This window comes from Pogona vitticeps, chromosome 3 (genome assembly GCF_051106095.1).
Source record: "Pogona vitticeps strain Pit_001003342236 chromosome 3, PviZW2.1, whole genome shotgun sequence".
Lineage (NCBI taxonomy): Eukaryota > Metazoa > Chordata > Lepidosauria > Squamata > Agamidae > Pogona > Pogona vitticeps.
The window spans coordinates 51,464,395-51,606,063 of NC_135785.1; the positions used below are offsets into that span (position 1 = coordinate 51,464,395).

Here is a 141,669-nt window from a genome sequence, read left to right on the forward strand (position 1 = left end):
ATTTTTTTTTCTTTTTGATGGGAATAACAACTTTCCAATAAAAGCTGGGAAAATACAGGCGCATTAGATGTAGACCAAAGATCAATTCTGCAAAGGGAGATTGCTAAATTTAAAAGGTGAGTCTATGTTGCCCTCTTCTGGCCACTGGAGAACATTGTTATGGCGGGTGGGAGGGAGGATGGAAATATTCCAATGGGTTTACCAATTTTAGTTTTCAGCAGAGATGCTGGCAAGTCTTTGGATTCAAGTCCCAAGTCCGAGCCCAAGTCATTGGTATCAATTCTGAGTCCAAGTCTTTGGTACCAAGTCCTGAGTCCTAAGCCCCAAATCTGAATCCCTATTAAAAACAAGCTTTTTTTCCCAGAAAAAAGGGAGGGGTGGATGGGTTCTGACTGAGTCGTGAGTGAAATCCAAGTCACTGGGGGGAAAAACACAAGTCAACTTTGATTTAAGTCACCTGTGTGACTTAAGTCCCACCTGACAGCAAATCTTGCGATGCCGGTCCCCCATCCCTAGTTTCCAGTATGCTAGCATAGCTTCTACTCAATCATCATCACCATCTACAGAAAAAAAAATAACAACAAAATCCTTGTGACATGGCTTCTAGCATCATCAGCTGTAAGTACCAACTACCTTTTATTGATTTAGTCACTCATGAGAAATACATGTTGTCAGGAATTTCATCCATCAGACTTCTACCACTAATACTACTACTCCTGTCTATAGACCAGTATATACAGTACCATGCTTTTTATTTCTTTACCACTTTTAATGCGCAAAGTACCTAATAATCTGTACAATTATATCTGTAAAGCTCACAACCTTGTTATGATGTATAGGCCCTTATTAATCTTATTTTGCAGGCATGTGAGATGGTGACTTACCCAAGTTCACTGAGCATCCACTGCAGAAAACACTAAACCACAATGGCTTTCATAATAATATATATTTTCATTTTAAAATTATATCCCAACTCCTAAGCCTTTGGGATGTACTTTGAATTGTTGCTACCTTATGCTTCAGAATTCCCTACTAGAATACCCTGAAAAGGGTAGAATTTCTCATTCTCTTAATTTACCTCAGATGAATACTACTTGGAAAACATAGGCATTAAGAACAATCGTAATAATATTTAGAAATAAATGAAAGTTAGGCTTGCCCTTTATAGATTTCCTTCATACTCTTAAAGATTCTTAAATTGCCTTTCTGGGTAGGCTTGTCTAAAAAATTTGGCCATCTGATTTGGCTCCATCTTTTGACAGCAGCTATGCCCTCTTTATCATCTGAGAGATATTTGCATCGCTTCATCCTGTTTTGTCCCATGCTTATGTTTTAACAGTTTCAAAAAGAGAAAAACAACATACATAAACATTTACAATGGACACATATTGTATATAATTGTATACCAGATGTGTTGTGTCTGCATTTAGCACAAGAAATACTACAATTTCTTTCCACAGTAAATTGGATTTTTGTCTGTGTATTCTTTTTCTCATACATGCTCCTCCTCCTAAGCTTTATAACTTACCAGAAAGAAAGGGTAGTTCAAGTCCACGCTTTACACAATACTGGGAAGGTTTAGTGTGAAAGAGACCTAGCTAGGAATAATACCTCATGAAATAATTTTTCTTAAGGAAGCTAATGTTGTTTCGACTTATATATCACCCCATAGTGCTAGAACACATAACTTTTCCAAGGTATAGGAATTAGACTGAATGTTTCAGCTCATTCTGATTCACTGTCCCAATGTACAACAATGAAAGAAAGGGGATTAACAAAGCAGCTGCAGAAGTGATTGTCCTTGAACTTCCACCTTACAGCAGATGTGGACAGCTTCTAGATGAATATGAATTACTATTTATGACAAATTTTGTAATTCGCTTTTAAATTTGTGCCGACTCTTTATATAAATTCTTTCTACGTCATGACTACATCTTAAATTGAGCACAGACACTAACAGGGAACCAATCAAGGAAGGTCAGGGCTGGAGATATGTGTTCATATCTGCTGGTACCTGTAACCAGTCTGGCTGTCTCATTTTGGACCTACTGAAATTTCCGCAGTGACTTCAAGGGCAGCCACATATAGAGAGTGTTACACTAGTTTATTTTAGAGATTACCGATGCATGAATCACTATCGTTAGGCATTTCTTTTCTTACTTATATATTTATTGATTTGCTGGACTTACACCCCACTCTTCTCCCAAACAGGGGATTTGAGGCAACTCACAATATTGAACAAAACATAATTAAAACACAGACAAAATCAAATACTGAATCATACTTATATTAAAATACATATACATATACAGTAATATAATCAATTTGAAACACATCAGTAAGGAAAATAAAATATCCATTGAATAGTTTGGCTATCAGTATATGGCTTAGAAATCTGTCTGCACAGCTCTGTCCCTGCGTTGTATTTCATAGACTTATAGAATAATTAAGTTGAAATGGGCCTATAAGGCCATCGAGTCCAACCTCCTTCAATGGAGGAATACAAATAAAAGGATATCCGCCAGGTGGTTCTCTGAATTTCTCTAGAATGCCTCCATCCAGTGTTGGAGCACTTGCCATCTTCTGAATGTAATTGATTCCATTAACATACTGCTCTAACAGTTAGGAAGTTTTTCTTGATACTCAACCAAAATCTGGCTTCCTTTAATTTGATCCCATTGTCACATGTCCTGCACCCTGGGATGATCGAGAACAGATCTCACCCCTCCTCTGTAAGACACCCTTTCAAGTATTTGAAAAGTGCTAACATATCACCCCTCAGTCTTATTTTCTCAAGGCTAAACATGCCAGTTTCTTTCAGACTTTCCTCACAGTGCTTGGTTTCTCTGGTACTGCCTTCCTCGCTTCCATTCATTCTATGCGATATTCCCTCTTGCATAGATTTTTCTCCCTCATTGTCCAGACCTCAGATAAAGTCGTTCTGAATTAGGCATGCACAGAAGCACAGTGATAACCACAAAAATTATGTGCAGAGCTTGGAAGTAAGCCCATCAAACACAGCAGCCCAAATGCTAATGCTAACTATAGAAAAACCAATGGCTCAGTGAAAATTATACAAATTGAGACAGATAGTTGGATTTAGGACAGTGATTTATTCCTGAGTAATGCTTTGGATTTTATTGTGCAGCTGTATACACACAGCTACATGGTTTTCTTATTTTCTTTCTAAAGTTCTCCATACATGGTCACCACGGTTTCATATGACATAGCAAGGAAACAGAGGAGAATCTCGAGGAAGGCCCAATGAAGGAAAGAGGACACATCCTCCTCTGTCTCGCTAGCTGCTCAGACGACAGCAGGAGCTGTGTTCTGTAACAAACTCAGCATTGTGGGCCAGCCAACCCTGAATGCCAAGGCTCTACAGTTTTCACTTTTCCAGCACACAACAGCTGGCACAACATTTAGCAGTTCAGGAATTCTAGATTTTCACAGAATCCTGCCAGATGATACATAGCTGTCTTTCACCAGCCGATGCTTAGAAAGACAGGATATAAATCTGAGTCAAAATCAGAGAAAGAGAAGACATGGCCCTCCGGATATTGCTAGAATTCCCCCCTTTTTTTGCTGTCTATGAGGGGCATTCTAGTTCTCTAGTCTTGATCTGCCCACATACAACCCCCACCTCTTCCCTGACCCCCCCCCCACGTCTAAAATGTGAATAGCCCTTAACAGAAGGTTCCAGAAGCAGGCATTGGACTTTTATGTAGGCCAAAGGGCACTCGAGCATTGCTTACCACCAGAAATATTTTGTTGCTTCTAAATCTTTTTTTGGTAATGCTTTCACCTAACATTTTTAATAGAATGTTGTTAATTCTTCTTTCATATTTGAATGTACTGACTCAGCTTTTAATATTGTGTTTTTAATGATGTACGCCACCTTGGGTCCTTTTGAAGAAGAAAGATGGGGTAAATAATGTAAATAATTTTTCAAAACCAGAAGTAGACTTCTAGCCATGTTCAGTTTAAGTTTTATTTGATATTTTCATTTTGTTATTTTTGTATTTATTGCATTTATAGCAGATCCTCTCAAGTTCTCTATCCCGGCTTTAAATAAATTAAACAAATAATATGAAGAGGTATCCGAGTCCAATTGCATAAGTAACAAGTTTGGAAATTAAAAGCTCTTCACTCAGGACCAACTCACAAATATTTCCCATTATGTCAGGGAGAGCTTGCAAGGACATGCTCTGTGCCAACTACAGTACTGTCAGCACTGCAGTTAAGGATAAAGGGAAGCCTGAAAGGGATGGCAATAATATCATAGATCCTCCTCTCTCTCAGAAATTTCCAGCACGTTGGCTGGGGGGAGTTCTGGCTCTACTATACTAGTGCTTGAATTAGGCAGCCACCCTTACTTGGGATAAAGGCTGAGCATGATCTCTGCTCACCTGAAGTGGCAAGATAAGGTGCCCCCTCCTGCTCTAGTTGTAACTAGAGTTAGGTCCGTTTCAATCAATGGAACTTAAGGAGCAGTTAATTCACAAAATCCACACTGACTGAATGAGCCTACTCTAGTGCTGCTAACTAGGCTAAGCAACAGGATTTCCACCCCTGTCTTCCATTTGTAATTTCTCTTGCATTTTTTTTATTTGTCTTTTTTTGGTAATCCCAGACAGAGCTTTTCTCTTGCGATTGCCCTGCCTTAAGCATGGAAAGGGATCCAAATGGTGTTTTCTTCTCCTAAAACCTTCCTATGTCCACTCTTTTTACTTGAAAAAAAAAATTTGAGGAGGAAGAACCAAAATGCGTGCCCGTTGCGATTTTTTTTTTTTTTAAGAATTGATTGATAGTAGTAGTAGCCAGTCTGGAAGTCTCACAGGAAATCCTCTATAAAGAGGGGAACATGCAACAGCTGTATGTACCATGGCTTCTGATTGGCAGCGCGGGGTCTCCTCCGCCGGGCAGAAGCCACCGAAACCGCGGGCGCGCGTCGCGGAGCGGGCAGAGGGAACGTGATCTGGGAGACGACCAGGCAAGTGTGCACGTTCCCGTTCCCAACATTTGACGAGGTCGTCCTGTCCTTTCCGTAGAAGGTCGTGAAAGAGGCAAAGCCTCGCTTGGAAACATCCCGCTCCCGCGACTCCCTGGCAAATTACGTATACTGCTTTCTCCCCAGTCGCCTTGGAAATGGTGCAAAAAGAAGGGGTTGCAGCTTTTGTCGGAGCCTAGAGAGGAGTGCCTGAAATTAGTTACCAGTGTCAGAAAAAAAAATCATCGCCGGTTGACGGACTTCTGATCATGTGCAAAGTGCGGTGCCTTGGCAACTCTTTAGCCAGAGAACCGCCTCCTCGCCGCAGGGGTGCGCGCGAAGGGGTGGCGGCAGGGCGGGCTCCACCGCCTCTCGCTCGCTTCGGGCTGGAAACTTGGCAGCCCCGCCGCCCCCTAAGAAAGCTCGCCAGAGGAGTCCCTCTTTCCGCAAGTCCGCGAGACCTCCTGCCCGCTCCGACGAGGCAGCTCCCGCCCCGTCTGCGCCTGTTGGCCGAAAGGGGGCGCTCACCGCCCAGCGGGCCAAGGAGGGTAGTGACGCTCGGCGGGGCGGGGCTGAGGTCCGGGTCGCCGCCGCTGCCGCCGCTCGCGAGGGCGGCCGAAGCGAGAGTGGGACCGATCGGCCGGGGCCGGCGCGGCCGAAGGGACCGGGCAACAGGTAGGGCGCGAAGGGAAGCGAACGGAACAGGGTGGCGGGCCCAGCTTTCAGCTTCGTCCCGGGCCGAGAGATTTCCCTTTCGCGCGGAAACTCCTCCGACGGGGCCCCAGCACGTACCCCATAGCTTCTGATGCCTGGCCCCACGGAGTTGCGTTGCATCTGTCACCACCCCCACTCTCCTAGGGGAGATCCGTGCAGTCAGGTCCCGAATCCCCCACCCATCGGACCCCATGGGCTTCCTTAGAGTCTTCTTCACTTTGAGCCTCTTTGCTCGCCGTGCGGGTCGTCCCTAAGAGACCCAGGCGCTCCCTTCCTGGACAGAATGTTTTCCCAAACATCCTTGGTTCCAGGATCCTACCTGGGAATCGGGCTCCTCTGCCCGATTTTACTTTGCACTCTTCTCTCCTTGCGGGGATGTTTTCTTTTTCTGTTGGTCTGTCCCCCAGTTTAATTCTGGCTTTCCTTTTTTCGATCCATAGATGGGAAGTGATGCAAGTCACCCCCTCCTTCAGGTATCATATCCTATAGCTCTATGGGAGTTCTTCTTGGCATATAGAGTGACAAGCAGTCCTGAAGATAGCTAATTTCCCTCATGCCTTATGTATGAATTAACCTCAGCTATACACTCATGTCTTCTCTTTTTCATCAAAACTGTTACGTTAAGTCAAGTTGCCTCTGACTTATAGTGACCCTATGAATGAGCCATTTCTGAAACTCCCTGTCCTCAGCTGTCCTGCTCAGCTCTTGTAAACTCAGGCCTGTGGCTTCCTTTAAGAAGTCAGTCCACCTTGTATTTGGTCTTCCTCTCTTCCTGCTGCCTTCTGTCTTTGCCAGCATTATTGTCTTTCCCAGAGAATCCTGCCTTCTCCTGGTGTGCCCAAAGTAGGACAGCCTCAGTTTCAACATTTTTCCCTCCAGAGATAGTTCAGGCTTGATTTAATCTAGGATCCAATTGTTTGCCTTTCTGGCTATCCAAGGTATCTGCAAAGCTCTCCTTCAGAGCTATATTTCAAATGCATACATTTTTTCCTATTAGCTTTCTTAACTGTCCAGTTTTGCACCCATACATGGTGATCAGAAAGACAAAAGTGTGAATGGTCTTGTTCTTGTTCTCCAGAGACACAACTTTACATTTGATGATATATTCTATTTCTTTCATTGCTGCCCTCCAAGTTTTGGTCTTCTGATTTCTTGGCTGCAGTCTCCATTTGGATTGATGATTGAATCAAGGTATACAAAATTTCATTATTTCAGTTCCTTTATTGTCAACATTGAAGTTTTGTATGTACATTGTTCTTCTGTAATAATGATTTGTGTCTTCTTAATGTTCCACTGCAATCCTGCTTTGGCACTTTTTTCTTTCACTTTCACTAAACGATGTTTCAAGTCATTGCTGCTTTGTGCTAATAGGCTGGTATCATCTGCATACCTCAAATTATTGATGTTTCTTGCATCAATTTTCATTCCACATTCATCTAAATTTAGTCTGGCTTTCTGTATGATATGCTCTGTATACAGTTTGAAAAGAATGTCTGATACCTTTCCCTATTAAGACACCACTATGCATCTCCATAGTCTGTCCTAACGGTAGGTTCTTGTCTACAGTACAGATTACACATCAAGACAATCAAGTGCTGAGGCACACCCATTTTCTTCACAACAACCGTTAGTTGTCTGCATGGGAAATTAAAGTAACAGTCCTACTGTACTCCTTGGCATCTCCTTTCTTGGAGACTGGGATGTACATTGAGTGTTTCCAGTCTGTGGGCCATTGTTTTGTTTTCATATTCGTTGACATATACTTGATAGGATTTCAACAGATACCTGAATAGTTCTGTTGGCATTCAATCTATCTCTGGTGACTTTTTTTCCCTATAGCTTTCAGAGTAACTTTCAGTTAACTTTTTAGAAGGCACTGCTGGATAGCTCAGTGGTTAAGGTTGGGAGTTTGATTCCCCACTCTGCTTCCTAGGCAGGGGCTGCATCTATAGGGTCCCTTCCAGCTCTGCATTTCTAAGAAGATGATTATTATTAACTGTAGTTTTTTTTTTCATCATAGGGTTCCTCTTTAAAGAAATCTGTTATACATATTTTATCTTCATCCAAATACTCACTTATTTTTCTTCCCCTATAATTTCTAGTAGCATAGATGTTGATGCCCATTTCAAGCCATCCATTCCGTGCTTATATGTTATTTGTTGTTATGTTCTACCAGAGTGCTTCAGACCTATAGTGACCCTATGAAAATATGACCTCTGAAATATCCTGTCATTGCTAGCCGTCCTTGGGTCTTGGAGATTAAAGGCCCTGGCTTCTTTTATTACATTACAGATGGACGTGTCACCTGGAAGACTGAGAATCTTCACAGATTCACAGCAGAATTGATTCTGACTATATTTTTCCATGTTTTGTATGAGTGAGGTCAGAGATTAAGATGCAGTGTGTGTGGATTTTTTTAAAAAAGTGGTACTGAAGATTTATTTCTAAAAAGCAGTGTGCTGGTACAGGAAATTTCTTTTCCTGTACTAGCACAGAAAAAAAGATTTCTAAGATACATATCTATGTAAAGAATTAAAAAGCTTTATCTATGAGAAAAACATATCTAGAAACATGCTAACAACCAGTGCTGTTTTGAAAGCTTTTCTCTAATTTTAATTTGCAGCTGTTCGTATGTCTACGCTTGTTTTTGATTCGACCTCCCCATGCTGAGACCTTTGAGATTGGATGAGTTTAAATTTCCAATTGAAAAAACAGTCTGTTCTGGCCTGGGACAACAATGCGTCCTTCGTTTGAGTGTTTTTTCTTTTGAAACCTTTTAGGAGTCAGTTTGTGTTTGAACTCTTCACTTTGTGTGCTTTCTTTCCCTCCGTATTCTAAGCCAGCTTACTTCCTACTGTTACATGTTCTCTGTCCAAAGCATGGTAGCATTCAGATGTCAGTTCATGTTTTCCAGGTCAAAGTCTGACACTCATGATTTCTGGATTCTGCAGTGCTCAAGGAATGTCTGGCACATTCCACAAACTTTAGAAAGAGTACAAAGATCAGCTGACTGCATTTTGGAAATACTGTAGTGTAGGAAGGTATATATCTGTCTATCTGCAGTGGAAACCACTTTACACATTACTAAATTGCTGCATGTAAATGGTGTGGTTCTCATCTGCAGACTGTGATGATTCACAAGTGTAAATGACAGTATGTTATGTACACAGAAAAAAAGTATGTGTGAAGACCTGGCACTAGCGCCTGGCATTTGGGACATTTGCCAAGGCCAACATGTGCTGGCAAAGCCCTCCGATGTGGTTGCTGTGCCTTGCCTCGCCCCATCACCAGTACCTGCTGCCACTTGGAGTTCCTGATGTCAGGGGGTGCGAGTTCTCCTGCAACGGCTCTCCTTCCGCTCTGCTTGTGTGGATTTATTTGCAAAACGAATCTTTAATGCAGGTCTGTTCTACAACTCTACAGGTCTGGTTTTGTGAATCCTGCCTTTCCAAAGTCTCCTCTTTCTTCTGTGACCAAAAAGAAAAAAAAGAAAGTTAAAAAAAAGCAAATTACTGTTTCTGGAAAACTCCAGAAGTTCTGATTTCATTTTTGAGTAGAATGTACACCCCATATGTATATTTTACTTCCAAAAAAGGCCCAGAGGATTCTGCGAGTGTAAAGTTGACCTTGATATCCACCAAAGATGTGTGCCCTAATGGAGCTAATGCCTTCACATAGCAGATTTACTGAGTGGCAGCAGTATTGTAATGGACCACCACCGCTGCTTAGAGCACGTACATGGTAAAGGAGGAGGCTGGCGGCGGCATCAGTAGCAGCATTGCACCAGGGAGCCCAAGTGAAAACTGGTCCTGGAGGCCTCAGCAGGGACAGCCCACTAAGCCCTGGCCATGGCCTCCAGCAAGAAGAGCTGGACCTCTGCATTTATAATTATAATTAATAACTGACATGTGAACATGACATGTTGCTTCCATATAGGAATCTGGCAGCATATGAATTCACTCCGAGCAACTGAAATTTTATGTTCTTTATGTCTCATACCTCAATTTCAGTTTATTTAAAACATAGGCCCAGGCAATGGCTTATTCAGCACCTCCCGTATTCTTGCATATCATAGCTAAGAGGGGCATAAAGGATATTAGAGGTGTGAATTCAGGATTTCTTGACACACGTTTAGGTACTGATTAACATGTCACAGGCTGGAAGCACTCCTTGGGTCACCAAGAGAGGCAAACTTCATTGTGAAGTTTTATGTGAAGTTTTACTACACAGGTTCCTATATGTGTCCTCATATTGCTGAAGGTGTGTGATATTTGAATGATGTTGCTTGTGCCCACATTAAGATGCTTGTCTCGCTGTTTGCGTGCAGCTTTAGCTGGAGTCGGCCTTGCTTGGCTCAAGCTGTTTATTAAGAACTCAAGGGCATTCTTGCCATATGGACCTACTGTCAAGAGCAGCTGTCAAGTCTGTATGGGCGGGTTGCTCCAGGGCTGAGAACAACAGTACTGTACTGCTATTTCCTGTGTCTTGTCTGCAGTGATTTGACTGATGTGCTTTAAAATAAGCATTAGTCACTTAGTCCCAAAAAATGAACATGACTTATCCATGTTCTTATAGTCACCACAGGTGACTCTTTTAATAATGCCATAAGGGAATGTGTAGTCAAGTCAATTTTATCATTTTTTAATCCCTGAATGTTTAACACTATGGTCCACATTTCATCTAGTGACCTATCTCAGTTGCCATCCATTGGTGGGATCTGGTACTTCACTGAAAAGGAACTAGGCCCTTTGAGGTGTTTCTTAAATCTCTTTGAAATAAATATCACATGATGTTCTTCATCCGGCTATTCTGTCCTCACCATCTGCTTTCTTCATTGTCACAGTCTTTTCCTTTTAAAAAGTATAGTATGATTTTACCTTATATCACTTCTTTAGCCACAGATATTTTGTTCTACTTTTTCCTCCTGGTTTATTTTATTTCACCACAAAACTGCCTCTTTCAAGGTTCTTCTTCCTCCCCTGGTCCCATTTTTTTCACACAGTGTAGAAGCTGCTGCTGGGTGTGAAAAGTACGTGGCTTCACTTATGACTGTATAGAATTATTTTATTTTAAGAAAATAACTTAAGCCATGATTTCAGGATGGGGAAGCAGTTCTACTCTGTACACATGTGAGAAATGTGTATAAAGAAGCAAGGCATAGAGCAAACTGCAGTGTAAAGAGCTGAGATGACTCCCCTCAGAAACTGCCATTTAGACATTTCATGAATACATCCTCTCCAGTGTGCACAGATCATTGTGGTGAACTATACTGTACTGAGCCTGATACGGTTTGCCAGATCCACAAAGCAACTGATTCTTCAAACTCACACTCTTATGTACAGTTTCTTTGTCCCGGAGTAAGCATGGTTACAGTTATGCCACCAATTTGATTTGTTTTATTAATAGTCCTTCAATACATGTCATATTCATAACTGGTGTCCAGTTTGGACTGGAGAAGTTCTGTAAACTTGCAAACAAATGATTTTGCAAACACAAAGCTGTAGGCAAGTCCTGTGTTCCCGTATCAGAAACAAGCACTGTAATTACTTTATTTTATTTTTTTGTAGTTGAATACTTTGCCCTCTTTATTGTGGGAGCTAGCTTTAGTGTTGACCTTTCTAGCCAAGGTAAATGTATACATTTTGATAGTAACATAGGTGAGGAGATTACCTCAGAAGTGTGTGGTAAGGATATCATGACTGATGCCAGCACCTGTTCTGTATTTGGCTTGGTGATTCCTTTCCTTTACTCTAAATCCAGGTTTCTTGTTTGGAATGTTAATGTCCAATAGGCAGCTCCTCAGGCGGTTCCATATACGATTTATGTGGTATGAATTAGGCTTGATATATGTAAAGGCCAGTTTGCATGACTCTGAGCAACATTTTTCATGTTTTGTTTGAACTGACATATTTCACCAATATAGATTCTTATCTTTGCAGAATACTCTGTCATGGGTGCAAAGGACAATCCGGTGCACCACTGTTAGTCTGATTTAGGATTGTTAGCAAGAGCAGTTTGTACCTGTGATAGAAAGCTCATCATCATCATTGGCACATCAGAGCTGAGCTTAGGAACAGTTTCCACCCAGACAGAAAATAAATGGTAGGCTCTGTATCTAAGGGTTGTAAGAAGTGTCTGTCAGTATGTCCAGGAAGTCTGCCAAAAAGTATACATGTCCTTGACTAAACAGTTCTCCCCCCCCCTTGCACATTCAGAAGTGGTGATAGAAAGAATGAGTTACAAAGCACCCAAATCTTAAGGCTCCATTCAGTAGCTGAAATTCTGTTGTATAGTATAAATGTAGTAACTTGCACTAAAATAGACCCATTAAATCAGTGGGGATTTGATGAGTCCACTTCAATTTACTGTGCTAAAGTAAGTCACAACTAGAGTAGGCCTATTTAATGAAGTTGCAATAGTGATTTAATGGAGTTACAATAGTGCAAATCCCAAATCCCATGGATTCAGTGGACTTAATATAATGCAAATTGCTGTGCAATGCATCAGGACTTCAGCCAGTGTTTCATTATGTAGGGTGTTTTAACCTCCAGATGGAAGTATGAGGAGGATGCAGTAACCCAGTTAAGATTTGAAGATGCCCGCACAGCCAATCAAAATTATAAAAACATTGACTGGCATTATATGCAGATACAAGTTTTAACCAAAAACCTAAGTATCCATTAAATATTGGCGCAGTATGTATGCTGTTCCTAATATTGCAGTTTTTTTGTAGGTCTGAAGTTGTTGTTTCTGAAATCTGCAACTGCTTATAATACTGTGTAAAACTCCGTGGTATTGTTCCCAAAGTCCTGATGACTGTGGGGATCACTGAAATGTTTCTATTGCCAGATCTCTGTTTTCTGCTAATTTTTCCAATTTTTTATTTTCAAGTCTGGCATCCCCTGGAATTGCAATATTAATAATTCAGACATTTCTTTGTTTTATTACTACTGTACTATGTCTGGTGCATTATGTTCAAAGTGTCTATCAGTTTGGATCTGAAAATCCCACAAAATCTTGATTTTGTCATTTTCTGACACCTTCTCTACCTGATGTTCCCATGGGGTTTTGGAGGCTGGCAAGTTATATTTTCTGCATAATGACTAGTGCACTAATTTTGCCACTCTATCATGTCTAATTTTGTAATCTGTTTGTGCAATCTCTGAATGTGGACATTCACAAATGAGTTTCATTTTTTCTTGGCAGAGTCGAGATTTGCTGTTAGCACTAATTTCTTGAATCTTAGCTTTCATAACAATAGTTTGGAGTGCTTGTTCTTGTGCAGCAAAAATCATGGCTTTGGTTTCTTTATAGTCCCCAGTTTGTTGTTGTTGTTGTTGTTGTTGTTGTTGTTGTTGTTGTTATGCTCTTAAGTGATATGAGGTTTCAGGCTTAATCAAAGCTTGGACTGCCAGAATTGCCTAGAATTCTATACTGACCACGCTGATGGGAGATCTTGGGAATTGTACTTTTAAAAAAGGAACTTTTCTAAGCCCTGGGTGTGGCAAATAGGTATTAATTTTAAAGAGTAGTGCCTGGTGGGAGACCTTCACTGTTGGTTGGAAATGAGCACTCTCCATAAAGTTCATGTCTTTTGCCTTGACAGCCTTTTGTTATGATTCATGCAGTGAGGGAAAACAGAGCAGTTGTTTCTCAGGATGTAAAGATGTATCCCTCTTGCAGAAGTCTTAGCCACTGCTTGGATTCTCCGTCCTTGTGGCATAGACATCTCCCTTTGCTCCCGCCTCTGGCTGTTCTATCTGGGTCATTGGGGATGTGCTCAGTCAGATGGTGGATGTAGTTATTGTTCCTTTTAAAATCATTTTTAAAGCAGGTACTGTAATGGTACACTGGCTCTTAAAAGATAACTAAACTAATTCAGGAAAGAGAAACAAAATAAAAATTGGAGCCCATAATGTAGTAAGACAGGGGAATGTACCTCTATGAAGAAAAAGTTCCTAAACTTCAGTATGCTTGAGGTGGGGCTGAATAATGCCATTGCTAGACATATACTGTATGCTGATCAGAATATTCCTGGATGACAGTGTCTGATTATTATAACGGCCATGGAAATAGCCTTCCAAAAATTATTTTGAATCCTCAAAGTTCTGGATTTATATTGGGTAATAATTGTGAGGATACCACAAGTTGCTCTATTAGGCTTGCTCTTTGGTTAGGCCAGCCTTTCCCCACATGATTTTTTCCAGAACGTTTGGCCTACAACTCCGATCAACCTCAGACAGCATGGTCTATGATAAGTTGTAGTCCAATCCCACTTTGTGGGATTTATCCCAGGAAACATTGGATTAGACCAGGGATCAGAAACTTTTCGCCTTCTGCTGCTTTGGTCTACAAGTCATGTCAGGATGTTCCCGAAGGAACAGTACCCTCATGAACCTGCAAGTGCCAGGCTCCCTATGATGGTGCTGTTACAGTTAAAATTTATATGGCAGTGTAGCACAAGTACACTTTTAGTTCAGGGTAGCATTGACCATAGCAGTGGCATATGGTTATTCTCTTACTGGATCAAACCATGGTTCACCTGGTCCATTGTTCTGCTTTCAACATGCATTGTCCAAAGCAGTCTGTTGCTTGCTCAACTCCAGATCTTTCTAATTCTTTGTTTACTTTTCCCTACTCAGGGTGTGTGCTTACTGTCCCGTACCGCAGATCTGCTGCTGGGTACCCTGGTTCTGTACATGCTGTGGCATGTGGCTGGGATTTGTTCTTCAGGAGGGGCAAACTGAATAGAGTAATCAACATACTCAGGATGTTGGGAAAACTGGGGGCCAAGGAGTCTCACTGCTGTGGTTGGGGGAGCTGCTAAGAGATGAGAGGCCTCTAGTGCCTTAGCAGGCCTCCACGTAGTGAAAGGCAACCTCTGATTCTCTCACTCCTCTCTGTTCAGTTGTGGATCTCCCTGAGGGAACAGAGGAGTGGTGCTGGCAAGCAGGCAGAGCTAGTGACTCATCCCTGATCCCAACCCTGTGGGTGGGTGAAAAGCTTTCCCCTGGATTGGTGCCTCCTGCTACAGCATGCAGGGCTGTTACACTTGGCACGGATATGGCTAGCCAAGGGGAGGAGGCCTGAGGCCCGAAATCTGGGAACAGTTTGCTGTTCAGGGTAGAAGGCCTGGCTCTCTAATGATCTGACCAGCATAGAGTTGAGAGGATGTTTCCTCCCTCTAGACATTAGTTTTGAGTAAGAATTAGCAAGCAGATGTTCCAGAGGAGGAGACTGCAATCTGCTGACATTCCCTCACAAAATAAGCAGCCCTTTCTTGAGTCAGTTCATATAATATGGGTGCGAGGGATGTTTCCATGTGGCTCCTGTAATAAAATAATTCTACGTAAAGGAAAGAATCTCAAGTTCCAGCCCTCCAATATCCTGCCCCGGTCCCACAAGCTATCAGAACTAGAGGTAGTTTGTGACAACACAGGAAAAGTAACATCTGTGATCTGCACGCATTCTCTTTTTTTTTTTTCCTCCCCAGGCTACATAAAATGACTGTTGGTAATACAGAATGTTCTCTCTCTTTCTCTCTCTCTCTCTTTGTGTGTGTGTGTGTGTGTGTGTGTGTGTGTGTGTGTGTGTGTGTTTTGTCACCATGACCATAGTAACTAGGCAAATGTTCTGGCATTTTCTCAGTACTGCACATGCACATGCGCACACATACGCACACACTTTTTCAAGGCTTTTAAAACTCATCAACACCTACACTTATGTAGCTGAAAGAGCCTTTCTTTCCAGCAAGTTCACCATAGCACTCCTTTATATGATTCGCTTTTCAACAGAGCTATGATCCATCTGTGGGATTCCCAGTTTGGTGTAGTGGATAGAGTGGTGGACTAGGACTCAGGAGGCCTAGGTTCATATCCCTGCTTGGCCATGGAAAATGACTGGGACTGGTGAAACTATTTAAATATCTCACTTACTTTAAAACCCCTATTAGAGTAGCTATAAGTTGGTTCCGACTTGACAGTGCATGACAACATGATCCATCTGCATCTATATGTTGGTTTGCTATACTACAGGATGCTCCCTCTTCTCTTATTGGATTCAGCATTATTTTGGACTTTACACATTTGTGCACATTACAATCTGAAGTTTATGTCATCCAGTCTTTCAGTTACAAGCTTCCGCTTTGTATTTGCAGAGCAGTTGATACACTTAAGGGAAGCATCATTGTAACCTCCTTTTTTTGGTCCATCTGTTTGGCAGCTGGAGAGAGCCTGATCACATGGGGTATAAAATCATTTTTCCTTCTAGGTTTTTGTTAAGCATTCGGTCTAAATCTAGCTGTATTTCTTTACAGTGGTGGAAGGAAGATGTTTGATTGTGCTCCAGGCCTATAATTGAGCCATGGGAATTGTCTTGAGCTCAAGAAAAGGCAGCAGATGAGGGCAGTAAATAGATATTCTGTTCTCTAACATGAGCACACAGTGGGTTCTGTTTATTTATTTATGTATTTGAATTATTCATATGTCTATATAGGGGCCCTCTTGTGTAGTAGCTTCAAATGGGCATTCTCTTATGAGGCTTACCACCTTTTACCAAATTCTGGTTGGACCCAGACACTTACAGGGTGATAGGCACCTGGAGGTATTCCATTGCGGCTCCCTCTCACAAAAGATCAGAACCCGAGTGATCTTTCTGTGTAGGATTTGTTTTCCCTGCTGGAAGCTTCTGCTATGGTCCAGTTATCTTGTTTACAGATATCCTCTCTATTTATTATGTTATTTCTTAATGTACTTTTGTTTTAGTTGCTTTTATATTTTGTTTGGTTGTTATTGATTATATCTGTTTTTTATGTTATTGCTTTTATTACTGCTTTTGTAAACTGCCCAGAGTGATCTTGGTAGCCAGATGGGTTGTATGTATGTATGTATGTATGTATGTATGTATGTATGTATGTATGTATGTATGTATGTATGTATGTATGTATGTATGTATGTATGTATGTATGTATGTATGTATGTATGTATAAATAAATAAATAAATAAATAAATAAATAAATAAATAAATAAATAAATAAATAAATAAATTGCTTGCTTGCTTGCTTGCTTGCTTGCTTGCTTGCTTCCTTCCTTCCTTCCTTCCTTCCTTCCTTCCTTCCTTGGTGGGGCAGATATGTTGATCTGATGTACTCTAAGAAAGGCTAGAGAAGACTTTGGCATGCATATACGTACTTTAGTAGGGGGTACTTGATAAAGGGCATCCTGTAGAATATTTCTGGGTGTGCTAGCAGGCTAAAAGATGGGAATTGCCAAGGCAGCATTTTGAGGGATTCAAGCTTCACATTGTTGCCATGAGACTACCCGTGCCTGATAACAAAGCAGAGCCATCAGCAAAATATGTTACTCCTTCCAGCCTTTTCCCTCACATGCTTTCCATTCTGTACTCAGGGCCTTTACACACACTTGTAGTATAACAATGCTGGTTGTTTCATTCTAGATCTAGGCAATCAGTCCTGAACTGGCAGGTGGACAGGCTGCTCTCCAACATAGTAATGTATCTATCACCTACAGCAATGAATTTCATTCAGCCTTTGGCTCTCCAGATATTTTGGACCTCAATTCCCAAGAATCCCCAGTTGTGGCATGGCCACTGGTCCAGGGTTGTAAGAGGCAAAGTTCAAAACATGTGGAGGTTTAAAGGTTGAGAATCAAAGACCAAGAGAATATTTGGTGTGGAAGGGTGGGGACAAGATATGACACCAATCATTGTCTGAGACAAGCCAAGTGTGTCATTCAGTGCAAGCCATTGCTTTGTGTTGTTGGTGTCATTAGGAGTAATACAGCACTCAGGAGGTCCCTAGCGTGCAGGGCTTCAAAGACAAGCAGGAGAGATACAGGGCCCAGCAATAAGCCTTCCCTTTTCTGAAGGTGTTATAACATATGGTTCTTCTTCATGGCCTGAAGGTGTTATAACGTATGGTTGCCAACTTAATAGAAAGAATACTGTAGCTTCATCCAGGGCCTTAAACAACAGGTTCATCTGCAGAAATCGTGGATTTTTTAAAAAACAACATAATGAAGGTTTTTACAATGTTGTGAAGAACTTTTATTACCTGTTTATGTTGGCTGATCAAACTGTGTTTGAAAGTGTAGGCAGGGACAGAAGCCAGTGAAGGATGACAACCCTACTAGGGCCAATCAGGGTTTCATATACTGTAGATTGTACCCATCATTGGTGCTGGTGCGCGTCATTGATATGTGTCATCAAGTAATTTCTGATTTATGGCAACCCTAATAGGACTTTCAAATGGCAGGTGTCCAAAAGGTTGTTTACCATTGCCACCCTCCAGTGAGCTTTCATGGTTGAGAAGGGATTTGAACTCAGATCTCCTGAGTCCTAATCTGACATGTTATCAACTATGTGCCAGTGTCCCACTCTCTCTCACACTGTTTGTACAGGGTTTGGTCTTTGGCAGCCATAAGCCCAGTTCTGTGCGTCAGGGAAGTGCTGAGTTTCCGTTCCATCTTGCCATTCCTTCCTGACAGGAATTCCTCCCTCCCCTGATTCCTTATCCTCAAGTCTCTTCACACAGCCAGCCTGATTCTGAAGTTTGGGGAAATGGGCTTGAATTGACCCTTTCTGTTCCTTTTTTCCCCTGGGGAACACCTGCATAAGTACTTGTCATTGGAAACTCCACTGGAGGCTCCCCAGCTGTTGATACAGCTTCTTCCCCCTCACTCCAAGAAGAAGCACATGTAAGACTGAAGCATCTCCATTGGTTCTCCAGCTCCTACTGTAGAGGGTTGGGCCCTCCAGGTGTTTTAGACTTTCCCTTCCCAGAAGTCTTAATTATCTCCGCCAGGAGTACTAGATTGTTGGATTTGGGGTCCAAGACATGCAAAAAGCTAAAGAATCCCTCTTTTCTGTATTAGTGTAAAACCTGATTCATTTTGGTAGCATGTTGACATTTTATGGGTGAGAGTCATCTAACTGGGGCCACACTATTTGACTTAAGGCTCAATTCCACTGACAGAAAAATCCGCTGTTGTCCATGGTTCTCCATTAAAAAAACCATGATTTAAATTTTAGCATACACAGAGGTATGTGCACACGTTTAGCACTGTGCCAAGGGAGAGCATCTGTATGCTCATTTCCTCTTCCCAAGAAAAAAAATGTAGGAGTCTTGTTGGGCTTTTAAATGTAACACACAAGAAAAGATGAAGTCCTGATCAGGAGGCTATCGTGGAGGACACTGCTTTGGCTGGAGGAGGCTGTGAATTTATTTCTGAATAGAACAGCCCACACATACTTTCTCCTTTAGTAGCAGTTTCATGTCAGCTTTCTTCCTGTGCAAAATTTTGCTAGTGCAAAATTGCTTCGGGGAAAAGTAGAAACACTTAAGTACAATTTGCAGCCCATGTCTGCAGCCCTGAGGAATAGCTGGCTCTGGAAATGAATCTTTGCAGTGAAGGCATGGAAAAGAAGATGGGGAATGGCTGAAGGTCAACAGGGAATATCAAGAGGAAATTGTAGTTCTGTATCACGTCATGAAGTAGAGCTTGGAAAAGTATACCTAAATCAGCGTGGGGGATTTTAGGAGTTGTAAGTACCTTTTCCAAACTCTGCGTCTTGTCTGGCACAACCCTCAGCCCTGTTTCTGGGGTAACTTAGTGCTTCTGTATTTCTGCTACAATCTAAATGTCCCTTGCAGTGTGTAATGTGGTGTAACTGTTTTCCAGGTATTGACCTATAAGCTTTCCTTGCAGATCTCCAAAATGGAAACAGGTTCTGTGGTCCGGGCTGTCTTTGATTTCTGTCCCAGTGTTTCTGAGGAGCTGCCACTGTTTGTGGGGGACATCATAGAAGTGCTGGCAGTCATAGATGAATTCTGGCTCCTTGGAAAAAAGGAAGGAGTCACAGGTAAGAACCCAAACATCTTTGCTGCAATTATAGGGCTAGTAGCAGTAAACGTGTGCCACAGATCATACAGTATAGACCTGTGCAGAAAGAAAGGCCAGATCATGGGTGGGGAGAAAAGTAGGAACCCAAATAAGCATCTTTGGGGCATGGGAAGTATTGAAGGTTCCAAATAAGAATCAGAAACTGATCTCCAGTATTTTCCTGGTGGCTGCATCAGTACCTCCAGACGTTTAGGGTAAAACAGTCCATAGGGAGTAGGAGTAACAGCTTTGCAAGTGCTAGTGCACTAGATTAAGAGCTCATAGTGTAACATACTCAGTTTGCAGTAGCATGTGAAGATGCATCTGTCAGTCATTTTTTTGGGCTACATACAAGCAGCTCACTGTATACTGATTGCCACTACACTGAGTGGTTCCATTTGGTCTCAGGATGGTGGGCCTGAAATCTAAATTGTGCCAAAAGTTTAACATACCATGTACAAGTTAGTTTAGCAAGAACATTTTGCTGTCTGGAGTGCTTCTACAGAGAGTACTTCACTTCCTACCCATCCTCCTCTGAAAAGTTAGTTAGTATTCCATATTCACTGAGCACAGTTTTCATTGGGTTATTGAGGGGAGATTCCCCCATCCTCAGCTTCCCTCTAAATCATCTTCAAATTAGCATTTTTGTGATCTATTATGCCTGGCGATATCTCCCTCCTATGCCTGGACAATGTTGTGTTGGCTACTAAACTTGAAGACGTTATTTTTCTGGGCTATAACTCTCAGACCTCATGCTGGCTAGGGAATTCGGAGAGCTGTCATCTTAAAAAAAGCAACTTTTCCAAGATTGGGTTGGCTACATAAAAGATGGGCACCTAGGTAATTGAGACTACTCTTTGTATATAGCAAGAGTCTTAGTCTCAAGGTAGCTAATCAGTCTACTAAAATATGCACGTCTCAAGGTACTCAGTGTATCATGATGTTGGATCAGCATGACAACATTAACCTGAATAGTGCAGTGTAAGGCAACAGCTGCTGGTTATCCTGCTGCAACAGCTGCAAGGTGGCAGGCCAAACAGTAACCCAGCTATAGGGCTGAGGCTTCCCCCATGCTCATCTTTTTGATTCCTAACTTTCACAATCCTTCTTGGTATCTGTGCCATGCAGGTGGAAATCCCTTGGCCTTCTAGATATCAATGGACTACTATTCCCACCACACCTTGCCATTCAGCAGGCTGGCCAGCTTTAATGGGACTTACAGTTGAAGAACATCTAGAGGGCCGCAGGTTCCTCAGTCCTGCAGTACATGCTCCAATCCCGTCTGTCTCCGTTGCATCTGTCCTTGCTAGCCACAGCCACTTTACAAAGGCAGGACTCCTCTGATCCTGCCTCACTCTCAGCCAGAAGAAAAGACAAAGAGACATAATCAGTTCCTGCTGTTTGTCTCTTCCTCTCTTCAGAGTCTGTTTTCATTCTTCTGAGCCTGTCTGTCTAATGGCATGATCAAATTGACTGCCATCTTATCAAGTGGACTAGGTTGAGTGTGTGGGAGAGGATCTGGTTTCTGTTAGCATCAGAAGATTCCACTTCTCTATTTAGAAATCCCAAGAGTATATAGCAATACTATACAGCAGCATCATTTTACCATTCATGTAAATAGGAAATGTAAAGGGAAAAAATTCAAATGGCCACGAGAGGGAGCCATTTTCAAGATTATCTGTCCCCACCCCCTTAGTGATTTCCCTCTTGCACCAAAAAAGAATATTAAAACATGGTCTTAGTCTTTTTTTTTGTCGTCTCCCATTGCTGTACATGGGAATTTTAAGAAGGTGTCTGTAGCTGGATTGATGATACATCAGGGCGGAGAGGTCTGGACTACTTCAGCTCAAAGTCATGCTGAGTTACGGGCAATGGCATGGTGATTGGTGGTACAGAAGACGCAGCACAGCTGGGCAGAGGCAAAACTGGGACAAGCAGAGCTGGGGCAAAAGTGGGTGTGCAGAGAGAGAGAAGCAAGCAAGCTTCCACACAACAGGAAAGAGACATGGACACAACTCTGACCCTCCCCTTCTGGTAAGGACGGCTGGCAGGAATGGACTGGTAGGCAGTAACCTGAGCCCAAGGTGGCACAGCGCCCCGTTTACCATGATGGACCAGCTGCCACTGTTTACAGGTAGATTGGTGCTACAGTTACCTGGTTGAAGCACTAGAGTGGAATGGGTTCTTTTCACCTTGTTGTCAAAACTAGGCATTATACATTTTGAAGATGTTCTTGGGAACTGCTTACCAGTGGTAGGTGGAATCAAAAATAGTTGCATATTTCAACTTGAAAATTCTTACTACCAATAGGGAAGACATTTCAACCTTCTATGACCAGAAGAAATCTATGCAGAACCTGAGAAATCACACATGGACGGTGTTGGGGAGAAAGGGGACATGGTTTGGGATCCCAGGAGTGCTGGGTGTGACCTCAAAGCCTGAGACCTCCAATCTTGTCTTAAGAGTTTTTCATCTTAGGGTGTTATCATTGTTTTAGATTAGGGCTGTAACAGTTGCTTTATGAGTACACAAATAGAAAAGTAGCCAATACCTTTATTACAAGTTCTGAAAAGAACTGCAAGCTCTCATGGATGAAATACACTTATTTTTGAGGTCATATTACAGTTGCTTTATGAAGTTATAGCCAAAGAGACATGGCAGAACTTTTGGAACAATATCTAAGTGTTAACAGGATTTATGTTCCTTATGAATTCGTTGCTTTAAAAAGTTGAAGCTGGAACTAAATATGATGTTGAACATAAAGATACATGGATTAAAGGAAGTGTATCATGCTAGAATGATTAAATTTTAGTTTTGTATTGTTATATGCGTCAGGTCATCTTTGACTTATGACAATCCTAATGAGTTAATGAGCTCCAAAAGGTTGCATCAAACATTCTGCTCAGTTCTTGCAAACTGAAGGCTGCAGCTCCTGTTATGGACTCATTATTGCCTTTTCCAGTGAGTGATGTTCTCCCATGATATGTTGAAAGTACAAGAGCCTTAGTTTTTTGAGAGAGTTCAGGCTTGATTTGATATAGAACCCACTTGTAAATCAAAGATTATTTTGTGTGGGTCAGTTTAATTATTAGGTTGGATTGAATGTTGGTTAGGGCTCCTGTTTCCTTTCTGTCAGATCCTTTGCTCATGATGACATTGCTTCCAATTATCATCTCATAAAGGTTTGTTTACAAAAAATCCCAAGAACCTAGTTTTGTAAACTATGTCCAGTTTGCATAAAATATGAGAGCATCAAACCAGTCCTGAATTACAGAAGGATGAAAATAAGGACAGCTGCCAAGTAATTCACTCAGATGCAGATTTGCAACTTATTGGGAGCAGATCTATTAAATCAGTGGGCTTTGACTTTGCTGTGACATACTGTAGTCTCATTAAGTGAGTATAACTAAGTCTGAATCCAATTCATTGCTTATTCTAAAGAAATGTCTTACAGTACTTCAAAGAAATTCTTGGGACTTTTGTTTTAGCCATCCAACAATAATTAAAGATGTGAGCATTTCTTCTTCTGTTAGTAATTCTTTTTTCCTTCTTGGAAACAAAGTAGAAACAGAAACTTGTTGGTAGTCTTACTTATTTTTTGTAAACAGACTTGTGTAATAAATTTATTGGGTCACCAAAATATAAAGAAAATATAAGCACTCAAGTTCTCTAGGACTCTTTATCAGTCCATGGGCATTTTGGTGAGTTCTGATAGCTGTATGTAGCCAGGATGATTTTTTGGATTTTTCTGTTTCTTCCTAATCTGGAATGGAGTACTTGAAACCTCACCTCTTATGATGCCTTAGTGGTCCAAGAATGGTATTACCCTGTTTTTGGATTTTGCTCACAGATGCACAATTGTGTTTCTTTTATATTGTTCTGTTTATATGTTTACAGAGCATACAAGAGTTTACACTAGTGTAGGACAAATAATAATCTGTAATTGGAGAGCTATTTTAATTTTCTTACCACTGCAATACAATAGGTCCAGATGTATTTGGATGTATCCCTCCAGATGTCTTTGGTTGCAACACCCATCATCTCCAATTGGAAGTCTGTGGTAAACAGTGGTGAGCTGGATTGCTCCACAGGCCAACACAGCATCAGGCATTTTCATCTTTATAGACCACTGGTGCAACCTTTGTCTGATGTGTGCGACCACCACGAGTTTTCAATATTTATTCTTATTTACTAATAGGGGCGTGGTGGCGCTGTGGGTTAAACTACAGAAGCCTCTGTACTGCAAGGTCAGAAGACCAGCAGTCAAAAGATCGAATCCACGCAACGGAGTGAGTTCCCGTCACTTGTCCCAGCTCCTGCCAATCTAGCAGGTCGAAAGCATGTAAAAATGTGGTAGATAAATAAGTACCACCACGGTGGGAAGGTAATGGCGTTCCGTGTCTAGTCGCGCTGGCCACGTGACCACGGAAACGGTCTATGGAGATATGCTGGCTCTATGGCTTGGAAACAGGGATGAGCACCGTGCCCTAGAGTTGGACACGACTGGACTAAAGGTCAATGGGAACCTTTACCTATTTACTGATATTTAGCTCTTACAAAAGTCCTTAGAATCTGCAACCATATGTACTATAGATTGTTTCAAAAAATAACGGAACTGTCAACATCCTGCAGAATAAAAAAATAATAAATCCCCCAGTTTTGCAGGTTATGGACAGGCAGCAGAATTTTTAGCAGGCAATATTGTTTGTTGGGTTATGTTTGTAACTAAAGATGGGCGTAAAACAAACCACAAACCAAAATGTTGTGATGAACCAGGCTGGTTCGTGTTTCATTTCCCAACCCAGTTTGGGGATCCCATTTTGCCAAAACAAAACAAAATGCTGAACTTTTAAATCTTAGGCTTTTTGTTTACTTCAAACAAAAGGGAAGCCCGCCTGTACCCTTCCCACTGCCTCTGTCGTCTTCGTCTGCCTGTTCCTGCTGCTGGTGGCAATGCTATCCTCAGAGCCAGGTGGTGCCTCTGTGCATGTGCCCATCTATCAGCTGGGTGAGGGGCACATGCTCAGAGGCAGCAGCCGGCTCTGGGTCTAGAGAATCCTGAAATGTGGGTGAAGAAACAGGAATTTCTGACACTTGGAGAAAGATAAATAATGGGGTATTCTTATATCCTTATGAAGAAGAGAATGTGTGTATTCCAATGTTTTGTCGATATTTTACCTGATCTGTTGACAGTTCTCTCCACTTGTCTTCTCCCACCATCCATTTTAGGACAGTTCCCCAGCAGTTTTGTAGAACCTGTGGACATTCCTGCTTTGAAGCAAGGAGAGAAGCTTTTTGTCTGTACCAGCAACTTTACATCCCAGGAGCCTGGCAGCCTGAGTTTGCAACGAGGTACCAGTGATGATTTCCCTGTCTTCATCCTTTTGCTAGAAACAGATTTGTGGTACCCAAGTCTCATGTAGAATGTCCCTCACATCCAAGGAGACCCATTTACTTGTCCCTGTTTCTCCCTGCCCCAGTAGTAGGATCATTTTGATACTACACTGAACAGACCAGTTTCATCTGGTAATTACCAGTTTCATTTAATTTTGAAAGCCAAGGGGCCAAGACTAGGTAGCATGTTAGTGGAGGAATGTCAGGGAGTGCTGGATAGGGCATGGGAAGAATCTTGCCTGAAACTCTGGAGAATCAGTCAGATTTGCCACTACTGAGCTAGATGAATCAAAGGTCTGACAGAGGAACTGGAATTTACCATTATAAATTCCCACCCCTGCTGTAGCCAACAGTTTAGCAATTCTCTGACTCTATGTTCCTTGTCCCTGCAGGAGACCTGGTGATTCTGGATGGTCCTCAAGCCTCTCCTTGGCCCCAAGGCCGAAGCTGTTGGGGAGCCAGAGGCTTCTTCCCCTCGTCCTGTGTACAAGAGCTCTGCCTCTCTTCTGTTGGTCCTCAGTCTCATTATGGCACTGCCCTGGAGATGCCAGCCTATGCCCTGGGTCAGGCCCGAGCATTGATGGGCCTTTCTGCTCAGCTGGAGGAGGAACTGGACTTCCGAGAAGGAGATGTGATCACCATTGTGGGGATCCCTGAGCCTGGGTGGTTCGAAGGGGAGCTTGAGGGCCATAGAGGCATCTTCCCTGAGGGATTTGTGGAACTTTTGGGCCCATTGAAAACTGAGGGCAACTCAGAGGCGTTGACGTCCTCAGAAAACCATGGGATGAATGGAGTGAAAGAGGCATATCTCCAGGAAGAGCAGAGGACCTGGAACGAGGAGGAGGAGTGTCCAGGGCCTTATGGGATTGCTCTCTATCAGTTCCAAGCTCTGGAAGCAACAGAACTAGATTTTGAAGTGGGGGACAGAATTCGGATTTTGGGGGTCTTAGAAGATGGCTGGCTAGAGGGGGAGCTTCGAGGAAGACGTGGCATCTTTCCCTACAGGTTTGTGAAGATGGAGGAGAATAGCCCCTCATTCAGGGAAGACTCCACATGCCTGCCAAAGGTGGTGGTAGGCTCTGAGGCTTCCAGTGCCCACAAAGCAGTTCCTACTCCCATATGTGAGGAGCCTGGCTGGAGCTCTGACCATCTTGAGGAGAAATTTAGTCATCTTACGGTTAGCACAGAGGATGCATTGAAGGACAGTCAGCTGAAGCAGAATGAAATGTTGAACCTCCAGAATGAAGCCTTTCTGGGACCTCTACCCTCAGGGATATCAAATGTTCCTTCTGCAGACTCTGCCACAGCTGTGAATGGAGGTCCTTGTATACCTCAGCCTGCACTCCAGCCCAAGAAGCTACTCCATGACCAGGCGAGGAAGTCAGAATCCAGTCAAAGTCCAAGGACATCATGGGGCTACTCTGAGGCATACAAGCCCTCACATTGGGATGGAGATGATCCTAGTCTTTCCCAAGAGAATGTTCTTCCTGACGACCTGGCCTCTTGTATGGATGTCCAGTGGCGGAAGCCCAAATCCCGTTCTTCCAGTTTCAGTGGGACCCACGAGGGCCTGGATACTTGGCCTGTCTGTCGCAGCACTCGGACTGAGCGCTCCCAAGGGATGCTGCACGGAGAGAGCTGTGGGGACCTGGATTCCAAACTGACAGAGCAGCTGGCACAGTTTGAACAGAGTCTGACCAGTCCTGCAGGCCACTCCAGCTATGAGACCCCGGAGGGTGAAAATGTCTCCCGGCATTTTTCTATCCTGGACTTCAGATCTGAGAAGGACATCGTCCGCGGCTCAGTGGAGCACACCTTCCAGAGGAGGAAAGCGCTGAGACCACCACCTCCCCGGCCCAGCACCCCAGCCTCAGCCTCACCTCCCTTGCCAGCAGAACAGAGCCCCAGAACATCTCCTCCCTCTCAGGTTCTTCCAATCTCTGTGCGGCCCTCTCGGCCAGCACCGCTTCCACCTGTGGGCAGCCAGCGGAGGCGCCCAGACCCAGCCAAGAACTGCTTGAGGGACAAAGAGGGGTTAGGAAACCTCAGGGAGTCTAACAGTACACCTCAGTGCTTTTTCCTGCTCAGCCGCATTCAGGAGCTGGAACGAGAACTAGATGTTTATAGAAAAACTCATGTGGAGATCAGTGCAATGCTGGAGCAGCCCCAGAATGAAGTGGTGCGAGCTGAAACTCTGGAAAACCTGGACTTCTGCGACTGCAAGATTTCCAGTCTGTGCCAGGAGCTGCAGGAGCTGAGGGGTGAGTCCAATTGTGCTTGGCAGGGTGGATGGAGGGGAGAGGAGAAAAGATACCCAGATTCAGGGCTTGGAAATAATTGCTTTTGGGGGCCTTGACTCCCAGAATGCTGCAGCCAGCATTTCTGAATGCTTACATTACGACCAGTCTTACCGCTGTCAGAGCAACATAGTATTTTGGGGTTTTTACATTCTTTTTTGTCCAGAGCAGCCACCATCTTTTACCCGTTTAACACCCTCCAAGTGCTCTGAATTAGAAATTCCATCATCCCCATGGCTCCTGCTTATAAATATGGATAAATATTTTAGTAAATAGATAGAATAGTCAAGGCAGTATATAACTTTTCTGTGAAGTGATCTTGGGCTAGTTACGCTTCTTAAGCAATTTTCACGAACGTTGTTAGGAGGTGCAGTAGGAAAGGGGAAGAGCGATGTATGCTGTCTTGTACTTCTTTGAGAAAGGGCACATCATAAATATGACTTTAAAATAAGTTCTACACGTGCTCTGTGTGTGTGTGTGTGTGTGTGTGTGTGTGTTTGTGTGCGTGTGTGTGTGTGTGTGTGTGTGTATGAGAGAGAGAGAGAGAGAGTAAGTGTAATGTAATGACCTTTCTGCGGATTTCTACAAGTTAGGAGTTTACGTATTTTCCAGAATTGTACACTTTCTCAGTATCTGTTAACTTCTTTGAACAACTCCTGGAATCCCCTTGCCAGCACAAGAAGTAGCTATGCTGGCTGGTGGATTCTGAGAGTTGTAAACCGAAAGGTAACTTTTCTGAGTTCTCTGAAATAATGATTTCCTCAAAGGCAAACAGTGAGTTTCTACTTGTGTTGAGGTTTGAAATTTGAACAATTTTGGCTTTTGTTTTGCTGACCTTTGCTTTGTTTTAGGTTTTGATTTGATTTTGATTTTTTGTTTTTGGAATATACAGTAGCTCCCCAAACCCTCAGCTAGTATGGACACATTTCCTGTCTTTGTTCACAAATGACTGATGCTCCAGCCTGACTGTGAAGTTAAGACTGCCATTGTTACCCCCTCAAAGCAGAACAGTTGGAGGGATCAAGCTGTAACTTTTTAATGTAGTACAGAGATAATTATGAACCCCCGATTGGATGTTCTGACATACGGACCCCTGCTTTTAATAGGGATGTACTACTCTGCAGGTGAACTGTGCAATGAATACACATTGTCTCTCATTGTTGTTTAGTTCTTATGTCGTGTCCAACTTTTTGTGACCCCATAGACCAGAGCACGCCAGGCCCTCCTGTCTTCCACTGCCTCCTGGAGTTGGGTCAAATTCATGTTGGTAGGTTCGGTGACACTGTCCATCCATCATGTCCTCTATTGTCCCCTTCTCCTCTTGCCTTCACACTTTCCCAACATCAGGGTCTTTTCCAAGGAGTCTTCTCTTCTCGTGAGATGGCCAAAGTATTGGAGCCTCTGCTTTAGGATGTCCTTCCAATGAACACTCAGGTTTGATTTCCTTCAGAATGGATAGATTTGTTCTCTTTGCAGTCCAGGGGACTCTCAAGAGTCTCCTCCAGCACCACAATTCAAACGCATCAATTCTTCAGCGGTCAGCCTTCTTTATGGTCCAACTCTCATTTCCATACATCGCTACAGGAAAAAACATAGCTTTGACTACGCGGACCTTTGTCGACAAGGTGATGTCTCTGCTTTTTAAGATGCTGTCTAAGTTTGTCATCGCTTTCCTCCCAAGATGCAGGCATCTTTTAATTTCGTAGCTGCTGTCTCCATCTGTAGTGATCATGGAGCCCAAGAAAGTAAAATCTGATGGTTGTTGTGGTTTTTTCCGGACTGTTTGGCTGTGTTCTGAAGGTTGTTCTTCCTAACGTTTTGTCAGTATCTGTGGGTGGCATCTTCAGAGGACAGGAGTAGCACTCTGTGCTCTGGTACAGTTTGTTTGGGAGTTGAGTATTTATAGCTGTTGGATCAGCTTTTGTCCTTTTCAGGAGATGGGCGATTATGGTGATCAGTGTGTTTTTTGTTGTGGGTGTATTGTTGTGATAAGGAGGAGAGATTATCTGTCACTGTGATTGATGGGTGTTGTTAGCTGGTCTTTTGTGTGTAGTGATCACTAGTCCTTGTGGCTGGGTAGAGTTTGTTGACCTTTTGCAGGCTGTATTTTTCAGTGCTAGGAGCCAAGCTTTGTTGAGTTTTAAACTTTCTTCTTTTTTGTTGAAGCTCTGCTGGTGTTTGCGCATTTCAATTGCTTCCCTGTGCAGTCTAATGTAATGATTGCTGGTGTTGTCCAGTATTTCAGTAGTTTAAAATAGAATTTCATGTCCATCAAGATTTAAGGCATGTTCAGCTACTGCTGATTTTTCTGGTTGTTTTAGTCTGCAGTGTCTCTCATGTTCTTTGATTCTGGTGTGCATGCTTTATTTTGTGGTTCCAGTATATATCTGGCCACAACTGCAAGGTATCCGGTATACTCCTGCAGTGGTGAGGGGGTCCCTTCTGTCATTTGCTGACCGTAACATTTGTTGTATTTTTGTGGTGGGCTTGAATACTGTTTGTAGGTTGTGTTTTTTCAAATGTTTCCCCATGTGGTCTGTGGCCCCTTTGATGTATGGCAGAAATACTTTATTTGTGGGTGGAAGTTTTCTTCTTCAGTTTGATATTGTTTTTTTTGTTTGATGGTTCTTGTGATTACATTTTTGGAGTAGCCATTTGCCTGTGGGGCCCAATTCAGATGGTTGAGTTTCGTGCTGAGAAATTGAGCTTCACAGTTCCGATTTGCATGGTCTACCAGTGTTTTGATTACGCATCCTTTTTGCTGTGAATGGTAGTTGGAGTTTTTGTGTAGATACCGGTCTGTGTGGGTGGGTTTTCCGTAGACCTTGTTGTGACAAACCCAGACCTACTGGGATCTGCCACACGTTAACTAAGCTGCCACCAACCATTCCCTATAAGAAGTCACACAGACCAGGGATGGATTTTCAACAAATAAAAGAATAAGGTTTATTTAAACAACACACAGGGAAAATAAAATGATCAGGTGAATAAGATATAGTAACGTGGCTTAGTCTCATTCATACATGCATACAGTTTGGTTCACACAGAACACTTAACTTGAAGCACAGACCCTGAACCTATCAGTTCTGGCTAACCATACAGACACCTGAACCTATCAGGTTGGTACTGACTGACACACAGTAGTACCCTGTCTGACACACAGACTCCCACACCAGCTTCTTCTTCCCAGCTGCTGCTTCTTCTTTTCTACAACTCCTCCACACAGGCTTCACATATATATACAGTACAGCCCCTCCTCCTGATGTCCCGCCTTCCACTCCCCATAGGATGGAACTTTCCCTCCAAACCCATGACAGACAGGTAACATCAGTGCTGTATGTAACACCTCCCCTCTTTATAAGTTGTTTTGTAGGGGGAAAGCTAACGTGCTTTTTCCCAAAAAACAACCTGAATCCAAAACACACAACAACAGTTATACATACAATATCATACTTACTTATACTTACACTCTAAGTTAAACATTTACCATTTACATTACATCAAGTTACCTTTATTCATACAAACCAAATTAAAAAAAAACCAGGTACATTTAACTTTTTGTCATCATTATATATACATAGTCCATGTTTCTTTCGCCGTCTTCATTCTTCAGGTCTTCTTGACAAGGCGTCAGCAACACAGTTCACTGACCCTCTGACCACCTTCACTTCAAAGTCATAGTCTTGCAGGTTTAAAGCCCACCTCATAAGTTTGCTATTGTGGGTTTTCATTGTCTTTAACCATTGCAGTGGTGAATGGTCAGTGCACAGAACAAAATGTCTTCCCCAGATGTAAGGCTTGGCCTTCTGGATCACGTAGACTATGGCCAGACACTCCTTCTCCACGGTTGCCAAATGTCTCTCACCTTTCTGGAGTTTCCTACTCAGGTAGGACACTGGATGCTGGTCACCATTCTCATCCTCCTGGCAAAGAACTGCTCCTACCCCGCTGTTAGACGCATCGGTGTAGATGATGAACTCCCGGTCGAAGTCTGGAGCACGCAGCACTGGATAGTTGATTAGCGCCTGCTTCAACCTCTGGAACGCCTCCTCACAGTCGCTGGTCCACGGGATGCGGTCATCAGCCTTCTTCCTCGTCAGATCGGTCAGCGGAGCCGCAATCTCGCTAAACCTCGGGATGAACTTTCTGTAGTAGCCCACCAACCCAAGAAATGATTTGACTTTTTTCTTGGTGTTGGGTCTGAGCCAATCACGAACAGCTTCTATTTTGGCCTCCAGGGGTTTTATCACTCCTCCCCCTACCATGCGACCCGAGTATTTTATTTCTGGGCTACCCAGCTGCAGTTTATTCTCTTTGCAGGGCCTAGGCCAAAGCACTTCCTCCCCTGGGTCAAAGTGCCTCTCCCTGGCGTTCTGGTCATCCCAAGCTTTCTTTCTGACCTTTTGAGCTTGCAGGGTCTCTGCTGCTAGCTCTAGGTTTCTCTTTAGGTCCTTCCTTAAAGAGTCTATATATGTCACAACGTCTTGTGGGTCATCCTGGGTGATCTGCTCCCAATTTTGTTTGATCAAATCAAGGGGCCCTTTCACCCTTCTCCCAAATAAAAGTTCAAATGGACTGAACCCGGTACTGGCTTGTGGCACTGATCGATAAGCAAACAAAAGGGGTTGCAGCTTCTGGTCCCAATTGTTTGGATTCTCTGCCAAGTAAGCCCTAATCATGCGCATTAGAGTCCCATTGAACTTCTCAGTTAACCCATTACTTTCAGGGTGATAGGCAGTGGTTTCCTTGTGCTTAATTCCACAAATTTGCCATAAGCGTTTCATGAGCTTCGATGTGAACGATGCGCCCAAATCTGTGATTATTTCTGAGGCAAATCCCATCCTGGACATATACCCCACCAAGGCATCTGCCACTGTGTTAGTTTCAATGTTAGTCAAGGGAATGGCTTCAGGGTACCTCGTGGCATGGTCCACAATGGTGAGAATGAACCTGTTCCCCCTCTTTGTGGCCTTGGGCAAAGGTCCCACAATATCTACCCCTATGCATTTGAACGGAGTGTCAATCACAGGCAAAGGGCACAACTTTGCTTTGGTCCTGTCGCGGCTATTCCCCTGCCTTTGACACACATCACATTGTTTACAGAACTCCCTGATCTGCTTCCCTATGTCAGGCCAGTAGAAATTCTGTGTGATTCTCTGCTGTGTTTTGTTCACCCCTAAGTGCGCAGCAAACATGTCAGAGTGCCCCCTTTGTAAGATCATGGGGCGATACTTTTCAGGTACTACTAGCTGACTTCTGATTCCATCTCCCCCTTTTGAGATATTCCTCAGGGTCTCTCTATACAAAATCCCCTTTTTCTCTAGAAATCTCACTGGAGTTTCAGGTGTTAGCTGGGCGTCAGTCACCTGTTCAAAACACTTTTGGAGAGTGGCGTCTGCCTTTTGCTCTTGTCCAAATCTGCTGTCTGTGGTTAAGGTTTCCACCACAGCTTCTGAACTCCCCCACCTGCTTCCGTCTCGGGCTCATCATTACCCCCCTGAACTGTCCCCGTGGTGCCTTGTGAACGTGTAATCACTAGCACCCGTTTCACATGTTCAGCCAGGTCATTTCCCACGAGCACGGCTGCTGGCAGAGTCGATGAAATCGCTAGCCGCCAAACTCCCCTCCAGCCTTGAAAGTTCACAGGTACCTCCGCTACTGGCAGTGAGATCACCTGCCCCTCAATCCCTGCCACCTTCATGCTCTCATTTGGGATTATATATTCCCTAGGAATAATATCTGGATGGCACAGGGTCACCTGGGAACAAGTGTCCCGCAGCCCCCTATACTGATGGTCAAGTATTCCTACATCCACCCCTGCTGTTTCAAACAACTGAGAATCTGTTCTCACCAGTAGGCAGCGCCTGACCTCTACAAGAGGACCATTTTCCTCAGCCTGATCAGCAGATGTAGCTGTTCCAGATTGAGTAGCCATGGCAACAGGCTCCCTCAGTGACAATGAGCCTTGCTCTTTCTGGACACAGAACACAGCTTTTGGCTTGGTTCCACTCGAATCCTGAGGCACAATTCCTTTTAGCAGCTTTAATTTCTCACACTCTGAGATTAGATGGCCCTTTCCCTAACAGAAATAACATTTTCTGCTATATTTTGAGTCTTTCTCCTCTGGTTTTGGTTTTCCCTCCAAAATCTGAGGTCTTGGTTTCATGTCTGAGGGCTTCCCTTCACCATGGGCCCCTCCCCCTTGCTGGCTTTTCCCTGGTCCCTGAGAGTACTTGCTGTAGGTTTCTTTAGGTTTCCCCATCGCTTTCCCCTCACCCAAGGGCTTTCTTATTTGGGAAATAAAATCTGCGATCTCGGCTGCTTCTGCCACAGATTTTGGTTTCCTTTCCCTCACCTGGAATTTCAGTTCCCCATGCAGGACTGAATAGAACTGTTCCAGCGCTATCAAGTCTTTGAGCTGCTGAAAGGTCTCTGTCCCCTCCTGAGATAGCCATTTCTCTAGCAGCCTCACCAATTGGGCCCCCACTTGGGTAAAAGTCTGCTCTGGTTTCTTGGTGATTGACCTGAATCTTTGCCTCAGCTGTTCCGCATTTATCCCATGTCTTGCAAACACCAGTTTTTTAAACTCTGCAAAATCTTTCATCAGTTCCTGTGGCATCTCTGAATAAACTTCAGCAAGGCTGCCACTGATTAAAGATCGCATGATGGTCATCTTCTCAGTTTCCCTCACTGAGAAGTCCACAAACGCTCTTTCCACTAGGGAAAAGAACACCTCAGGACAATCTCCCTTGTGGTACACAGGGAATTTCTTCAGGTCAGCTTTAGACAATTGGCCTCCCTCAGAATCCCTATTGTTATTATTGTTCTGATTCATCAGTTCCAATCTTCTTAACTCAAACGCCATTTTCTCTCTCTGCAATTCCAATTCAAATTGCCTTTGTTTCTCTCTTTCCCTTTCCTCCATTTCCCTCACCCTCAGTTCATGCTGTTGGGCTAGGAGTATCTTTCTGAGTTCTGGGTTCTGCTCCCCTGTGCTGTCACCCTGCACTGAGCCAAATTCATCCTCAGAACCTTGGTCTACCTGGGGGTCTTTCACTTCACCCATTTCTGCCATTTGGCTTCGAGTCAAGGGCATACTCCCCCCCCCCCCAGAACAGGCTGCTTTCAAAAGTCAAGCCTCAAAATAAAGCGACCACTTTTTTTTTCTTTCTTTTGCCTCAGAACCAGCTTTCTCTATAGATTGCTGCTGTCCTTCAGCACTACTTGCAACTGTAGCCAGCCGGAGTCTACCCCCCTCTGCTAGGCCTCTCAGCAGGCAGGCCAGATCACTGTTACTTTACAGTTTTGCCTCAGCTTTTTTCCCGCCAAAACAGGCTGCCTCAGAGCTCCCTAATCTAGTCCCCAGTTGGCACGTTCTTCCACTAGCGCACCTCCCCGTGAGGTACACCTAGAAGATTACCTACGCGCCTCAGATTGTCCCTGACTAGACCCCCCCTTGCTCTGGGCACACTTGCCAAGGCTTTGCTGGACCACTGGACAACTGGACCAGTCGTATCCCACACGCTGGACACCAATCAATGTGACAAACCCAGACCTACTGGGATCTGCCACACGTTAACTAAGCTGCCACCAACCATTCCCTATAAGAAGTCACACAGACCAGGGATGGATTTTCAACAAATAAAAGAATAAGGTTTATTTAAACAACACACAGGGAAAAATAAAATGATCAAGTGAATAAGATACAGTAACGTGGCTTAGTCTCATTCATACATGCATGCAGTTTGGTTCACACAGAACACTTAACTTGAAGCACAGACCCTGAACCTATCAGTTCTGGCTAACCATACAGACACCTGAACCTATCAGGTTGGTACTGACTGACACACAGTAGTACCCTGTCTGACACACAGACTCCCACACCAGCTTCTTCTTCCCAGCTGCTGCTTCTTCTTTTCTACAAGTCCTCCACACAGGCTTCACATATATATACAGTACAGCCCCTCCTCCTGATGTCCCGCCTTCCACTCCCCATAGGATGGAACTTTCCCTCCAAACCCATGACAGACAGGTAACATCAGTGCTGTATGTAACACTTGTGTCCCAATAGGAGGTCAGTTTTGCGTATGACCATGACATCTAAGAATGGGAGTTGGCCCTCTAAAGTAAAATCTGTCACTGCCTCCGTATCTTCCCCTTCTATTTCCCAGGAAGTGATGGGACCAGTGGCCATGATCTTAGTTTTTTTTATGTTGAGCTTCAGACCATTTTTTGCACTCTCCTCTTTCACCCTCATTAAGAGGTTCTTACTTCCTCCTCACTTTCTGCCATCAGAGTGGTATCATCTGCATTTCTGAGGTTGTTGATAGTTCTTCCAGCAATCTTAATTCAGGCTTGGGATTCATCCAGTCCAGCCTTTCGCATGATGTATTCTGCATATAAGTTAAATAAGCAGGGAGACAATATACAGTCTTATTGTACTCTTTTCCCAATTTTGAACCAATCAGTGGTTCCATATCCAGTTCTAATTGTTGCTTTCTGTCCCACATATAGTTTTCTCAGGTGATAGATAAGGTGGTCAGGCACTCCCGTTTCTTTAAAAAGTTGCCATAGTTTGTTGTGGTCGACACAGTCAAAGGCTTTTGTGTATTCAATGAAGCAGAAGTATATGTTTTTCTGGAATTCTCTTCCTTTCTCCATAATCCAGTGCATATTAGCAATTTGGTCCCTAGTTCCTCTGCTCCTTCAAAATCCAGCTTGTACTTCTGGGAGTTCTCAGTCCACATACTGCTGAAGCCTACCTTTTAGGATTTTGAGCATAACCTTGCTAGTGTGTGAAATGAGTGCAATTGTATGGTAGTTGGAGCATTCTTTGGCACTGCCCTTGTTTTGGATTGGGATGTAGACTGATCTTTTCCAATCTTCTGGCCACTGTCGAGTTTTCTAAACTTGCTGTCATATTGAGTGTAGCACCTTAACAGCATCATCTTTTAAGATTTTAAATAGTTCAGCTGGAGTGCCGTCACCTCCACTGGCCTTGTTGTTAGCCATGCTTTCTAAGGCCCACTTGACTTCACTCTCCAGGATGTCTGGCTCAAGGTCAGCAACCACACTATCTGGGTTGTCCCGGACATCCAGATCTTTCTGGTATAATTCTTCTGTGTATTCTTGCCACCTCTTCTTCATGTCTTCTGCTTCTGTTCTTGTCTGTTGTAGAACTGCTTAAACAAGCCTGCTATATTTGCTAACCCTCATTTAGGGAAAGTTAGACCTTCAACACGTGTATCATTGTGCATTTTAACTTAAAATAGGAATACTGCCATGGCACTAAGAAAAACAGTGTTTTTGTTTCTCTTTGTGTTGCCTGATGCTGACACTGCTGCTCTTAGGATACCCCAGTGCTGGCTGGGAGATTTCTGTGAGTTGTGTGAAAATCTCTGACCCATTCAGACAAGATTCCTCAGTGTCCCAGTGCCCTCCTTGTTTGTCCCTTTTTCCTTTGCCTTGGGGAAGTGCTCATGGGGAGTGGCACCTTAAAACTATACACATGCAATCTCCTCCTCACTGGTTGCTGCTCTTGCCTTTGGCATTACAAAGCAGAGAAGCCGGTTTGGGCAGTCCGCAGCTTCAGACTGTGGGACTCTGGTTACTCATTATTTGCTAGTAGGTGGGAGAGGCCACCTCAGCTGCCAGCCGGGTTGGGTACGAAGGTTACTCCTCTGTTTCTCTGTTTTCAGTTAGTCAGCAGTGTCCCAGGGCGAGGTGTATGGAGTGGGAGGTTGCAAAGGAATTGAGACCCCTCTGGGGAATCAAGTGAGGAGGAGCATGGCAGGAAGAACATGTGCACTTATCCAGAGGCAAGAAGTAGGCAGGACGGTCCCAAATGGCAGCCCAACCTTCAGTTCCCCAGCTGGGAGTATGAGGACTACGATTCTATCTGGAGAGGAGATGTTGGTGCAAGGAGAACTGAGCAGAATGGCGGCGGCTGTGATTGGAACAACAGGGAACCGTATGGCACCAGCAGGCCAGTGGGCAGAAGCGGATACAATCGGGAGATCTGGTACAGTGACCAAGAAATGGCCAGAGTATGCTCAGATTATGGGAAACTAGGCAGGCAACATACAGATCAGAGAAAGATGAACAAGAACAGCCTGGACAGAGAATGTGAGAGAATACACAATGGTCATCTGGAGGAAGTTGGCTTTCCTAAGGATTGTGAGAAAACCTCCAAAAAAGTAACCTTCAGGAAACCTCACGATTGGTCTGAAGATGACTTGTATCTGGATTCTGACTTTAGAGCCTGTAGGGATGAAGAGCGTTGGGATATGAAGCATTGCAGAAAAAGTAGGGACCAGAGTGACCATCAGAAGGAGGATTGGTACAGTTTGGATGTGAAATATAGTAAAGGGAGAGGAGATAGGGAAGTGGAACGCAGTCGAGCAGAAGGGAGACACTGCAAGAAGGGGGAGGGACGGTGTCGGCAGCTTGGAGACTCTCATGGCACTCAAAATTCAAAGGGAACTCCTGAGGGCTATTCTGTGGATGGTGGACCTTTCTCTGTTGCCTATGAAGATCTGTTCTCTTGGCCTTTAGGATGCGAAAACAGCAGGCCTCAGTGTGAAACAACCCGGCAACAGTTTGTGGCAGATGGTGTCTCTGGAGAGACAGAATTGTTTACTATCCAGTCCAAAGTGCCAGATTTGCCGGTGTGGAAGGATGGCTGTCCCAGGACACGTGTAGGGCGATCAGACTGGAGTCTGGACTGGGAGGATAAAGCAGAGTGGGCAGGTGGGACAGAAGCCTGGCAACGCAACAGCTGTTACCGGCGCACAGCTCCCAGTGCCTTGAGGCACCATGTAAAAGCAAAACAAGGTAAGTGAAAGGAGGACACATGGACTGTGCAGAGAAGAACACACATATTCCTAACTGGTCAATCTAAACACAATGCCTGCTGTGCTTATGCTGGAGCCCTAAAAAAAAAAATTCAGTATGTCATTCATATGTGATTTTATCAAGGTTAACTAAATGCTTTTGCTGTAAATGCCAATCAATGTCCATTGAGATTTTATTTTTTGTTACTACTATCTGATGTCCCCTGGCTGGGCCAGGCAAGTGCACATCAAATTATTGATTGATTGATTGATTGATTGATTGATTGATTGATTGATTGATTGATTGATTGATTGATTGATTGATTGATTGATTGATTGATTGATTGATTGATTGATTGATTGATTGATTGATTGATTTAGATGCAGCCCATCTAGACATAGTCTACTCTGGGCGGCTCACAACATAAACACCTTATGCCAGAAATGCTTGTACAGTTTGATTAGTTTTATATTATATTTTTGCCCAGCCAGAGGCTTCCAGCATGAGCAAAATTCCCTGTTTATATATGGTCTTGGCTTCACTTCTTAGATGATCAATTTGAGCACCTTTTTTTGTGGACAGGCCTACACCCTGAGCACCTCTTTGGCATTAGAGTGGAAAAAAGTTACTTTTTGGGACTAAAACATCTTAACATGACCAAAGCAACATGGGAGTTGTAGTCAAATAAGATTTTCATGGTTTGAAAGAAACTTTTGCCTGTCATTTAACAGTGAACGATTTTTTAGTATATGATGGAGTGCAGGTTTTCCGTATAGTTTTATGAAAAGTTACAGAAATGTAAGCTGTATTAATTTGTTGCAACAAAACCAGTTATGAATATTATGACATGTTGTTCTTATGTGCTCTCAAGACACTTCTGACTTATGTTGATCCTATGAATTAATGACCTGCAAAAGGTTTATCATTAAAAGTTCTGCTAAAGTCATACAAAATTAAAGGCCATGGTTTCCTTTACTTAACCAATCCATTTCATGTTCAGTCTTCCTGTTTCACTACTGCCATCTACTTTTTCTAGTGTTATTATCTTTTTCAATGAGTCCTGTCTTCTCATAATATGTTCAAAATTTATAGTCTCCGTTTAGACATTTTCTTCTAATGAAAATTTAGACTTGACTTGATCTAGAATCCATAGTTTAGTCTTTCTGGCAGTCCTTGGTATCCATTACACTCTCTTCTGACAAAACATTAAAAAAGAACAAGTTGGTGGTTTATAGGTCAGCTTTTTTCATAGTCCAACTTTCACATATGTACATAGTAATAGGAATATCATAGCATTGATGATCTTTTCCTTGGTCTCTGATGACACCTCCTTAAGGATATTTTCTAGCTTTTTAATTGCTCCTTTTACAAGTGTCAGTCTTCTTTTGATTTCTTGGCTGTAGTTTGTATTTGGGTTGATAATTGAACCAAGGTATAAAAAATATTATTTAACTATTTCAGTATCTTCATTGCTAATCATAAAGCCATGATTGTTTGTCTTTTTGCTTTCTTCTTTCACTTTCACCGGGAGTCATTTCAAGGCATTGCTGCTTTCTGCCAGGAAATTAATATCATCATATCTTAAATTATTGATGCTTCTTCCATATCACTCTTTCATCTAAATCTGATCCAATTCTTCATGTGGTATGTTCTGCAAATAAATTGAACAGATAGAAATAACATACACTCTTTTTTGACACCTTTGCCCTTTAGAAATCATTCTGCATCTCCATATTCTGTCCTGACAGCAGACTCTTCTCCAGGGTAAAGGCTATGCATCAGGTCAGTCAAATGTGACACACTCAATTCTTTTAGCTTATCATGATCCACTCATTCAGACTTTTACAGATTTAATCTATAAAGTAGATTTTCTTCTTCTTCTTCGGAAATTCTTCAATAGCCAATGTATGTCTTCCACGGCTGTCACTTTCTACTACTGTACTGTACTAGTGCTGCCTGGTGCCTGCCCATCAAGATTTTTCTTGCATTCCATTATCACTATACCTATCAGTTCTTTTCACCTGGTGTGATTAATTCATGGAGAGGTTAAATACATCTTAGTCTGCTATCTGAGCTTTGACTGTTCCAACTTTAGTGACCCTGCTAGAGCTCATAATGATATTGCTCTCAGCTTCTCTGACAGACTCAGACTTCCTCACCATGTTAAGTTATGCATCCAGGAGAGAATGCGGCAACTTATACGCTAACAGATTTTGTTTAATAATATGCAGAATCTGAAGAAGTGGATCACAGTCCATTAAAGCTTATCTTGAACAAAACTTAGTATTTAAGGTGCCATAAGATTCTTTGTTGACTTCCATATACAGACTCTCTACAATGCCAGTGAATCATTGACTGTCAAAAGCAAAAAACAACCAACCAAACAAAACTAAGTGTGCTGCTTATGTACTGCCCCATAGTGCTTCATGCACACTCTGGGCGGTTTACAAGTTAATTATGCTGGCTGCACATTGCCCCCCCCCCAGCGAGCGGGGTACTCACTTTACCTGCTTGAGAAGATAGAAGGCTGAGTCAACCTTGAGCCAGCTACCCTGGAATTGAACCCCAGGTCATGAGCACAGGTTTTGGCTGCATTGCAGCAGTTTAACCACTGCACCATGAGGCTCCTATCATGACTAGTTTGTCTTTTGTCTACTTTGTCATTGTTATTTGCATTTGCCCCAGAGAGATAGTTGAACAGTTTGGCTTGTTCACTACTCTGGAATTTTTCTTTCCAGTGACTCTTACATATGTGGTCTTATGAGGGTGTGGGCACTTTGATACGTTTAGTTTGTTTTCCATGTGGTATGGTAGGAAAGGGTGCTGGTCTGCATTGGAGCTGCTTTCTATTCACATTTGCTCTGCTTCTCAGGTTAGCATCACCTCCCCTTCTGAAGAAGTCATCTCAGGTCAAACAAAGCTGATGCATTTTGATTTTATGCACACTGGCAGCAGGTTTTTATCTGGTTTTTCAATAACAGCAGGAACCCAACTTGTATGTCAGCAGATGGGCTGGAATGCTGCATGTGCATGGAATGTTGCAGGCAACTGTTGTTATTGTTCATAGGATGCCATCAGTGTACATAAAAATTAAGAGGGAAATGTATCATTGTTCTAGACGGAGCTTGGTACTGGCAGGGCACATCAACTTTGCATTCTGTTATTCTTCAAGAATGGAAACAAACAGAAAACAGGCGGACTTGGATTTGGCAATAAACTACTGTACTTGCAACTGGAAATATCAAGTGTCCCCAATTCCTTCCCATTCTCCATTCCTCCCTTAGCTCTGATACTAGGCAGGCATGCTAGAAACCCAAACTACAGCTTGTGAATCAATCTCTGATTCACACTATATTCAGAAGGCTTTGTTTCCTGGTGAGAATTGTGACTTTGTAAACACAGTAGTCAGAGAGCCATGGTTTCGTTATGTTTAACATTTTCAACAATCTAAACATTTGTCTTGCCTTCAAATCTTGTAAGGATTTATTGTGAATATACAGCAGATATTAAATATATGTATGTGGCATAAAATGGTTAATTGGATCAACAGATGTGAACCAAGGCAGGCTGTGACCACACATGTTTCATTCTGAAACTATAGAGCACTAATGCTTTCCTTCCCCCACAGGATGGTTTCATAATAGCCACATCCCAACAGCTGTATGTCACTAGTTAATCTTTCCTTGATATAATTCTCTCCAAATTTTCTTCATTTTTCTTTAACCAAACAATCAGCAACCTAAACACTGCAACCCAGTGTTTGTTGTTACAAAATGTTTGGCCACATATTTTAGTAATTGGTTATCTAAGGAATAATGCAGGACCAGTGCTTGATGCCCCCTTTGAACATTTGGGCATGACCTTTAGTAGCTGGTTTGCTAGAGTAGGCAGTGGAGGTTTGTGCTTTTAATCTTTTCACAAACCAAAGTTTAATCCTCCCTTATCTGTCTGTCCATCTTTTCTCAAACCAAAGTTTAATCCTCCCTTATCTGTCTGTCCATCTGGCTCCCTGCTGTTTATATCTCTCTATCTGTTTTCAGTGGTGCAGAGCAATTACAGAAGGCCCTGAGTGGTTAGTGAATCTCAAATATATTGCTAAATTATCTGGACTTTCCCAAGCAATAGGAATTCTAGGGAGATCTGATTGGTATCCTCATTGTATCCACTTTGAGTCCAGACTAAAACCTTCCTTTTCAAACAGAGATTTAATCTTTAATTGGATGGTTTCATTGCTTGTTCTACTGCAGGTTTTTAAATATCTTAATGTTATAACATTTTAATATTGGGAACTACTGAGTATTTACTTGTTATTTGATTGACCTTTTTTATTACTGTAAACTGCTGCAAAGACAACCACCATGATCATCTGGATGAGTGATTAATGGCAGGGATGAAGAAGCTGTACCTTCTCCCATTAACGGACTGCATACTGTGCCTCACTGTTGGCTTGCTAGGAGCTGAAGTCCAAAAAATATTTGGAGACCCACAGACTCCTTGCCCTGAACTGTACTTTAGATAAACATGGGGAATATCACCTGTTCCTTTTTCTTAGTGCCACTAACTATGACATCTTCCTAATGCTTGGAAATTATGTAATAAAAGTAACGTGTTAATACTAAATTACTTTCCCCATCAAACAGGAGGAAAAGAATTTAATGCATTAAAAACAGTACTACAGTATAAGTGTAATACTATTAATAGGTTTACATTGTTATTCATGATATGTCTATGTATCAACACTCTGCTGCTCCAGAAAGAGGCATTTATAAACCACCAAGAGATGGGGACGAATCGCCACTTTGGCAAGTTGTCCTGCTTCATGATCCGTCAAAGTTTACGAAGCATGAAGCTTCCCCCATGAACCAACAAAGCAAGAATTTATTTGTCAATTTGTTGGGGGTTAAACAGCCAGAGGCTGTCTAAAAAAACCCTGACCCCCCCCCCAACTGCTGCCATGCCACCGATTCCCTGCCGCTGTCCCCCCTGTAATTGCTGCCACGGTCTCCAGCTGGCTAAGGCAGGCTAAAGGAATCCAAGCTGCCCTTTGCAAAGATGGTAGCCTCCCTACCCGAAATGAAGCCATAGCCGCCATCTTGGGAAAGGGCAGCCAGTGTCCCTTACTGCAGGCCGTGGCTACGGACACGACCGCAGCAGGCAGTGATGGATCACAGTGGCGCTGGATGGTGGCAGCGGCTAAGGTAGGGAGAGGAAGGGGGCGGGGATAGGCTGTGGGGACAGGTGGCTGCCTGTCGACCTGCTGATCAGCTGATCGGAGGGCCGGTAGGCAGAATGGGAAAGCCAGAGGATTAAAAGTAAGACCCTATAAAGATTCCACCATTCCATAAACTTCCACAGAAGAAGAGAATCTTTATAGGGTCTTACTTCTAAGTAGACATGTGTCACATTGCACTGTAATCAGCTCTTTAGAGCAGTGGAAATTGGATGAAGGCGGACAAACTGCAGTTTGGTCTAATTTATTCATTTAATGTATATGCCATTTTTCTTCCAAGGTGGCTAATTATTCACATACAAAATGGAATTACTAGGAGGCTTCAAAGAATTCCAAGGTTTTGTGCAAGTTCGAAAGTCAGTATGGGGAATGGAATAGAGTGTTGTGGAAAAATGTAAACAGTGAAATGTGAAAAATGATCAGTCTGAACACGAAACGTCCACATTGCAGTGTTTTGTTGTAGATCCCACTTGTACTTTTACTAATTACAGTGGACCCTTGACTTGCAGACGGCTCGACTTACAGACTTTTCGAGTTACAGACTTCTCTGGCTGCAAAATTTAGATTCGACTTGCAGCCAGAGAATCGACTTACAGACCAGAAAAAAACCAAAATGGAATAAAAATAGAATAAAAACCAGTGGTTATGGGATTAATCGGTTTTCAGTGCATTGTAGGTCAATGGAGATTCGACTTACAGACTTTTCGACTTGCAGCCACCATTCCAATACGGATTAATTCCTTAAGTAGAGGGTCCACTGTAGTATAGATGTTTGAGGAAGCAGAAGGGGCCAATGTCATAGAAAAGGTGCCAGCTTTGGTGATTTATCAGTTCGATGACTTTTCTGGTTGCCTCCCACAGCAGTGGGTTGCTCTGCTACTCCCCCAGCCTGGCTGGTGCTTTGTCTTCCTCTCTTCTATAGCACTGCATGCCAAGAGTGGTGAAGTCTGAAACAGAAACCTGCTTTCAGTTGGAAAGTCGAGGCAGCCTGTGTGTCAGGCAAATGGAATGTCTTCTGTCCTCTGGGTCAGAGTTTCTGCGCATTGAGCAGAGGCCCTGGGAATTCTTTTCTACAGAGGCAGCGGTTGCTTTGCTGGGCTGCTGCATTGTTTCTGGTTACTAATGCTTCACACAGACTTGTGTGCACATTCCAGGGAAGGCCACACCTTCTTGGCCTGGATTTTGCAAACAGTGCACCTGCTATTGGATGCTGGAGAAGGGGAAAGTTGTGCAAAGGAAGGGGGAGTGCAGTAACTTTGTCTAGGGACTGTTTCCTCCTAAGCCTCTAGCAGGTCCTTCCGCACTGAGACATTAGGGGCTGGACAAGGATATTCTGTCAGCTTTTTCTTTAGCTTGTTGAATTTTCTGTAGGCTCTTCCAGTAAAGAAGCCTCAGAGCAAAGCATAGAGAAGTTACTTTTTGCACTACAGCTCCCAGAATCCCTCAGACAACTTAGCTAGTGGCTATGTGATCTGGAGGATTCTGAAAGTTGTGGTCCAAATGCTACACATTTCTCCAGTCTATTGCTAAATCTGGAGCTAGAACTATTTCCAGGAGACTTCTGAAGAGGGTGCCTTTTAGGCTTCGACTCTGAGCTGATCTGTGAGGTTGATGTGAGCCAGGAATCAAAGGATAGGTTGCAGCTTTGTTTTCTAGCCAGAGGTTTGTGCTGGGACATTGACATATATTGTCAATGGCACACTGGTAAATGTTGCAGTGTAGATGCTGTGCTCTTCACACCACTTCCTGTAACTACATACCATAAGAAGAATCCAAAAAGGGAAGGAGCTATGTTGATCCCTGTCAACACATCAGTTATAATACATTTCATCCCCAGGGGGAGTGGGTCATTTGTGCACTGAATGGGTCTGAATTGCCCATTCAAGGCCAATCTGTTCCAAAGTACTTTGCATTACAAAAGTTCACAGTAATGTTTTGTGGCTCCATCTTCTTTGCCAGCAGTGTGAGGATTACAGCTAATCTCAGGGGGGATGGAGAGGCCTAAGGGGAGGGGGATCCTGGTTGATGATAAGTCTGTCTCTCTGACCCTTGGAGTCCTGGATCCTCTACATCTCAGTATATAGTATAATGGAGAAAATGGCCCCATTTGCATTTCTCTCTGTCACATACTTGTTGAAGAAGGGATACTTCATGAGAAAACACAAAGATGCCAGATGGTATACAACTTGCTGTCCTCCTGGCGTTCCCATGGGCAATACTGGCTGAGGTTAATGAGAATTGTAATCCAAAACACCTGGGGGCCACCAGGTTGCCATGTATATAGTATGTTAATTGCCCACTAAGGCAACTGTGGGAAAGCTGCGGTCCAATCACCGTGCAAGACAAACAATAAAAAGCAGTGGCTCCCAAACCTGGAGCCCCAGATCTATGTGGACTGCAATTCTTAACAGGTGTGATGATTGGCTGCACTGGCTATGGCTTCTGGGAGTTGTAATCCAAGAACATTTGGAACCCCAAATTTGGGAACTATTAGGGCAGAGCATATCAAATCATCACATTATGATTCCACTGCCTGTGCTTTTGCTGAATTGTGGGAGTTATTGAAGAAGGCTAGGTAGTCATTTTTTTTAGCTCACAGTGGCCTTTAACAGCACCACGGCACGTTACAAAATCCCATTGGTGCACTTTTGCCACAAGGGGATAGACCTATTGATTCCCTTTCTAGCTTGCTGCTGTTAAAAGTGCAGGGATTTTGTCACACAAAGAAGTTGATAACCTCCACCAAGTCATTTGTAGATGCCTCGGATTTTTCCCTCTCTGGAACATGGCATACTTGTAAGGTTCAGGGGCTTCAAAGCTAGGGTTGACACTTGTATGTACTGTTAGTGTGTTATGTGCTGTCAAGTCACATCCGATTTGCAGAAGATCTAATCGAGTTTTCAAGGTGAGTGAGTTATTTAAGGAATGGTTTACCAATGCCCCAGGGAGTTTCTATGGCCAAGTGGGAATTCAGCAGCAGAGGGGCCGGTTCTGGCTCCCTAAGCCAGGCGACTGGCTGGCTGGCTTGCCCCTTGCGTGGACAATGGCTTGCCGGGCACAGGTGGAAGGGGTGGCTGGGCCAGGGCCCATCTGCCGCCATCATTATCATCATCTCCCGCTCCTCCTCAGCACGTGGCCCAAGGCCGGGAGGGAGGTTTCGGTCTTCACGGGCATCTCCGGCTCCTTGGGCTCCCGCAAACATCCTGGCCATAGCGGGGCCATGTGGCCGCAGGAGCTTGGCTGAGGGTCCTCACTAACCGGATCCCATTTGGCCAGAGAACTGCTGCGAGGCCCCGGATCAGTCCCATTGCCCAAGGGGGAGGGGGAGGTCCTTCCATGGCAAGGGTCTCCTCTCCCCCCCTCCATTGCCGCCCTCCCCGGGGAAAGGAGGATCAGTTGGCTCATTAGGGCCCTCCCTCACCCTCCTCTTGGCTGATCTCTCTCCCCACCCCCACCCCCCAACGCCTGGTGGCCCATCTGAAGGCCCTGCCTGGGCTGGCCGGCCTCGGTTGCTCTTGGAAGTCATTTTTCCCAGCCTGTCCTGCCCCCCCCCATGCATTTCTCTTTTCACCACCTTTCCATTTGTTCCAGGCTTTCCTCCTAATGAGGGTCCTTAAGGCTGTGTATGTGTGGCGCAGGCACTCGGGCGCATGGGTGAAGGGGTGGGGGAATGCTCATGCCAGTGCTGGTACGCACGCATGTGTGCAAAGCAGCTGTGGGGAGAAGAGTGCATGTAGGGGGGAGGTCTGTCCGGCTCAAGCCATGGACTGGCACCAGGCCATGGACCAGGGGTTGACGACCTCTGCCTTACGGACATGTTTTACTTTGCATTTTGGTGGTGTTTCTTAAGGTCAGTGTGTGATCCACCTAGTTAACACCTAGGTATTGGGGGGGGGGCGGAACAGTAATTTTGTTAGATGTCCTTCCAAGTTTCCAAGGATGCCTGTTTGTTTCTCAGATGGAAAGCGCATAGCTGAGTCTTAGCAGGGTTCAATTTAAGTTGATTTCTATCATAATAGGTGCCATATTCTTCTCATGTGTCTCTTGGTAGATGTTTTACCTTCTGAAAGTTCTCCAGCTGAGCAGTGAGTGAGATCAGCAGCGTGCCTTGAGGAAGTGGCTGGTCATTGATGTAGATGGAGAACAAAATAGGAGCCAGTACACTGCCCTGGTGTAGGCCATTCTTTTGGCCTGCACAAGGGCATCAGCTGTATTTTCCTTGAAAGTTGATGAAAAACCTGTGACTTTGCCAAAAAGTTTCTATTACTTTAGTTAGCTTATAAATGTTGTTAGATTATAGAGATTTTGCAGTCGTTCCTAACGATAGACATAATCAGCTGAGACATCAATAAAGGCTATCCTGGTGTGGTTTCTTAATACCAATAAACAAAAGCTGCATGCATTTTTGGCTCCTCGGTACATTTTAATACTACACCACTTCCCCTTAGAAGAAGGATTTTCCCTTAATGAAAATGACTTCCCCTTAGTGGAAACCTTTTGGGAATGCACAAACCTGTAAGGGCTCTCAGTGTCAGCTTTCCCCAGGCCCATGTGTTTGTTGTAACTACTACCAGTATGTACCTGTGGAGTAATTTTGAGTGGCTGGTGGAGAGCTAGAACTACAGCAATTGTGTGGCTAGTTGATATACTCAAAATTTATTGGAGGGATCTATGTTGATGCGGTATAGATTAGTAGTGCCTCTTATAAGAAAGCCCAGAGATCCTGGCCACTAGTGTGCAAGCAGGAAACAAGCTGAGGCTGGTGGAAGTTGGCAGGTTGGGTGCAAAGAATGAAAAAAGAAATCTTCTTTGGGACCCATTTCCCAGACTACCCCAACGGGGCTAGAAACCATGCTGATTGGGGGATTCTGGGAGATAAGAGCCCCAAAGAGAAAATTTCAAGGCTCTGAGGGGTTGATCAAGTGCTGAATAGTCACTGATGGAAAAATATGCCTGTGAGAAGTCACCCAAAGAGTCTGTGCGGGTGACTAGTTCACACAGGCTTATCCTTCACTCAGAGAAACACACTGTGGCACAACTCCACGCTCAATGCCCTTTGCCATGGCTTTCTTCCAGCCCTTTGTCTGACTATTGTAGAATGACGCACTAGCACTTCGGATTTGACTGCCTTATTGTCCCCAGCAAGCTCTTGGTGGAAAGGGCATGTTCATGTGGGTCTCAGCCAAAAGCCTTGGTCACTGGCAGTGGGAGGGAGAGTTAAAGTCCACGCCAGCCAGCCAGCCAGCTTCCAGACGTGGGAGACAACAGCCAAGCTGTCAGTGGATACTGTGATAGGCCCTCACCCTCATTAGAATTCAACTCATGTTTGTGAAGTAGTGAGATCTGGAACTCAAAGGAACTAACTTGCTGTTGTGCCAAGCGAAGGCAGGGGTGTGTGTTTCCCCCCCCAGATGGTTTTTGTTTTGTTTTTGCAGGGCTGGTGGTGGGAATAATTGTCATTCCTTGTAAAGTTCAGTTAAAAGTTAGGCAGCAGCTCCTCTTGACATCAGTTTCACTAAAGCACAGAAAAATCTGTATTTTGGGGTGATGTCAGAGATGACTGTTCAGAATTGTTTTGCTAGTAATGTTTGTAGAAATATGTAGATTGCTAAAGTTTACTGGAGGAGAAGGAAAGCCTGTTTTTGGTGAAGTTTAGTATTCTGATTTTTAAAACAAATCTTTGGGGATTTTCTTGTCAGCATCCTTGAAGAGTGCTTTGAGCTGCTTGTTTATTTAATAAAGGGTTTTATGGCCTTTGAATGACTTAATACATTTATTATACCATAAGGTTGTGTGGACTAGAACACACTTGAACAGATAACCTGAAATGAATTGTTACCTAGCAGATCCAATGTACATTGGACGGGGGAGGGGGCGCGGGATTGTAGAGAGTGAAGTGAGAGAGAAACTGTGTGCGTGTACCTGAACAACATGCTTCATGCATCTGGTGAGGGACTCTCATCCATAAAAGCTCATGTGTGTTGGATGTAAAGATGCCAGGGGACTCTTTATGTGGTGGTTTTGCTTGTAAGAGTCGAGCAGAGCCGCTGCCTTCCTGTGGAAGGGGTTTGCTTAAATAGGACGCCGGCAGAGGTCGAGAGAACGAGCCTGAGATGGGATGAACAAGGAATGCGGCCGAGAAAAGAGAGCGTGTTCTCACTGTAAAACGGCCAAGCCTGGGAAATGCCGGGGCTGGGGGCTCCCGGGTCCCCAGGGACCTATGTGTGAACCCGAGCCAGTGGGCCGGGCGGAGCAGGAGGAGGAGGGAGAGAAAACCTGGAGTCGGCCCTGCCCGAATTGAGGCCAGCCGCCCGGGGGGGGAGGGAGCTGGCGAGGGTCTTCTGCTCCGAAGCCATCCAGCGGGTGGATCCGCTTCGCTGCGTTGCAGAGCGCGGCCCTCGCGTCGTTCCCCAGGCCGGGATGGCGCGGGTGCCGAGCCTTAGCCGGCCTTCGGAGGAGGAGGAGGAGGACGCGGAGGGTCCGGGGCTGCTCCGCGGCTCCTCCGAGAGCTTCCCGCGCGAGCAGGCGAGTCCACCTGTGTGCCCAAGGCTCAGGAAAAAAGCTCTCTTTCGACGACGGCCTCTCCCAGAATCCTTCCGCCAAGAGGAATGTGGCCGGAGGTGGGGGTGGGGGTGGGGGTTCACGGCTCTGGGAGCGATGCCCCCCCCAAAAGTAACTTTCCCAAGCTCCGCTCGGGCGCCGAGGGAAGGCGGCTCAGGCGGTCGTGAGGGGAGGGGAGGGGGGAAAGCACGTCGTGCCGCTTCTCTCCGGAGTGGATTTCCAGCTCCGGGCTTTGGCTCTGCTCCCGCCCGGCCCCGCTGCGATGCTCATACCCCAAGAGCAAAGAGTCGGGGGCTGGGCGAGGAGGGGGGGTCAGGCGGGCTCTCCCCCCTATGGAGGCTCCCCGGTTGGAGCAGCAGGTGGGGGCGGAGACAGCTTGCCGGCCCGAGCTGGGTGAGCAGGGGCGGGCGGGGGGGAAGGGAGGTGGAAAACTGGGCGAGGGGGGGCCCCCGGGTAGGTGGGAAGGGAGCCCCGCCCGGGCGCGGCTCTTCTCCGGCGTCCCAGCAGACCGGCCGAGGCGCTCCTCCTCCCGTCCTCGGGGCTTCTTTGGGGCAAAGCCTCGCCGCCTTCACCTCCCCCCGGCTTGGCCGAGAGAAAGCGGAGGGGAATGGGGCGCCTCGAGTCTGTGGCGAGGATCCGATTAAAGGGACGGCGCAGTCGGGGGCCCTTCGGAGGAAAAACTTCTGCCTGGCGGTTTCTTCGCTGCGCCGCCGTGGGAACCGACCCCTTCCCCCTCGGGCCGCCCTGAAGTGCGCGCCGCCTCGTCCGGAGCGCTTCAGCCGTCTGCCGGAGCGGAGGCAAAGGTTGGAAAGCTACTTGTGAGCCTCTTTCGACTACAGTACAGGTTAAATCGGCAGCTGCGATCCTGGCCATGGGACCTTTCACTGTTTCTTAACATGCCTTCCCCATCCCAGTCTCACCCCCCCCCCCAATCCTCAGAATTGCTTGGACTACAATCCCCAGCATCCCAAAACAATAGGAGTTGAGTGATAGTTTTTGTAATCCAAGCAGAAGGTTGAAGAAAGCTGCTTGCTTTATGCCCACTCATTCATTCTCATTCGCTCAAGTATCCTAGACAACAGTACTGCATTGTCTAAAAACCTTGCATTAAGTTTTGTCTTGTGGCAGGCAGAAGTAAACCAATAATAATCTGGCTGGATCAAAGATTGCAGCCACTGCATGTTGTAATATGTTTTATCTGCCAGTCTCTGGCAGATTAAACATTTAGAGACAGTGAGAAAGATGCACTGAGTATCTGTGCTTATAATTTTTAATTGAGTTCCATGAATTTGCTTGTGTTTTTTAAAAAAATTCCTTATTGCTACTGTTGTTGCTTCTAGTAGCAAAGATTTCTTGTTGGTCGTTATCTGCAAAAGAACATATTCTTGTTTAATTTTTAATTGTTGTGCCTATAATTTTAGGATTGAATGAAAAAGTAAGACAATATCCCTATTATACTTGTTTTCCCAATCTACTTTTGACATTGAGTCAGTTTTGTTGCATAAGTATAAAGCACTTATCACTTCATATACAAAATCTTAGATCTCTTGCTTAGGTTTTCTGTGAAACAATTATGTGCATGCTTTCCTGGAAGAGAAGCAGAAAAAGAAAAGGAAAAAAAGATCCCCATCCCATTGCAAATACAGGAACTGACTGGACATTCTTGGTTCTTGCAGTTAAATTGTTACTAAATTGTTGTACTGTAATTGTATGGTGTAGATACACTCCAGAACAGAAACTGGTCTCACTTCAGTGCTGTCTATAGGGCAGCGTCCTCCACCAAAGTAGAGAGCAGTACAACAAATCTCATGATCCAGGCAGCCCTATTCTTCACACATCACTCCCTGGCTCTTGTGTCTGCTGCCTAAGGTAATTGTTTCACTCTGCCTGAAGACTGGCTCTGAAAGTGATTCAGTAGCTCTACTAAAACAAGTAGGCCTTACTTCTGAATTAAAGATGCAAAGGACTGATCCATGAGTATAATCCTCTGCCTCTTTAGTGTGATGATTAGTGCATGATTATTGTTCTTTCCTATACTCCTGCACAATTTGGTTATATGGTGGGTACAGGGAAGCATTATATTATACTGTAACTCTTTTTAACCTATTGCTAATCTTCTACTTATATTTTAGTGGTTGCATTGTGTTTGTTCAAAGTTTTTAAGCAAGCTATTCACATTTAATCTGCTGTGTTGCTGCACTGTATTAGACAAGGCTAATACTGCCTGGCAAACACTGAGCCCATTCATTAGATTTTTAGGAGCAATTGGTTGTCACCTGCCTATTCTTTGTGTTGTACACACCTTATCTGTACATGCTAAAAATATGACATCGCCTATAAGGGCAAGTCTTTAAGTGCCTTATGTCTTCACATGGCTCCTTCTAGCACATTCAGTATTGGAACATCTATGCCTTCCACAGTGAACTTTCTGAAGTGGTTCTGCTGTGGGGGAACATGCATGACTCTTTGCATGTTCTAAAGTCAAAGGGACAATTCCTTCTCCTTCAGCTCTTCTCTCTTGTGAGGCAGCTACCTCTTGCAGCTGCTCAGTGTTATGAATGAACAGTAAGCTTGTTAGCAACTGAGAGCATGCTTGCTCTGTTGTTCAGTGAGGGGAAAGTGGTGCATATACTGTAGAATGTTTTGCTTCAGGTGTCAAAATAATCTGGCTATGCTTGGGTTTGGTGACATTTTCAGCAGAATGTCTTGGACCAGCCAGGCTTCCTCTCAGTTTCTTGCTGTTGCCAGCAGACTCATTGCTGGCTGAAAATTACACACCAATACACTCCTTGTCCTCTGGAAGTGGGAGATTGCCAGAAAGATGTGGGTGGTGCAATGTGTGTTCCTGGCAGTCTTGTGTCCCTTGCCCCTGAACCCCAGAGTGAGGAGGCTGTCTAGTTGTAAAAGCCCTTTCATGAGCTTGAAGGCCAGCTGCTGGTCATCAGTAGGCTGGCTTTGGCCCAAAGACTTCCAGTGGCCTACTGCAATTTTAAAGGAGGCGCCGTGACTCTGAATCTTGCCCCAATTGCCTCTGTGTCTCTTTCAGAAATGACCCTGCTCTCCTCTCAGCCGGCTTCTCTGGAGTCTGTGGCCACTGCAGCCACCACTCCCAACCCAGAACAGAGGATGTTGGAGAAGAGGGCAAAGGTGATTGAGGAGCTGCTGCAAACAGAGCGGGATTATATCCGGGACCTGGAGATGTGTGTACAGAAGGTGCTGGTGCCCTTGCAAGAGGCACAGGTGAGAATGGTATGCGTCTGGGGCAAAGCCTGTAGGAGATATTCATTGGCTGGAGCTGATCAACAGATTGGTTTTTCACATGGGATGAGAAAGCATTTGGGGTGATAGAGTGACTGGGTGTAGTGACCAGAGGTGGGCTGAGGGGCCAATAGGCCTACAACTGTCAGACTCCAGTGCCCAGCAGTCTCATCAAGCTTGGCTGATAGTGGTGGATGATTGGAGCTACGGGTTCTTTATGCTTACTAGACTGTTGGACATTAACCACAGAGACTGAAGGACAAGTATCTACTTGTCCACAAGAATACTGGTTATTGTTAAGTACTATCTAGTTGTTTACAACTTAAGGTGACCCTATGAATTAATGACCTTCAGAAAGTGCTATCATTAACAGCCTTGTTCAGATCTTGCAAATTAAACATTGTGGCTTCCTTTGTTGAGTCAGTTCATATCATGTTAGGTCTTCTTTCCATATTGTCCTGAGCCCCTTAGAGGAATACTGGATAGATTTCAGACTGATGGTAGAGGTAATTCCGATAAAATGGGATAGGTAAACAGAGAAAATATTTAGGTAATGCCTGGGCCTGAAAGATCTATTGTCTAATATTTCTGCATGTCCACCAGAACATGGAGAAGCTATTTTTGGACGACAAAACTCAGAATTCCCCAGTCAGCTTGGCTGTAGGCCACTCGCCATATTGACTGGGGCATTCTGGAAATCACAGTCCAAAAAGAAACATTGCTGTACTTTCATGTCCCAGGTAGCAATAATGAAATTACTTGTGTACATATTGGTTGAAATCCTTTTTTTAGCATAGTAAATCACAACTAGAACAAGACCATTCAATCAGTGGGAATTTGGTGAATCAACTCCTCCATAAATTCCATTGATTCAGTGGTTCTACTCTAGTTGTAACTAACTGAGCTAAGTAGTAGGATTTCAGCCATTCAAACATCACTCAATGCTAATCCAGGAAGATTGTTAGTATTCTCCTATCTTCTTTTGTGTCAGTGAGGAAAGAAAGGGAAATACACTTTGTTGCTGAGCATCAGCTGGAACAAATGCTTCCTTGCTTCCTTTTAGGTGCCAAATGTAGACTTCGAAGGACTGTTTGGAAACATCCATGGGGTTATTGCCTTCTCAAAGCAGTTGCTCAGCACCTTGGAGACTGCCGATGCTGTTGGTATGTACTATCCAAATCTGCTCTTTTAGAAATACCTGAGCCCAGGGATAAAAGGAGTGGAGGAAAGAGGCCAGTTATGGTTGGTATTGACCAGCGTTAGCCAGTCTGACACTCTCCAGATGTGCTCATTTCATGTGGTCTGACCCAGTCCATCCTCTGCCCAGGTCTAACTTGCATTCCTTTGTTTCCTTTCTTTAGAGTTTTTTGGAGGTCCTAGTACCCATGGCCAGCATGGCTAATGGTCAGGGATTCTATGTGGTTGTAACTAAAAACATCTGGATGGTCAAACGTTGAGAACTGTTCTGGAGAATTACAGCAGCTAGAGTCTCCAGTTGTAATGTTCCTCACAATTCTATACAACTGGACTAGAGAAGAGCAGTCAGTTGCTTGGCTAACCAGCAGTTTGTTCCTGTGCTGGTGGAGTATGTGCTTAAGCGCATTGAAAACAGTGGGTCTAAGCAATCTATATAGTAATGTAGGCCTAGATGCAATCCCTTTGTCAAGTAGGCTTCTTCTTTTGTTTCTTTCTGGTGGAGGCAGGATTCAAAACAAGGTGAATGTTTGGTCTATTCGTGCAAGGCTTTCACTTTTGTCCTTATTTGGGGGTCCCCTCTAGCAGTCTGAACTGGCAGGTCTGTAGGTTGTGTATCTATGATGAGGATTGTTCTATGTCACTCAGAAGACATTTTTAGGAAGTGAGCAACCAAAGGAGAAAGAAATCTGCTTTTTTCATTTCGCTGGAGAGAAATGGCCACATTTAATGTATTCAGTTCTTCGCTTACACTAATCCTTTGCCACCTCTACTAAGGACCAACATTCCTGACACTTCAGGCTGAGCTGGAGGCTGTGTACAAAATGTATTGCCAAAACCATGATGAGGCCATTGCGCTGCTAGAGGCATATGAGAAGGATGAGAGAGTGCAAAAGCTTCTGCTGGAGTCTCTGGAAGTCCTCAGGTGAGAGGGCACCTCCGGAGCCCACCACTCAAGTTCTCACAGATAGCTTAATCTTTTCCATTTGGGGTGGGAACATCATACTTGCTTTGGGGCAAACTGCAGTGGTTCGGGCTGGGAGAGAATTAGAGACACCACCCCACATATATATGTTTCTTCCTAGCATAACTGTAAGTACCCCCTGTATTGAGAAAGCCAGTGGTTCCCAAACATTTTCAACTCACAGTTCCCTTGACTTACTTGCCACTGGCTGTGGCTACCCAATGCAGTACTTTATGGGAGGGGAAGAAGGGAGCAGGGAGAGCCCAGGCTGAGTTGTAGTTCCATTTTTTTTCCTCCTCAGCGCCACAGGCTGGGTTGGGTAGTTCCTCAGCACATAGTTTGGGAACCACCAGAGTAAGCAATCACATTTGCAAGGGTTGGTAGGAAAAATTAGTCTGTAGAATCTCAAGGCCCACCATTGCCAGCAGCCAAGCTGGATGGAGATTCTGAGAGCTGTACTCCAAGAACAGAACTTTTATGAGTTCTAGTTTCTTACCCCTTGTCTAAGGTACAGCTTACATTGTTTCTTAGTAGCTTGCAGGGACAGAGATGCTAGCAACCAGTCTTAATATCTTAATAAACTGTTTTGTCTTCATGTTTTATTTATCCCTGTTTTTGGGCTCCAGGAATCTGTACAGTGAATGGTAAGCAATCTTTATATCATTGGCCTCTTTTTATACATGTGTATCTATAATAAAGTAACAGAGCAGTCTGGAGATGCTATGTATTAGGAATGTGGAAATAGCCAGACAAAAAGGCAAAGCCCGGCTGAAATAGGGGTGACTGCAGGGTGGAGCCAGAACCTGCTGGTTTTCCCGTAAGGTGGAGCAACACCCCACAGATCTTTTGTGTTTCACCCGGCATTCATGGGGTTAATTGTTTGGAAGCAAAGCCTCCCAGAGATTTGAACTGGGAGGATTGAAGCTGAAAAAAACTGGGCACCAAATGGAGAGTAAATGCCAGCTGATCCCATTCCCAATGAAGCCCCTGGATGCTCCAACCACTGTGTATCTTCTTACAGATACTTTGCTGACCCTTTTCCATGGGTGTAGAGCAAAGCCAAAGACTTGTGCTGTCATTGTTAGGCAGGATTTGTATTCTAGATTTTTTTTAAAATTCTTATCTATCTTAGCTTGCTAAACAGTTTACTACTAGGATTGGGAGTGTGTGTTTGAGAGAGAGAGAGAGATTGTGGGATGAATACTTGCACCCCTTCCTCCCTCCCTCCCTCCCCCCCTCCCTTCCCTTCCCTTTTGCCTGCTAGCTTTTGCACAAGTGCTGGAAGTGTGCTTATGCGCAGAAGTAAAATCCTCCTGTCCTCCACGTCCCTGAAATTGATGGCACTTTGTAGCCTCTCCAGTCTGGATTGTAGCCATTTGCATTCTCTCCATTCATGGAAATGAGATCTTTCACAGAGATCTAGAAACGCACAAATACCATCACAGACCAGGACATAATTGGGTTCAAATATTACTGAATGATACAGAGAAGATGGGCACATATCTGTGTGCCCTTGTTTTGACATGAACTGGGGTGAGGAACCACTGATGTGTATGTGTTTCTTCCATGAATGGAGATAGCTGCTTGTTTAGATTCAGAAACAAGCTGAATGGGGCATTTTTGGTATCTTAAGGAGGGTGAGGCTAACTGAGTGTATGTATTTTTTTTGTTTAAGAGAGAAATATGAATGCCGGGGGGATTTCGCTAATAGTGGGGTGAATGGCATTGCTGGCACTATGTTATTTAATATAGAAATACAGTACCATATTACGTGGGAGGGAAACAGCAGCTTCATGGAATGGGATGGAGTTACTTGCATGCATTGGTTTGGTGTTTGGATGAAGGTTGGCTTGAAAGTGGGCATGATTCCCTGTGATGCTGTGCTTGTGGGGTAGGACCCAGTCGATTGATGAAGGGTGTATGAGCCCATAGTTCCACGTGATCCCTTTGTGTGCTCACATCCCCTGCCTTTAACAGGGGATGCACCAATTACATTGACCTGGGTTCCTTCCTGATCAAGCCTGTTCAGCGTGTGATGCGCTACCCACTGCTGCTGATGGAGCTCCTGAGTGCCACCCCTGAGTCTCATCCTGATCGTGCTCCGTTGGCAACTGCTGTTCTGGCTGTCAAGGAGATCAATGGCAACATCAATGAGTGCAAACGGAGAAAGGACCTCGGTGAGCATTTCTGGGGCAAGAGACATGCAAGCCTCAGGCAAGGGAAGGAGTAGAGGTGGGAAGAGCTACTTTTTGAACAATAGCGCCCAGTGGTCCCAGGGGCCAACATCTCATCCGCAGAGAAGGGAAAAGTAACTTTCCCTGTCTCTTTGGATGAGGCAGGAGGAATGCAAACACCTACTTGGGATAATCAGACCAACCGTGTAAGAAAGCAGAAAAGCAAACGAGAGCACCCCTTAGTGAGGGAGTGGGTTACCTCATATGGAGGATGGTTGTGTACCAGGCTAGTTCTGTTCGTTCTATACCAGGCTGGTGTCAGACTGTTGTGACAAAGCTCCTAGAAAAAAGTGAAGCACCTCCTCATGGATACCAGAAGTAAAAGCATATAAAGCGCTCACTTATTTTCTTAATTGCCCTCTGAAGACTATAGTCTTCCCAAAATTCCTCCTGCAGAAAAACAATACAGTTCAACAAACTTGTTATTACAATAATGCCTTGAAGGTCCATGTTTTCATCAATTCAACAACGGCAACTATTTCACGCTGTCATTGGATTCACAGCTGTTGCGGCCAGTTTGTTACCACGTTTGTTACCTACCTTCTGGTGACAAGGCCTCTCTCTCCTTAGCTAGAATGGTTCTTAGGCAGCAGGCACACAGTCTGCTCCCAGGGCCAAGTTCAGAACCTTGCTTACTTGGCAGAATACCTGAGAACTCATATTACGAAAGGAAAACCTTCAAAAGCTGAGCGTCACCTCCTTGCTTTGACGAAGTGGCAAAGTAGGACTTAGTGAAAGGCTGCAAATAATAATGTATATGTATATTACAAAGTGGAAAACCTCTAAATAATTGTAAGTGAAATTGGTTACAGTAAAATCCTATTTCAAAATACCCACTGAACGCCATAAAATATTTGAGTACTTACTTATTTAAATATCTTTCATTTAAGAGTTAATTAAACCCAGTCTCATTGATTAGCAGGATGACCAATCCAGTTGCTCTCCATGTACAAAGGGACAGGCCCTCCCGTCTGTGCCAGAGGCCGGCTATGTCCCCTTGCCTTTGGTGATGCTGGTCTTGTTTGTAAAGAAGACCGCAGCAAAGGATTCTGCCTGGACTGAGCAAGAAATCACTCCGAGGAGCAGAGGCTTTGGGGAAATGGCTGCTGTTTAATGCACACGCTGACTGTCACTCTTGGCACAATTTCTTTCAGTGCTGAAGTATAGGAAGACAGATGATGACAGTCTCATCGAGAAGATCTCCAAACTCAACTTCCACTCCATTATCAAGAAGTCCAATCGTGTTAGCAGCCACCTCAAGCACCTCACGGGTTTTGCACCCCAAGTGAGTAGAAACTACCCCTGCTCACGTGCCTGTGGACCGAGGTTGGGCAACTTGTGCCACTCCAGATGTTGTTGTGCTGCCACTCCTGTCACCCTTGAACTTTGCACTGCCAAGGCCTAATAGGAGTTGCAATCGAACACTATCAGAAGGCGTATGTATGTGCTGCCCTAAGTGATGTAGGGCTTTAGACACCATCAATTCTGTTGACGCCTTCTCTTTTTCTGTTGCAGCTCAAGGATGAGGCTTTTGAGGAGACAGAGAAAAATTTCCGGATGCAGGAACGGCTGATTAAATCTTTCATCCGGGACCTTTCCCTTTATCTTCAGCATGTCCGGGTGAATAAAGGGATCAATTTGGGGCAAATATGTGAAGCACTGGAGACTCAGCAATCCAGTGGGGTTGAGGGCTGGCCTGAACAATGATTTAGCAGGGCTAGGCATGGGTCTTACCATTACTGCTGCATGGTTCAGTGGTTTAAGTACCTGGCTGCAGAGCCAGAGGTTGGGAGTTGAGTTCCCCACTGTGCTTCCATGATGGGCTGGACTCAGTGATCTATAGGTTCCATTCTAGCTCTGCAGTTTTAAGATTATTACCCTGTTCCCTGAAAATAAGACAGGGACTTGTATTAATTTTTGCTCCAAAAATGCATTAGGGCTTATTTTCAGGGGATTTTTTTTTCATGTTTAACAATCTACATTTATTCAAATAAAGTCATGTCATCTTCTGGTTGCTGCACAATAGTGGGAGGCAGGGTTTCACTTCACGGGCTTATTTTTGGGGTAGGGCTTATATTACGAGCATCATGAAAAATCCTACTAGGGCCTATTTTCGGGGAAACAGGGTGTTATTCTCTGCTTGTGGAAGCTGGCTTTGCCTTGGCCTTGGCAAGGGTTCTGAATTCCTGACAGTCAGCTAATATCTTTGTCTTTTGACCCTCAGGAATCAGCCTGTGTGAAAGTGACCGCAGCACTGAGTATGTGGGACCTGTGCATGGAGAAAGGCAGTGCTGAGTTGGAGCAGTTCCAGAAGGTCCATCGTCTTATCAGTGATCAGCTGTTCTCAGATTTTGTAAGTCAGGCCTCTGTTTTTCTGTCTTTCACGTGCATATGACTGTGCTGAGCATTTCCTTATGGGTACCACTTCTGTTAATGGAATGCTTGCCTTTCTAAACTGATGTGTTCACAATGTTTGGCCAGAAAAAAGCCCTTCACGACTGGTGTTGGGCAGTGCTGGCCAAGTAAGATAAGAACTATAGTTGGGGATTTCTGGTGGCACCAGTTTGGGGAAGGCTGAACCGAAACTGATTTTGGTGTGAAGTTGGGCAGTGAGGATGATGAAGAAGTCTGGAGAAGATCTTGAGTTCAGGGCATTGAGCATAGAAGAACTATAGCAAGAAAAGTCTTTCTTTTGAAAGATGGCCAATGTGGTGCTGGAAAAAGGAGTTGCCCTTCTGTCTTGGCAGAATAACTGAATTTTTTGTGGGTTTTTTGAAGGAGGAATTTTCTAAAGAGAGCTAAGAAAAATTCTTATTTCTCTGTACTTTGTTTCCCCAAAGTTTACCGTACCAAATAAAACAAGTGAATAACTTGACACAGATATATGGAGGCCTCGAAAAGTCTCTTATATGGTCTGATTGTTCCCTTATGTCTTGTAGAAAGAACGGACAGAGCGGCTGGTGATCTCTCCTCTGAATCAGCTGCTGAACATGTTTGCTGGCCCTCACAAACTGGTGCAGAAACGTTTTGACAAGCTCCTGGACTTCCACACTTGCACAGAGCGTGCTGAGAGGCTGAAAGACAAACGGACCCTGGAAGAGTTACAATCGGCACGCAACACGTATGAAGCCTTGAATATGCAGCTGCTGGATGAACTGCCGAAATTCCAGTGCTGCGCGAAGCAGCTTTTCACCAGCTGTCTGCGTGGCTATGCCACGGCCCACTGTGACTTTGTGCGCCTGGCACTGCAGGAACTGAAACCTCTGCTCTCAGTAAGTATGCGGAGTGTGTGACGAAGCACCAGCCCAGGCTGACGATGGATGGTTTTCATATAGAGTGGGAACAGAGAAGAGGAAGAGCGTTTTGGCGTGTTTCATTTCCCCTGCCTCCTGTCAGCTTTATTTCATATTTTCACTGAATATACTGCCATTGGTGTGGAGAAGAAAAAGGTGTATATTTGCTCATGAGCAAGAAGCCATGTTTGGCCCTTTCTGTAGCTGCTGTTGGATTGTACTGTGAACTGTTTAACATGTAACTTACCACTCCTGGAGGCTTCCAGGAGAAGCAGTTCACTTTTTTTCCTTTGGGGGGAAAATGGGTGTGTCCCCTTTTGCGCACCTGTGGTCTGCACTGTCTGGTAGTCGCTTAGCAGAGTTTCATCCTGAAGATAAAGCTTGCTCCCCTTTGCATTCAGTCTGGTTTCTCCCTCTGAATTTCAGATCCTCTGAAACAGAACATGCCTTCAGGTGAAAAGGTGGATCTAGGATAGGACTGAGGGAAACTTTGGCCCTTCAAATGATGGGTTATAATGCCCAGGATCCCTTCCTGTGGGCCATGTTGTCTTGGATGATGGGAGTCAACGTCCGTATTGTCAGGAGGTCCAAAGATTCCCCAGCACTGATCTAAGATCCAGCTGTGGAGAACGAGCAAGTACTCTTTGGGTTTATCCTGCATCTAGATTGGGAAAGGCATGAGCTCAGATTACAACTCCCCTCTGCTCTAGTCAGCATTGCCAGTGGCAAGGGATCAGGGGAGACCAACAGCCATTGGAGGGCCAACAGTCCCCATCCCTCACCTACATGGATTGTGGGGGTTCCACCCTGGTCTGTTTTTGAGCAGAATGTCATCGGTTGACCTTTGGCTGGCTCCGTGCATCTTCTGCACTCATGCCCATGCTGCCCTCCTCTTTCCTAGCTACTGAAGGTGGTTGGCAGAGAGGGGAATCTTGTTGCCGTCTTTCAGGAAGAGCACAGCCGGGTCCTTCAGCAGCTGCAGGTCTTCACCTTCTTCCCAGAGAACATCCCTGCTGCCAAAAGGCCTTTTGAGAGGAAGAGCCTAGAGCGCCAGTCAGCACGGAGGCAACCACTTCTGGGCATGGTGAGCAGCAAGAGCTGGAAAGCTGTCAGGTGGCACTGGAGCATTGGCCATCAGAGTGAGCTGGGGTGGGTGGAAGGAAGGTGAGAAGCAGCCTGGGCTTGATGCATTCATGGAACCTTGCGTAGAAGAGACAATGGAGGGACCTTGCTTAGAAGGTAAGGATGACAAGCATCAGTTGAGAAGAGCGCTGCTGGTTGGTGGGGTGGGGTGGGGGTCAAGGATGAGACTATACTCTCTTCCCTTCATTCATGGGTGCTGCTGTTTCCCTTGCAGCCCAGCTACATGCTGCAGTCAGATGACCTGCGTGCAGCCCTACTGGCCCGGTACCCCCCTGATAAGCTCTTCCAGGCTGAGCGCAATTTCAACGCAGCTCAAGAGCTGGATGTGTCGCTCCTGGAGGGTGACCTAGTGGGTGTCCTCAAAAAGAAGGATCCCATGGGGAGCCAGAATCGCTGGCTCATAGACAATGGAGGTGAGTAAAAGTCAGAACTTCCTTTGGCTAGCATGTATCTCCTGTTTGGCATCACCGCTCTGGGAGTTGTAGTCCAAAAAGTAACTTTTGCAAGCTCTGGTGGAAATCTGTCTAGCTCCTGGATAAATCCTCTTGGCTGGGAGCTGTCCTCATCTCCATGGTGCTTGTTATCTATGATATTTCTCTCTTCTTTCCCCACAGTAACAAAAGGCTTTGTGTACAGTTCCTTCCTGAAACCTTATAACCCACGATGCAGCCACTCCGATGCCTCTGTGGGCAGCCATTCCTCGAGTGAATCTGAGCACAGTGGCTCTTCCTCCTCCCGGGGCAGCAGTACACCAGGTAGTGTCCTGAGCAGTGTCTCTACCGTCAGCGCACATAAACCTCCAGCAGCCTCTAGCTTCCAAAGGGATTCAGCGGATTCTCTTCAAGCCCCCTCTGACGGGGATTTGGCCTCGCAGACCCAGGCAGGCACCACTGTAGCGTCTGTGCAGGCCCCCAGTTTGGTTCTAGCATCCCGGCGATACAGTAACCCTGATCCTCGCAATGGACACCCACCTCGGCCTAAGGCACGAGCAGCCCCTTCAGTGGATGGCAGCTCTAGGCTGAAGAGCAGTGAGTGCAAAGGAAACCAGGTGAGTGGAGTAGTATGTGACATTGATCTTTTGATCAGTTTGTTTAATGTATTTAAAAGAGGCACCTTTCAACTTCTGTCTGTCAGAGCACATGATTATCCTCAATCATCTATGCTTATCAAAGTCTCTCGAGACTGAAGGATGCCTAATCTAATGCTATCTTGCATTTAGTGTGCTAAATATGGGCTTAATTTGCAAGTTTGATTGCTGAAGCATGTACTTTTGAGGGTACAGGTTCTCTCATGGTTGTGTGAGAGAAAAAACATGTAAATTCCATCAAGTTTGTGAGCCTGTGTCTAGTGATGGGTCATTTTTAAGGTGGCTGACTACTTTGTTCAGCCAAGGTGTGTTTTCAGAATAAGTGTAACTGAAGCATTTGAGGACAGATTCCATTAAATCTAATTCAGCACAGCTATCACAAGAAGTTTTATTTTTCTTCTTATCAGTAGGCAGAGAACCTTTTATTCAGATATGCTTTTATGCAGTTCAACTGAGATGTCTGTAGAAGGGGCTATTTCCCAATTTTTGATATGTCTTAATGTTTAATGATCTCTGCTTTACATTCTGTGTGTTCTATTTGTTTTCTGTTAGTTATTGTGGGTTCTAATTTTGGAGTATCTTCCCCACTTCTAAACAAATTCCCATAGCAGATTGCTATGAAACAACAGTATGTTGGGTGGGTGGGTGGGTGGGACATTCTGTAGGGCTGTAGCTGGTGGGTTGGAATTTCTTTGTTCCTTGCCACTGAACTCCTTCCCTGCTTTTTCCCCTCCTGCTGCCAGGTTTATTATGCTGTTTATACCTTCAAGGGCCGGAACTCAAATGAACTGAGTGTAACAGCCAATCAAAGACTAAAGATCCTGCAGTTTGAAGATATCACTGGCAACCAGGAGTGGTGGTTGGCAGAGGCACATGGAAGACGGGGCTATGTGCCATCCAGTTACATTCGGAAGACTGAGTACACGTGAAATGTGTGTGTGTTTGTGGCAGGGCCAAAACTTGGTGCCTTAATCACTTTCAGAACTGGACAGAGGAGGGGAAGTCTTGCTGTGCCCCACGGCCCTGTCCTCCCTGATGGCTCAGATTTGGATATATTTGGTGGAGAGCCTGGCCACGATTTCCATGATGTTGCAATGAGGTGGCCCCGTTGGCATCCTACTGTTTATCTTATGAGGCCAGACTGCCTGGCCTGAGAGGGAGTGCTGTGTGAATTTCTTTCCCCCTTGAAGGAGGTGTTTAATCCTCTTTAAAGAAGAAGAGAGAGGCATCTAGCCAATGGTAACTGGGGTCTTGAGTCACAGGGGCCAAATCGGAACACAACAAAGAGCTTTGCTGGACCAGCATTTTGTTTCCCAAAGTGATCAGCCCAGATTGCTGGGGAGCCCGTTGAAGGCGTCATGGAGCCTGTAGCTTCCTCCTGCCTTTTCTTTCCCAGCAACTGGAATTGGAGATATATACTGTAGTTCCTTTTCCAGAGCTTGGCAGTGCTACTTTTTTGGACTACATTTCCCAGAATCCTCTGGGAGGCTGTGACTGTGGGAGCTGAGGAGTTCTTGAAGTTCAAATTTCCCCAAGCTCTGTTCTGAACCGACAGGTTCCCCTTAGGAATCACAGCAACTTGCTGGTAATAGATCTGTTCTCCGTGACACATTTACTGGAGGCACAACATACATTCTTGTTACATGCAGGGTCCAACAGAAGTCTGTTTTTGTACAGAGAGTAGCACCATGTGTGAGGTTGCAGGATACTACCCACGGAAAAGGAAAGATGGAGAGGGCCACCACAGAGTCTCCTTTTGTCTCAGTGTTAATTGGCATCAGTTACTGCTAAAGTGCTCCTTTGCTCAGCTTCAAAGGGGCCTGATGCTGACCTTAGATGCTGCAGTGTTGCAGAATGAAGGGAATGCTGGAATGGGATTGTGCCCTGAGCACCAGTTCAAATCATGGGGGAGGTATTCCGCTCCAAGGAATGGAGCACAGTGTAAGGGCTGCATTTTCCTCCTGATACTCCGTAGCTGCTGTTTTGTAAATAAAATTGCTCTTTCTGAAGTTTCTTGTTTTGATACAGAAAGGTGTCCAGTTGTTTGCATTGTCACTTCTCCTTGCGTTATAAGCACATTTCCTGAGCTTCAGTGCATCAACGCAGATGACGTTAGGAACAATGTTTGTTTTTTAAAAACCCTAGCAGCTGGTTGCGAGCAATAATACAGCATAAGGAATCTTGCCCAAGTTTTAAAAAAAGGCTTCCTTTACCCTACAGGGTCAAATGTCATGTTTCTAAAAGCAAGCATTCTGAAAACTTTCTGCCTGTCATTTTATGATTGGACACTGCACAAGAAGGTTTAGTCCATCTAGTCATAGTCCTCTCTGAGCTTGTGCCCTTCGTATCTGTTGTTGGGTGATGGCTCTCATCATATTTATGATGAAGAAAAATGTATATTTTCCGATACTGCTCAGTCTACCTGGGAGGCGGGGAGGAATCTTAAAATACTTAGTAGCCAAAGCAGCAGGCATAAAAAAAAGGTATGAAGAGGGGTATTGCTCTGGACAGGGTCCCCTAAATATTTATTAATTTAAAATTTTACAGTGTTTTTCAGTGCAGAAAGTGATATTCAGTTCTTGTGTAGTATTTAAACCCAGCCTTTTCAGTTATCACCCAGATGAATGTTAGGGGTGGGGTAGCAGCGGGAGGGCCACATCATGTTTGCTTCACATTTTCAAGGGCCGAAGGAAGACGTGCACATGCGCACTCCTGCACTGGATAAAAAGACAAGGTGGGCTGGATGTGGCCCGCAGGCCATAGTTTGGAGACCCCTGGGCTAGATTATTGTGTATATCACAGAGCAGCAGAGATGCAATGTCTGGTTGTTTCATCTTCTCCTGTCACAGAGAAATAGACACTGTAAAAAATATATATTTTCAGGTGATTTAGGAACATGTGATGTGGATCCTGAACCAGAGGAGCTGCAAGAGGGGCTAGAGCACATCTTGATCGGACTCACTTACTGGGGTAGGAATGAGAGTAAAACTGTATCCCTTCAAGCAGAACCAGGTTGGGCTTGCAGGCAACACTTTGGGTGCAGAGCTAGGAGTATAACAAGGCAGGTGTTATACTCTAGCAGGGGAGCGTCTCTAGAGGTGCACAGTGGCATTGCCAGCATAGATAAGTCACATGGATTAATGGCAGGTCCAGAATAGCTGCAACAAGATTCCAGCAACACAGGGGCACCAGCCTTCTTCCTCCTGCTCTACAGTGCAGTGTTCAAAGTGCCCAGAATGCCAGCGTCCTTTGCCATTCCTGCAAATATGCCTTGCTGTTGAAGCAGCGTCTGAGGGCTGTCAAATTCCACAATTCTTCCTGATTGGAGAACCATCACCCTGGAGTAAAAAGAAATCTCAGTTGTAGTACAAGAGCTTGTGCTCATTTACACACACACACACACACACAGCCATCCATAGCCTTTCAATTTGGTAACTGGAAAAAGATGGATTACCTCCTGCAGTCAGAACCCTCTGCACTTTCTGGAGCAAATACCGATAAGGCAATTAAGGCACAACTCTATGCATCAGCGGAGGAGTACTAACACATGGAATGAAGGGAAAGGAGATGTGTTGCTAGATTAACACATGTCCCTGAGATGCCTGCCTTTCCAACAACAGTGTTACCATTTTATGCAGTTGGATTGGAGTATACAAGGAAGTCTTCCAATCCTTTTTGCCATAGTGCAATGTCTAATTCTAGCAGTTCTGACATTGGCCCATGAGAATGTGAGGTCAGTAGGAAGAACAGTAAGTGTAGGCATCCTTCAGTCTCGAGAGACTATGGTAACATGCTCTGAATAGAGGTCTTGGAACACCATCTAGTGTGGCTGAGAAGGCCAATTCAAGAGTGACAATCCCTTCCACACTGAAGACAAATACAATCTGTCCCCTGTCCAGCTCCCTGATTTTGCTGCTTTCAGGACTGCCTGTTTGCCTCTTCCTCAGGCTGAGGCGAAGAGAAAGAACAGTGGCATGCAGAGTATTTAGGTAAATTATGGGAATCAACTGTCATCTTTTGATAGGAAACAATGACATGGGAGGATGGAACCTTACCTTATCTGAAGTTTAAATACAACAATTTTCCTATTAGCACATTCAAGATTCTATGTATGAGATTCTGTAACTAGCTGCTAATGTTACCATGTCATCAACCTACCACAAGGAATTTTTTTCCTGCTGAATTACTGCTGAGTGGGAGGCACAAGATGAGTGTCAAAGGTTTGGTGTTCTCTAATTCTCTGTTTTTCCTACTTCTACAACATTGGTGGTTATAAAACAGATCTAATGAGCTCATATTTTCTTTTGTAGCAGTTTACAGTCATCTCTTAGCGACCAAATATAGTTAAAAGCTTTAGGAAATTTCTTTTTGTTGTTTATGTGTTTGTGGCTAAAAGCAAACATAACAAGAATGGGTTGCTTTTCCCAGGGATGAAAAGGATTTGACTTAAACAGATTGTGCTGTGATTTTCAAGCATCTGTTAGCCTCCTAAGCAAGCAACTGACTTGTTTCTTAACGATTTTAACCTAAATTTCTCCATTTGCCCTTCTTAGATGATTGGCTTGAAAACCTTCATGCAAAGAAATATGAAGTCTTGGCTTTAATTCAGAGTCCTATTTCAACATATATAGCCGGGAATCCCCTTGCATAGCTTTACCAAATATATGATTTTGGAGGTGAATTGTATCAAGGAAAGAAATCTCTGTAGATATCATTTGCATGCATCCATGCCAAGTTGTACAACTTTGTATGCAACAAATAATGTCTGCAGAGATTTTTTTTAACTTTAAGAGCTTTGCCTCTTAGTGTTACACCAGGATAAGTAGGCAAGAAGATTTTGGCCACAGACATTTTGAATGGAGCACAAACTTTCTGGGTTTACAGTTCCAAGGCTGCAACCAATATATACTTTACAGAAAATAAAAGCTGCATGCACGGGGTGCCATAGACCTCGTCACTAAACATGCACAGGATTACACTAACTTTCTTTTTGCTCAAAGAAGATTTAATGTAATCCTGAAGTGTGCTGCAGTTACTGAACATGACTGCTCACTCCCTATCTTTCCACCTAAGTGATAGCTATTTTCTATCCTATGACTGTTGACTTGATGCTGGAGATAACATGTTTTTACAAGAGCATGAAGTCCTGAAACTTCATGTGTAGACAAGGAGAGAATTCCACATACATATGATCCTGCCAGTTACCTGTGGCTGTCCATGATGGTGTGTAACCGATGGGCAATGGTGAGCACAGTGCAATCGGCAAACTCGCTTCGGATTGTCTGTTGGATCAGGTGATCAGTTTCCATATCCACTGCTGCTGTTGCTTCATCCAGAATCAGGATTTTAGATTTACGGAGGAGGGCCCGTGCCAGACACAAAAGCTGCCTCTGCCCCACACTGTGGGAACAAGAATGGTGGTCACCTATGTTGTTAGTTAAATAAATGCAACCATTGGAAGGGGACTGAGACAAAAATCAGCACCATTAGATATAGTACTTTTGTATTTCTTAGACTTTAAGTTCCAGAATTTAGCAGGAATTTCTGCATCCAGAATTCTGGGGGCTTTAGCCAAGAAATTAAAGTCCTGACAGTTGTTGTTAGTGAAACACCAGTGGAGAATGACAGCCCTAGCAGCCGTTATCTGCATATGAAGAAGACAGAGGGAATGGTTGGGAAAAGCTAAGCTCTATGGGACCTGCAAATGATTAGGGGACAAGCAGTCTCTCTGCCTATTAGCCTCTGTACAGGATACCACTTAAAAACTACCTAATCCCTTGCAGCTCCCACAGAGTTTAATTCTTCCAAGCTATTTCCTCTTTCTTCCTCACATGCAAATAATAACTGCCAGCACATTCATTCTCCATTTGTTTTTAACTGAAAACTCCTGTGAGGACTTTGAATGTCCTGACTGAGAAAATTTGTGCTGAATTCTGTGGACTGAAGTTGAAGAAAAAGTCCCATGCCTAAGCAGTACTCATGTACTCTCCATGAGTCTGGGCAGGCTGGAATGGAGATGGAAGAGATGTGACCAAGGAAGTGATTGCAATAGTTTAAAAGCTCATCAGAATTTTAGCATTTTGTACCTGAGATTCTCTCCTGCTTCACTCACTGGGTAGGACAATCCTTCAGGCAAGCTTTGCACAAAAGACTTTAGGTGTGCTAGCTCCAGAGCATGCCAAACATCGTTGTCAGAGTGTTGCTCAAATGGGTCCAAGTTCATACGTAAGCTCCCAGAAAAGAGAACAGGATCCTGCAGATTTGGATACAAGATGTTTACACAGCTACACTTGGAGGGAGAATTGTTAAGGTGAGTTGAGTAGCTGAGATAGGAATGATTGGCTTTCATTATACCTTTCCTGCTTTTAGCTAAACCCAGCACACAGAGCGTTGGCTTGGAAAAGGTGGCTATGGATTGGGTTGAAGCTGGTGGGATTCTTCATCTGTTTCCCCATCTTGACAGCCAAAAGCAGTAGACAAACTGCCTAAGTCATACTTCCACTAAAGATTTGGCAGACAAGCAATGCATACATATTTGTTTTGGGGATGTAAAACTCTCAGGAGAGCCCTGCAGACCATACATTCTCTATTGATGCTACCTTGTCGCACTGTGCTATGGGTTAAAAGACAGCACCTGCACTCCTTCATTGTCGACTCCAAGAGAGCTAGGATTATGAAGTCAATAAGGAAAGGCACCCCCCTCCACTTCCTTCTCCAGATTCCAGATTCCAGCCTGAATGCCTTCAAATCCGTAGGGCTTCTTACCTGTGGGATGATGGTGAGCTTCTGGCGCAGGTCATGAAGGCCCAGTGTTGCTATATCAAGCCCATCAATCACAATCTTTCCCCCTGCTGCCTCCAGGATGCGGAAGAGGCAGTTTGTGAGCGAGGATTTTCCAGCCCCTGTGCGTCCCACAACGCCAATCTGAAGAGGCAACATCCCAAGAATTAGGCAACTGACAGTGCTTGTATTTACTTTTTGATTCATTTATCCAGTCATTTAAAATATATGGCTTAAAAAGTTGAACATACGAGAAAAATGAGCCATTTCATATCCCTAGTTTTTGCTCTTGCTGCAGAGCTCCAGGGTAGCCTACTAGCTAGTAATCCTCAATTATAACTGGCGATCTCCCACATCACTCATGTTATTCGTATTCATGAGCTGATTTGCATTAACCTATGAGAGGACTGGAGAGGGAGAGTCAGCAGCTAATGAGGCTTGGCGGGAGAAGGAGGAGTCAGATAGGGCTGGTTAGTCAGAGAGAGAGGGAACAGATACTGAGAGATAGACTGGTTAGGAAAATAGAGGTGGTGGTAATGATATAGCAAGAGAAAAGAAATATGTACTGAGAGAACTGGTGATGATTTGCTTATGTTTAATATGTATCTGAGAAACTTCTGATATTCAGTCTGATTCACTTCAATAAATAAGTTCTGTTTCTGTTCACAAGCCAAGTGTTCTGACAAACGTCATTTATATTGTGGATTGAATTAATCCACTGGTGACAGCAAGAAGAAAACAAGATGTGAGCCTTTGTGAGGGGAAAACAAGGAGGGGCCACAAGGGCAAACGTCACAATGAGTTTCAGCTAAAGGGCTCATGCAAAAGCTTGGTGGCCGGGTTTTTTCCCCTCTTGACAAATTATTGGGCCAGTCCTTCCAAAAGGTTTCACAAAGCTGTGTTTACCTCCCCCTGTTACTCACCTTCTCAGTGCTCTTGATATCACAGCTGATCCCATCAAGAACTAGCTCCAGCTCAGGCCGATACCGCACCTGATAGTCCACGAAATTAATTTCTCCATTATTTGGCCAGTCTGAGCGTGGTCTCTGTGCTGTCACCCATGGTGCCTGAAAGAAGCACCAAAAGAATTGGCTTCAAACCATATTGCGGCCTTTCCTAGATAGCACTGGGATCTTATATCGCCCCTCCCCCCCATATATCTTGACAGCTGTTCATCACAACTTTGTGATTCCCTGTACCTCATTGACCACCTCTGTGTACTCATGTATTCTCTCTACAGCCACAATGTTGGTCTCCAGCTCCGAAGTCATCCGCACCAGCCAGTTCAATGTCTGAGTCACCTGCATAGCAGAAGTAGATGTATCACCTTAATAGCCCTTATTTTCTTGCCCTCTCTGTTCACGGCCCCATGCTTAGGGGGGATGCCACATATACAGGGCTTAGTGGCTTGTCATAGAAACTATGGACATTGTAACCCTTTTAAAGAACAGCCCTACTTCTAACACTTCCTATAAGTGGACTTTTCTTTGTGGGAATAAGTCTCTGAGCTTCCTAAGGACAGGTTCCTCTTCCCCAACTTTATCCTATTATACTAGGGATAATTCCAGAGTAATTCCAGTGATATTAATAACTGCTCTTCCATTATAAGCAGAATTCCCACTGAATGCAGACTTCAAATAATTTCAGAGAGTAACTCACTTATGTTCTGTTCACACGATGTCATCCATGTGGATGGCACTGTCCTGTTCTCTCTCTCTTTTTTTTTTTTTTGCCCCTTTCTGGTTACCATGTATACCCTTCTCTTGACATTTTGAAGCAACTGCTCCTCAGCACCATCCTAGTATCCTATTTTGTGCATCTTTTTGTATTACCAATTTGAAGCCGTACAGTTGCCAAAAATAATAATGGGGAAAAACATTAAAAAGAGTGCTTGTAGCAATGCTGGTTACAGCTATAGTTTGTTCTTACATCACATACAGGATCTTATCAATTTTACTTGTGAATATCGTTTTTAACCTAGAGAGGGTCACAAGTGGATGAAAACAGATAATCCAAACTGGTCATGTTTATAACCTGACTAGAAAACTTTGCCCGCGGTAGGGGCTGTTCTACCGCAGTGTAGCTGCAACTGCACTATCACACAGCAATTGCAGGGGGGGGGAAGGCTTGTCTGGACCCACCCTTGGCTTATAAAAGCTATTAAAAATAAAAGTCACCGTAGGCCAGCTGTGGCTTTAGCCACTCACATTGAGAGCTGAGGAGATGGAGAGTCCCACCATGCCACTGTCCAAAGAACCTTTGGCAAGGACTGCCAGTAGTGCTGCAGAGAAAACCACCAGGTTGCCCACAAATTCTAGGCGCACAGCCAGCCACCTGTAGAGGGTGAGAGTTAACAAGGTGGATAATGCAAGCTAAAGCATCTGGTCCTTGGCCTGTACCATTTAAGATCAGGGGGAGGGAGATTATACAGGACATGACTTCACTTCAGCAGTTTCCAAGAGCAAAGAGTGTTGTGGCTCCTTAAAGTCACAAGTTTCATTGGGCTTTTGCAGACTATATCCCATATTGCAAGATGCCTTTGAAGAAGTGAGCTACAAACTGCAAACACCTCTCTCAAAGGGAACTGGGTAGTCTTTCAAGTACCACAGGAGAAGCATACCTTTCTTACAACAAACAGTGAGCCTTTCCGTACATACCATATTCTCCTCACCTGTTAGAAACTATCCAAGAGTACACAGACTTCTGGTTTATGTCCACAATCTTCTCATTGTGTCTCAGGAATCGATCCTGGTGGCCATAGGCCCGGATGACAGAGAGACCCGTCACTGTCTCGCTGAAGTGGGAATAGATGGGGGACCGGGTGACAGAATCTAAACGCCGCAGCTGACGGGATGTAGCCACATAGAATCGCTAGGAGGAGAAGCACAGAAAGAGGCACCAGTGAGATCCACAGGCAGGACAGAGACCTCTGAAACGGGCCAGTATTGGGGACACAATGTTCTCTTGTTCTCCCTCCCAAAATTATTGCTCCTTTCAGATTTTTGCTGATGCTTTTTCAGTGATAAACCATGATGACATCCTGCAGCTTCTAGGATATTTTGTGCTCAGACAAAAATGGTTTTGTGTCTTCTTCCTGGACACTGTTTTTGTTGTTGTTGTTATTTTGGCAAATGTCTCCTTTCCCTTCATGCTAGAAGTGTATGTATACAAAATAGTTACAAAAAAATTCAATACAGAATGAACAGAGGCAAGGCCTCTTGCACACTATACTGATGGCTTGACTACACTTCCTCTTCACAAGGCAGCCACCCCCCTTGAGATTTTAATGTACTGCTTGTGGAGTAACAAGGGAAGTGTTTCATCCCTGCTTCAGAAATTCTAATGCAGTGGTGAGGAATCTTTTTTCCCCCCTCCTATCTTTGTGGACGGATTCCAGTTTGGGAATGTCCTAGGAAAGCATTCCAGAAATGGGTGGGGAGAGAGGATCTACAAAGCAGCCCTCCCACTCTGGATCATGCAACAGCTTGCAAAGTGCACAATTCAGTTCTATGCAACAGCTTGTAAAGTGCCTGCAAAGTACAGCCACATTTTATGCAACAACATACAAAGTGCACAGCTTAGTTCTCTACTGGCTCATTTAAGATGCATACATTTATTTATAGTTATTTTGTTACCTTTACATCTAGTTTTTCTTCTAATGAGCTCAAGGTGGGATGTATTTCTCTCCTCCTCCACAGTTAATCCTCTTCCCCAGTTTAAATTCCCTGCTACCCCAATCACCTCTTCAGAGAAAACAGTTTAAGGAGCTGTAGGGAGATCAGTGATACCCAGAGGCCACCCTTGATTCCTGGACACGCAGAGTTCCCTCATCTTTGCTCTAGAGCCACCGGTGTATCTGCCAGAGGTGCTGCAGTACAAGACCTACAACCACATGCAGTTCAACACATTTGGAGGGCACCAGGTGCAGGAAAAAGCTCCTCTACTGGAAGGAATAGGCAAAATGCCGTAGAAACTGACAGTAGAGGAAAGATCTGAAAAACAAGGACTTCTGAGTCTCCCTTATGAGAGGAAATGCTAAATGCTTGATTTCAGTGAAGTGAGATTTGCCTGCTTATACAGCCAAGCTTCACATATCTGTTCTTCAATGTTCTGTTCATCAAAAAGTCTGCAGCAGGGGAACAAACTTGGCCAGAAAATTGTATAGAGGAAAGTTGGATGAAGTCAGTATTTTTGGCTATAAATCCAACACAAAGCCAATCCCACTTAACAATGCTGGTTTCAATAGCTCTAAGCAAGGTTGTGTCTCCAACCTCTGTTGAGGTCCGTTTAGGAAATGAAATGTATCTGTGCATTTTACATTGACAATTTTACGTCATTCTCAAAACAGCAAATACATTTTTGGCGTTATAGAAGAATATGTGGCCTGCTACTGTCCCTCATTTCACTGCAGTAGGTTTGCAGTGTTCAAGAGAAGCAAGTAGGTCTTGGAACTGCAGCCCTGAAGTTTTTAGTGGGACTTCTGAAGGCACATAACTTGTCAGTAACAGGAATGGCCTCTCCCAAAAGAGAGAGCACTGACTTACTTGGACAAAGTAGTAGATGAGCCCCAGAGGCAGCATGATAATAGCAAAATAAGGAGTGGCCAGGCAGATGATCAACAGAGTACTGAAAATTCCCAAGAAACAGTTCAGCCAGGAGCGGAATGACATTGGAATAGTCTCATCCACAGTGAAAATATCCTGTAAGGAAAAAGAATGAGGGAGGGGCGGGCGGGAATCAGCACTGGAATAAACTGAGATCAGGGGTGCCAGGTTATGCACAAGAGTGTTTCAAGATGCAGCCTGAGAGAGAGGTGTCCCATTTAGATCCATCTCTTTCATAGGGCTATGGTCACTGGGCTTGCATGGTAATGCCAAAATACTTCTAAACTGCTTCCAACAAGCATCCTCTGTTTGGTCCATTTTTAATTCACTCAGAGTTTCTAATTTTAACTCTCTCACCTGTTAACATTTGGAGATTATTAGGGAGATCTGGACCAAGTAAAACAGCTAAGCAACTCACCCTGTGACATTTAGGGGCCATAGTGACCCACCTCCAGAAATTCAAAGCAACCCTCTTACACAGTTCTAGATGCAAAAACCCAGGCAAGTTCCTGCAAGAAGTTTTCAGTCTCAAATTGGACAACAAAAGCCACTTTCCCCAAGTTAGTGCTCTCCAAGGTGTTTTGAACTGCAGTGATCATCAATCCCAGCTAGATGGCCAGCAGGGAGGCAATTTTGGGAGTTGAAGGCCAAAACATCTAGAGGGCACCAGGTGTGTTTGGGGGGTGGGAAGTTGCACTAGGCTGTGAGATGAAAAGGAGAAATTCTTCACATAATCCCAGTACCATCAGCCATAAATATAACATGACTGATTGTTCAAGATTGCCCACTTCCATAGTCAAACCCCTCTCACAGCCAAAAAGTTTAGGGGAACATTTGGGGAACTAGCACACTTCAGAAAGAATGACTTCATACCTTGGCAAACCTGTTTATGATGCGCCCAGTAGGCGTTGTGTCAAAGAAACTCATGGGCACATGGAGGATGTTACTGAGCAATCTTGCATGCAGCACCCGGGAAGCTCGGACAGCACCATGAGCGGCAAAAAGGGTTGCTGCCAGCAGGGAGAGAGCTAGAAGAAATACATGTACAGTACAGGTGTTCAGAAGGCAAATCTGGATTTACTGGTAGATCTTTGGCTGATTTAAAGTAGATGAACATGGATTTCTGGCTCCCAATTATTTAACAAGAGCAGTTCCAAAATCATTTCCTTCCTCTCAAAATTGTACTGCTGACATGAAAATAGCAGGAGTATGTTTTGCTGTAAAAGGGCAGCAAGCTCCATTCAGTTCTGGTACTTCAGAAATTTATTGGCCCATTTTTTTTTAATTCTAAAGGCATTTAGAATTTTCATGTCATTATTATGCATTTTGAATTAACATGTGAGCTGGAGGAATGCCCTACACCTCCATCCCCAATTCTCTTCCCTCTCCTATGCATACAGGGTGACACGTCCGTGGAATATAACTTCCACTATCCACAGGCACTCTTCACAGGAGTTGAAATCCTGATATTCCAGGATCCCACCTCAGATAGAGAGACCCCACAGAGGCACTCCCTTTTCAGACTTCAGATCCTAATCACTCTGCATTTCTGGACGGAGTCTTACCTTGGGTCACACCGAGTGCTCCATAGACTCCAACCCGCTTGTCACGCAGGGCTGCTGGATAGGTCTCATTCTGGTAGACTAAAGAATCGCCGGTCCATTCACTAAGCCACAGGTTGGAGCCCACGTTGGCTGCAGCTTGTGCTACGTAGCAAAATAAGATGATTGTCGAGAGACACCAACCAACAGCTTGCAAATATCGCAGATATATGATGAATTTCACCTGCAGGGCAGAAGGTTGCTGTCAAACACACATGGCCCCCAGCTCTCTTCATTGGGGAATAAAGAGAACCAATGAAGGTCACTATGACAGACAGACGGAGCTGCTCCTTGGATGTACATTAGACAACTCTTACACAGAGCAGCAGATTGTGGCAGAAGGAGAATTCAAGCAGCACAAATTAGTACTACACACACTGAGCTGAAGTATTATCACCTATTTTCCTGTTAATACAGACAAGGGCAATTTCTATATGTCCTGGAACCACACATTTCCATGCCTGGATATTGGAAGATGCCTCCTCATGGTATTAAATAAAAAGTAACTTTCAAAAGGTTCCTTTGCCAAATTATGGGCACAGAGGGCAATTCTGCCAGATTTTTAGTGTTCTCTGAGCTATGATCAGTAGTTAATTCTAGTTTGGTTTTTTTAAAAAATTTTCCTCCTGACCTAAAACAGCTCATTGGCAAATTTCCTCCAATGTCCCTAGAGAGTGAGAGTGGGCTTTTTATGGGTACACAGGGCCTTTGAGCGGCTAAAGAGACCCTTTCACCCACCTCATAGGAAGGGATTTTCCTGTTGTCTCCATTTAGCAATATGATAAAGTTCCTTTAGTCCAGAGATAGAAAATGGATGGCCCTCCTGATATCATAAGACTGCAACTCCCATCAGCCTCAGCCAGCACAGCATAGTTGAAATGATGGGAAATCAACTCAACCCTAACTGGAGATCAACAAGTTCCCTATCCCCACTATAGTTTCCATTTTTATCTCTTTGAGAATTTTTTTTAGATCTGCTCCAATTATGAGCAGAAGATATATCTGGCTCCTCCTCACCTTGCCAATTTCCATGACTTCCTTGTCAATGAGCTTCTGTCCCTTTATCTCTGTTGTTGGATTCTCATTCTGCTTTTCTTGATGGGCCTTCTTGAGGGACATGTTACTGCTGCTACTGAGGCTAGGAACAGGAGAAGAATGATAAGGGATACAGTTCCTGTATTTTCCTCCCATTGCATTTGGCCTATACCACCCTTCAGCTTCACAGATTATTGGATTTATGGATGTGCAGAAAATGTTTGACGTGTCCAAATAAATTGCTGGGTTGCCCTGCCTTATGCCCTTTTGATGGCACTCTGACCCAAGCCTTGTCCAGATCCATTAAGGTATTTGTACATTTTCAGTTCTCCGTTAGATCCTATTCCTACAAATGTGGGGATAAAGTAAATGGCAAGACCAAATCATGGATTGAATGATGCAGGCAGGACAGAAGGGTATCTGCAGAATTCTGCAAAGATGGATGGTTAGTGTTATTTTTATTTCCTCCTTTTTTCCAGCTGCCAGGAGAAAGTCCTAATTAGTTTCCTAAGGTAGGGAGTGAGTGAGGGACATAAAAGGGCAATGGGCACAGTCATGTTTGATCCTTTCTTAAAAGGGCAATGCAAGGTGCCTATTCTTCTACACTAGCCATTCTTAAACTTTTTTTTGCCCATGGCCATAAACACAGTATGGAAGAAAGATAGGTCATATCAGGATTGAATAAGTCACATAACAAACCTTATAAGGTGGTGTGTGAAGGATTGTTTCCATTTTATGCCTCCCTTCAAATGTGCCAGGTCCCTGCAGGGAATCATCTGATTCTGGTTGAGAATGACTGTTCTACATGTTCCATCCTTTGTCTCTTCTATAAACCTCTCCTGCTCCTTAGATCTGAAATTAATAGTCCCGTGGCCACAAGACTGATGATTTGACCAAAGAGCAGAAAAGGCAAGGAAGGTTTATTTAGAAGGCAAAGAGTTACCTTCCTTTGTCTTCCTTAGCTTTCCCTTCTCTTTCTCTACTTCTAATTGTGACAGGTGAATGCTGGACTCATTATGAGGAATCCATGATGGGGTTGCTTCATGTCATGGGTTCTTATTCTGGCTGGAAATGCACAAATGCCTCTGATCTGGTTCACATTTACACATTTGTCTCAAGAGAGTGCACATGCCTAATTAGAGTAATGAAATCTTTCATGTATCAGACTAAGAGTGCACTGTTTTGCCTCCATTTTCTTTGCCATCAGCATCTCCTGTATTAGTCAGCTTGGTATCATTTAGCTGAGAAGTGGCGAACATTAGCAAAGGCACTTCCTGACTCTGGGGTGCAGCTGAAAGGCTCACTATACCTGCATGAGGGACAGGGAAGGGCCACAGCAACACTGAGGGCAGGACAGGAAGGAAGTGGACAAATTCACAGAGTATCTGCTGTGCAAAAAGAGGTCTGACTCCTGCAAGCAATACTGAATGTGTTCATACGAAAAGGAAAGGGACGATGGGGTGACTGGGTATGGGGAGACCAGGTGTGTTTAGCTGTTTGGGCAAGGGGGAAGAAGAGAAGCATATTTATGTAGTAGTTACATTTGTAAACCATGTTTCCTCCCATGAGCTCAAGGCATAGCTCACCTTTTCCTCATTTTATTCTCACAGCACCTCTCTGAGGTAGGTCAAGCTAAGAGACAGTGACTAGCCCCATTTCACTGAATACACTTTGTGGGTCAATCCAGATCTCTCAAGTCCTAGTCCGGCACTCTCAGTGACTGCTATACAACACTGTTGTCATAAAAGGCACTACAGAAAGGGATAAATGTTTTCCTCAAAATGCAAGAAGGGGCCTTGTTTCCCATCATCACCAAACCCACCCAACAGCCTGCCACCTAAACTATTTCCAAAACAAGTAGCCAACAAAGGAGAGGCAGGGATGGCAAAGAGGGGGGGTGGAAAAGGGGGACTGAATGGAGACAAGAAAGGTCAAAGAAAGACACTTTGAGGAGAAAGTGGCTGAAGGTTCATGGAAGACCCTGACCTGCGGCTGAAGTTTTTCCGCCGGATGCTGGCCTCACTCTTTTGGATCATTGTCACCACATCAGTGGGCACTTCTTCCGCTCCAGCTTCAGGTTCATCATCCTGTTCCACGTCCTCCTCTAGGCCCACTAGAAAAAGTGAAGAGCATGGGATGATGGAGCAGAGGGACAGAAATGGCAGCAAGGCGAGTGAATCTAGGAGCTACCATATTACATGCACCTCCTCCTGCTGAATCCCATAAGGCCCATTTGTCCCCTTGCTGTTCAGAAAAACATCTTGAAACACAGAAGTCTTACATCATGTTCAATGACACCCACCTCAGTGGGACTCATAACAACACAGGAAGCTACTTTATTCTGGGTCAAACCATTGGTACACCTAGCCCAGTATTTAAACTCTGACTAGCAGTGGCTCTCTAGAGATTCTGCAGGATTCCTGGAGATATTGGGGAATGAAGCTAGATACTTCTGAGTGTGAAGTACATTATGACTACTGAGCTATGGCCCCTCCCCAATAAAGTAGCTGGTATTTCCTCATAGACTCCCATCAGAGTACCAACCAGATATGACACTACAGTGGACCCTCGAATTACGGAATTAATCTGTATTGGAACGGTGGCTGCAGGTTGAAAAGTCTGTAGGTTGAATCTCCATTGACCTACAATTCATTGAAAACTGATTAATCCGTAACCAGCCATTTTTGTTCCATTTTGGGGTTTTTTTTTGGTCTGTAGGTTGATTCTTTGGCTGCAAGTCGAACCTAAATTTTGCAGCCAGAGAAGTCTTTAACTTGAAAAGTCTGTAAGTGGAGCCGTCTGAAAGTCGAGGGTCCACTGTACTTAGCTTCTGAAACCAGAGAAGACTGGGAATGTTGAAGGTGTCGTGGTGGCATCACCCCATAGTGAAATGCATCCTGAAAGGTGCCCTTGAGCAGTGTTCCTTGATCTCAAATGTTCTGCAACGCTACTCACCTGTGGGTTCCTCTTCAGATGAGCCTTCCTGCTGGCTTCCATAGGTGTTGAGCAGCTGAGCGAATTCCTCACCATTTGCCAGCAAGGTGTTATAAGAACCTTGTTCTGAGATAGCTCCATCCACCAACACCACAATGTCATCTACTTGTGACAGGAAGTTCAGGTTATGTGTCACCAGGATCCGGGTCTGTAGCATAAAACAGCACAGTGTCTTCAGGGGACAGCATTAAGATGGCACCCCTACACACACTAGATCCTGGAGTTGTCATTACAAGTACAGGTTCTACACAGCACCCCCTCTCCTCCATGGTCTCATTTTTACAAAGGACCCATTTTAGTAATCTAAACCAATTCTTCTAAATTTCTAGTATTGCATGCTTTAAAAACAAGTACTGCTTCTTCTGAAGGTAGAGTTCAGACGCTTGAAGCTGCTCCCAACAGGCTCCATATTTTCTTTCAGCTAAATTCAAAATCCTGGCACCCACATTCTTCCTAGTTAATTATCTGGGGACTGAAAGGAGCACATCACCCAGTTCTGCCTCACTTATGCAGTTGTCTGTTAATTTATGGCCTCAAAAGTGCTGGTTTTCTTTTTAAAGCCCTGGTATCAGCATCTCTTACCATTTCCTCTCACAAGTATCACAGCTGATGTCTCTGTTTGAATGTATCCATTCTGCCCCAGCCATCTGAACTTTGGTCTCTGCTTGACAGGCTGGGTCTTTTTAGTTGTGGCATCTGTGTTACAGTGTGCCTACTTGAGGCTTTTCTGGCATTCTCACTGTTTATTTTTGTGCTGTACATCAGAAAACTGGCTTTTCAAGAAGACAACCAAACAATCAATTGGTGGCTCTTAACAGCTCCCTTTTCCATACTATTTTGCTGTAAAGGCATTGAGGATGACAGTCTCGAACTAAGGGCCGCAGTTGCTAGTCTTTGGTACCAATCCGTACCACGATCAAGCACTCCTGAGTCTTTGGGAGCTGACACAGATGAGGCCTTATGGACAAGAGTGTCTCTCTGAACTATAGTTCTAGCATGAAGACAGTTGGCCAGTCTTCCTGTCTGAATGAGATCAGATGGTTCTCCAAGCCAATCCAGATACACCAGAGCCTACAAGACTCTTGCAGCTAAGCTTACTTCTACCTCAGTGCAAGCACTTTGTCTAAAGTACAAGGATTCTGGGTAACCCTTTTCAACTGGGACATCCACCTTAGAGTTACCATTTCCTTCTGCCTCCTTTAAACCTCTACTGCAACCTTGAATCCATCCTTTCTGCCTGACTCCAATTCCACACCAGACTTGGGTACCTTTAATCCTTGTTTGGAAGCTCTGCTCCTGCTGATGGGATCACTGTAACACTTGTTTTGATGTTTAGTCAGAGACAAGTAAAGCTGATTATGGATGTGACCTTTGGGGGAGGGGGGGGACACACATCCAAATCTCAGAATTCTCCAAGAATTCCCCAGGCAAAATTCTGGGAGTTCCAGCCCATAGACACACACTTAAATTTTGTTCAGCTGGACCAAGGCCTAGCTCTCAGAATGCCTGGCTAAGCTCAAGTCTCACTTCCTATTGTAGATGTGCAAATAAAAGCTACTGTAGTACTTCCTGGGAGTGGTAGTTCTTCAAGAGCTGCCCTCTATAGAGTCTAAAGGACAGTGAGACTACCAGTCCCAGGAAGCAATGCAGCAGCTTTCTTTTTTGGACAGTCTCAATAGCAAGCAAGGCAGAAGCTGAGCCATACAGGCTCAGCACTAGGCACTGGTCCAGGTGAGTGCAATGTAGGTGTCTGTTATGTGCAAGTCTGTGAACTGGAATTCTTAGAATTCTGCCTAGAGAATTCTTAGAGAATTCTGGGAGTTCGCATAAATAACAAAAACAAGAAAGGCACATCCCTAAAGCTGATATTGATAGAAGACTAGTTCCGAAACAAATAATGGAATATTGCAGGAGCCAACAGTTCCTTTTGGAGCTAGTTTACAAGTACTTTAGTCAGTAACAATTCCTTGCACTGATTAGTTTTGTGTGTGGTTTTTGTTTTTCTTGAAACAATAATAAATATAATACATTTTCCATCTGTGTGCCCCAAGACAAGGAAAGTCAAGGACTCACCTTGTCATGTAATAGCCCCTCTGGTCCCAGGACTTCGTAAAAAATATGTCGCCCTACATGGGAATCCACAGCAGAGAGGGGATCATCCAGCACATAAATGTCTGCATTGTTATAAACAGCTCTAGCCAGGCTGACACGTTGCTTCTGGCCTCCGCTCAGGTTGATACCCTGCAAAGAAAAGGATCTCTGAGCCTTTTATGATTCAGCACCAGTGGATAGCCACACTTTTTGAACCCTTCTGACCACCAGTATTTGTTTGCTTGCTGAGTTCAGATCAACTTTTATTCCAGTTTTTTTCAGGAAGAAGAAGAGGAGGAGGAGGAGGAGGAGGATTGTAGATACTGCAGGACCAGGAGACCTTGACACTTTCCATCTACTTAAGCAACTACTTAATATACTGGCCATTCTCTGACTATACTAGATTTGTAAATAGCCATTTGTCAATTCCTCGGGATACTGCAGATATACAGAGAAAGAAGGCTTAGTGAACTGGAACAGATTTGGTTGCTGCTTTTTTCAACTAACACAATTGGGGGGGGGGGACACGGAAGGACCAGTAACCTTTCTTAGTGGACTAGGTGCTTTTGTGGACTCCATTGCAAAGCTGAACCACTCAGATCCAGGGCCATACTAACAAACAGAGTGAGGCAGTCACCCAAGGCAGCAGATTCTATGAGGTGGCAGAAAGATGTTGGAAAGGGGAGATGGGTGCCATGAGACCTCCCCTCTGTCCACCTTCTAGTTTGGTGCAAGATGCTGTCACGTTTTAGTGCTGAAGTAAGATGGATGTGTCAGTCCAGTTGAGTTTTGAATGTGCAGTGAGAGGGGCCACCATTTTGTTATTTGACTCAGGCCTAACAAAATGTCTTTAGTCTGTCCAACCCACAGTCGCCCATATTCTTGCATGTGTCCTGAAGTCCTTTGTTTCAAATTTCACTGAATTTCTCAGGTGCTCAAGGAATCCGTCCCATCTCTTTCCCCTATCTATACCTCCCATGTGGCCATCTGCTCTTTCTTTCATTAATCCCAAAGTAAGTACCTTCTCTCCAATCTCAGTGAGGTCTCCTGCTGGAAGCAGCTGCAGGTCTGGGAGTAGAGCACATGCCTTTATGACCTTTTGGTATCGAGTCTCATCAAGGGGTGACCCAAAAAGGATGTTGTCCTTAAGTGTGGCATTCTGGATCCATGCTTGTTGAGGCACATACGCCAGAGAGCCCTGAAAAGAAATTGACAATGGCACCCATAATGCCATGAGAGTATGCAGAAGGCCGCTCACTCCGTGGTCTAGATGCTTCACAGGGTTACAAGGGAAAGCAACTTAACTACACAGCAAAGAACACTTAAGCCTGGTCTAAGATGACAGAATAAAGTAAAACAGCGTCTGAAGTGATAGAAGCACAGATGTTTATGAGGTGTTCTGCCTCAAGTGCCCAAAGATCTTGACTTTGGGAGGAAGCTGCATTGCCTCAGGCAGCAACATTTCTTGGGCTTCTTGTGAGAATGTCTTATCACTGAAAACTGTTTTGTGAATGGCCACTGTTAATAAGGTAATTAACACAATTGGCACTTTTAGTGTCCCATTTGCCTTTGATGCCACTCTTTACTATCCTACTCAACCAATAATACTTGATGTATCTGACATAGTGGAATATAGTTCACAAAAAATGTAATTGCTACATCGACTAATCTTTCAGATGGCACAATTCTCTTCACTGAGTTTGCTGCAATCTAAAGCGAAACCCTCCACTTTACAACATTCATTCAGTCTTTTTTATTTTATTTATACCCTGCCTTTCTCCTAAAAGAGACTTGTGGCAGCTTTCAAAAATGTTTAAAAGCCAAAGGCATTTAAAATATATTTATATTATAAAGGTAATTCACAGTATTTAAAAAAAGCCAATTATAACCTATTTCACATTAAAACAAATGATTAAAAATAATTTAAATTGTTCAAAATAACATTTTAAAAAGTTTTTTTAAAGGTTAAAAAAAACCCTTCAAGATTTTAACATTCCTTTAGATCCATATGTAGGCCAGGCCTTAATGAATGAAGCAAAAAGGTTCTTTCCTCACCTGGATATTGATGTGCCCTTTGATATTCTCCATCTCACCCAACATTGCTGATACCAGTGAGGATTTTCCTGACCCCACAGGCCCCACTACAGCCAAGAGACGCCCAGGTGGAATTTCCAGCGTTACGCTGCAAGGGCAGAAGAGTACACAGACCGAAGCTGAGTAAGGGCTGGAGGCATGTAAACAAAAGTGGGCACCAGCCTTTGGATCCATGAAAAAACACCCCCAATGACTAAAGCAATGCTGAAGTGTTTTCCTGGCCCCAGGGGCCTGACTTACCTTTTCCTTTCTGACCCTGTACATCATCAAATAAGAATGGATTCCCCCCCCACTATCACCACCTTTGTATCTTTAAAGCAAAGAATAATGTCTTTGCCCACATCTGTTGTTCCAATGTGTGGTGATGACTCACTCTTTAATGGTGGCCTCAGAATTCTGTTCCCAGGCAAAGGAGGCATCAGAGAAATGCACAGCACAGCCTAGAAGGAGGGGGGAGGGGAAAAGAGAGTGGCATCATCATTATCCCTATTGTTGTTGTAAAAGTGGGGCAAGATCAATTCCAGCCCAACTGCAGAACAAGCCCCACAGGTATCTTCCACATTCTTCTTCAGCCTTCTGCATTCACTCTAGCAGTCTGCTTGTTCTGACTCCCAAACTCTATCCATATCCTTCATTTACCAGGCCGGGGTTCATGCCAAATTGCTGACGTGTCCAGGTCTTCACTGCCCAGATATCGCTCCAACCGTGCGGTGGACACATTGACCTGTAGAGTGCAGAAGCAGAGCCAGACATGGCAGGTCCCTTGTCAGTGTCCAGTATTGTTGGGCAGCTGCCAGATACCTAGTGGGACTCAACATTAACCGTTAATGGTTACCATAACCAATCTTTTCAGGGCTCCAGTCTCTGGTGTGTGGCTTGCTCCGAGAGTTACCATTGTCAGCCTTTTACAGAGCCCCCAACAAAGAAGGGGCTCGGTAGATGGGGGAAATTGTGGGACACTAACAGGGCAGCTCCCAGAACTAACCACATGGCATTGATCAAAAACTGCTGTTGTTAATGCCAAAAGTTGACGATGTAGAAAAGGGCCATCCGATCTGAAAGTGGCCTTGAAGCATGAGGTCACCTGCTTCATTCTGATCAGAGCTTAGAAAACTTACTTTTTTGGACTACAGTGCCCAGCACTCTCTAGCCAACATGGCAACTTTGATTGTGTGTGCTGGGCATGATAATTTTATGAAATAAAATAAATGCTAGGCATCATAGTTGTATGTAGGTACATGTCCCATCCCCCGCCCCGCCCCGCTGCACTGCACAAGTCTGCTCACCTGCACCAGGGAGGACAGCACCATAGGCAGCATGGCAAGAGGAAAGCGCAAGATATTGAAGAGGGAGATCGAAGTAAAGGCCTTCTGTGCATCCAGGACATTGTTCTCGTCCACCATCACATACACAGCAAAGCTTGCCACAGAGACCTGTGGATTCAGAGTCAGAGGGTGAGATGTGCCTTTTGCACTGGAAGGAGCCCGCAAAGTATAAAGCAGTCAAAAGCACCTGAAGCCTTTGCTTTGGAGACAGGTGAAACTCCCTCTGGGAAGAAATGTCAGCTGAAGAGCAACTGTAAGCTGATACAATTAGTTCACATGATGTACAGAAAGTTGCACACCAGTCAACTCCAGCCTGTGCCTAAAGTGGACCTTTTTGGTCCATTTGTAGTGATTCTGCTTTTGCGGAGAGGGGGTGGTCAGGCTGGAGCTGTCCTTAGCAGACAGAAGGGTTGCTCTAAAGGAGATTGCTCCAGTTAATACCACTTTCTAGGGCACAATCAGGTGCACACGTTTGTGTCTATCTGATCGCACCCCTTAGTCCAAGCCTACCTTTTAAGGCTAGGTTACATGGGCTTGTCAGTTTCTTCTTCTTTAGGAGCTCCCTCTCCTTCCCAATTGCCCAGCCCCACTCCCAAACATCATCTTACTAGGAAAGGAGCACACGTGAAGACGAAAATGGCGACGGACTGCAGGTAGGAAAAATGCAGCAGGCCCTTCAGCTCCTGGGCTCGGATTTTTTCAACCCGCTTCTGAAATGAGGGCTCCCAGGCGAACAGCTTCAGGATCTGAAGAAGGCTCATGGTCAGACATGCAGTTCAGAAATAGGAAGCTTTTCATCCAGTCCAAAAAGGACGAGAGCTCCACCCCACCCTGCTCCATATCCAATATGGGCAACGTTAAGCCTCTTCTTGGTCAGTGTATACACCGAGAGCTGGTAAAAGCAATCCAAACACTGAGCTCAGAGGTTTGTTCCTTGAGGCCATCGGCCAGAGATGGAAGGCAATACTCTGAGTTTCCATGCCCCCTTGCGTTTCTAAGCCAGAGGTGAGGAACCTGCAGTCCAATGGTTACATGTGGACTTTGGGCTACTTTCAAAATATACCCACTTTATTTCCAGCTCCTTCTATTATTATTTTGGTACCTCTGAATCAGCCTCACTATACCAGGTTTTCACCAAAGGACTAAAGTGGTCCCTGACAGGAAAAAGGTCTCATGCCCCTGGTTTAAGTAACACAATGCCTGGTGATCAAATCCCATTGATGTCATACTTAGCAGGGCAGCTACCATCCCAGGGGTGGAATATTCTGGTCTTTTCCTCTCACTCACCTTGACACCTGCGAGAATTTCATTCATGATCTTCAGACGCTCATCCTTATATTTCATGTTTTTAATCTAAACAAAGATGACCAAAGTGAGTTACAGGGAGCCACAAACTGCCATTTAATTGTATTTTAATTGTATTTTAATTATTTTATCTTTTGCTGTATTGAATTTTAATTATTGTAAGCCGCCCAGAGACCTCTGGGTAGTTTGGGCGGCATATAAATTGAATAAATAAATAAATAAATAAATAAATAAATAAATTTGTTGTTATGTTATGTCAAGTCAGTTCCAACTTACAGTGAAAAACCGTAACCCCTCAGGAAGCACCATTTGTCGGCAATCTGTACTGAGGGGCTGTTTTGCTTTGCCGCTGACAGTCAGAAGCATCAATTATGCTGTGATTTTATTACTTCTCAAATAGATCTCTGGAAGTTACACTGGGTCAGAGTTTGAAAAGGTGGCCTGAACTGAGTATTTACACCTGGGTAACTGCATTGGCATAACTTGGTGCAGCGAAGAGCTGCTAATGAGCAAGTCCTTGACTGAATTCTCTATTGCATGGCATGCCCCACCCCACCACTCTTAGGCTGGCACCCCCAGATGTGCTGAGGATTCACACAACTGCAGGCTACTAGGGCTTCAATTGGGGAATCATTAATTACTGGCTGTTTCCCATGTTGATTTACACCAATGCACTTACACAGGCATACATATTTACTTGGATTATGGCCTGTTACTTCCTTGGACCATTGCTCCCAGAATCTCTTAGCCAGTGTGGTCATCAGCCAGGTGTCATGCATTTGACCTTGACAAGGCTAGGCATCAGATTCTTTCTCCCTTTCAATGACACCAAAGCAGGAAAAGGCAGCCATATTTTATCGATACAAACAGCACCCGGAGCTTCTACCGGAAGTGGGAAAATACAGTGACACAGAGAATGATAATTCTGCCCACTAGCCGCTGCTATAAATTGAAATGCTGGAGGGAGTGCAATGGGAAGGGAAAAAGAGGAAGCCTTCTCTGACCCTGTAGCCCCCAGGCAGTAGCTGTAATAACTTTCATACCAACAACACAGAGAATGTAACGCTATTGATTGTCACTTAGGTAACCATATTTCGTTGTTCTTAAGTGCAGTAAAGTTGCTTCCAATTTATAGTGACCTGATAGAGTTTACAAGAAATTGGAGATATTTAAGGATTGGTTTAATAGTGCCACCACTCATGGCCATGCAGGGATTCCAACCAAAGTCTTCTGAGTCCATCACCCTGACAATGACACTCTCTTGGCTGTCCCAACATAGTTCAGCAAGCTGGAGCATCCGGGTGCAGAGCCAGTGGTCCGAACTTTAGTTCCCTGCTGTGTCTTGTAGGAGAACAGCCAGCTTGTGTGGTCTTGGGTAAGCCACAAAGTCCTTGAACAAGGCCATGTTAAAACACTTCTGAGTACTCTGCATATAGAAAACCCTGGAAAGGTTGCCATAAGCTGGAATCGAGAGCTCATAATTATTAATATATTTCTCTACCCTCACCTGAAGTGGTCAACTAGTTCAGACTCTGCCACTTCCCCTTCCTGGCAAGAAATGTCCCTAGCACTTTTCCATTATGGATGGGGATGGTGCACTAAGGGCAGTCAATTCAGTGGAGGGCATCATAGTCACAAAGAGGCAAGAAACCAGCTTTGCTACCAGGCCATCCCAAAACAATGACCGAAGGCTTGGAATCCCATTTGTGTTTGTATACATTTGCATAGTCTGCTGAAGCTCATTTATGAGGTGCCAGGGCACATCTTAGTCGTACACTCAGGTGCATGACTGGACATATCACCAAGATGTACCCTGGCACCTTGTCAGTTAGCCACAGAAAGGTACCTACCTAAACTTATGTGAACACCCACAGGATCCTGGTCACCTCCCACCATCTCACATCAAGCTGACCAGAGTGACAACTGAATCTTATTTCAAGAGTAGCAATGGGATAGCATCCTCAAGAATATCTAAGGAGAGCAGGCTACCTCAAAGGGCATAATACAGCTCCCAAAATGCACACAATTCTATCTTTTAGCAAGTCACTGGTGCCCTGGCCCTGAGCTGCCCCCTTTAATTTGACTAAGGACCCTGTTTAACCATAATGGAACAATAAAAGCTAAAGAGTGGGATTTACAGGATTGGGATCATGGAAGGTCAAGAATGATGAACAGAGGTTCTGGGGGTTCAGGTGAGCATCTGGATTGGAGAGGGATGGTCTCCTTTAAAGGAGAAAGCCTGCACTCACCTGGATGCTCCTGGCCTTGGCAACCAGCACAGCATTGATAGGGATGAGCAGCACCATAACTCCAAGCCCAGCAAGCACAGAGGGGCCCAGCTCTGTCCACAGAAACACAAGAGACAGTACTATCTGCAGTGGAGCTGACCACAACTGGTGCATAAAGTTTGTAAAGTCCATGAAGCGCTGGGCGTCTGCTGACATTAGATTCACTGTCTCACCCACTGTGGACTCCTTCCGTGTGGCATTGGAGACTGTAAGGGCCTGTGGGGAGGTACAGTAATTACCACAGGAAGCAAAGAACACACAATGGGAACAGCAATGACTACAAAGACAACCAGACATTGGAACAGATAGTGTGGTCTAATTATCATGTGAAATGGGGCCACATTTAAAGAGTGAACCAATCTGTTCCAGATCTTAGAAAAGTAACTTTTATCAGACTTCAGTTCCTAGAATTCCCCAGCCAGCATTTCTATTGGTTTTGCTGACTGAGAGATTCAGGGAGTTACCTTCCAGAAAAGTAACTTGTCCAAGCTTTTCCTTCACTCCAAAGCAGGCAGATCAGCCGGAAGATCAAGAACCAGTTTGTTACTCTTGCCTTCCATTTCCTGCCCAGCCAATCCCAACTGCTGCCCCCAAGCCAACCCACTGAGGGGAAGCAGTCATTCCATGTTGAATGGCCGGCGTGAGGGAAAGCACCCAACTGACCTTCTTGTAGATGGCAGCCATAAGGACAGTGCGTGCACTCATGCCCAGTGAAAAGCAGAGCTGGAAGTACTGCTGCAAACAGATAGACTGCACCAGTGCGGTCACAAACAGCAGCACTGCATAGAGGTATCCGTGCCACACATAGGCCTTTGGATCTGACACAAAGTTGATCATCAGCCTGTGAGACAGAAGGCAAGCTGTGTGTTACCCTGAATGCCACACCACCTTACATGAAGCAGAAACCTCAAGAACATCCCCTATACTGTCTCTTCATCAGCTTCTTATTCCTCACACCTAGTCCACACTTCTTATTCCTCACACCTAGTCCACAATCTTCTGCTCAGTCCAGCGTATGCAATGCAAGCATCAGGCAGCCTGCAAGGTCTGTCATGCTTTCTCTAACTCTGTGATTCAATGCTGCACAAAGCAGCTCAGGAAAAAAAAAGCCCCCCCCTCGGTATTAATAAGTGGGAGGGGGGAAATGCTGCAGCAGGCAACTGGGGTTCTGCTGCCCCAAATGCCACCTAATTGGCATGAAACCATGATATGGCTTTGGAGGAGAAAGGACACTCAGAAGTCATAGAAAGCCCAGCTTCTGACTGTGAAGACCTATCGAAGGACAATATCTACTCAGGAGTGAGTCCCCTCCTGTTGCGTTCAGTGAGGTTTACTCCCAAGTGAGTACTGAATTGTCTCAAGATTCAATTTCAAATCTTGGGATTCCCCCACCACCACCGCCTACTCCTAGGACCATTATGGCCTTAATATTTTTGGTGCCTAGTTATCTTTACAACACTTTTTATTCATCACACTCCTGAGACGTCTTACAATAACATGAGAGTTTTCTTGCCTAATGACTTCAGAGAGGGCTCAGTCCTCTTCTAACCCCCACCCATGCCTGTCATAACCCAACAGTTCAGGGAAGAGACCAAGATCCAACTCCTGGAATGAGCTCCATTAATGACCCTTTGCAACTTGGATGTAAATTCAATGGGCCACAGGCTGCATGTGGTCCCTTTTTCCAGTCCCTCCCAGTCCCCTCTCAACATTGCCTTATTTTAAAAAAAAATCAGCCCCAAATTGGCTATTCTCTCTCCTAGAAGCCTGCAAGAGAGAAAATTTGGCTTTAAAACAAGACATAAGGCCCCTTGTACGTTGTTGCACCGGAGGGTGGGGTGGGGTAAGAGGCAAGGTTTACAAAAATAGAACTGGATTCCTAGCAACTTCTTGTCTTGTTCTGGGCAACTGATGCTCCCCATCGTGGCACTACCTAAAATTGGTCCCTGAACCTATGGAGCTTGGCCACCCCCAAACTATCTTATGATCTTAATAGACCCAGACTTGGAAAAGTTTATTTTCAAATCCCAGGTACAGAAAAGTCAGAGGGTGACTCCACAAGTGCTTAGCCCCCGCTTTGATCTACTCTAGTGACAAGCTGGTTCATTCCTGAAGACAGAGATCAGATGACGTCTTTGCTGGAGCAAACCAGCCTGGCCCCAAGTGGTCTTACCTGCACCTTTCTAGCCTCTATCAGGGGTTTCTGCTTTTTTTGATGCAAGTATGATCACTCTGTTTCGATTCATTTCCAACATGTTCAATCACTGGAAACAAACCAAAAGCAAACCTTCCCTTGTCAATTTGCCAGTACTGTGAAGTGGTTTAAGAGAGCCACTTTAGGACTCTGGCAAATTAAACACTTCACTGGCTCTGTGAAGGGACTAAGGAAAGGGGGGGGGAGTAAGTGCATTATGGCAGTGCATATGTGCTGCATCACTAAAAAAAAAAAGAGGGAAAAAAAGAAAAAGAAAAACTTCCTCTCAGAAGTGGGAGGGGGCAATGACGGAGATTTTTGTTTGGTTTTCTTTTAAAGGTTGAGCCAAGAACCTGCCTGATTTTCTACCAGAACTTTAAGAGAAAAGTAAAGAAAAACTTGCCTCATTGCTTCTCACTTGCATCTGGGAAGATGTTTTTCATTTGTCTTTTTTTTTAAAGTGATGCAGCACACATGTGCTACCCTAAAACACTTAGGGAGAAAAATTACTTCCTTAGCCCTTCCATGAAGCCAAGGAAGTGTTTAATTTGCCAGATTCCTGAAGTGGCTCTCTTCTTAAGCCACTTCATGACATTATCAAATTGGCAACAGGCTGATGTGGATTAAATAGGGTCACCTAACACTCATGTTAAATAGGATTAAATAGGGTCAACTAACCCTGATATTGGGAAAGTGTGAGGGCAAGAGGAAAAGGAGACGACAGAGGACAAGATGTTTAGGCAGTGTCATCGAAGCTACCAACATGAATATGACCCAACGCTGGAAGGCAGTGGAAGACAGGAGGGCCTGCTGTCCTCTGGTCCATGGGGTCACGAAGCGTCGGATACGACTTAATGACTAAACAACAAAAACAACGCTCATATACCATTTGGATGTGAAGATTGCACCAAATGGCATACTGGATCTCCTAGCAACCCTATTTAGTCCACACCAGCCCACTCCAGCCAAGACTTGTAGCCAAGCCCTCAGTGTGTCTTAGAATATATGTGCCTGGGCCATAAAACAATCTTAGAGTATTAGGTTAAAGTAGAAACTCATAAGCTGTTTGTTTTTGTGAGCTTGCATTAGGGCAAAATAATAGTTTGAACAGTTGAAGATTGGATCTGCTTGCCAGGTGCAAAGGAATCACTGCTACTGAGGTTGCTACTGTTTGAGTAAGCACTGTGTTTCCCCGAAAATAAGACAGGGTCTTATATTAATTTTTGTACCAAATAAAGCATTAGGGCTTATTTTCAGGGGATGTTTTATTTTTTTCATGTACAACAATCTACATTTATTCAAATGCAGTCATGTCATCTTCTTCTGGTTGCTGCACAATGGTGGAGGGTGGGGTTTCACTTAACTGGGGCTTATTTTTCAGGTAGGGCTTATATTACAAGCATCTTAAAAAAATCATACTAGGGCTTATTTTCAGGTTAGGTCTTATTTTCAGGGAAACAGGGTACTGGAGAGAAGTATGTAGATGTAGATCACATAAATACTGGGAAGGAGGTCCTAGAAGATAAACAGAAGCAGAAGCCAAGGCACAGAATTACCACTGTCTGGTGGGTGTAGGTGCATGTGCATTGGGTGCACATGGAACTAGCACATAAACTCATAATATCAGGACTGGGAGAAATTAAATATAATGAAACTTCTTTGAAAATTCAGGAGGGAGCTTCAGACCTGTGAATTTGACTAAGAGCACATGTACAACACACAAACTGTACCACAAAACTCTAAGAATATTTGAACATTCAGTTTGGGGTCTCTGGATTGCCAGGCAGTGTTTTGCAAGCTTCTGTAGGCAAAATCAATTAATATTTTCTTGACAATGCAATGATTTTCTATTACCATTTTCCCCTTAACCCATTCCTGCCCCCACCCCCATCACAGAAAGGTTTCAAAAAAAAATCTGGAGTCTTGACTCACTTCAGCAGCTGTGGACTCACAAACGTCAGCAGGTCTTGCAAGACCTTAAATACCACGGCTTTCATAAGGTTCCCACTAAAGGTTCGAGCCATAGAACACATCAGCCAACTTTTAGCATAGTCCCCTTTGGAGTCCTTTTTGTCTGACTTTTTCTTGCGTTTTTTCTCTTTCTCTTCCTGTATTCAAAGCAGAATTTACATTTGGTGATAGGATAGAGCCCTCATATCCCACCCCACAAATCTATTACCCCGTTAGGAAGTGAAATGGAGGGTTTCCAAGACATTTACCAGCACCAAGACATCCTGACTCTGCGCCTTGCTCAAGCCATTCCGGTTGTCAGTGGCTGCCCAGTGCCTTTTCTTCTTCCGCTGACGTATCTCCAATTTCCGCTGGGCCTTTCTGACCCCAGACTTCATGTGTTTGTCAAAAGTGCCAAAAATCTTCTCTGTCTTATCGGCATCCCTCAAGTCCCAGACATCATCCATCTCTAATGGCTTCCGATATCCCTTTACCACCATGCTGTAAGCAAGAGTGAAATCTTCTTAGGCATGATTGCAGTTCTTCATGTCAATAACTCTTTGTTTTGAACGTGCTCAATTCCAGCAGCTACATTATCAGAGGGCTAAAGCAAAGGTTACAGAGGGTCCATCACTAAAAACTAAAATGCATTGTTGTCCCACTGGTGATTTCCCTTTATTTAGACCTTTGTGACTGAACCATCACACATGCAAACAAACCCCATGTTTAGGTCCAGAAGACAAATTGCAAAATGAAAGAATTTGATTTGCAAACAGTGAGTGATGTGATCACCACACATCTTTCACCATTTGAAGAATTCCCTCTTCTAGTGTCAGGATTTTTGGATAGTTTAGCACAGAATGTCAACATCTGGAAATACTGTTAATGAAAAGAGGCCACCACAGAAGGAGGGACAATCAGCTCTCCATCACTGATACCTTTGAAAAAAAAATAGTCCTTCGTTTGCTACACTAAGCTAATTAGACACAGCATAAGGGCGGGGGGGGGGGGACAAAACAGAAGCTTGGTAGGAAGTTTGCTCTAAGTATTATCCACCTAAAACTAAATTACAGTATTGGTCTCCTCATCACTCACTAGTCCAATTTTTTTTGCTCTTTCATACACACCAAACAACACATGCTTTTCAGCTGCCTCAGTCTTAGCTCAAATAACCTTGTTGTTTTAGACTTTTAGACATTGCTAGGTATGTATGAGTTTCAAGATTCAGGGCCACAAGACATACATTCAAATAGAATAGGCACATTTACAATTTAGAAATAATTATGTGTACTATGTGCTGTTGCATCATTTCTGAGTAATGGTGACCCTAGTAGACTTTTCAAGTGTGTGAAACATTTAAGCAGTGGTTTTACAAGTGAAGCCCCCACTGCGTTTCTGTGGCCCTGCAGAGATTTGAACTGAGGTCTCCTGAGTCCTAGTCCTACTCTCTATCCATTACACCACAATTGCTCTCTATAAATAATTACTAGAATATATTTAAATTTCATAGAAGGCAAGTCTCCCATTCAAATCACTCCTTCAAAAAGAGAGGGGAGTAGGGCTTTTTTTTCATGAGCCGTTCAGAAGCACTCCTAAAAATGAAACTTTTTAGCACAGTGAAATTTAATACACATGACACGTACTTATGGGTACACCCAGATCTGCATACCTGTTGTACCAGTGGAAAGTGAGGAAGCTCAGGACAGATGCTGTGACCTCTGGATTCTGCAAAACAAGGGAAGAAGCAGAACTCCCAAAGTGAAAAATTCTAGGAATAACAATGATGAGATGTGAATGGTTTGACCTTCTCTTTTCAAAACAACATATTGAATCTATTAAAGTCTTATTTTTGTGAGGTCACTTCTGCCCCACAAATGCATCAATATGCCCAGTAGGACTTGAGGGATGCCCAGTAGATCGTATGGGCAAGATGTACCCAATGTAATTGAGTTTCTGGTGGGGATGTTTTTCATCCCATTAGACCCCTTCAGAAAGTTGCTTTGAAGTGAGACATGAATAATTCCGCTCACTGTTCCCATCTCAAAAGATATCGTACAAGCCCATGATATGCAGTCTATGACTTACTTTCTTTGCAGCCTCCTTTATTTCAGGAGCAATGTCAGAAATAACAGAGATGGACAACAGAAAGAGCTGAAGCCCAAAAGAGATTGTGAAGAAGATGAAACGTGGTACATCAGTAGCAGAGCCCTGCTGGAGGAGAAAACAATCGGAAGTTACCAGTAGAAATAGCCAAATGTGAGCCTAGGATGCTTTTTTCCAGGCAACCAAGGCTAGAAGAACTGGCCACCAGGAGGCTCCCCAACTGTGTTTGAAGAACACAAGTGCTTCTTCCCAAGCCTCTTTGCCCAGTGAATGAGGTACTGAGTCAAGTATGGTGGATGGGCTTGCTGAATTTAATGTGGCAAACCCTGGTTACTTGCAGGGGGAGGAAGTTCCAGGAACTGCTCCCTGGAAGTTTGTTTTTGGACCACTCCCACCTTCCTTGTTCTGAGTTGCCTCCTATACTTCTAACCTGCACCACTTGCCGGATGAGAGTCTGAAGTTGAAACACACCGCAGAGGACCGAAAGGACGAAGAAGAGGAAGAGAATCCACGAGTCCCTGCGCATGGTGAAGCGACGGCTGTCATGGATCAGCAAAACAAGCACCTGCACAGCAGAGAGATTAGAGGCCTGGATTGGCTTCAGGGTTACAAAACCAAGGATGCTCCAGAGATTCCTATCAGGATATGAAACACCATGAGGTTATCATTCCTAACTTGCTGAATACGCTTATTTTGGATGAGTTCTGCACCATGACTTGTGCAGAACAATCATGGTGGTCTTTTGGGTGTCATTCTAATGATTGTCTTTTTCCATTTTAGGCAGACTGCACACTTCTAATGACACTGGCTCAGGCACTGGTAATTTTGAGGACTGACTACTGCAATGATCTCTACGTGGGGCTGCCTTTGAAGGCAGTTCAGAAGCTGCAGCAAGTGCAAAGTGCAGCAGCCACATTGGTCTTGCAAACTTCAACATTTGACATTTCACCTTGCCTGGTTTGTTTGGACCGGCTGCCAGTAGGCTTCCAGGACAAATTCAAGGTGCTAATATTAACTTATAAAGTCATGTGTGGTTTAGGACCTTGCTACCTGACAGAATGCCTCTCCGTCAGGCTGACCTCCCATCCTACCTGCACTTTCCAATCTTTCGTGTTGCCATTGGCCACTTCAAGGGTTAGACCTGGAAATCATCAACCAGGCGTCAGGTCTTCTCAGTAGTGGTTGCCTTGCTATGTAATTCCCTTCTGGTGGTGTGTCAGGCCCTCCTCCTTAGCCAGCTTTTCACCCAAGCCTTTTTAATTTAACTTTTAGGTAATATGGTGATGGCCCTGTGTCAGCTGTATACTGCTTATGGTTTAATTAGCTATTTTTAATTTTTGTTTTAGTTTGCTTTTAATTTTTGTCTTTTGAGTACCTGTGTTTATTTCCTTTGTAGCCATCCAGAGTAGTGACATGCCGCTAGATGGGCAGGGTACAAGTTTGAATGAATGAATGAATGTCTGATCTCGTTTAAAAAGAAACAAGTAACTAATTAGCTCCTTCAGACATTGATATAGAAGGTTAAGGAAGTGATTTCAACGCCGTTTGTTAGTAATAGTCTAGCAACCAGTATGAAATGGTCATTCTGGATTTGGCATCTTTGAGCAAAATGCTTTTACTTCTGTCAGAGACTTTATAGACTTCCAGCTTTCAACTACCATATCCCCAAATTCCCAGACAGACCTCCCATTCCTATGCAGCAGCAAGGATTGGCAAAGAGTGATTCTCACCCAAGTGACGATGTAGAGTGCAGGATTCGTGTACTGGACAGCAGGGTTATGGTGGTGCCCTAGGATTTCCACAACTGTAAAAATTTCTTCTGCTACTGCTGTCAATATGAGCAGCACAGTTAGCACCTGAACAAAGAGAGAGAGAGTGGAGAGTGTCATGTTACTACCACCTGCTAGATTCAGAAGAACAAGACTGCAAGGAACACCCAGACATGGAAAAGCAGGAGTTGTTGCAGGGCAAGACCAGAGTTCAAAAAAGTGAAAATGGTAGGAATCCAAAGCCAGGATTCTAGGGTTTGTAAACCAAAATAAGTTTTCTACTCTCAGGATTCTAGTCCACTGGGCGACCTGTCCTGTGGGCTTACTCCAAAACATGGTGACTTACACTTCACCTAGTCAAGTTATTTGTATAACACGTTCATGTATTTTGTCCACAAAACCTTGTGCGTTATTAAGGATGTTGGTCATGTTAAAAGATCACAAGCCTCTGTTTATGTACTCAAAGCAGGTGCTCCCAAAGATAGAATTGTAATGACTTTCCTTACTAATGAAGTTTAATAGAAGACAAGAGCAGGGTTGTGAATGACAGGACTTTGTGGTGGTCATCATAAGGTTAGAGGAACTTGATGGTGCATAACAAGAAATTAACACCATTTGCACAATCAGTTCAATGCTCAGTTTCTGATAACAATGATTGTATTAGAATGAAGGTCTCCACATTGACAGTAAAAACTGTGATATCACAATTAAAAGGCTTCTGGTTGAAGGGCAAATTCATTGCACCCTCCGGCTTCTATGCTCTCACCACTTGTGCCTGTTTCATTTAGACACATATATGTATTCTCATAATACTTATCATCTCCCAGTCAACTGCTCTTTTGCATGGAGTAAACCTTTCTACCACCTAGTTAAAAACTCTGGCATGCTCTTTTCCCCCACCTGCTTGAAGAGATAAACTGTAGTAACAGATGATTTCTTCATCCTGGATTTGAACATGGGGAGAAGCTGCCATGGGCCAAAGATCCAAAGGAACCCCAAAGGGATCCATACAAGAACAGTCTGTTCAAAGCAGAGTGGCAGGTCAGCATCGTTACGATCCAGGAAAGAGGAGTTCTGGAAACATCAAAGACAAACAACTAAGATATGCAATCTAAGCCCATACCTGCTCAGTTCTTTACCTAAGGTGCTGTACTTTCCTATGTATCTATGCAACCCACCATTATGCTTCATACCAGGTATACGAAAATTCAGCCTCAGGCTGCATCTGCTACTTCCATGGAGTGACTGGAGATAACAAAGTAAATGTACTAAAGTTTAAATGCCCTACATAGAACTTAGCAAGCATTTGTGAGCAGGAAAGCTTTTGCATGGAATGGGAGACTTGTGGCTCTTAAGTTATTTCTGGGACTCCAGGCAAAATTATCTGTAAAGCTAGATTATACTTCTCTGCCTTTGGTGTGTTGAATTGCAGCTGAAGTCTGCATAAATTGAAGCACGTAACTTTGACAAATAGCTTTAATAAACAAACTAAATATTCTTGCATAACTTTGAAAAGTCTATATAGGCAGTTGGTTTTGTCAGATCTGGAAATTAGGTGCTTGATTCTTCCTAAGAGTCCTACAGAAATTCCATGGACCTTGAAGGAAAAAATCAGAAGTCTGTGTTTGTCACAGATGGTACTTATTTCAATGAAGGGTTAATTCCAGAGTGAAAATTTTAAAAAATCAGAGAAAATCATATCAAAATTCAAATATCAAAGCGTAAGTCTCTTTCCTGTTGCAATAATTCCAGATAACATCAGCCTGTTTAATCCTACAGACTTTATTTATCTACATTGCTTCTGTATTCTATATACACAAAATTGCTTCAAAACATAACAAATCAAAATGTATTGAAGACAATCTTACAATGGTAAGAAAAAATGTAGGCACAAATATTAAAAATATATGGAAACTGAACTTAAGTTACAGGCAAATACAGTGGTGCCTCGACTTACGAACGTCTTGACTTGTGACCAATTCGAGTTACAATCAGCTCGTTTGCTTTGACTTGCGACCAGCGCTTTGAGATACGACCAGAAAAAAGCTCCCTCCCTCCTTTCCTGCCCTTTTTTAAACCTTAAGTTAAAAAAGTCTCCCCCTAGTGGACGGATTAACCTCTTTTGCATTAGTTCCTATGGGAACTAATGCTTTGAGATAGAACCAGCGCCTTGAGATACAACCAAAAAAAGGCTGGAATGGATTGATCGCATTTCAATGTAATCCTATGGGAAATGGTGCTTTATGACCAACTTGAGTTACGACCATCATCCCAGAATGAATTAAGTTCACAACTCAAGACACCACTACTTAATTCAGCAAAATATTTTTGAGAATAAAAAGGAACAATGAAAATGTTTTAGGTTGCATCATAAAAATGCAAAAGCATATACTTACAAAGTCTAAAAATACATTTCAATAACGTACAGTATTTAAAAGTAAAAGCAGTATAATTTTAATAGCTTTGAAAGCCTTCTTGCAAATGCATAGAAAAATACGGTGATGCCTCGCTAGACGATGATAATTTGTTCCACCGAAATCACTGTTTAGCGAAATCATCATCTAGCAAAAAGCATTTCCCCATTGGAATGCATTGAAACCTGTTTAATGCGTTCCAATGGGGAAGAATAGTTGTCTAGCGAAGATCGGCCATAGGAAAGCCGCTCTGTGAACCGCCAATCAGCTGTTTTTAATTGCCATCTTGCGAAAAATGGGCCTGAAAACACCTGTTTTGTGAGGATCGCCCCTAGGGAAGCCATTTTGCAAACCGCTGATCAGCTGTTCTAAATCGTTGTTTGGCAAAAAAATGGTCCACGAAGCATGGACCAAATCACCGTCCAGTGAAATTCCCCCATAGGAATCACTATTTTGCAAAGCAAAATGGCTGCCGCAAAATGTCGTCATCATGCGGATTCATCGTTTTGAGGGTTTGCAAACTGTATTGTTTGTTATTTTATTGATATAATGTACTGTTTAAAAATTGTTTTGCAACTAGAATTTTTTTCTCAGGAGGTCATCATCATCATCGTCATCATAAAAATAGAAAAATTCTATATAGAATTTAAACATGCTGGGAACTTACTGGTCCTTATAGCTGTATTTTGGAATGTTTACCTGCATAGCCCATTAATAAAAAAGAAATTATATAAACAAATTATGATGAAGATAAAGATATGGCACCAGTGGAATGTCTGCTATATCACACTGCCTCTTGGTCCAGGTGACCAGGGTGTTAATGTTTGATACCATGTCTATTTAAGATTGTTAGAAAAATTATGAGGGTGCAGAAAATGGCCTTAAAATTGTCCCAAGGTGAAAGTATTTTTAAACCTGTGGCATGAAAATATTGTTACTACAAGGGCTTTAAAACAACAATTTGGCTCAAACAGAGCAATGTCACTGAAAATGCAAGAGTTCTTTGGCAATTTCTTGTTTCTTTGCTATTCAGTGTGTAAACAAGAGATATGAAAATAGCAAATACTGACATCTAGTAGATAATTGATGTAGATACACAAATCGGTTGCTTACAAACAGGTAATGAATGACATATGGTTGTATATTATTTTGCTTATTAGCAGTTGTTGGAGCTGAAAAGTAGAAAAGGTAAACAAAGTCACTGATTTGAAGCAATAATCATTACTTCTAAACAGTATATTTGCTGCTTTGTAGCAGATTAGATAAACAATAACTTCAATTAAAATTAGCCTTTGTTTCTCACACTCCCATCAGAAGCAGCAGCTCTGAGAGACATTTTATCCAAGGAGAAGGATAATTAAGCAGCTCCAGAAAATAAACAATGGATTTCACTTAGGCTTTTAATCCTGACTAAAATGAATGAGAATATGATCATTGATTTTGTGTGTGTTTAAACATACTTAGCAGCTCAGAAGTGCTTTTCATTTTATATACTTTTTGAGAACTTTAATTTTCTTCATGTATTTTAAGGAAGCTTTTGCAGCTTTGAAGTTTATAATGTTTGTGCTTTTCAATTAAGTATTTTAGAGATGTATTCTCTGCCTTTATAAAATATAAATTTATAGTTTATAGTTTTGAAAACGTTATTAAAACATTCTTTCTGTGATTTGTTTATATTTTGTTCCTATATTGTGAAGTATTTACTTACAACTCTGGTTTTGACATCTGCATCTTGCTACAAGTAGCAAGAATGGATTTTCAGTTATATGCCTACAGTTTTCTTCACAAGTGTATGACTGTCTTCAATATATTTTGGACTTGCTATCTTTGAACCATGGGACCTAGAAGTCATGTATAAAGGCTTATAGAATTGGACAGGTTTTGGAATCACCTGGAATTACTGTAACAAAGTACTTATACAGTACTTGATACCGAGATGAATTTTAAAATGCTTGTCAATGATTGGTTTCATTCTGGGATTAACCCTTTACTGGTATAGTGTCAGATATGATGAACCATAGGCTTCTGTTCTTTGCCTAGGAGCTCTATCAATCTCTATAGCAGGGGTCCCCAGCCATGGCCTTGCCAGGACCAGTCTGCTGAGACAAAACTCCTGCCCCCCATGCACACATGCATGCACACCCTTCCCACACATGCACGGCCCCTCCCATGCACGCACGGCCCCTCCCACAGCCCCTCCCATCCACACACGGCCCCTCCCATGTCCCCTCCCATGCATGCAGAGCCCCTCCCATGGCCCGTCCCACACACACAGCCCCTCCCACGCATGCACAGATGCCCCCCACATGCTAAAGTGGTCCATGGAGGCAAAAAGGTTGGGGGCCACTGCTCTATATGACTCCTGGGAAAGTCAAGTGCCTCCTAAGGGTCTGACATGCATAACTCAGAAAATAAGAATGACAGACATTCCAATAGCATTACTGAAAACACTACCATAGCCCACCTGGACTATGTTGATGATAACACCCTCACATGTGGGGAGGCAATAATCTACCACATAATGGACTTGCTGGCACAAGCAAACACCCCTACAATGCACACATAAACCATGGAAAATTCCACAGCAACCTCCACCCCTAAAAGGGATGTAGTGCAGGCAAGCAGCAATGACTCTGGTGGTGCTACTCTCCATGTATCCCTCAGGAAGGGCTTCAAATGTACTTACACTATACACAAACATACAAATGGAAACAAGGAGAGCCTCTGTTAACACATCACCTATCTAGCGCTAAGGAGAGAACACACAAAGCCCTTTTGGAGCAGAGGTTCAAGATCCAGTCAAGGAGGGAAAGATAGCTTGGCTACACAGATAAAAGAAGGGGTGGGGTAGGAAAAGCAACAAAAGGAAGCCACAGATGCATAGAAAGGAACTATTGCCATGGCTCCCTGTACAGCACACAGGATTGGAAAGGTGACAGGTATTAAAGCCTCGCTAAAAGAAAGAAGTCCTCACTTACATTTTGCATGCTTAGTTTTATATATACCTTATGTGGTGGGCCTAAAGGTATGTGGTCTCATTTTGCATACTCTATTGCCTGAATTATGGTATCTCTGGGTAAAGTTTATACGTATAGTGGTGATGGTGTACCTGTTGGGTGCTGATGTGGTGATACATGTGTGGCAGGTATGCTTATTAAAAATTAGAAACATCTCTCACTGAAGTAAAGAGGAAGCAATTGCTTGTCACACCAGCTGCAGGGATGGCATAAAGTAGAACATTCAGCAGGAAGGTAGCTCTTTTCTACAGGTGCCTATAATGTGGCATACAAGCATTCCTTCCCTGCCTGGTGCTGCTCTTTGTCCACTCTCAATTTTAGACATACCTTTCAGCCAGTGTAAATAAAGGACTGCCATCTTTGTAAAGGCTGGGTTTAAATGAGAAATCTTAAAGCAGGGACAGGGTGTGTGTGACAATCATTGTGGTATACAAGTTCAGAAAATGAAAGACAGCCTTACAGAATCCAACAATTATATCTTATCATTATTTAACACTTACAAACAAGGAAATCTGCCTCATGGTTGGTCTAACTAAGTGGCTGAAATCCAGTAGGAAGTCACAAGTAGAGAAGTTCCATTGAATCCATGGAATTTATATAGGTGGTGACTCACCAAATTCCCACTGATATGATGAGCCTACTCTAGTTGTGACTTCCTACTGCATTTTAGCCAAGCCTGTTTACTCTGAGTAGCAGTAACTCTCCAAAGTTCCAGAGAAACACAAACAGGCATTCATAGCCTGGAGTAAGTGCTAGAGATGTCAGCATTTCAGAAATACAAAATATCATCTTGTTACATACACTAGAAGGGCCTTACCTGTTGCATATCAAATAGACTAGAAGCATAAACACTATCAGAGAAAATGCCAAGGCCTCTCACTTCACAGTGGGGGGGGGGGGGAAATCAATACTGGATTCTCTTTGTCAAGAACGCTACTAGCTGAAGACAGAATGTCTCTGAGACAAAGGAGCTCAAATCAGTTCTGCTTATTTTAGTCAAATCTCATGAGCTACAGTTTAGCAAACAAAGTGCCCATGTCCCTAGAACTCTGTCAGTGACAAACAAATAGATAGGGGACATTCCTGCAAATATTAGGAGCAAATCAGCTGGCAACCATGACATGGCATTGAATCATTTATTTTGGACAGAATGAGGTCAATCAAATAAGGGAAATTCTTACTGCTGAGAGGTACCGTATTTTTCGCACCATAAGACACACTTTTTTCAAAAAAAAAATTGGGGAAAAGTGTATACTGTACGTCTTATGGAGCAAAATTCCCAGATTATTTTTTCCTGTTTTCTTCGCCTAAAAATTTGGTGCATCTTATGGAGCGAAAAATACGGTAATCTGCATATGCTACAGCCCTCCAGAAAGCTTAGTTTCAAAATTTCAGGGGAAAAGAAACATACCTGAATGTTAGAAGTTCTCTAGAGAGCTAGCAAGCTATGAGTCAACAGACCAGTTTCTATTTGTTTGTATTAATGAATTACTCTACCTATCACCAGGATGTTTATATAATCCACATTTTGAATGTTCATTACTATGTTAATAATGTTATTGATTTCTTCTATATCCCATTTCAACCAGGGTCCCCCCTCACAATCATAGATAGTGTGTTATATAAAGCCACAGCCAAAATATTGCACTGTGCATATCCAAGGAAGCGGACTATAACTTACAGCCGTTCTCACTGAAATATATGTTAGCCATAAAAGGTCACACAGCACTGTTGATTTTGTTGTCTTTCTGACATATATGCTGTCACAGAGGTAACGTGGTTACCTCTCTGAGAAAGACTTTCTCTCTCTTTGAGAGAAAGCTCTTCATCCTGTGCTTTCCATTGAAACATATCATAGGTCTATTTACATACGGATCAAATAAACTTTTGGTCCCCAGCTACATTCTGCTATAGTTTTCTGATCATGTGGATCATCCCTTCTTCTCTTTCTCAGTATGATTCAAAAACTTTCCTAATTGTTTTCTTAATAATGAGAAATGTTTGATTCAGAGATATATGTGAAACATCTGCCACATTGTGTCATAAAGGTATCAGCATTGCTTTCATCCATGAATCCCTTTTGCTCTCTACGGATTAACCACAGAGGACAGCAATATTCATGAAAGGACAGGGGAAATTTCCTAGGAGGGAAAACCAAGCAAGGGACCAGTTATAAGTTCCTGTGCAGTAGAGACTTCTCCCAAAGCTCAGGGTATCTCTGAACCACAGCAAACAGAGACAGTAGATTTCTTAAGCCTACAACCCCAAACTCATTGCACTGAAACCATAGGGTTGATGTTTGCTGAATGCGCATGACTTGCACATGTTTCACCTATCTTCCCACTATTTGGGACAAGCTACAGAATATTCAGCAACATCACTGAGTCATCTCTGCCAAAAACTGAGCAACATCTGAAGGGAAAAGACGCTGTCACTTACCCAGAAAACAGAACCGCAGAATTCATCCAAGGCAGCTGCCGCCATGGCGAGGCACTTTCTTCCTACCTTTGCCCAAGAGCTCGATTAGCTTTTGGGGAAATGAAGAGGGCAAAAGTCCCACATGTTCAACAAAGAGCCACTGGGCTTGGACTCACAATGACAAGGCATTAATCGTTAACTCCTAGTGCACATTCAGCCTGATAGTTCAAAATTATGAACCTTGGATACTGGGGTCACAGCAGGCAGTGGGAGTTCCCCAAAACTTGGCAAGAGAGAACATAGCATGATTTATTGTGGACAGCAACATGATGTCTTAAATGCAACTTCTCAGGATAATCTGACCCTAGTTGGACATACAAAGAATCCCTTTTCCCCAATGATACCACGGCACGATACTGCCTGTGAAGACACCTTTTCACTGCTCAAGATGCTCGGCACCATCTATTTTCGAAATCAGAGCATTTTTAAACTTCTAGTCTCCTTCTCAGTGGATTCTAGGATAAACTGAGCTGCTTCTGGATTAGTGGGTAGTTTTTCTTCATGGAGATCATTGCTTTCAAAGTAACAATGGTTCCATAAAGGCTCAGTGCTGCATTACTTTTTGCTCAGCAGAAGTTCAGTAAAATACTAGACTCTGAAATGACACCATTCTGTTACAGGCAGAGCTCCATCTATCTCAGCGACTCCTCAGTGTGTTCCCATGGCATGGCCAAAAAAAAAACTTAAGCGTAACACAACTTTGATTGTGTTAATGTTGTGAAAACAGAACCAAAACGTGATACTGCACTGGGGACTTACAGATCATCACTGGGGAGGAGTGTATCTCAAAACAGGCGTTACAAGACTGAGAAATCCAGTCTTGGAGAGGAATTAAGAATATGATTTCCAAGATGAAAGATCAAACTCTGCCATCACTCCCTAGTTACAAACAATGATATTAATCCCCAAATGGCTACTGAAACAAGCCATCCAGAGCGGAGAGATTCTGCTGTCTCACTCATTACATAATCAGTTTAGATAGAACCAATTCTGATTCATTCTTGACAAATGGGTCCAATGTCCAGAGAAACAGCAATTTAAATCTCTCATAGTTAATTATTAGATAGCTAATCAAAGCCTGATATCTCGTAAACAATACCCTACACCAGCCGTTCTCTACCGTTTTTTTGGCCAGTCATAAAATTATGAAAGAAATTCAGGCAGAATCAGGATTGTAGAAGCTGCGTAACAAACCTTATAAGGTGGTGTGTGAAGAATTGTTTCCAGCCTGTAACGCCCTTCAAATGTGCTAGTGCCTCCAGGGGTCCATATGGCCCCTGCTAACAATGGGTTGCTGTTATAGGTCAGCATACCAATTAAATTCAAGCACAAATCACACAGTGCTCTCGCTCTCTCTGTGTCTTATGTGCTGTTGAGTCAGAATTGACTTATAACAACTCTAATAGGGCTTTTAAGGTACAAAGGATAACAGAGGATAGAAAAAAACCTGGTCTAGTTCCCAATTCAGATTTGCATTTAAACAATGAACATAGCCAACTTGCAATGATTTTGTGTCAATGTCCAGCTACTACAACATTCTCTCTTCTCAGATGAAGCATTCGAGTGCTCCACTTGAACAGCAGAAACCACGACCACACCAGCGATCTTCTCATAAGCATCCAGTTGGCCACCATATGATCAGAATGCTGGACTAAGCAGCCCTTCTGTTTGTTCCAGCATAGATATTCTGATCTCTTGCAGTGCAAGGAAGAGATTGCTACACAATCTGACATTTGGTTTCAAGGCTTCTCAGCTCCACAGGTGAGTCTGATGGGGAAAAAACCCAAAGTTTTCCTGAACTTCTCTGACCTTCCTCTGCTCAACATATTACTCTTGCAAAATATCAACTTCCCAGAAGATATTATCTTTGTTTTTTTCCATGTGTTATAATTTGCGCTGTATTATTTCAGTAGTACAATGGTCATCAGTTTCTGGGCCCAATTCAAAATAACACTTCTAGCCTTTAGAGCTCTAAACGTGGGGCCAAGTTGCCTGATACATTCTGCACCCATTCTCTACCTACCCAAGCCCTAACCTGAGGACCTCTACCAGGCACATCAGCCAAATAAGGCAAAGTTGGGTGACTACAAGGGAGAAAGGCTTTTTCAATGGGTGGATGTCTATTGTGGTCTGTCCCCAACCCCAAACCCAGAGAGCACAAAGTAAAGCACATGTTCTTTTCATAAGGATTTTGGAACATTGTTTTGGTGCTTTTAGATTTTCGCACCACTTGTTCTTTCCTATAGATTTTATTTGGTTTCATTCGATGATGCCTGATGTTATTGCTTCTCTTTTTAGTATTATAATTTTAATTTACGCTTGTGCCCTTACCTGTTCATACTCCAGAGAAAGAAAAGCTCTCCACCTAGTGCAGAATTTCTGGAGGCATACTAGACTTGACTCTTGTGCTCTGAAGAGACAAAGAGCTTACTTCCAGTTAGAGACTGGGAAAGTTACTTTTTTGGACTAATATCCAGTATCCCCATCCTGATTGGCTACTGGCCAAACTGACTGGTGAATTATGGAAACAGTAGCCCCAAAGTAACTTTATGAACTCTAGCCTACGCCTTGCTGCCTGCTTGAAACAAACACTTACCAGAGGCCCTCCCCAGGCTGGACATCACCCTGATACAATTCTGTTCAGTTCAACATCTTGCCTGTATGTGAAGAAGAGCCACAGTGAGGTGGAGCAGCTTCGGGGTTTATTTGAAGTGATTATCACAGAGAGGGTAAGTGCCCCTTCAGCTAAGCCCCAGCCCTCCCCATAGTTCACTCCCCACAGACAAATGGGATGATCACATCAAAGGAAGGGACTCTGTGGAGCAAGTCTAAGAAGTAGGAATAAGATTAAAAACAAGCACAGGTGTCTTCAGTTAGTTGACCCGTTTCCTTTCAGTGCTATTGAAATGTCTAAGCCTAAAGACTGGGCACATCCCAGGGTGCTGAGTCTTCCTGCTCTGCAGTATCTTGTGCTACAGGATGTTCTTCGCAATTGCATTCAGGGTCCTCACTTTAGCCACATCTGCCACCTTGATGGAATATTCAGGTGTAGAAAGGTAGGTCCCCATGGTAACACTGGAGTTTCTAAAAAGAAGACCAAGAAGGCATTGGTTACTGTCTAGAACAGGGGTGGGCAATTAATTTCTATCAGGGGGCCACATGAAAAATCTGAACTGTGTTTGGGGGCCGAACCAACTTTACTTAAAAATAAAGTGAAACAGTGATGTTATGGTTGTTTTTATTTTAAACTTGTTAATCTTCACAAATACTAAAGAGGTTTTTGGTGGTATATTAAAGATAAGCAACTGACCAACTTTAGACAAAAAGCCATAAATGGTTTTGATGTTCAAAACTGTCCGCGGGCTGGAGAGGAGCGGCTCGCGGGCTGTATGTGGCCCTCAAGCTGCACTTTGTCCAGTTCTGGTCTAGAATCTGAACAACCAGAGAAGGAACCACCCCAATTCTATGCCCTCCCACTCTGGCCAGTGTGAAGTATTCCTCAGGACATAACCTGCTACCACATTGACAATCTGGAAGGTTAGACATTATCATTTGAATGCTAGCTCATGAAGAGAATTCTGAAACTAGGAGATATAGGCAGAATCTCTTTACTAGTACTGCAGTCAGCTGGTCAAGTTCCAGTATTCCCAATATTCTTAGCCAGCTCACTACCCAGAATGGTAGCACTGCATCAAGAAGTGAAGACAGTTCAGTCAGGAGTCACCCTAACTATTTTGCCTGTTACCTGAACTTCATGCCGGAGTCCTTGGCTGAACGTGCAGAGCAGTGAAACTCAGAAGCACCAGAGCCTTCCAGGATTCTCTGGAGATTTCTCTCAGTGATGCCTCCCCCTGTTGGAGAAAGCCCATTCCTCAGTCACAAACATGGAGTGAGGCAGTGGGGATTAATTACTTCAAGAAACAGAATCAGATCTCTAGTGACAGTCAATATGTAGAAGCGAGGCTGATCTTAAAGAAAGACTTAAGGGTCAGTGTGATATAATGCTATACCTGTACATCAGGTTGACTTCTTAGAGAGATTGTGCATTCTAGAAGGAAGCACATGCTCACAGGATTGGATATGACAGTGGCTGCCAGACATTTTAGCATTATGTCCTATTTGTCACACAGTCTCCTTACTACTACTTTGTCAAAATTCAAGTCATAGTTCATCCTTCTTTCAACAAAAAGTTGAATATATAAATTATCATTAAAAGCAGACTCAAAAGCTTAGCACAAAATTATTTTACATCAATTTTATGCTACGAAGTTTTAAAATAAATTTTTAAAAGGTTTAAACTTTAAAAAATATATTATGAAAATCCTATAGTCTCCCTCTGTCTTTGTCTTTCTCTTTCACGCACACATTTCTTCATGCCTCCCTTCTGAACCAGTGTTATATTATATACCAGCTTGGCTATTTGATCAACATGCAGGGGCTAATCTGCCTCATAAACACAGTTTAATCAGATAGGAACATTCACTGACCACTAAAAACCTCTATTTTGCTTTCAATAACATATATACCAATGTTTGGGGACAGTGCTGATAACAAGAAGCAACCTGGAATTTTAATTTGGACTGTGGTGATCTACACTGTTGCTTTGGGCATGTAAAGTAATTTTGACAATTGTGCTTCCTGCTAACAGATGTCTACTCACTTCCACTAAGCATGCTTCGTATATTTATAAATAAATCAGATTCTACAAAAATACTATGTCATGTTTCCAGTACATACTCCTCCAAACTGAAGTAAAGAAATTAAACCTTGCACATTATCCCAGAATGTCCCATGACTTTGGGAAGTGAGGGAGCCTAAACCAATATCAACTGATGGTACTCACAGCAGAATCCTACCTGGCATTACGACAATCCTACCCTTTGCCTGAAAAGGAAGAGAAAAAGAATTTAGCAATCTTGTCTGTGGGATCAAACATAATACAGTGGAAGGACAACCACCTTGTTGTCTTGTTTAGGAATATATTTATTCACAGATCTTGCTTTTCATTTTTTTGCTTCTTTCGCAGTGGCTTGCTTCAATTCAGTAACACCTATATTGAGCCTCTTATGCGTTTCTTCTTGTGAAGTTGGGGGTGCCCCACTAAGATCATTACTCTATAGATTTCACTACTAAAAACTACTCAACGGACTGAGTACCTACACTAAGTTTTTACCTCTCTCTCAGGATGACTGAAGTGCAGGAAACAATATTGTTCAACTCTTGCCAAACAACCTTAATGTCCAAGACAACAGACACCCTTCTTGCACTTGTCTACTGATACAGTATGTTCATCAAATATATATTTGATCATAGAACCATTGGATTAATTTATTTACAGAATGTGATTTTAAGAATGACTTGGAGACATGAATCCTGGGGTTCAAGGAAGCCTGTAATTTGAAACTTTATTTCTAACATGCTTCTGAATCCCACTCTGTAGACCAAACGTCTATTTAGTGCATTTCACTTGAACAGAGATATTACGACATGCTGTCATCCCCAGTCCACTGCTTAAACGCCACCATAGTGTGCAAGAGACCTGAAGCAACCTTTAACTAACTTATTAGTTAGTTAACTAACTATTTTAACTTTTTTCTGGTTCTTATGCTTTTTTCTGGACACGTGAGTCGAATACATGCTGTACATATAGGAGAGATGGGTAATTTCTTACAAGGCACATAGGAATTAATCTGTTACCAAAAGGAGCTCAAATCAGACACTGCATGCACACATTCTACACATTAACCTGAGAATTCAGATTGCATCTTTGCCAGTGAAGAGTCAATATGTGATTGGCAGCTACCTATAATTTTTTTAGGTAGCTAATGCTGAGAAGACATAGCAAATATATCAACAGTGTTCCAGAGATAGTTGAAATGACACCTTACCTGATCTGTCAACCGCTTTATCAAAGGCAGACCCTCTAGGGCAGAGCTGTCACACCCGCTAGTCAATACCCGTTCAAAACCCATTGATATCAGCGTTTCCAAGGCAGCCAAAGGATCATACACCATGTCAAAAGCTGCAAGGAAAAGGGAGCACGTCAGTCTGTACTTAACAAATATTCTAGAACACAAATCTTAGGATTTGGATGTAAAATGTGTTTTGAGGCCCTGTGATAGGGAACCTTTTTAAGGGAAAAGAACTGAACAGTCTGCAAGAAAGCTTCTTGGTACTGCATACCAACTGTGAGCAGTAGAACCTCCTTGAAAATACTTCCCCTCACATACACACTACAGTGAGGTTTAAGGTGTTATTTCCACCAAATGGGAGCTTTTAAAAAGACTGATTGGGATGATATTTTTGAAGGAAAGCTGGAGTGTTAGACTGGCTTGACTGTCCCCTTCTCTCCCAGCAGCACTCTCCTTAAAATGCCACTCATGCTGCAATTAGTCTTTGGAGTCTATTAAAAGCCTAAATGAGTGCTGTGGAAGACCAGGAAAACCTTTTACCTCAGATATTCCATCCCATCAAAATCACTTATATTTGATCCCAAGATTTTCCTTGTGTGGGGGACTGGGAGAAGGGTCTTGGGGACACGTTGATGGGCCAGATATGCCCCCCTTGTGTGTTGGAAGTGCCTTGTCTCTGGCCTACTCCATAATAACAAGTGCATGTCAACAAGACAATTTTGACTCATGACCCTTGCTAGGGTTTTCTAGGCACTCAAAAGTGGTTTACCATTCCCTTCCTCTGGGACTGTGCAGCTTGCTCAAGACTCTACTCCCAGGAGATGCAATGGGCAGTAGAACTCCTATCTCTGACTACATAGCCAGCTCCCTAGCTCCCTGAGCTATCCAGCCAGCTGGTCTACTCCATACAGGATTACAAATGCTCAGTAGGGAGCACTAAAATGTGCAGTCCCCAAGCTGTAGCCTCATAGTCCTAAACAGGCAAGACCATACAGCTCATGTCTACACTCTGCAAGTATGCAGATCAACTTCCATTTATCTCTCCAAGCCCTCAGAACTCACCTCTATGGAAAGTGACTGGCAGTGGGCGAGAAGCAGCTGTAACAAAGAACAAAATCAAGAAGATCAGCATATCCTTGTTGAGGAAAGAACATTTATTTCCCCAGAACAGGTTACACTTCTGGTACTGTTTCTGGAGTGAAAGATAACCTCCCCAGATAACATCAAACTCTGTGCAGTGTTGGCTCTAAAATGAACAATTTCCACCAAGCCTACTCACTATGCAGCTAGCATTTCATAGAAAAAATCTGCCACATTTTATACATCAATTTTCTTATATATTGGGCTTAATGTCCTCAACGAAAAGTAATCTTGGAGTGGAGCATGGAATTGCACTTCTCTGTTTACATCATGGTTAAATACTCCACGAGAGAGGGAAAAAACCCACGTTCCTCCCCTAACTGAAGTTCCTTTTCTAACAGCCTCTTCCCTGTAGAACTTCTCCTGGTTTGATTATTTCACTGCACTCTATATATAAAACTGCCTTTGAACATGACGTGTAATCTTCAGTTAGTCTTGTTTTTTCCCTATAGGAGATAACTCCATTCCCTTGACTATTCATAGCCATCAGAACCTTAGAAATAGAGGCTTGTGCCATCTTGTAATGATGCTCACAGTGAAGTACTGAATAAGCCCTATGGAAAGTAAGACCTACTCACCCGACAGTGTTGTGCAGAGCTCTGTGTCCACACGCCCATCCTCTGTCAAGGCTCCAAACACCAGCCCATCTGCCCCGTGTTGCTTGGCGAGTCGGATGTCAGCCTTCATCACCTCTACTTCCCGGTCAGAATAGAGGAAATCTCCGCCACGAGGGCGGATCATCACAAAAACAGGCACACGTGTACACTGTTTCACCACTTGCAGAAGCCCTGGAAGTGAAAAAAAAGTTTAGGGTATACAGTAGTATTAGTTAAAAGACAACTGGATTTACAAGGACAGGAAGTAACTTGGTACAGAGAAAAGAAACATGCCAGACAGAGCTAGCTCCTCAGCACCAGGTTTTGCTGCAACAAAGGAGACAGAAAGGAGACTCTAAAATTTAAGAATCTAAGGGTGGGCAAAGTAAGCCTTTCTTAGCCAACTGGTGTAGATTTCCTGCCCTATCAGTGATCATAGATAAAGAGCAATTTAAGAATTGAGTGGGTTTTATAGTAAAAGTCTGCAACCCTGTTTATTGAACAGAATGGGAGGTCCCATTTACAGAATAGAAAGAAACTTAGGGTTGCAGACTAGGGAAGTTTTATGTGGCATCCACAGGAACGGATGAGCAAGATTTATATTCAGCCTGTTGCATTTTAGGCCCTGTTTTCTTAGCCTTGATCTTAGCTATTGCAATGTAGCTTTCAAGACCCTCCCCAAACTGGAATTGGGCTTGTGAACTGGAAATGCCCCCCCCCCTATTCTAAGTCTCCTCTTAAAAATTAGAAGGAGTTGCTGAAGAAAAACTGAATCAGAATGTTAAAGTGAGAGTCTAGCTTGCAAAATGCCCAGAAGAGGCCTCAACTTCAGGTGGACAGAACACAAGGAACCTTCTCCCAGTTCAGTTAACAGTCTTGTTAACTAAATTTTACAAAACTGATTTGTTTCTCCTAGTTGCTCAGAACAGCTAATAAATGCTGCGGAAAGCCACTGGGTTGGATCTTAGCCTATACATGGCAACTCACCTATACTGGGTGTTGTTCCTCCTTCCATCAAATTGGCACACAATTCAAGGCGTCCAGCACCTGCAACAGGACTGCATAGTAAGTCTCTGAATCTAAGAGGACAGCAGTAATTTAACAGTGATCTAAATATGTCCTTGCTCTAATAAATAGATCACAATATGGAATACTCTCAACTCATGCCATTGTTTAAGAAGAAGGAGTTCTGTCCCATGTATTTTGCTGTCCACTAATACTTTAATCCATACTTTGAACAAAATCAAGGAGAATGTTCTCAGAAAAATAATAATTTCAAGAAATCAGTCTGCAATCTGTGTGGCATTTCTGTTGGATTAATTTGCTGCTCTGAAACAGAACTGCTAAAATTATGCAACAACCTGTGGATGTCATTTATTCACTTATGTCAGCAGCTTACACAGCTAGAGGGCTCACAGCAAATAATGAGATTGCAGATGTTAAAAGTTTTGTGTTCTGAATCTGTGTGCTACTAATCTAGATCAGTCTGGAGATTTTTATTTACATACTTGAAACATTTCCCATTCTATTTTTCAAATCAAAAGTGTTCCCAGAGAGGTTTCATTAAGCTTGGGGCAATGATTGTGCCACTTTTTGCAGTACATATGGGTTGTGTGCCCCAGGGATGTATCTCATGCCCCAGAGAAGTTGTAACATTTTTTACTGAGTTACCTCCTCTCTCTGCATTTACGGCAGACTCCACTGAATCAACACATACTTCCATAAGAAAGCCATTGGCCATTCCTAGGGGGAAAAAACACAATTAGAGGCAATCAAACTCTGCCCTGCTGTGAGTCTATAGAAAAAAAATTAACAAAAAATGTGCAAAAAAGGAGTGCTGAAATCCAATGATTACTTCTTTTTCTCTAACCTTTTTCAAATCATGACCCCCTTTTATTTTTTATTATAAACTACAACATAAAATACATAAACCAAAATACAAATCAATGGTGTTCCCCGCCACCCTAGTCGGGACCTCTTGCAGTAGTCTTCTTCCACAGCCTTCATTCTTCTTATTCCTTCTCTTCTCCAGAACTGCATTGATTCCTGATTTGGAACTTTCCCTTTCCTTTTTGTTAGCTCATATTCCAAAAGTCTGCCCCATATATCATAAAAAATATTTTTATCTCTCCTTTCTTGACCTTTAAATTACAAGTGATTTTATCATTTATAGCAATATTCCATATTTCATCATACCATTCTTCTATTTGAAATTCAATTTTTTATTTCCAATTCCTGGCTATTATTAATCTGGCTGCTGTTAATAAACCGGTAATCAACTCTCTAGTCCTCATATCATATTCCACATTTACAAATATTGATAACAAAGCTATCTCAGGATGAAATTCTATATCCCTTTCACATATATCAGTTAATTACTCAAAGATTAATTTCCAAAATCTTTGTACTTTTTCACATTCCCACCACATATGAAAGTATGTACCAATTTCCTTCTCACATTTCCTACAGATATTCAGATAACTAAGAGTTAATTTTATTCAATTTTATCGGTGTCAAACACCATTTTAAACTTTGTTTAATTTTTTCTTTTATTCTCACCAACATAAATCGTAAAACCCTAATTTTCCATATCTTCATCCACTCTTCACCATTTATTCTTTTTCCTAAATCTTGTTCCTACACTAGCTTCAATCCATCATTCTTGATCTCTTCTTTCTTCTAAATCTAGCAGGAGTCTATATATATTACTTACTACAGCCTTCACTGACTCATTCATCTGAATATCTTCATATGATAATAGAAATTGTTCATACTTTGTATATTCTTTAACTTTGTTATACTTCTTTATCCATTCATTAGTCCATCTTTCTAATTGCATATAATTCAACCATGATATATTCTTATTTTGAACATTTTGTTTCATTTGATCTTTCGATCTCATTTTATCCAACCAATCTTTTAATCTACTCACTTTTTTCTTTAAATAATTCTAAATAGATTTTCATATTGGCGGGAAAATTCTCTATTTCAGTCATTAATCTTAATGGCAAGTTAGATGAACATAATTTTTTAATATACTTATACCACACATTTAACATAGTTAAATAAAAGAGGTTATTGATTTAATTTATTTTATATTTTTAATTATTCTGAATAGATATTTTTCAATGTCAACCTGTACAAGTATTTCTGATTATTCCCTTTTCCACCAAAAACCTTTATGGGTTATATATAATTTCCCCAATAAACCTCAATTTATTAGCCATATAGTAATTTTTAATATTTGGTATGTCCTTTTTTATTGTCTTATACCAATACCTTTTATTTATTCTGGCTTTCTTCCCTTCATTACAATATTAATCGGTTCCTGCGAAAATTTAAAATCATATTCTGTTAATTGTACTGGTAACATCCTAAATAAAAAATTAATCTTTGATAAAATCTTCATTTTCATCAACGCAATCCTTCCAAACCAATAAAGTTTCAAACTAGAATATTCCTGTAGGTTCGTTTTTAAAACCCCTTTTAAAGTTATTATAATTATGCTCTTTTATTTTCTGAGTATCCTTTACTCATTCGATACCTAAATATTTAACAGATTTACATATCCCAAATTAATATTTATCGGCAAACTTTTCTTAAACAACATTATTTCAGATTTTTGCCAATTTACACATAATCCAGTTATTTTTGCAAATTTTTCTAAATGATTTTTAATTCTATCCATACTTTCTAATGCATTTTAACTGTCAAAATGATTACTTCCGATGTACTTTCTTGCCCCCAATCCTCCTTTGCTCTCTCTGGATTTTTTTAGTTTTGTGGTAGAGTGGGGCTGTTTATTTTAATTAGATATTACAACGTTCTTTGGCTGTTATTTTGTGTGTGTGTGTGTGTGTGTGTGTGTGTGTGTGTGTGTGTGTGTGTGTGTGTGTGTGTGTGTGTGTGTGTGTGTGTGTGTGTGTGTGCGTGCGTGCGTGCGTGTTTAGTGGAAGGATAAATGTGCATTTCCTGTTATCCAGGGAATTGGGGATCTTATGACTTTTTCAATATTTGAATATGTGGTATAAAAAACCAACCTTGTATAGATCGTTTTGAAAACATCTGAAAGTCTTTCATAGCATGTTATAGACAGATTTTCCCCATTATTATACTTTTATGTTTATAGTGTATATTCATTTTAGCTCTATTTTATTAACATTACATTTTCATAACAATAGATTTTAAAAGCACAAATAAATAAAAGCTGTGGCAAGTCCTTAAAGAAATGGGAGTGCCTTATCTATCTCCTGAGAAATCTATATGTGCAAGCAACAGTAAGAACTGGATATGGAACAACTGATTGGTTCAAAATTGGGAAAGGAGTACAACAAGCTTATATATTGTCTCCCTACTTATTTAACGTATATGCAGAATACATCATGTAAAAGGCAGGACTGGATCAATCCCAAACCAGAATTAAGATTGCAGGAAGAAATATTAACAGCCACCAATATGCAGATGATACCACTCTGGAGGAAGAAAGTGAGGAGGAATTTAAAAACCTCTTAATGAGGGTGAAAGACGAGAGCGTCAGAAATGATCTGAAGCTCAACATCAAAAAAATCAAGATCATGGGCACTGATCCCATCTCCTCCTGGCAAATAGAAGATGATATGGAGGCAGTGACAGATTTTACCTTCTTGGGCTCCATGATCACTGCAGATGGTGACAGCAGCCACGAAATTAAAAGACGTCTGCTTATTGGGAGGAAAGCAATGACAAACCTTGACAGCATCTTAAAAAGCAGAGACATCACCTTGAGAACAAAAGTACGCATAGTCAAAGCTATGGTTTTTCCTGTAATGATGTATGGAAGTGAAAGCTGGACCATAAAGAAAGCAGACCGCCGAAGAATTGATGCTTTTGAATTGTGGTGCTGGAGGAGGCTCTTGAGAGTCCCCTGGACTGCAAGGAGAATAAACTTATCCATTTTGAAGGAAATCAACCCTGAGTGCTCACTGGAAGGTCAGATCCTGAAGCTGAGGCTCCAATACTTTGGCCATCTGATGAGAAGAGAAGACTCCCTGGAAAAGACCCTGATGTTGGGAAAGTGTGAAGGCTCGAGGGGAAGTGGACAACAGAGGACAAGATGGTTGGACAGTGTCACCAAAGCTACCAACATGAATTTGACCCAACTCCGGGAGGCAGTGGAAGACAGGAGGGCCTGGCGTGCTCTGGTCCAAGAGGTCATGAAGAGTCGGACACGACTTAACAACTAAAGAACAAAAATTCAGAAACAAGCCCCTGAACTTAGTGGCAATTCCTTCTGAGTAATTTCCAAAGGAACGACCATGGTAACTTTAACAGAGTACAGCAATAAAAGAATCTAGCGGTGCTTTCAGGGTTAATTCATATATTGGAGGTTACATAGGACGGCTCTGTCGAAAAGACTTGCTCCCCCTCCTACAGACCGAAGTCACCCCCCTTCAGAAAACCTGCGCCTTTGTGTTTCCTACTAACGGATCCCAGCGACCCCGCGCGTGCGCCAAGCGTGGCTGCTTCCCTTTCCGGAGGGAGGCGACAGGGGAAGGCGCGCCCACGGGACGAATCGACCCATCTTTGACTTCCTCCAACACCGGGGGGGGGGGGCTCAAATTGTGAGGAAGAGAAAAAGACGGTATCCCACGGCTTCCATCCAACCGGATTTCCGGTGCCTGAACCCCGCCCCCTGGATCGCCCATGTTCCCTTCCGGACTCCGTGCCTGGTTCCGTGGCTGCCCAATCACTCTCACACCCTCCCTCCCGCTGGGCCCCCTCTTCCGGTCCCATCTCCTCCTGTCCCTGCCGCCTCTAGCCTTGATCGGGGAGGGAGCTCCAGACGCGGCCTTTGGGTTGACAGTTCCGGCCTAGAGGCTCCCGGCAGCCGGCAGGAATCCCGTCCTCGTCCCGCCCCTCCCCATCTCACCTGTCTTGACGGCGCGCCCGCGCGCGTGCCAGCGAGCGCGAGCCAAGCCAGGAGGTGTCTTCTGACCCGTCACGTGGGCTCACGGCCACCCGACGCAGGAGCCTCGTGCGTCCGGAAGAGCGGCTTGGGTTCATTTCCGTGTCAGGGAAGGGATTTGCTTCCTAGCTGTGTTTGGGGGAACGATGCTTCTGCGCGTGGCCTTGGGAGGGGCTCGGCTCCTCCTGCCCCTCCGTGGAGGAGGTGGTCCTCGGGGGCAGGTACTGGAGCTCTGTTGCTGGGCTTATGGGATCTGGGTTAGAAAAAACGGGAGATTTCCGTCTTCTGCTTCTTGAAGAGACGGTGGGGATGTCACTGTAGCTGTTAAAGAATAATTAAACATAGAGACAGTTACGGAGTTAGGTTCTTAGGGCAACGAGGATCCTTATGACACACTCCAGTGTGACTGGGCCAGGGATTGATATTGCTGCTGTGTCCCCAAAGTATAAGCAAATATATTTCAGTCTGAGCCAGCCTTTAGAATGAGATCTGCTGCTAAGGCTGCCGTGGTTGTGAAGAAAAGTGGATACTTTGATTCAGTTATTCTTGGAAAAGCTGCTCTGCATTGTATATTTGAGATAGTGGTTCCATATGCATGTTAAGATCAGGTTTGCTGTTAGTACTTGGTAGAGCAGAATATGTTGAAGGTAGTAATTAGTTAAGTGCAAGAACACTAATAGAATAGCTTGATCCCTACAGTTCTTTTTTCATACGTCTTCAGCATTTAAAGAATATAGGAAAAATCTGTTGAATTGCACCAAAGGAACATCAAATTAAATCTCTTGTTCCTAAAGATAATTCTGCAAAGTCCAGAAGTAGCATATGAGGTTAGCGCTCTAAAAACATTTGGACTACACTGTCAACAGCTACTAAAATAGCAGTTATTTCTTTTTCTGTGTTGAGACCACTATAGATGTGGTCTTATTTATCACAAAGATGTCTTTGTACAGAAGACAGCTTTCCTGATATAAAAAGATAGAAATGACATCTATGGTCAAGTAAGGTTTTCTCATAACTAGGTTTCACCAACATGTATGAGCAACACTTTGATTTGTGACTGTATTATGGAGGAGGGACTTGCATAACACTGGGTGGCATTATCTAACAGTTCCCATTACATTCTCAGCAGTGTCTCCACCGATGGCAGTTCCTACAAAGACGGGCACATCATGATGTAGTGTCAGAAGTTACTTCCCATTCCAGAGTGGCAGTACCACCTGTCCCCAGTGCTGTGACAAATCGGGCTGTGGGGCGCTGGCTCCTAATTTGCAGTGGTACTGTAGCTGGAGCTGTTGTGCTGGGCGGTATCACTAGGTAAGGAAATATTGACTTTAGGCCTTTCACTATGTTTTCTTTAGCTCTGATAATGATTTATCATTCTCAGAATATGGATCTTTTTGTACCCACAATATTTTTCTTTTCTTGAGGGTGGTTGTCTGCCAGTATTGGATATGAATCTAAAACAAGGATGGGTGATTTCAAAGATTTAGGGGCCATTTTTGCCCTTCCCTTAAACATTGGAGGCTATACATCTCCATCTGATATTCCTGCCTTTCCAAGAAAAATCCCTTCATACATTTTTGTCTGAAAAATGCAAGTTGTGTTTTTAAAAGGTATAACCTGCCTCCTAAACACAATGTGTTGTCCCTTATTTTAAGAAACAATAAATGACTGCTTGATCACTTAGTTTAAAAAAATACCTTTTTTGGGGTCTAAAACAATGTGTGATCGGTATTGAGCCAAATGTGTGATTTGTATTTTGAGGTATACCTAAGGCAGCTTGGATCTCCTGGGAGAGTTGTACTGTATGTGAGCTGCGAGCCATACTTTGCCCATTTCTGATCTTTGTGACTCCTCTTCCCTTTGGATGCCCATGCTAATGGTGCTATCTTAATTTTATAGGTGACCTACAAGGACAAGAATTCCATGTTATGAAGTTGGGCTGGGCATTACAGGGAATTTCCTTTAATTTCCTCCCCTCTCTGCTGACTGCTTTATGGTGGACTGTAGTGAACTGAGGAAACTCGACTTCCCAAGTGCAACTTCATAGTGGATCCATTCACATTTTTCCTGCTGTGTAGTCACTAACTATATAAACTTACTCATAGATAAGGATGCCTAAGATTTCAGCTTAACAGCCATATGCATGTTAACTCAGCAGTCAGTTCCAACAAACTCAAAAGGGCATACCCTCTAGTACAGTGGGGTCTCGATTTACGAACGACCTTACTTGCGAACAATTCAACTTACGAACCCGCCCTATAGGGGAAATAAGGACTCGACATATGAACTTCCCTCGAGTTATGAACAGGAAAAAAGTGCCCCCTCCCTCCCCTTAGAGGCTTCTGGAGGAGAAAAAAGGGTCATAAACCTAAAAATAAATAAAAGAAAGTCACTTACCAGGCCTTGGTAGCCACCAAACAGCAGGAAAAAGAGCAAGAAACAGCTAAAAGCCCACACCAGAAAGGAGCCTGGCAGCCATTTTATGCTTCCCCCCCTCCTGCACCCTCCTCTCCCTGCCTATCAGCTGATTGGCTGGCTCTGAAGAGGCTTGGGGAGGCTTGCTTAGCACCTAAAAAGCCTGCCTGTGTGTCTTTGAGTTGAAAAAATCAGCACAACATGCTTTAAAACATGATTTAAAATTGGCTTTGTTGAAAAAAAAGATTTCTAAAGTGCTTTGCAAACTGTTCCCTGCCTCCCCCCTCCTTTCCTGAACCTAAGGGGAAAAAAGAAAAAATATCCCCCTCTAGTGGCAGAAGGCGGAATAGCAGCTTCCCATTAGTTTCTATGGACGGAAAAGAACAGATACAGATTAAATGGTTTTCAATGCATTCCTATGGGAAATGCAGATTCGACCTACGAACTTTTCGACCTACGAACCACATTCCAATATGGATTAAGTTCGTAAGTCGAGACCCCACTGTAATTGTACTGAAAACAACACTGCTAATTTGGGTTGGAGACACTCTAAAACCATAACTGTTCTCCAAGGCTTGCTTAGTTACCAGTGTGCCCAGCTGTTAGATGCTATTAGATTGTATAAGTGTTAGGTAGATAAAATGATTTATGACATCATGATGCTTTTCTAGATAAAAGTTACATAAATACAACTGCATTCTAGCTTGATACCTGCTTACCCTAGTATCAAATCCTTGTTGTGCTGTCTCTGTTCAGGCTGACAGAATCTGGACTTTCAATGGTTGACTGGCACCTGGTGCGGGAAATGAAGCCTCCTCGGACCCAGCAGGAGTGGGAAGCAGAATTCCAAAAATACCAGCAGTTCCCAGAATTTAAGATGTAAGTGTGGGCTGGACTAAGATTCTTCAAAACCAATCTTTCTTCAGTGTAGAGATCTGTTTTACTAGCACCACAAGGTGATTTCCCAGCACAGGTGAAAAGTGGTGACTTAAAACAGTTTGGATATTACATCTTGAAGGAAACTGAGTGGGAAGAAAGGAAATTGCTTACAATATCTTGGTGCCTGTTTGCAGTTGTTCATGTATTTACAGTATTTTCAAACCTTTTCTCCCCAATGCTACAGCCTGAACCATGACATGACACTGACAGAGTTCAAATTCATCTGGTACATGGAGTATTCACACCGCATGTGGGGACGGCTTGTGGGATTAGCCTACATCCTTCCAGCAGCCTACTTTTGGAGGAAAGGCTACCTGAACCGACCGTTGAAGGGTCACGTCTTTACCCTTTGTGGGCTTGTCTGCTTTCAGGTGGGAAAATCCACTGAGATGCTGAAATCATTAAAAGTTGGGGTACCTGAGGTAACTGAGGGGAAGCATGAAAATTGGTTTTACTCTGAGAACTGAGGTGCTGACTTATACATGAAACCAGACTGTTATGTCAAGTAGCCCTGCAGATGCTTCAGATGGTGGAACAAGCAGTGACTGCTATGACACCTCTGCCTTCACAATTTTCTCATGTTTCTGTGTAGTATAGGACTTTTTCTAAAAAATGAGCTAGATCTGTGTTTTGGCATTGCCACACTTCAGTAGTATGCATGATATTGATCCAAGATGAGTGGGCCTTTTTTTCGTGCCTCCATAATTCCTCTGTTGTTGTTTTTGACAGGGCCTCTTGGGCTGGTACATGGTAAAAAGTGGACTAGAGGAAAAACCAGACTCCCATGACATTCCTCGGGTCAGTCAGTACCGTCTAGCAGCACATCTGGGATCTGCACTTGTCCTTTACTGCTACAGCCTGTGGACTGGACTATCATTGTTGCTGCCACAGCACAAGGTATGCAAACGGGGGAAACTTGAATGATGCAGACATTTTAGGGCTGACGTCTAAGACTATCTAATAAAAATTGGCTGGATTGGATTCAGATATATTTAGACATAAGCCATGTCTCTTGCTTTTTAGCGGTTGTGGAAGAAGAGTGGAAAGGGGAACTTCTAGCAGTGAATTCTGCCTATCTTTTGTCTTTGCTGGGGGGAAGGTGGAGTACCACACGACATGAATGATGCAAACATCTTCACATCGTATAAGAACAAAGGAGATAGGGGCAACTGCAATAACTACCGTGGCATCTCTCTTCTTAACATTGTAGGGAAGCTGCTTGCCTGTGTTGTGGTGAAGAGACTCCAGGTGCTTGCAGACAGAGTCTATCCAGAATCACTAGTGTGGATTTCAAGCTAATAGATCCACCACTGACATGGTATTCTCCCTCCGACAGTTGCAGGAGAAATGGAGGGAACAACAGCTACTCTTTGTGGCCTTCATAGATCTCACAAAGGCCTTTGATTTGGTTAGTAGGTAAGGCCTTTTTAAAATCCTTCCCAAGATTGGATGTCCACCTCGGCTCCTTAACATCATCAGGTCCTTTCATGAGGAAATAAAGGGCACTGTAGTTTTTGATGGCTCAACATCAGATCCCTTTGACATCTGAAGCAGAGTGAAACAGGGCTGTGTCCTCACGCCAACCTCCTTCGGGATCTTTTTTGCTTTCATGTTGAAGCACGCCTTTGGAACTGCAACAGAAGGTGTCTCTGGACTAGATTAGATGGAGAGCTCTTTAATCTCTAGATTGAGAGCAAAGACCAAAGTCAAGCTGAAATGCATGCGGGATTTCCTCTGTGCCGATGATGCAGCTGTTGTTGTCCACTCTGCTGAAGAGCTCCATTAATCATTTTAGCAAGGCCTGAAGCCTGAAGAAAAGACAAGTCATGGGCCAAGGCGTGGAGTCACCTCTCTCTATTACCATTTACCTGCAAGAATTGGAGGTTGTTCATGACTTTGTGTACCTTGTCTCAACAATCTCTGACACCCTCTCCCTAGATATCGAGCTGGATAAACACATTGGCAGAGCAGCTACCATGTTCTCTAGACTCACAAAGAGAGTATGACTTAATAAGAAGTTGATGACATACGTATACCAAGATCCAGGTCTATAGAGCCTGTGTCCTGAGCACACTCCTGTACTGCAGTGAGACCTGGACCCTTTGTGCAAGGCAGGAGAGGAAGCTGAACAGGTTCCATATGCGTTGTCTCTGACACATTTTTGGTTTTTCCTGGCAGGATAAAGTTCCAAATAGAATTGTCCTAGAATAAGCACCAAAAAGACCAGCTAACGACACCCATCAATCACAGTAACAGATAATGTCTCCCCTCTTATCATAACAAAAACACGCTGATCACCCTATCTCCTGAAAAAAGACAAAGGCTGTTCCCACAGCTATAAATACTCAACTATCCAACAAACAGCAACAGAGCATGGACAGAGTTCCTACTCCAGTCCTCTGAAGATGCCGGCCACAGAGACTGGCGAAACATCAGGAAGAACAACCTTCAGAACACGGCCAAAGAGCCCAAAAAACCCACAACAACCATCCTCCATACAGAGTTACCATAGTCTCTCGAGACTGAAGGATGCTTAATCTAAGCCATATCTCTTGCTGTATAGCGGTTGTGGAAGAAGAGTGGAAAGGGGAACTTCCAGCAATGAATGCTGCCTATTTATTAACAGTGAAGTGAAGATGTTCATCTGGGAGTAGGAACCTGTTAAATCAGTAGAGCACATTGCAGTCCTGTAAACATCAACTTAGAAGTAGGCCCTGCTGAGCTCCTTGGGGGTTACTCTCCCCAAAATAGCCATAGCTGCACCTTAATTGCTTTTTTGTGCTTTCTATAGAATATATAAAGATTCTGTTGTATAGGCCTGAGATTTTTCCTCTTCTTTTATTGTGACAGTTACCTGAAACCCGACAGCTCTTACACCTGAGAAGGTTTGCATTTGGAACAACAGGCCTTGTCTTTCTCACTGCTCTCTCAGGTAAAAGTCTCCTTTACTGTTGTGATGAAGACTCTCTCCTTCAGTCTTTCTATTCTTGTTCGTTTTTGTTTCGTCATGTTTTAAGACAAAGTGGTTAACTACACAGCCTGTGGGAGTTTGCTTTAGGTCTTATGGGAGGTTTTAGCTTTTTCTGTCCTGAAGATACTTAAATGTCTTCCTCTGCAGGCCATTACACCAAAGTGGGAACTGCTGTTTGGCTTTCAGAGGAAAGAACCTAAACTGTTAGGTTGATAGGTATCTAGGTATTATTACACTTATAACTTCAGTTTCTCTTGTTTGGAACTATAGGAGCATTTGTGGCAGGATTAGATGCTGGTCTTGTGTATAATTCCTTTCCCAAGATGGGAGAGCGGTGGATTCCTGATGATCTTCTTGCCTTTTCACCAAAGCTGAAGAATTTATTTGAGAATCCTACAACTGTCCAGTTTGATCACAGAATTCTGGTATGTGTCCTTCTCTCTCTGTGATAGCAAATCCTGTATCTCTTAACTGTTATGCTCGTCTTTATTTTGTTCTGTGACAGGAGAATCTTTGGATTACAGGAGGGGTCATAAGATGGAGCATGGACTTTGGCTGCTTAAGGTCCTGTTTTTAGCCCTTGCTATATCCAGTTAAAGCAGGGCTAGGGAGTGTGTGGCCCTCTAGATGTTTTGAATTCCAGCTCCCATCAGCCCTAGGCAGCACAGTTAACAGTAAGGGCTGCAATCCAACAGAATGTGGAAGGCTGCACATTCCTTATCTCTGAATTTAAAGGGTCTCGAATAGCAAAGTCAAGAAAAGCTACATTTGCTTAAAGCAGTAAGTATGGGGGTTAAATTTTGTTACTTGCTTTGTTCTTGGAATAATGCATTTCTTATCTGACTGTTTGAGAACTACATGTTCATAGAGAGTAGATGTGAAATAGGAACATGAATGGAGAGTTGAGTGGAAGCTGCCATTCTGAGCTGGCAAAGAGCTGCAGACAGTGTTTCAGCCAGTTAACAAAATACAGAGAAGAAATGAGGATTGTGAATAGAAAGTGTGATGTTATCATCCAGTGTGATGTTAAAGATGGATTTAGGAGTAGGGTACTTGGTTAACTAGAAAGTTATATGTATGCTAGTTGTACTCTCTGTGGGTCTGCTTGCTTTGAAGAACAGGTTTATCTAAGCCCCTTGTTCATGCCTTGCTTGACATGTTTTTTACATGTTCTAGATGGGCAGTATATAAGTCTAATTAAATAAAAATAAATTACCTCTTCTACCTTTAGGGAATCTCTTCTGTCACAGCCATCATGGGTCTGTACTTGCTTTCAAGGAAGATTCCTCTCCCACGCAGAACAAGAATGGCAGTCACTTCCTTACTCACAGTAGCATACTTCCAGGTATTGACTATTTTGAAATGAATTAACAAACAGTATTTTCTAATCTGAGTGGCAGTCTCACTTCCATCCAGGTGCCTGCCTATTTCTGCATAATAGTGCTGTCTTGCTTTTCTGTCTCAACTATTTGGAACGGGAAGCAGTGGCAACTGTGGCATTGCACAGCCTTTTACTGTTATTTTTAACACGAGAAAACAAGGGAAATTTCAATACTGCTGTGATAGCCATCCCACCATGCTTCTTTTGAGCATGAATTGAGAAGGCAGGAAGGATATAACCAGAGTGCCTTCATTAATGCTGAATCATGAAACACAGCTGAATCTCTGTCAATTATCCTTTCTAGTAGCACGTTATTTTCAATAGGAAAAATGGCATGCAGATATAAGAGAGAAAGAGACCCATAGCAAAAGCAAGGCTTGGGAGACAAAAATCCCAATTTCTTACTTATATACTGTACAAGACTGCTTTGTACAACGTGTAGTTTAACGTTTTTCTCTTCTTTTACTCCTTTGCAGGTCATCTTAGGCATCAGTACATTGCTGCTATATGTTCCAACACCTTTAGCAGCCACTCATCAGTCAGGTTCCCTGGCGTTGCTGAGTGTTTCTCTATGGCTGCTTCATGAACTTAGACGGGTCCCTAAATAGGCCTGCTCTTTCGTTGGGTGCCGACAGTTCAGATTTGCTGTCTCACTGTATATCCTGTAAGCTTCTCTGCCTGGTGTCCTGGATTTGAACTTAAGATAACAGAGTTGTAGAATGACATTTTGCCTTCTGACATAGAGAACTTTGTTGCAAACCATGGAGGATGTGAGCCACCATTTGTTGCATTGTCCTTTTTTCTGGGTGTGGAGTAGATAAGATTATTTCTAGGGTAAGAACTGCTATTATTTCAGCTGTGTCTCAGGTCCTGCTGAGCCATATGTCTTAATAGTGAGCTAATCTCTATAGAGGCTGTACCTCTATGATCTATGTAGGATAAGAGTTTTGACAACTCATACAGTACAGAATTATGGGATAAATGGGCTTGGAGTTTTGAGCGATAACGAAATGACAAAATATGAGCTACATTTTGAGACTACTTTAAAAATAGTAGAGCAGATAATTGTTTATATCTTGAATTATCTGCAGCGGTGTGCTTCATGTTTTCTTTGAGTGGAATGTTGTTGATGTTTGAATATTTATGCTGTATTATAATCAAATAATTCAGAATAAACATTAAATGATATTTAGTAATAAAGCTTCTCCATGAGCGCTTCATTTTCACTGTGGACCTCCTATGATTGGTACCTCTTCTATGATTTTAAAGGTTATGATTGTATTGCAGTGTTTGATGTCTTCAGTAGGCCCTGATGGCAATTTGTTGTATGAAATAAAGGCGCAAATCTCCCACCGATTTCCCCCCAAATAAGGGTGCATACACAGTACCCAAATCTAGTGAAATTGCTTTGTTACATGACAGAAAATCTCACAAATGCCTTTCCCCATCCCTGACAATAATAAAGAAAAATACAATGATATATAAGATTACGCAAGGCAAAAAAAACCCCACAAAAAAATTTGAAAAAAGAAAACAAAAATGTTGTGGCGCCTTGAAGACTAACTGCTATATTTTAATGTGTTTCTGTGGACAAGCCCACTTCTTCCGACTTCTAAAACTACATAAGGCTGCTGTCCTTTTATCATACTTAAAATCAGCTTGAGGCAGTCTTGCCTTGGCTACAGTTATCCATGGAGTATAAAAGGACGCAGCAGCACAAAAGCTGAAATACTAAATGATCTGTAATACCAGCTGTAATAGAAATAGTTTCTGATATTTTTTATTGCTGTCCTAGCTTGTTCATGGTAAATGTGAGGGATTTTTTTCCCTTGAGGGGAGCTACTCTTTTATAATGGGGAGATGGGGCTCCTGCCCCCTATGATGCCACCAGGGAGGGTCAAAGAGATGGGAGCTTTTCCAGGCAGGTGTTCAAGAAAGACTGACAGCCAGGCCGTGATGAATTATTGCCGTTTACACGTGTTTTTACATCGAAGAATTTCATTTAAATCATCTATCCCACTGGTTCTTAACCTTTGTTACTCAGATGTTTTTGGACTGCAACTCCCAGAAGCCTTCACCATCAGCTCTGCTGGCTGGGGTTTCTGGGAGTTGCAGTTCAAAAACACCTGAGTAGCAAAGGTTAAGAACCACTGTATCTCGTTAAAATGCTAAGCGCAGCCAGATAGCACCACCCAATGGTAATCCCGACTGAAGCCGTTGCAACGGGATAAGCGTCCCGTTCCGTCTGGTCACCTGGGAGTGAGTGTTCCTTAGTCTTTGGGGGCGCTCCCCCACTCTCCCACTCCCCCCACTCTCCCACTCCCCATTGTATTCCTTTCCTCTACCCGCCGCGCCAGCCGCAGGAGCGCGACAACCACAGCCGATTCTTGACGCAAGAGAAGATACCTGAAAAACACGGAAGGCCAGGAGGCGGGGAAAGCAGGCGCAAAGCCAATCGGAAGGGCTTTCCGGATCTGAGGATTCTGGCGTCGAAATTTGAGTGACTTTTCCGGAAGACCCAATGAGAACACGGAGTGGGGGGCGTTGAGGGGCGGAGCTTTGATCTCCAGGCTGTCAAAACGCGGCTGGTCCTCGCCTTCCCATCGGGTCCGAAGGTTCGGCGCGGTTCACAGCATAATGACGGAGCACAGCTTCGCGCTGCCGGTGGTCCTCTTCTCCGTCTTCTGGGGTCTCGTGGGATTCGCGGGGCCGTGGCTTGTGCCGAAGGGACCCAACCGGGGGTGAGGTTCCCGTGCGGCTCCGATCCCGTCCCGGACGGACTCGCGACCTTAATCCGCGCAATGCCTCACCTTAAGGGCGCCCGCCCGTCGCTCGCATCGCGTGGGTCGGTGGGAGGGAGGGAGGGAGGGAGGGAGAAACATCCCTGTTTTTCAGAATCTTCTCAAGGGAGTACGTGCTCCGCGCTCCCTCGCCCGCTTTCCTTCCTGGTCACCGAGTGATGTTTCTTCCCCAATCAGCCTCATAAAAGGCCTGAGCCACAAATAAATGGGAATGGGCTGCGCCGTTTAAGGCTGCAGCGGATGCAAAATCTCCTCCTTACCTATGCTTTGAAAACGTATGTAATATTATTTAAAATTTGTCAAGCTGGTTTTCTGCATATAAGAGCCTGTATACAGAAAACCACTTTAACACTACCTGCCCTCGAAAAATAAGCTATGCCTCTTTTGGCAGAAAGCCTGACAATAGGGCAGCATTAAAAAAAACCCAAGGCAGTCGATTGTGCACACCTGACCTCCTATTATGAGATACCGGTTTCTTTTGTGCATGTTATTCCCAATACCATCCCGGCTCCCTAACTAACTTACTATGTCTTGCTTTTCCATGCAGAGTGATTATCACCATGTTGGTGACCACTGCGGTTTGCTGCTATCTCTTGTGAGTACCTCAGGTGATCGGACAGAGGAGGACTGTCTGTGGGGCTGGATTATGCCTAGCAGGAGATCTGCCATCCTTCGGCTTGGGGAATGGCTCATGAGCGCAACCCCAATGCCTGTTTCCTCAGAAAGTACCATATCCAAAACCCTCTAGCCAGCATGGGCACTGGCTGTGTCAGGGGAATTCAGCTACAGTAGTTGTATTTCCAGAAGGTTGCCTATTTGACTCCAGTGGGAGTATATTTATTTATTATTTTTATTTTATTTATTTCATTTATACCCCGCCTATTTAGTCAATTGTGACCACTCTAGGCGGCTTACAACATGCACTTAAAAAATAAACATATAACAAACCTCATCACAAATAATAATTTACATAAATTAAAAGATAGAATAAATTTTTTCCCCAAAGATGGCGAGAAACGGGATATATTATAACAGAAAGAGAAGGTATTAGGTAGAAAGGGGGAAGGCCTGCCTGAACATCCATGTTTTCAGTTGTTTCTTGAAAATACCCAGCGAGGGAGCTGCGTGAATGTCAGGAGGTAAGTTGTTCCAGAGGCGAGGAGCCACCGCTGAGAAGGCCCGGTTTCTTGTTTTTTCCTTCCGGGCCTCCCTCGGCGTCAGGCTCCTCAGCCTCACCTCCTGACTCGCTCGGGTGACACGGGTAGAACTGGGTGGGAGTAAGCGTTCCGCCAAGTATCGAGGCCCTAAACCGTTTAGGGCTTTAAACGTAAGCGTCAGAACTTTGAAGTCAATGCGGAACCGAATGGGCAGCCAATGCAGCGCGGCCAGAATAGGAGAAATGTGATGGTATCTTCGAGCTCCACTTAGGAGTCTGGCCACCGCATATAGAAAGCAATTGGGAAGAGGGAAAGGGGTGATTCTTCTGTGATGTTGGATTTTCATTTCTGGGCCTTTATTCACTCTGGAAATAGGTAAGCAGGCCCAACAACAAAGTGAAGAGTGAACACCTCCCTTTCCACAAATAGGTGGTCTGTGTTCTCTGATCCTCCACCCCTGCCCTGCCTCTTTTCCTTCACAGATGTCTGAACTGTTTTCTTTAGTCCAAACTTTAAATATACTTTAACTCACATTCATGGATAGTTTCCACAAACAGATGTACTGTATATGAATAAGGAATTTGACTGCTTGGACTGTCCCATACACCCTTTTGTCCATGCCATGGCCTCCTGGTTGGCCCAAAGCCTTGTTACTAAGTATGTCACTATCTATTTCCTCGGGACTTATTTGTGGGTAAAGAACCGGGGGGGGGGCTTTTACTTTGTCACCATGGCAATACTGCCTCCTAAATCAGAATGGAGATGTCAGCAAGACATCCCTTCAAGTTTTTTAGAAGTGATGCAAAAGGAGTTGCAACACAGCTGGGGTATCAATTCTGCATAACTTTTCTTCTTGTAGCTGGCTTGTAGCAATCCTGGCCCAAGCTAACCCACTCTTTGGACCCCAGCTGAAGAATGAGACCATCTGGTATGTGCGCTTCCTCTGGGAGTGACCTGGACTGCCACAGACTCATTTAACAGGTACAGTTCCACCCAAGAAAATGAATATGTAGCAGTGACAAACTGTCCTTACCCACCTGCACTGTGTTATGGTTTTAAAGTAAAAAGAAACTTACTCCCAGGCTACAAAAAACAGCTATACTGTATTGGGTCCTTATTTTTCCTAGACATTTTCCTGCTGGAACAGTTGGGCTAACCTAGAATCATTTAGCAAATAGGACCAGAAAGTAGCCTATAGCCATTCTGTGATGCTGTTTCTGTAGAATAGGCTTCTTTCTCTTCTCATCTCTGCAAGTATGTATCCCAGGGAAAGGCAGCAGTTTATTTTAAGACAGGTTCTGGAGAAAAGTTGGTACTAAGCCTGTTTCTCTCTCTCTCTTTTAGGCTTTTTTTGATGCCGGATGGCAGCTCCATCCTTTATTCCGTCCACTAAGCTCAGTAGCTCTTTGACAGCCCAACATCCCCACAGCAATAGGGTCAGCAAAGAACCCTTTTATGTACCAAACCATCCCCTTCCTTACCGTTGTCATTGATGCCTTTTCAGGCACCTAATTTTGCTGTGAAGACCCTAATAAGGCCCCCTACTCTGGTAGGTGGAGGAAACTATTGTTTTAAAATTCCCCTGAACAAGAGCTAAGATTGAATTTGTGATGATGGAGCTCTGCAACACTTCCTTTGCCAAGAGACAAGATACATTCTTTTCCTTGCAAATGGTAATGCCAGCCCCATAAGCCCCTTCTTGCATTTTCTTATGTCCTCCCTCTTCCTCTGTACTGGTTACCTACTGTATATGAATGTATTGATTGTAAACCTGTGTTGTGAAAATAAAAATTTTACTATGTGATCTTTCCCTATTACTAGTTTGATCAATGAAGCTTGGAAGGCCTTGAACAATGCTGTGGGCAGGAGTGAGGATCTTTAGCCTGCCCATTCTTTTTTTTTCTTTTTTGACTTGTATACCGCCCCATAGCGCTACAAGCATTCTCCGGGCGGTTTATAATTATACAGGCTACACATTGCCCCCCCAGCAAGCTGGATACTCATTTTACCGACCTCGGAAGGATAGAAGGCTGAGTCAACCTTGAGCCGGCTACCTAGGATTTGAACCCCAGGTCGTGAGCACAGTTTTAGCTGCAGTACAGCGTTTTAACCACTGCGCCACGAGGCTCCTTGCTGGGTGGCAACTCTTGTGATTCCTCACAGTGGCCATAGTGATGGGAATTTCAGTCCAATGAGGGTTGGAGGACCATCTGTGAATCACATCTGGTCCAGATTACAATTCTCCTAAACTGGAGACTATGAGAATTGTAGGCCAATACCAACTCTGTCTACACTGCATCCACCACCAGTAGATGGCATTTGATTGAGGAAGACAGATTGTATGAGTGAATTCCAAAAAATCAAAATTGTGTTATTCCTTAATAAAGCCATTGAGGCCTTTGACTAATGATAGTATGGGCTGTTCTGCACAAAATGTGGAGGAACAAGCAATTCTCAGGCCACTTGTGTTTGCTCTCTGCAACAAGTTACCAATGATGCTCTTCTCCCTTGCCCGTGAATGGTACACACAGGCTTTCACTCCAGACTAGAGATGGGGGTATTTGTACTGTATCCATATATGAATACCCCACACAGGTGGACATAATGAGAGTCCAGCCCCCTGGGGCCAGGCGGTCCATTCACCATTCTGCCACTGCCATGACACATTCCAATGGCTCCAGAGATCATGATCGGCTTGCCACTCCTGGCAGGAGGTGGGATGGCAAACCTCTTTGCTAGGTCGAAGAGTGAACCACTGGAAGGGTTTGTGGAGGTTGCGGCAGTGGCAGAACGGTGAGTGGACCATCTGGCCCCAGGGGGCTGGACCCTCATTATGTCCACCTGTGCAGGGGTATTCATATACAAATACCCCTATCTCTATTCCAGACCGCAAACGAAGAATGATGTACAATCGGCAAAAAATCTCAGGCATAAGTAACATCATCAAAAAGCCCTGGTTGTCCAGATCAACATGGTTTATTGCTACAGTAACTGGAGTTCAAGTATTAAACCAATTTACCTTATGAAACATTGCCCATCGTTGATTCAAATGCTAAGGGTTAGCTGTGACTGCGAAAACAAGTTGAACCCACTAGTTCCATTTTTCAGTGTGATCTCCTGTGGATCAAGAATAGCTAAAAGCCCCTCTTCTGAGCCAACAGCAATGAGACACAATTGTGTAACACAGCATTTCAGACCGCCATCATACTGTGTGTGTGTGCAAAAGTCATTTGGGGTCCCCACTGAAGGAGGAGGGAGACAGTAGGTGGAAAAAAGGAGCAAGTTGCTTTAAAAAAATAAAACAACTTCCTTTGTCACAAGGACATATACATTTGGTCCTTGTAGGTATTAAGCATTAAGCAAACAAAAATGCCTACACTCATAATAGAGATAAATAAGGAATTGTTTCCTTTTCTGGGAGACGCCACAGCAGGATTTTTTTCCTTCCCTTCCTGAGTAAAGCAAGTTCTCTTTGGTCACTTACAAACATGGTGCCTTCTGTCCATGGTAAGAAATGGAAAAGGACAGCTTTTGTCCTTTCTTGCAGCTCCTGTCTATGATTATCCTAAACTGCCTCCGGGCACAGAAGAAACCACTTAACGCCTGTTGGAGTTATGAGCCTTCTTTTGTTGGGCAGCAGCGGACAACACTGAGCAGACACTGAGCCTGCGTGCTACAGAATTCTGGGCTACGAAACCCCAAGGAAATAACAGCTTTTGGTCTGTTCAAAAAAGAGTGCCAGAAGGATCGCATGGATGAGTCCATAAGGAGGTAGCTCTTTCATCAGGAGCCTGGCTCCTGTGCTGATAGTGGCACCACTTCAGCAAGCCACAGCAGGTCAAGGGTAGCTGGATGAAGCTGCTGGTGGTGGATGCGACGTAGACGGAGGAGGTAGAGCCCAATGGCAAGCATCACTACAAGGATGCACCCAAAGATGAGATAGTGGTTATAGACGAAGGAGAGACGAAGCCAAGGGCTGTGAGGCTGACGGATGCTCTCCTGTCGGATATCCCTGAAAGCAGAACGAAAGGCTTAAAGGTGACTAGAAGCAGTGAGGCAAACACTTAGCTAGCAATGCCTGGTTTAACACTAGGGTGATAAAACAGGGACAAAATTTCCCTGCGTCTTAAGCAGCTGTTGATCAGCACTGGACTGATACATTTTTTTTAAAAAGGGGAAGCAATCCTAATTAGAAACCATTACATTAGATCTGTAGCCTGTAGGTCAGTGATCCCCAACCTTTTTGACACCACAGACCAATGGGGGCGCTGTACAGGGTCCATGCGCAGGAGGCGGGGGTGCTCGCACGGCGCATGTACACTTGCACGCATGCACAAAGGGGTGGGGGCGCTTGCACAGCGCACGCATACACTTTCACAAATGCACAAAGGGGCTGTGTGGGTGGGCGTGCAGGGGGGGAGTGTCTGCGGGGGGGGGGGAAGTCCTTGACGTCTGGTTGTTTGCAGAAGTCCTTACTGGGAAAGCCTAGTCCTTGCATAGTAACCCAAAGGGCTCTGCCGATGGCCTCGATGAGGGAGGATCCAAACAGAACAGCGCACCTTACCTGAGAGGCAGGAAGCGGGTTTTAAAGAGAATAGCTCCCAGCGTCCACTGCACTTCGCGGTCATACACCAGTTGGGCTGTGCGTAGGCCAGAGTAATCCCTGGGGAAATGGAACCCTTCGTGCAGGACTTGGTGCATCCAAGCAGACTTGAAGCACTGGTACCTGTAAGGAGAGCACAGGGGGGCGTGGGATTCCATCACAACTTTGCTAAAAATCTTGTCCTACACTCTGGAGGAAGGTTTAAAAAATGACACGTGTTTTCAATCCTGAGCTCGGGTACTGGAAAGGTAGCAAACCGGTGGCCCCTCTGGCTGTTGGCAGAATCTCAACTAACTCAGCCATCTCTCAAGAATGCCTTGGCCGCATCTGAAGGGCCACCCGTTCAAGAAGACTGGATTCTTACTTGACACGGTGCAGGTCTGCGTGTGGCGAGTATAACTTGTCTCGAAACCTCTGCGTCAGTACTGACCAACTCAGGCTGCAATAATCCTGGAAAGAAACCAAGGGGAATATTAGGAAAAAGGGAGATTCGCACAGGACCCACACACTCCAGGGAACCGCCCTATGCAAAAGGGATCACACACGCCCCACCCCCTCAGTCCTATTCACCTGGGCTGCACGCGTGAATGTGGGGCTGTGATATGGTCCTCCCAAGCGCAGCACATCATCGGTGCAGTAGTAGAATTCAGAGAAGCCGTAGAATTCGCTGTTTGTGAAGTGAATCGGTGCCTGATAGGTGTTACTCAAAGAAACCTGGCTCCTGTTTTCTCCAGCCAATAAGGGCAGCAGTTGCTCAGCACAGGCCTGCCAATCTCCTTGGCCCCTAATGTGCAGGGTCTGGCCACTCTGATTCACAACATCCTCCAGTCCCACAGGCAGGCAAGGGTCTAAGATGGGCAACTCAGGATTCAACCCCATCTGTTCACCTCGCAATCTGTAATGAGAGCCCAAGCTTCAGGATCTGGGAAAGACCAGGGCAGGGCTTGGAAAAGGTACAGAAAAGGGGCCTAAAACTCTCATGCTGGGATTCTGGGAGTTGTAAGCCGGAAAAGGAACTTTCTGAAGTTGTTTCAAACTCATTGCTAGTTGTACAGCCCCCGGTGTTTGCTGCCTCTCTTAACAAGCACAATGTATACAGAAACAGGCCTCACAGCTTCTTCCATTGCGCTCTTTGTTCAGGTGACCAGACCAGCTTTTTGTAGCTGGTCTCTGAAAGCAAACACATACGGCACTCACTTTTCCCATAATGAAAAACACATACAAGCCTCAGTGCTCCAAGTGGGATATGCTTGTAGCACTGGCAACATGAACATGTGCCAAAGTGGGGGGTGGGGCCGAGGGAAAGGAAAGGAAAAGAAAAGCACACCAGTCATCCAGAGACATCACCTCAGGCTAGCACTAGAGCTACTATCTCTAGGTTTGGTATGTTCTTGAATACAAAGGAGGATACAAAATGCAGCCTCCCCACCGCACTGCTCATGAGCAGCCCTTCAGCACAGGGCACCTCTCAGAAAGACAGGGAAAAGTTGCTTCTTCGTCTCCTGCATGCAGGACTAGGAGAAGAGGATAACACTTGAACTTCACAACTGAAGGTGCAAAGCTTTGAGAAGCTGCCATTTTGGACGACAGCTCCATGATTCCCCTACCGACCAAGCTGGCAAAGGGGTTCTGGGAGCTGTAGTCCAAAATGGTAAAGACCAAGCTTCACCTTGCATAGCCATTTCCTCACACACCCAAAGCAACTCTGTTCTATAGAGATCATGGCTGTGCCCACTTCGCCACAGGCAGCTATTCTGTTGCAAAACCTGTACTGCCATTACACTCATCCTGCTCTCACCTTGGCCTCTGCCCTACAAAGGAAGTAAGACCGGCTCCTATCAGCCCCCCGAGTACCGAAAAGCAGTGAAATCAGCCTTTCAGGTATGAGCCATAACTGCCTTCAGGGAGACTTTCTGCAACCTGGCAGCACAGAGGCAGGAGACCTGTTGTGGGCGACAGTCCGATTCAGCATCAATGCTTCATAGCGCTGCCGGGCAAAGTTGCCCCCAAAGCCCAGGAAAGTGTTGACATAGACACGGTAGCCATGCTTTGTGTGTTGCACATCACAGCCGAGGTTGAAGTCAGCAAGGAGGCTCTTGGCAGCTTCTTCCTGAAAGAAAGAGAAAGGGGCTATGGAACCATGTCCAGCCTGTATCATGGTACAAAGCAGCCCTACTCAATGTACGCACCTCCTGTGGTGAAGAAAAGGAGGTGGAACTGGGCACCTCGTAGGCTATCTGCAGAGAGGCACCTCCCATGTCAAGGATTCCCACAGTCCTCTTTCGCACTAAGGGCTCTTCCTGGCCAGCCAGGGTCACAGACACCACAGCATCTTCTTCTGAAACCCCATAAAAGAGAGTGTGTCATCAAGGTCTTGGAAAAGGAAGCAGAAGATAGTACGTTTCTTCAGTGCTTAGGCCAGACCTTGGGAATCCGTACATGTGTGTCAGAGGGACAAATGGTGAGTGGAATAGATCTAAATCTAATCCACCCACCTCTGTTCTTGTGAAATTCAAGAACTGGAAGAGACCCCAGGACAGTTATGTAGGGCAGGCAAACTCCACTCTTTCTGCCAGCAATTAGACAAGCTGTGCAGGATTCCCGCCACCCATGAGAAGGAAATGGGCCAAAGAGAAAAAAAAACTCATCCACCCATAAGTCTAGAATCATGGAACTGCAAGTGGATTACATCAGAGGGTGTGGCCCATCCTGATACCATCTGCTCCCTGAATAAAATGCAACGTGGAGCTGCTCCACCCAACATTTTGGCTGACAACCTTGATACACTCCTCTTTCAGGGCAAAGCACGTAGCTGGCACCTGCAAGAAGTGGCTTAGAGCAGGAACTCCTTGTTGATACCTCCTCCCCATGATTGATCACACCTAGTGGCAAATCTTTTCCCAGCTAGCCAACCTGATGGAGAATCGCTAGAGGCCACTGAAGGAGCCTACATAAAATAGATTACCCTTGTGGGCTGAAGATTCCCCTCCCCAACAATAAGTCCTATACCCTCAACCCTTTCCATTAGCCTCACCTTCTTCATGGTCAAATCTCCCCAGGACAAAGTTGATGCCTATCCAAGCATAGACACCTGTGGGAAAAGAGAATGTTAGGCACCTTGTGTATGAAAGGTGAGTTTGATCCAAGAGGCACGTCTTGGGAAGGCTGCGGGAAGCAAGCGCAGCGAAAGGCATTGCCAGCTCCCATACCAACCACAGCTCCTCTCACTCGATTGCGCAGCTCACAAACCACAGCATATTTTACCCAGTTTCCCAGAAATCAAGTCCCGAAGCCGGGCTTAGGTAATGCACTTGCCTCTCAGCACATGTTGCAACCCTCTCCATTTATATTTCAGCAAATCTCCCCCAAGAAGGAAGTAAGTATGCAAATTTTTCTGCCCGGTTTCCTACCTTCTTGTTTCCCTGAAATCACCTCTGCATGTGATTCTGAGAAAAGGAAGTCAAACTCCAAGGGCACATCCCTCACCAGGTCCTCAAGGAGGGCCGCCTGCTGCCTGGAAAGACCCACAGAACAAAGAGTGAGCGCGTCCTCCTATGCTGCATTCAAGTATCTTTTCCACTTGCCCTGTAGCTTATTTGCCCCAAGCCTGGAAATCAGTCAAAGGTGCGCAAATCCAACAATCCTTCTCCCTTGCTCTCTTTTCAGCCAGGAACCTGCAGACTAGTTGCCAGCCTTTTATTAAGAGATGCAGTCCTGGTAAATAGATAAGAGTTGCACCATGGAACAGAGTGCCTAAATCCCTGCTTCATATTTCACATATGAAATCAGAAACACATAGCAACCCTAACAGAAATTTCCATGTAAGTGAGATATTTAAGGAGTGGTTTTACCAGCTTCAATCTCCCAGTGAGTTTCCATGGCTGAGCGGGGATTCAAACCCAGATCTCCTACTCCATCACTCTATCCACTGCACCACACTGGGTGTAAGACTTAAGCCAATGAAAAGAAAGGAGATACTCTGGGCCCACAGGAATCAGAGGACCCCTACAGCAGGGCTTTTCCGAGCCACTGCTTTTCTTGGGGACTCCAACCTTCCCCCTTCAACACTCTCAGATGCAAACCTATGCATAGCCCTAGTACTGAACCCAAGCTTCCTTAGGTTTGGTCCTTAGGTCCTCCTTTATCCTGCTGGTTATTATATTTGTTGAATGTATGTATGTATTTTTTAAAATCCTGTTTTGATATTGTACTGTTTATCTTGTTGTCAGCCACCCCGAGGGGCCTGGTTGCCAGATGGTGTGAGGTATAAATCCAATAAATAAATAAACAGGACCATGGAAGGCATCACTGACTCACCAGTCAGGCAGCAGCCTCATCCCTGCAGTACACAAGATGTAGAGGGGGGTCTCCTTGTGCTTGACCTTGGGCACATACGCAGCAGCAAAGCTGAGCAAGGGCCTCATATAGTCACTCGCTTTCTCTGGTGTTCTTGCCAATGTGGAGATCCCTGTGCAAGGGAAGAGAATTACATGAGCAGCAGCAGCACTGTAAGCTACAAACCCATTAGCCTTCAGATGAGGAACATGTGGCCCTCCAGATATTGTTGGACTTGAATTCCCCATCATCCTTCACAGTTAGCTTTGCTGGCTAGTCTGGTGGGATCTGTAGTTACAGCAATTTCTGAAGGGCACAACCCCTCTTTTAGCCTCAGGGGAGTGATTATGGGGACACTCTCTGCTAAGTTGGCTTCTGCGAGACCCTGCCCACTGTAACTAAAAGCAACCGGACAATTCCAACCTGGCTTGATTTTCTTGACGACTGGTTGGCTGCTGTGGTCTCGCATCTGTCGGATGTCCAGCAGATCATGGGGATTCCCATTGTGTGGGGGCCAAAAATACACAAAGACTCGAGACCCACTGCTCCCACAGTCAACCACAACCCCGTAACTCAGAGCTAGGTTCTCCGTGTCTGTAGCTTCCAAGGCTCGATACCGCGCTAAATATCTGCAGGAGGAATGGAAGGAAAGTGAGTCTGGAGGGACAAAAGATGGCAAACAAAATGAAACCTAACCACAGCCCCACAGAAGGGGCCCAGTTGGTTGATCATGCCAACAAAACTTTCCTCTTGTTTTAGACATTGAAATTTTATTTATTTATTTATTTATTTGATTTTTACCCCACCCCTCTAGACAACGTCTACTCGGGGCGGCTTACATCAGTTAAAACAAGTTAAAAAACATATAAAATGCATTTATACTAATTAGATCTAAACAAAAGGTTTCCAAGATGGTGGTATACAAAAGAAAAAAAGAAAGAAAAAAGAGAAAAAGAAAAAGAAAAACAATTAACTGGGGGGTAGGCCTGTTTAAACAACCAAGTTTTTAACTGGCTTTTGAAAACCCCCAGTGAGGGTGCCAGCCGGATTTCAATGGGGAGTGTGTTCCACAGCCGAGGGGCGACCGCCGAGAAGGCCCGGTTTCTAGTTTTCTCCTTCCGGGCCTCTCTCGGCGTCAGGCCCCTCAGCCGTCCCCGCTGGCTATGTCGGGTGATTCGGGTAGATCTGGGTGGGAGGAGGCAGACACAGGATTCTCTTAGCCTGCAGAAGCAGAATGAGGTATAGGTCTCAAGAGGCACAGCTAGCAAAGCCTAGGCAAAACCTGGAAATGTAATTTTTTTGGAGTAAAATGTCAGAAATCCCCAGTAACTACAATTAAAAGACAGACAGATTTTTTTTCCCAAGTTCTGAAATCAAGTCCTTAATGGATTAGCAGGCACGTAGTGCAGAAATGGATTAGCAAGCAAGTTGAATAGATTAACAAACAAGTAGCACAGAAATGGATTAGCAAGCAAAATAGATTAGCAGTCGAGTACAGAAATTCATTCTGAATAATACAAGGGTCTGAAACATTTAACCCTTCAGATATTTTGACATACTATTCCCATCTGCCCTAGGCAGCAGTGTGCGTGTGGGGGTGATGGGCACTGTAGTCCCCATGTTTGGGGCCAAAAGTCCCCAACCTCTGTATCTGATAGATCCCTGTCAAGAAGTCTTGTGATCCCAGAAAACCATTGCTAACCATGCCCCATATCTAAGGGTCAAAACAGATGTTCTATGATTATTTTGTTTTCCCTCTCATAATGGAATTTCTTCAGCTATAAGTGTCTCAGTAATCATACCTGCAAATTAATCTTCCAATGACCAGTCATAAAATACTGTACAGAAATAGTCACAAGATCATGCTGTGGCAAATAAATATCTCTTCCAAAAGAAGCACCTCTTCCAAAAACATGATAAATTTATTTCCTAGCTCGGGTTGGACTTGATGGCCAACCAATATAAGCCCCTTCCATTGCTCTATGATTCTATGATCTTTAAACGTCATTCATCTTCCCAAGAAGCCATGGTGGGGTGGGGTGGAGTTGTGTAACCTATGAAACATTATCAGCTTTCATTTTCTTTAGGTCCCAAACTGCTGCCCTTCAAATTATTCAGAGAAAATAGTACCTATTTTAGTAGTTAGTACCTAACTTAGTACCTGCTAAATCTTAACTATTCATCCTGCATGGTAACACCAATTACAAATTAGTTTGAAATGTTTAAAGGTTCTTTTTACCTTTGCTTTAGCGGTTGCTTGATGTCTTTAAAATGTTCCATCTCTGGTATTATCAATAAAGATGAACTTACTCTAGACGTGCATAATGGTTCAGATTTAAA

At 43.8% G+C, this 141,669-nt stretch overlaps 6 protein-coding genes across 14 annotated transcripts in view; 3 read left to right on the forward strand and 3 right to left on the reverse strand.

Annotated features, from left to right (window-relative positions):
* Positions 1-5,553: 5,553 nt before the first annotated feature.
* Positions 5,554-65,099, forward strand: DNMBP (dynamin binding protein). Of its 5 annotated transcripts, none has more exons than XM_020803031.3 (18): positions 5,554-5,665; positions 19,429-19,582; positions 24,832-24,954; positions 25,389-27,257; positions 37,848-38,126; positions 52,964-53,166; positions 54,239-54,338; positions 55,147-55,294; positions 55,960-55,977; positions 57,311-57,510; positions 58,722-58,852; positions 59,083-59,187; positions 59,792-59,920; positions 60,507-60,839; positions 61,762-61,944; positions 62,218-62,416; positions 62,618-63,051; positions 63,834-65,099. In XM_020803031.3, the coding sequence occupies exons 2-18, from the start codon at positions 19,438-19,440 to the stop codon at positions 64,017-64,019; spliced, it is 4,785 nt and encodes a 1,594-aa protein (XP_020658690.3). In that variant the 5' UTR covers positions 5,554-5,665; positions 19,429-19,437; the 3' UTR covers positions 64,020-65,099. The 5 variants fall into 5 exon arrangements, with proteins under 5 accessions (XP_020658690.3, XP_020658691.3, XP_078245519.1 ...); XM_020803032.3 differs by having other exon boundaries at positions 52,964-53,157; XM_072995725.2 differs by lacking the exon at positions 5,554-5,665 and adding an exon at positions 19,133-19,264.
* A 489-nt stretch (positions 65,100-65,588) lies between these two features.
* ABCC2 (ATP binding cassette subfamily C member 2) lies at positions 65,589-105,814 on the reverse strand. 3 transcript variants are annotated; one of them, XM_020803037.3, is made up of 32 exons: positions 105,094-105,814; positions 98,124-98,297; positions 97,185-97,310; positions 95,885-96,019; positions 95,437-95,559; positions 95,021-95,076; positions 93,621-93,852; positions 93,334-93,509; positions 89,871-90,048; positions 89,169-89,423; positions 86,902-86,967; positions 86,223-86,360; positions 85,576-85,722; positions 84,929-85,013; positions 84,663-84,729; positions 84,251-84,377; positions 83,217-83,393; positions 82,178-82,345; positions 80,066-80,252; positions 79,097-79,223; positions 77,093-77,213; positions 76,040-76,259; positions 75,348-75,502; positions 74,415-74,570; positions 72,542-72,741; positions 72,078-72,204; positions 71,070-71,171; positions 70,794-70,937; positions 69,856-70,014; positions 69,177-69,343; positions 68,296-68,490; positions 65,589-66,428 (listed from the first exon to the last, which is right to left on the reverse strand). In XM_020803037.3, exons 1-32 carry the CDS (start codon positions 105,136-105,138, stop codon positions 66,299-66,301), a joined length of 4,665 nt encoding a protein of 1,554 aa, XP_020658696.3. In that variant the 5' UTR covers positions 105,139-105,814; the 3' UTR covers positions 65,589-66,298. The 3 variants fall into 3 exon arrangements, with proteins under 3 accessions (XP_020658696.3, XP_020658695.3, XP_078245520.1); XM_020803036.3 differs by having other exon boundaries at positions 95,437-95,562; XM_078389394.1 differs by lacking the exons at positions 77,093-77,213; positions 89,169-89,423; positions 89,871-90,048; ... (6 more) ...; positions 98,124-98,297; positions 105,094-105,814.
* Positions 105,815-107,817: 2,003 nt separating this feature from the next.
* On the reverse strand, positions 107,818-118,818 carry CUTC (cutC copper transporter). Of its 2 annotated transcripts, none has more exons than XM_020803040.3 (9): positions 118,689-118,818; positions 114,452-114,523; positions 113,768-113,827; positions 112,763-112,972; positions 112,107-112,142; positions 111,021-111,154; positions 109,989-110,016; positions 108,878-108,983; positions 107,818-108,216 (listed from the first exon to the last, which is right to left on the reverse strand). In XM_020803040.3, exons 2-9 carry the CDS (start codon positions 114,519-114,521, stop codon positions 108,105-108,107), a joined length of 756 nt encoding a protein of 251 aa, XP_020658699.2. In that variant the 5' UTR covers positions 114,522-114,523; positions 118,689-118,818; the 3' UTR covers positions 107,818-108,104. The 2 variants fall into 2 exon arrangements, with proteins under 2 accessions (XP_020658699.2, XP_078245521.1); XM_078389395.1 differs by lacking the exon at positions 118,689-118,818 and adding an exon at positions 116,060-116,083.
* Positions 118,751-127,633, forward strand: COX15 (cytochrome c oxidase assembly factor COX15). 2 transcript variants are annotated; one of them, XM_020803038.3, is made up of 9 exons: positions 118,751-118,945; positions 119,851-120,038; positions 121,899-122,021; positions 122,266-122,452; positions 122,811-122,978; positions 124,932-125,013; positions 125,323-125,477; positions 126,284-126,397; positions 126,910-127,633. In XM_020803038.3, the coding sequence occupies exons 1-9, from the start codon at positions 118,871-118,873 to the stop codon at positions 127,039-127,041; spliced, it is 1,224 nt and encodes a 407-aa protein (XP_020658697.3). In that variant the 5' UTR covers positions 118,751-118,870; the 3' UTR covers positions 127,042-127,633. The 2 variants fall into 2 exon arrangements, with proteins under 2 accessions (XP_020658697.3, XP_020658698.3); XM_020803039.3 differs by having other exon boundaries at positions 118,771-118,945; positions 119,854-120,038.
* A 1,317-nt stretch (positions 127,634-128,950) lies between these two features.
* LOC110084058 (V-type proton ATPase subunit e 2) lies at positions 128,951-132,205 on the forward strand. The gene is made up of 4 exons (XM_020803091.3): positions 128,951-129,174; positions 129,782-129,829; positions 131,251-131,372; positions 131,736-132,205. Exons 1-3 carry the CDS (start codon positions 129,071-129,073, stop codon positions 131,342-131,344), a joined length of 246 nt encoding a protein of 81 aa, XP_020658750.1. The 5' UTR covers positions 128,951-129,070; the 3' UTR covers positions 131,345-131,372; positions 131,736-132,205.
* A 1,121-nt stretch (positions 132,206-133,326) lies between these two features.
* Positions 133,327-141,669, reverse strand: part of ENTPD7 (ectonucleoside triphosphate diphosphohydrolase 7) — an 11,586-nt gene continuing 3,243 nt past the window's right edge. Inside the window, exons 4-13 of the mRNA XM_020803041.3 lie at positions 139,753-139,958; positions 139,312-139,462; positions 138,405-138,508; positions 138,029-138,085; positions 137,184-137,332; positions 136,938-137,104; positions 135,565-135,889; positions 135,359-135,444; positions 134,956-135,117; positions 133,327-134,403 (exon numbers count right to left, since the gene is read on the reverse strand). Of these exons, the coding sequence (XP_020658700.1) occupies positions 134,175-134,403; positions 134,956-135,117; positions 135,359-135,444; positions 135,565-135,889; positions 136,938-137,104; positions 137,184-137,332; positions 138,029-138,085; positions 138,405-138,508; positions 139,312-139,462; positions 139,753-139,958 (1,636 nt within the window). The 3' untranslated portion in view covers positions 133,327-134,174. The remainder of the gene's footprint in view (positions 134,404-134,955; positions 135,118-135,358; positions 135,445-135,564; positions 135,890-136,937; positions 137,105-137,183; positions 137,333-138,028; positions 138,086-138,404; positions 138,509-139,311; positions 139,463-139,752; positions 139,959-141,669) is intronic.

Coding starts and splice junctions, on each gene's coding strand:
- CUTC (XM_020803040.3), bottom strand. CDS start 114,521: ATGGCCAATGGCTTTCTTATGGAAGTATGTGTTGATTCAGTGGAGTCT. Junction 110,017..111,020: donor TAAAGCGGTTGACAGATCAG/GTAAGGTGTCAT, acceptor CTTCCTTTTCAG/GCAAAGGGTAGGATTGTCGT. Junction 108,984..109,988: donor TAGGATTGTCGTAATGCCAG/GTAGGATTCTGC, acceptor TTTCTCCAACAG/GGGGAGGCATCACTGAGAGA.
- DNMBP (XM_020803031.3), top strand. CDS start 19,438: ATGGAAACAGGTTCTGTGGTCCGGGCTGTCTTTGATTTCTGTCCCAGT. Junction 19,583..24,831: donor AAAAAAGGAAGGAGTCACAG/GTAAGAACCCAA, acceptor CATCCATTTTAG/GACAGTTCCCCAGCAGTTTT. Junction 57,511..58,721: donor CAAACGGAGAAAGGACCTCG/GTGAGCATTTCT, acceptor AATTTCTTTCAG/TGCTGAAGTATAGGAAGACA.
- COX15 (XM_020803038.3), top strand. CDS start 118,871: ATGCTTCTGCGCGTGGCCTTGGGAGGGGCTCGGCTCCTCCTGCCCCTC. Junction 122,453..122,810: donor GTGGGCTTGTCTGCTTTCAG/GTGGGAAAATCC, acceptor TGTTTTTGACAG/GGCCTCTTGGGCTGGTACAT. Junction 125,478..126,283: donor AGTTTGATCACAGAATTCTG/GTATGTGTCCTT, acceptor TTCTACCTTTAG/GGAATCTCTTCTGTCACAGC.
- LOC110084058 (XM_020803091.3), top strand. CDS start 129,071: ATGACGGAGCACAGCTTCGCGCTGCCGGTGGTCCTCTTCTCCGTCTTC. Junction 129,175..129,781: donor CCGAAGGGACCCAACCGGGG/GTGAGGTTCCCG, acceptor TTTTCCATGCAG/AGTGATTATCACCATGTTGG. Junction 129,830..131,250: donor GCGGTTTGCTGCTATCTCTT/GTGAGTACCTCA, acceptor TTCTTCTTGTAG/CTGGCTTGTAGCAATCCTGG.
- ABCC2 (XM_020803036.3), bottom strand. CDS start 105,138: ATGGCGGCAGCTGCCTTGGATGAATTCTGCGGTTCTGTTTTCTGG. Junction 84,730..84,928: donor TTGGCATGAACCCCGGCCTG/GTAAATGAAGGA, acceptor CCCTCCTTCTAG/GCTGTGCTGTGCATTTCTCT. Junction 72,205..72,541: donor TCTTGGATAGTTTCTAACAG/GTGAGGAGAATA, acceptor CACCCTCTACAG/GTGGCTGGCTGTGCGCCTAG.